At 32.3% G+C, this 144,179-nt stretch overlaps 11 protein-coding genes and 1 pseudogene across 30 annotated transcripts in view; 6 read left to right on the top strand and 6 right to left on the bottom strand.

Moving 5' to 3' along the window:
* Positions 1-47: 47 nt before the first annotated feature.
* Positions 48-2,156, bottom strand: LOC114411455. 2 transcript variants are annotated; one of them, XM_028375133.1, is made up of 5 exons: positions 2,007-2,156; positions 1,523-1,801; positions 621-794; positions 434-537; positions 48-200 (listed from the first exon to the last, which is right to left on the bottom strand). In XM_028375133.1, the coding sequence occupies exons 1-3, from the start codon at positions 2,019-2,021 to the stop codon at positions 699-701; spliced, it is 390 nt and encodes a 129-aa protein (XP_028230934.1). In that variant the 5' UTR covers positions 2,022-2,156; the 3' UTR covers positions 48-200; positions 434-537; positions 621-698. The 2 variants fall into 2 exon arrangements, with proteins under 2 accessions (XP_028230934.1, XP_028230933.1); XM_028375132.1 differs by lacking the exon at positions 48-200 and having other exon boundaries at positions 207-537.
* A 25,070-nt stretch (positions 2,157-27,226) lies between these two features.
* LOC114412223 (glutamate dehydrogenase 2-like) lies at positions 27,227-31,406 on the top strand. The gene is made up of 9 exons (XM_028376038.1): positions 27,227-27,442; positions 27,626-27,739; positions 29,391-29,612; positions 29,717-29,791; positions 29,894-30,010; positions 30,099-30,352; positions 30,661-30,736; positions 30,825-30,911; positions 31,011-31,406. The coding sequence occupies exons 1-9, from the start codon at positions 27,335-27,337 to the stop codon at positions 31,194-31,196; spliced, it is 1,239 nt and encodes a 412-aa protein (XP_028231839.1). The 5' UTR covers positions 27,227-27,334; the 3' UTR covers positions 31,197-31,406.
* A 618-nt stretch (positions 31,407-32,024) lies between these two features.
* Positions 32,025-34,009, bottom strand: LOC114412224 (light-harvesting complex-like protein 3 isotype 2, chloroplastic). Its single transcript, XM_028376039.1, has 3 exons — positions 33,440-34,009; positions 32,608-32,745; positions 32,025-32,501 (listed from the first exon to the last, which is right to left on the bottom strand). The coding sequence occupies exons 1-3, from the start codon at positions 33,843-33,845 to the stop codon at positions 32,251-32,253; spliced, it is 795 nt and encodes a 264-aa protein (XP_028231840.1). The 5' UTR covers positions 33,846-34,009; the 3' UTR covers positions 32,025-32,250.
* Positions 34,010-44,914: 10,905 nt separating this feature from the next.
* Positions 44,915-52,829, top strand: LOC114412222 (ATP-dependent Clp protease proteolytic subunit-related protein 4, chloroplastic-like). 4 transcript variants are annotated; one of them, XR_003666628.1, is made up of 9 exons: positions 44,915-45,208; positions 47,194-47,397; positions 49,012-49,067; positions 49,891-50,017; positions 50,408-50,485; positions 50,778-50,891; positions 50,963-51,071; positions 52,285-52,451; positions 52,531-52,829. XR_003666628.1 is itself a non-coding variant. In XM_028376037.1 (8 exons), the coding sequence occupies exons 1-7, from the start codon at positions 44,945-44,947 to the stop codon at positions 51,032-51,034; spliced, it is 915 nt and encodes a 304-aa protein (XP_028231838.1). In that variant the 5' UTR covers positions 44,915-44,944; the 3' UTR covers positions 51,035-51,071; positions 52,531-52,829. The 4 variants fall into 4 exon arrangements, 2 of the variants coding, with proteins under 2 accessions (XP_028231838.1, XP_028231837.1); XR_003666627.1 differs by having other exon boundaries at positions 52,528-52,829; XM_028376037.1 differs by lacking the exon at positions 52,285-52,451.
* Positions 52,830-56,511: 3,682 nt separating this feature from the next.
* On the top strand, positions 56,512-58,794 carry LOC114412221 (expansin-like B1). The gene is made up of 4 exons (XM_028376035.1): positions 56,512-56,767; positions 57,236-57,342; positions 57,479-57,793; positions 58,406-58,794. The coding sequence occupies exons 1-4, from the start codon at positions 56,632-56,634 to the stop codon at positions 58,601-58,603; spliced, it is 756 nt and encodes a 251-aa protein (XP_028231836.1). The 5' UTR covers positions 56,512-56,631; the 3' UTR covers positions 58,604-58,794.
* A 15,594-nt stretch (positions 58,795-74,388) lies between these two features.
* Positions 74,389-77,187, top strand: LOC114412220 (expansin-like B1). Its single transcript, XM_028376034.1, has 4 exons — positions 74,389-74,645; positions 75,341-75,453; positions 75,853-76,164; positions 76,811-77,187. Exons 1-4 carry the CDS (start codon positions 74,513-74,515, stop codon positions 76,994-76,996), a joined length of 744 nt encoding a protein of 247 aa, XP_028231835.1. The 5' UTR covers positions 74,389-74,512; the 3' UTR covers positions 76,997-77,187.
* Positions 77,188-81,842: 4,655 nt separating this feature from the next.
* On the bottom strand, positions 81,843-86,300 carry LOC114412219 (fumarate hydratase 1, mitochondrial-like). Of its 2 annotated transcripts, XM_028376032.1 has the most exons (8): positions 85,541-86,300; positions 84,772-85,243; positions 84,518-84,613; positions 83,821-83,919; positions 83,695-83,724; positions 83,549-83,596; positions 83,163-83,253; positions 81,843-82,309 (listed from the first exon to the last, which is right to left on the bottom strand). In XM_028376032.1, the coding sequence occupies exons 2-7, from the start codon at positions 84,865-84,867 to the stop codon at positions 83,164-83,166; spliced, it is 459 nt and encodes a 152-aa protein (XP_028231833.1). In that variant the 5' UTR covers positions 84,868-85,243; positions 85,541-86,300; the 3' UTR covers positions 81,843-82,309; position 83,163. The 2 variants fall into 2 exon arrangements, with proteins under 2 accessions (XP_028231833.1, XP_028231832.1); XM_028376031.1 differs by lacking the exon at positions 81,843-82,309 and having other exon boundaries at positions 82,984-83,253.
* Positions 86,301-92,258: 5,958 nt separating this feature from the next.
* On the bottom strand, positions 92,259-101,509 carry LOC114413837 (annotated as a pseudogene).
* Positions 101,510-105,119: 3,610 nt separating this feature from the next.
* On the bottom strand, positions 105,120-107,057 carry LOC114412218 (expansin-like B1). Its single transcript, XM_028376030.1, has 4 exons — positions 106,805-107,057; positions 106,556-106,668; positions 105,851-106,162; positions 105,120-105,541 (listed from the first exon to the last, which is right to left on the bottom strand). The coding sequence occupies exons 1-4, from the start codon at positions 106,938-106,940 to the stop codon at positions 105,368-105,370; spliced, it is 735 nt and encodes a 244-aa protein (XP_028231831.1). The 5' UTR covers positions 106,941-107,057; the 3' UTR covers positions 105,120-105,367.
* A 2,447-nt stretch (positions 107,058-109,504) lies between these two features.
* LOC114411512 (expansin-like B1) lies at positions 109,505-112,050 on the top strand. The gene is made up of 4 exons (XM_028375167.1): positions 109,505-109,679; positions 110,093-110,202; positions 110,686-110,997; positions 111,715-112,050. Exons 1-4 carry the CDS (start codon positions 109,568-109,570, stop codon positions 111,904-111,906), a joined length of 726 nt encoding a protein of 241 aa, XP_028230968.1. The 5' UTR covers positions 109,505-109,567; the 3' UTR covers positions 111,907-112,050.
* A 14,946-nt stretch (positions 112,051-126,996) lies between these two features.
* Positions 126,997-132,590, top strand: LOC114412216. Of its 15 annotated transcripts, none has more exons than XR_003666626.1 (10): positions 126,997-127,111; positions 127,230-127,358; positions 127,532-127,573; positions 127,979-128,025; positions 128,109-128,189; positions 128,268-128,378; positions 128,454-128,536; positions 129,039-129,123; positions 130,573-130,621; positions 130,780-132,590. XR_003666626.1 is itself a non-coding variant. In XM_028376029.1 (7 exons), exons 1-5 carry the CDS (start codon positions 127,010-127,012, stop codon positions 128,283-128,285), a joined length of 381 nt encoding a protein of 126 aa, XP_028231830.1. In that variant the 5' UTR covers positions 126,997-127,009; the 3' UTR covers positions 128,286-128,378; positions 128,454-128,536; positions 129,039-129,717. The 15 variants fall into 15 exon arrangements, 1 of the variants encoding a protein (XP_028231830.1); XR_003666625.1 differs by having other exon boundaries at positions 127,230-127,367; XR_003666619.1 differs by having other exon boundaries at positions 127,230-127,422.
* An 8,859-nt stretch (positions 132,591-141,449) lies between these two features.
* LOC114412215 (GATA transcription factor 26-like) overlaps positions 141,450-144,179 on the bottom strand; it is a 5,779-nt gene continuing 3,049 nt past the window's right edge. Inside the window, exons 3-8 of the mRNA XM_028376028.1 lie at positions 144,090-144,179; positions 143,764-143,836; positions 143,475-143,578; positions 142,899-143,085; positions 142,363-142,480; positions 141,450-142,122 (exon numbers count right to left, since the gene is read on the bottom strand). The exon at positions 144,090-144,179 is cut by the window's right edge and continues 340 nt beyond it. Coding sequence (XP_028231829.1) covers positions 141,818-142,122; positions 142,363-142,480; positions 142,899-143,085; positions 143,475-143,578; positions 143,764-143,836; positions 144,090-144,179 — 877 coding nt within the window. The 3' untranslated portion in view covers positions 141,450-141,817. The remainder of the gene's footprint in view (positions 142,123-142,362; positions 142,481-142,898; positions 143,086-143,474; positions 143,579-143,763; positions 143,837-144,089) is intronic.

Below are 144,179 nucleotides of genomic sequence, written 5' to 3'. Positions count from 1 at the left end.
TTTTTTTGTAACAAAACATGTTTCATTTACCATATAAGATATGCCTCCAAATAAAAATTGCTGCTCAATGAAGTGTTAAAACCTTATAACCAGGAGGGGGAGGGGGGATTTTCTGTTACAATTGTGCATGAAGATAAAATATAAATTAAGATAGAAATTTGAGTATCTGAATCCTTGTATATTACACCAAATTTCAGTAACTGCAACCCATAAAAGTAAATTCCATTAATTTGTACTAAGAAAAGATAATAAGAGAAAATACATGTAATAAGACCAACGATTTATTACACAGTAACCTTAAGACGTGCATTAATCAAATAAGCAGTAATGGAGGGACTTGTCAGTGATTAGCATGATATGAAAGATAAGAACTTGAATCTAATTAATTAAACGATATAAATTCTTATTTGATTCGAGATTTGAGACATTATACCTTGAGAGAGGTGAACGACCAGGACAAAATTGAACCTCAAGCATACTTAATTAATTGCGTCTTGCTGAAAAAACATTCGTAAAGAAACTTTTTCCTTTCCATACCTAAGAATAAAACATGTATCGGATCAGACTAGCACATAGTAGATTATAACAGCATATTATCGTAAAATTTGCATTCAAAATACCTGTAGCATTTTCATTCCATTTCCTGAAAAACCTCCATGCTTCTGTTTCTCCCTTTTCTCCTTATTTTTGGCTTTTGATCATGACCTTAAGAACCTTGGAATCAGTAGTTTCAAACTGCCAAAGCAAGTTGACTTTTCCCTATACTCCGGCTTTTTCTTGTTGGAAGGGGTTATCTGCAAAAGGATAACAAGGAAACGGCAGTGCAATATAACTAATTCAGCCACACCCATGGGTCAAAAACCAAGCATTAATAAAATACTAGAAATGTTATTAATATTTTTTTAATCCATATGAATAAAAAATAATGTCTAGGGGTTATAATAATTCGATGTACTATGTTCAATCAACTAAATTAAATTCTTTATTGAAATGTTAGTAATATATGTTGTAAAATAATACTAGAAATACTCTCTTTATGTAGTTCTCTCTTTGTGCGTTTTACATCTAAATTAAAAAAACATAATCATTAAATAAGAAGTCGAATTCATTAAAATGAATAAATTATTTTCAATTAAATTTCAGGTGATCACATAAAAAGTTTCATATAAGAAGGAAGTGTTACCGACATTCTTCTATTCTATAACACATTTTTTAACACAGACCTAATATTAATTAAAATTGGTTTAAAATTATATATTTTTATAAGTATCACTTATTTAATAAATCACTTTAATTTTTGAATAAATTTTAACTCATTAGTAAAATGCATGTTAAAAAGAGTGAAACAAAAACACTAAAAAAAAGTACTTATTGACGGAAATTGTTGCGTACAAAATATATGTATAAAATACTATGTACCTCATCATAAAAAAAAATACTATATATGTACCTCTTCATACATTTTAGAAGATCATATGTATAAAATATATTTATATACAATGTCAACGATGTAGCTACGTACCTGGGTTGGAGGCTGGAAATTGTTGTTTGCAACCCACTTGGAGAATGAGGGTGTTGATGATGCTCCTCTTGCAGATTCACGTAGGAGATGCGAGTACATAAGCAACCCTGCTCTTCTACCATATGATCCCTTGCTACCAGAGCCGTGAACTACCTCTTGTCTAATTGTGTGATGAATGTGATAATGAAGGTGATGATGCTGAATTGATGATGAGCTCTTCTTTCTAGGCTTTTCAACATATACCTTCACTAGCACCACTTTATCATTGCGGTAGGTTACCTATATAGATCATAAAAAGTTATAAAATTGATTTAAATTGGTAGTAATTAAGAGAAGAAAGGAGAAAGGAAAAAATATTGGATTCAATTCTTCACTAACAAAAAAACTAATCATTAACATTACTTATATATATATTATTGGGGAAATAAAGTTACATATATATCACAACACAAAGGCACTAACACAACATGAACAACTGATTTACCTGTTTCGTTGGCATCTTAGGATATTATGAAGTTATGTTCAGTTTTGCTAGCAACACCTACCTTGATGGCATCATGCAGGCCTTGGAGATGTTAATGTAGAAGTTGAGGAAAGAGAGAAAAGAAAGCAAATGGAGCTATATATGTTTAATATGTATCTTTAGGTGGAATGAAACTGTAGTTGACGTAATTATCAATTTATCATCATCACCAATGTTGGGGCCCAATTGTGGTGCGGCGACCACATCATCAGCTTAAACCTAGGATCGATCTTGCTTTGTCCCTTGCTGTGGTTTCCCTTAACAGAATTTAGTTGATAGTTAGATTCACCTACCCATTGATTTTTATTTTTATTTTATATTCATAGGAATCAAACGTAAATATTAAAGATTTTGAATAACTCAGCTTACGCTGTTCATCCAATTAAATTTGACTCCTTTAGTACTCACGTGCCACTATATATTTTCGTATCATGAATATGTATATATAAAAAAGGAATTGCATTTTTATAGAAAAAAAATGGTGTATTTACAAACAACCATCATGAATACTCAATTTCTCATTAGCTATCTTGAACGAAGGCATTTTTACAAGCTACTTGAACGAAAGTGTTTTAAGAATTTTTCTTCAGCAACAAGTGTTTTAAGATTTTTTAAAACTCTTATCCATTTCAAAATATCTTTTTAATTTATCTTTATTTTTAAATTGAATTTCAACATTTTTTTAAGAAATTACCAATGATTAAAAATGACCTTGCATCCCAATAAATAATTCATTAAAATCTAAAATGCAATTCATATATTAAAATATTTATTTATTATGAATTTTACTTATATTATAATTTATATAGTTAAAAGTATTTATTTATTATCAATTTTAGTTATATAAAATAAATATTTATCATGTGATTTACACGTACTAATAATATATTATTATGCTAATTAAACTTCTAAATCATGAATAATATTGCAACAAATATTTCTATATATCCACATAATTAGTTTTTTTGTAAATAAATTTTGAAAAACGAAAAGTTATACACTGATAATGTAAAAAAATTACACAGTTATTCAATCACAAATAATATATATGATAAGTTTGTTAACTTTTAAAATAATTATTTTAAAGTAATTTAAATGTTAATTTATAATTGGATAACATGGTAAAACTATGATAGAATTGGACCAAAAACAAAGGAAAAGATTGTATTATTACGATGGTGCTTCCAACATCCAAAACCGAATACAAAGTGAGTTTCGAGGTCTCACCACCCTCCACTTCCTACTCCCCCATTCTAACTTCCCTTTAATTGACTATTTATAATTTTTTAACTAACTAACAATTAGTTCTAACTATCTAACAGTTAGTTATCCTAACTTACTGACAGCTAACATATATTTTTCCCCATTTATCAATACCCCTCCCCCCCTTCAAGATGGACCTTGTCCTTAAGGGCAAGTTGAGGAAAACAGCCTGCATTTCATAAGCAGTGGTCTTCTTCATCCTCGTTTTCCATAATCATCAATTTGAACTATTTATTCTTACACACATGAGTAGGATTATACTTTTCTTCACAAGTGAAACATTCTCCTTTTTTCATTTACTTTCGCAGCTGACAAATTATGGAGGGTTCTTCTACCTTGCCATCCACTGGATCCTGTTTTAGCAGCATTAGTAGGATCAACTACCTTACTATTTGTTGGTTGCAAATCCCTTACAAATTTCAGACCTGAATAACTGGGTTTTTACTTATTATACCCCTGGCTATTACTCAAGGGCAACTTCCCTAAAACTATGTTCTTATCATCCACTCTTCAAGCCTTAATCATAGCTTCCATCAAGTTCTTTGGTTCATGAATCCTTACCTCAGTGTTAATCTATTCCTTTAACCCATTGAGCAACACTTCCACCAGAAATGGCTCCTCCAACCCCTTCACCATTCCAACGCACTTCTCAAATTGGCCTATGAATCCTTGCATTGTCTCTTCTTGTTCCAGTGCCAGCAACACTTGAAAAGGATTTCCTAGGCTATAACCTTGAAACCTTTGGATGACAACAATCTTGAATCCATCCCAAGAGTGGTTTGGATTCCAAGATTCCTACCATTGGAACCAACCTAGAGCTTTCCCATCCATCGCGACCATTACAGCCTCCATCTTGTCCTCTTCCCTTATGGTGCACATCCGAAGATATCTTTCGATCTTTGTCAACCAGCCCATAGGATCCTCACCATTGAATATGGGCATTTCCAAATTCCTTAACCAATTTTTGTCATGCGCTGCAGTGTTCTCATTTCCTTCGCTCGTGTTAGCTGTGTGAACGTTTGTAGTAGGAGATTTTTTCTCCCATGCCGCTACCAACCTTTGTATCATCCCTTAGATTGAACTCAACCACGATTCCACTACTTTGTGATTCTCTTCTATCGCTTTCTCCATGGCTTCCAAGGTCAAAGCTCCCTTACCAGTTGATAGAACTAGACCACAAACATAGGAAAAGATTGTATTATTATGGTGGTGCTTCCAACATGCAAGACAAAATACAAAGTAAGTTTCAAGGTCTCCTCACCCTCCACTTCCTACTCCTTCATTCTAACTTCACTCTAATTGACTATTTATAGTTTCTTAACTAATTGTTAACAGTTAGTTATACCTAACTAACAATTAGTTATCCTAGCTATCATAACTAACTAACAACTAGCATACACCTTTCCTCCATCTATCAAATTATTTTACACTATTAGTGCATAGGTATTAAACTGATAAATTTTAAGGGGGGAAAGTGTTTTATTTTCTAAAAACGTGATCAAAGTTCTTATATTTTCATATCAATGAACTTGGCTTTCAAAATTTTAAAAACATGGGGATTGTCTCTCTTTGTTATGATTTCATTATATTTTTTTAAAATTTGGTTACTAACTTCATTAATATAATAGGACCTTAACCACATATGATCAAAAGTATGAAGACTAAAAATACATTTAAATAAAACAAATGGGGTCCTTGGCATTGTAACTAAACAGTTCATGTTATGGTAACTATGAATAATCACATACTCGCACATGTTAATATACATGGTTATGTCAACTACAACTAATAAAACGGTTGTTCGTGGCAAATAAATTTTTTGTTTTTATTAAATTATATTCTTACTTTGTTCTTGTGTTGTATTAGGAACTTGGGTATGTTCATGGAGAAAATAATTTAGATATTTGTTCAATGCTTTCACTCCAATAAAAATTAATGGGGTAAAAAAAATTTCTTCCATAGATCAAGTTTGGATGCAACCATGGAAATTCAACTTTGCACCAAAAAATGTTAATCATATAGATGTAGAAAAATGTCAAAGTTGAAAAGGAATGAAGATAATCGAAATTGATTTTGCCTCACATTGTTACGGAGAACCAAAGTGTATTTGTGTTAGGAAGGCTAATAACAAATGGCACTTTGGTGGCCTACAAATGTTTCCAGCATATGAGATATAGTTAGTTAGGCAGAAAAGGATTCATGGCGATGAAGTTGGATATGTCAAAAGCATACGACAGAGTAGAATGGGAATTTTTGTACAGAATACTATTCTCTATGGGATTTCCTATCAAATGGTGTCAACTAATTTATAGGTGTGTTTCCACAACTTCTTTTTCTATTCTAATTAATGGCTAACCAGGGAGGGAGTTTAGAGCTGAGAGGGACTCCATCAAGGAGATCCCCTTTCCCCATAACTTCTTATTTTGTGTGCTGAGGTACTTTTTGCCTTGATCTCTCAAGTTGTCAACATAAAGTATTTGCACGATCTAAAGGTTTGTCCAAGAGTCTCACTAATTTTGCATTTGTTCTTCACAAATGATAGTATTTTGTTTGCGTGAGCTTCTCATCAGGAGGCCTCTCAAATTTTCAATATCATTCGTCTCTATGAGAGAGCATCAGGACAAAGAATCAACCTCTCCAACAAGGTCTGGAAAAAATTAAAGGGTTGGAAGGAGCGGTTTCTGTCAAAAACGGGTAGAGAAACACTTATCAAATCAGTGGTTCAAATGATTCCAACATATGTCATGATTTATTTCAAACTTCCTAAAGCTCTTTGTGAGATATTGAGACGATGTCAGCAAGATTTTATTAGTAGGGGAGATTCCAATAAAAGAAAGATGCACTAGATTGGATGGTGAAACCTTTCTCAGTCAAAGGCAAATGGAGGGATGGTTTTAGAAGGTTAAAGCATTTTAATAAATCCTTTCTTATCGGGAAGCAGTTGTGGCATTTGTTAAACAATGAGAGTTGCCTCACCGCGAGAGTTTTAAAAGCCAAGTCCTCATTCTTCACCTTTGGAGGGAAAAAAGCATTATATACCGAGCTATACATGGACAAGTATCTAGTCTGCAAAAGATATTGTAGTGGAAGGATCATTATGGCAGATAGGGGGAATGGTCTTTTTCTTCGAGCATGGACAGATAGTTGGGTGCCGAACACTCTTGCTGAAAGAGTTGAAGCGAAATCGAACATGACTTGTGATCCTAATTCCTTGGTAGCAGATTTTATTGACTAAGAGTTACATATGTGGGATATTCAGCAATTAAATTATTTTTTCTCAACTCTTGATTGTCAAAAGATTCTCTCCATCCTCCTGAGGACTTTTCCAAGCTGAGAAAAATTGATATGGAAGCACACAAAATAGGTTAAGTTTACTACTAAATCTAGCTATTATGTTTCTTTGCAAAAAGAGGAGCCTCATTTAGCCTTGCCCAATTTTGTTATTGGAAACTTTTGGAAAAAGCTTTGGAAAATAAAAGTTGTTCCTACATGTATTCACTTTGTTTAGAGAGTTTGTAAAGATATTCTCCCGGTTATGACAAATTTGAGAAGGGAAGGTTTGGACATTGATGTTATTTGCCCAAGGTGTGGGCATAATGAGGAAGATACGATTCATGCTTTGATGAGAAGCATCATAATAGAAGACTGAAGATACTACACTGTCTAACTTTGGACAAAACACTATCACACCAACAATTGAATCTTCACTTAGTGTTTTTGAAGCAATCTACTTCTAAATGTTTGGAGCTATGAAGAAGTGTCAAGTTTGATGAAGTTGTACTACTTCATAAAGGTTTATCAACCTGAACTTCATCAACAGAATCTATCAAGTATGAATTTTTTTCTCAGCAAACATCATAATAACTATTCTAATGATCCTTCAGAATGCTCATTAGAAAGGTTCCTCAAAATGGGAACCTCAAAAAGAATACCTCAGAATGGTTCTACAAGCTGTCAACTCATGATAGTTGTCAAGTCTAGCTACTTGCTCTAGAAGCTTGGCAGTTGAGTGAAACCCACCTCAATGGTCTTCTTGTTAGCTTTATGAGGGTTTTCTAGGAGCATCAAAGATCAAGTTGAAGCAATCAAGATAAAACAGCTTGTGCAAATCTTTGAGTGAGAAATCTACAATTTTCGGCTTCGACCATCTCTGTGAGAGTGATCCACTTCTGTATTGTGTTTGTCATTTGTAATAAACATTATATAGAAGTGATAGACTATATTCCTAAGTGGAATCACTCTGTGAGGAGAAAGATTTGTGTTCGTACATCCAAAAACACAGAAACTCTTTAATATTGTAAGCTTAGCAATGGCTGACAAAGTTAAAATTCAGTAAAGTTGTTGGTCTAGTTGATGCTAGGTTTGAAGTCCAGTGGGAGTATTGGCTGGTTTTTGAAATCCAATGGTTGTTGGCCCAGTAGTGGTTGGTTGTATTAGTGAAACTCATCTTGAAGGGTGAGGCTGAATGTAGCCCAAAGTTAGGGTGAACTAGTATAAAAATCATTATGCATTTTTCTTCTTCCTTCTCTTAGTTTTGATTTTGAACAAGATATTTTAATTGCTCTTATTAAGCTTTAAAATAGATAATCTTTTCACAAATACATCTGAACCAAGCTTACTTTACCAAAGTCTTTTCAAATAAATAACTTCTTTCAAACCAGAGCTCAAATTTACAATAGAACTCTTTTTCCTGAACTGTTTGCAATTTCATTATGAACTTCTTGCATTTTCATTCTGAGTTCGGAATAGTTCTTCATTATGAAATAGTTCCTTCTAAACCTACATCAAAAACCTATTTTTTTTAAGAAGAATTAAAATTTTATAAAATCTCAATTCAACCCTCCTTCTTGTGGTGTTTTTGTCACTTTAACTTTTTGATGGTCAGAATTTGTGAACTCCTATAGGCTATTTGGCTTGGAAGGAAACAATGGATATCTAAAAGGAAAAAAGTGACTATTGATTGGATATTACAAAAGGCTTGCTCTTTTCAATCCCCGAATGTTGCTAATCTGGTGAAACCTCTAGTTGATAAGTCTAAGAAGAAGTGGAAGAAGCCTCTTAAAGGAATCATAAAAGGTGAATTTTGATGCCTCGGTGAAACACAATAGGGAAACTAGGTTAGGAGTTATATTTCGTGACAATTATGGTGAAGTGCATTCAGTTGCCTCACTTTTGCTCCCTAAATGTTTTGAACCACATATTACAGAGCTTGTGGCCTTTAGATGGGCTACACAAACGACCATTGACCTATCTATCTTTTGTGTTTAGTTTGAAACAGATTGTCAAAGGATTGTTCGTGCTTGGAAAAAAAATATTTTTTTGATAATAATTATTTTGTTGGTTTGTTAGATGATTGTAAAAAAAAAAAAAAGTAGACTCTTTTTTGACACACTCTTTAGTTTATACTCATAGAGGGTCTGACATGTTAGCTCATTTAGATCACGTTCAAGGTGGTTAAGTTTTTACTTTTGGTTTTCAAATGCAATTATCAAAACAAAATGCATTCGACAAAAATGGAGTTGAATTGGTTTTAACTCAATTTCAAAATAGTTTTACATTCATTATTAAAATCAAGAAAATAGTTTTGTAAATTTGGTTTTTAGTTAAAAAACACATTCTAACCACCATCACCATAACACTACTACCATTCCACAACCACCATTGTCATTGCCACCATCGTCACGCTGCCATTGTCGCATCCACCGTATCCATTCCACCACCACACCCCGTTGTTAGTGCCTCCACCACCACCACATTGTTGTTGTTGCCACCACCATTACATCGCTACTATCTCCACCATTTTGTCGTCTCCATCATTGTTGTCGCCGCCGTTGCCACTATTCCATCCCACTATCACCCATAATTTTAAAAACTAAATTGATAATTGACCTGGTCAAGACATTGAATCACTGGATAAATGGTTGAATCAGTCGGTCACTAATTGGCTCGGTCTTTATTTTAAAAAAATTAAAACTTTATACCCAATCTTAATTGACCCACATGACCCAACACATTCCCTTCCCTTAAGCATGATCTAACCCGAGCCAATGAGTCACCGTTTTAACTACAAACCTAATTAGGTCATACCGGATTGCACCAGGTTCAATGTATGACCGATCCGATATGTAATTTGACCCGGTCAAACCTCTAGGTCACAGTCAAATCAGTCCCACCAACGAGGTCGGTCCAAGTTTTAAAAAACATTCATCACCATTCCACCGCTACTATTGTCACCATCACCATTCCACCACCACTACCACCATCGTTGTCATCAATATTCTACCCCTACCATTGTTGTCACTTCTATCGACACCACTACTATCATCACCATTGTCATTGCCGCCACTCCACCATCATTATTTTATAGTAAAGCGAGATAAGATAAAATGGTTGGGTCATTTTATTTATCTTCAATTTGTAGTATCTTTTTAAGAACTAAAAACAAAGAATAAATTGAAACTCAAAACTAATTTTAATTTTTAAAAATTTCTAAACTAAAAACAAGAAACCATTTTTTCACCTCGAACGAGGCCTTAGCTTTTGATTGTGTAGAAAGATATTGGATAGATGATATCCCCCAACTTATGACTATTGTTTCTTGTGATGTAAGGCCTAGGGTCGTTTCTTAGAGTAGAATGAATATACTTATTTAAAAGAAGAAGATTATTATTGACTTTTCTTTTGTGTTATCAATTTGGTATTTTCACTGATAATTAACGTAGAGATTTTATTCCAAATAATAAGGTGAAACCTTTTATTGAAGTTTCTTTTCCAATGAATTATTGTATTATTTTATCAATCAAGGAGAAACTACTTTCTGTGAACCAATAAATTTGCACATGGTAAGCAGGCATAGAAGATTAGGGGACTAAATTTGTTAAAGAAAAGGCACCTAGGCTTACTTAGTAATTTGTGCTTCCAAGTTGTTAGTCTAAATAGCATCTTTATTGTAATGAAATGAAAATGAGCATTTTTTTTATCATAAAATGTTAAATGTTAGTTTGTTACTTTTTATTAGTAAGATTATTCGAACTCACAATGTCTCTTTCTCTTCCTTCTCCCTTCCTCACCAAGTCAATCATATATCTTTCATGAAAATAAGAAAGGTTAGATTTATTCTAAGGTTGTTCAACGAGAATATAGATAAATAGATATGAGTTTTTCAATCTTACTTCTTTCGTTTCAAAATAGCTACAAATTTTAACCTTTAAGAAAATTCAAAATTGACTTATATTCTCAGTTCAATGAAGATATTCATACATTTATTTCAATTTTACTTTCTAATAAATATTATTGTCTTGAAAAACTTAATAATCCATTTATTAAAATTCTGAAAAAAATAATGATATTTTAATAAAAATTATCCCCTAATAAATATTATTTTTTTAAATACTTATTTTTCTTAATCTATGTGAACAATCTTAATCATCCTTTACTTTGAGACAAAGGAAATAATAAATTGGAATTCCTTTGAATAAAAAGCTCTTGACTTTGTCAAATTATCTTAAGGCCAGAGTGTTACACAATTTTTTTTAACTAACCACGTGATACAAACATCTCATGCAACATGAACTTGCATTTGTACAAGACAAGAAGGAAAAACAAAAGCAGATAGAGAGAGAGGGAATTATCAAGAATATCAAGTGGCAAAATTATACCAAAAAAATAAATTGTTTGAAATTATATTTTTGGGCAAATTAGTTTTAAATTACTACTATTGTGGTACAAAGGCCCACTTTTCAGTTACATTCATGTATCAATAAAAGGAGTGGCTTCATGATTAATATAGTACTGCATGTAATTGATTTGTCATGCTTGCTACAGTTGGAATTTGGTTAGCATCGCCATCGAGCGTATTTTATAAAGGTTTTGGCAACTCATTTTAGTGAATACGGCTTGAGCTCTCTTGTTTATAGGGTTTTGACTATATTTCACAAGTTATGTTTAATTAGCTAATTTATAATTTATTTGATTAATTTGTAAATTTATTTTATTAATAGTAAATGATTTAATAATAATAATAATATCCTTTCATATACACTAAAAAGTCACTCGTGCCGATGCACGGACTAATACGCGTTATTTGAGTAATAATAAGGTCAAATATTACTATATGTCTACATAATGAATATGAAACTATCCTGATGTAATTGTGGTATTATTGTGATTATCATGAGTTACATGTTGTTGTAGTGAATGAGAGGGTTGCACAATGAACAAAAATGAATCTATTGATCACATATATAGATAAGATTACGGAAATTTTAAAAATCCCAAATAGAATGTTTGATAATATATGTTGTTCGTTTAATTATATTAAAAAACATAACAAATAATATCATTTAAGTAAACATTTCAACCAAATATGATATTCTTTATACATATTGTGTTGACATATTATATACGGTATGCTATATATGTTTAACACAAAAAATAAGTTTGAATTACAAATATTATAAGTAATGGTTTGCATATTTGATAAAGGGGATAGGCGTGTGTTGATCCTTCTTGAAAAAGTCAGGATGTTGGAACCTATAAAAACGTTGGCAAAGTTAAAGATGTAGTTCATTATTATTTGTTGAAATTGTAGAAGCAAAACTTCATGGTGAATCAAAGGTAATTCAAAGGTGTTTTGATGATAACAATGATGATAACAAAAGATGATGACAAAGGTGATGACAAAAAGCTCAAAGATCAATCAAAGAACAACTCAAGTGAATCAAAGAACAATCAAAGAACAACTCAAGTGAATCAAAAACAATTCAAGAGTTCAAGATAAGAATCAAGAAGAATTCAAGACTCAAGAAGAAAGTTTAGAGTCAAAAATCAAGATTCAAGGTTCAAGATCTCAAGAATCAAGATCAAGATTCAAGACTCAATATTCAAGAATCAAGAGAAGGCTTAATCAAGATAAGTATGAAAAGTCTTTCTCAAAAATTGAGTAGCACATGATTTTTCTCAAAACATGTTTACCAAAGAGTTTTTACTCTCTGGTAATTGATTACCAGATTGTTGTAATCGATTACCAGTAGCAAAATTGTTTTGAAAAAGTTTTCAAATTGAATTTACAACGTTCCAATCAATTTCAAAAAGTTGTAATTGATTACAATGTTTTGGTAATCGATTACCAGTGCCTTTGAACGTTGAAATTCAAATTCAAATGTGAAGAGTCACATCCTTTCACATAAAAGCCTTGTGTAATCGATTACACTGATTTGTTAATCGATTACCAGTGATTGTTTCTGAATAAATCAAAAGATGTAACTCTTCAAAAAGTTTTTGATTTTTTTAAATTGGTTTTAAGTTTTTCTAAAAGTTATAACTCTTCTAAATGGTCTTCTTGACCAGACATGAAGAGTCTATAAAAGCAAGGCTTTATTTTGCATTTTCAATTTCATTCATTCAATCTTGAATACTTTTCCAATCAATCTCTTACAATCCTTTACAAGCCTTGAATCTCTTTGAACTTCTTCTTCTTCTTTGTACCAAAAGCTTTCTAAAGTTTTCTAGTTTTCTAAACCTTGAAAACTTGTGCTATTCATCTTTTCATTCTCTTCTCTTTTTGCCAAAAAGAATTCGCCAAGGACTAACTGTCTGAATTCTTTTTGTGTCTCACTTCTCCCTTTTCCAAAAGAACAAAGGACTAACCGCCTGAATTTTTTTGTGTCTCCCTTCTCCCTTGTCAAAGAATTCAAAACGACACAGTCTGAGAATTCTTTTGATTCTTCCCTTTCCTTAATACAAAAGTGTTCAAAGGACTAACCGCCTGAGAATTCTTTTGTATCCCCATTCACAAAGTATCAAAGGTTTAACAGCATGAGATCTTTGTCTTAACACATTGGAGGTTACATCCTTTGTGGTACAAGTAGAGGGTACATCTACTTGGGTTTGACTGAGAACAAGAGAGGGTACATCTCTTGTGGATCAGTTCTAGTGGAGGGTATATCCACTAAGTTCAAAGAGAACAAGGGAGGGTACATCCCTTGTGGATCTTTGCTTGTAAAAGGATTTTTACAAGGTTGAAAGAAATCTCAAGGACCGCAGGTTTCTTGGGGACTGGATGTAGGCACGGGTTGTTGCCGAACCAGTATAAAAACTCTTGTGTGTTTGTCTCCTTCTTCCCTACTCTTTTACTTTCCGCTGTGCATTTAATTTCCATTTTTACTTTCTGTTAAGTTTCTCTTTTACTCCTTATTCTCTTAACAATTTAGTAAAAGCCTTAGAAGAGTAATTTTTTAATTAGTAAAGGTTTAGGAATAATTAATTCAACCCCCTTTCTTAATTATTCTGAGGCCACTCGATCCAACAAGTGGTATCAGAGCAGGTTTTTTGTAGAAAGTTTAACAACTTCAAGATTAATGACCTATTTAGATTCTTTGTCTTTCAAAAGTATTTTCAGGAATAGGTTATTCCAAGATCATGATGAAGACCAATTCAACTTGTGTCTCATGATAAAATCTCATGAGAACAACAAAGAAGATTCTGTAAGGAAGAAGTGATACATAGACAGTGGATGTTCCAAGCATATGACAGGAGATGTATCCAAATTTACAACCATTTCCCTCAAGAAAAGTGAACATGTTACATACGGCGACAACAATATCAGTAAAATCTCAAAAGAGGTAACATTTAAGTCATCTCTATGAATTAAGGTATGATTAGTATTTTCAGTTAAGTTATTTTTGTGGATAATAGAAAATAATTGTTGAAATTGTTTGATTGTGTTTACAAGGTTTAATTAACTATATTTAGTTTTTAATTTTGAATATGTATGATTAATTGAATTTTGTTTGAATTGATTAATGCTTGAATTGCTTGTGTTTTGTTTCTAAATTGATTGGGGACTGGACGTAGGCACGGGTTGTGGCTGAACCAGTATAAATCTTGTGTTTGTCTTCTTCTTCCCTACACTCTTTATCTTTCCGCTATGTACTTTTTATTTCCGCTTTACTTGTGTCTAAGTTATTGTTTCTGTTGTTTACTTTCGCATAACTTAGTAGTAAAGCCTAATTGAATCTAGTGACATTAAGAAGGATAAATTTTTAATTAGTCAAGACATATTCATAATTAATTCAACCCCCCTTCTTAATTATTCCGAGGCCACTTGATCGAATAAGATATTCTCCATCACTAAAAAACACATCTTCATTTCTACTTTCTTTCCTTTACATATCACATGATTAGTGTTACGTCCTCTTCCATGTGTTTATTTTCCGATTATCTTTCTCTTTTAAGTTTTAAAATTCTCATTTTGTCCTTGTTTCATCGATGTGTCAACAATATAGGATTATTGGAGTCATATAATTAGACCAATAATTTATTTATTAAAAAATGAATGAAAATGACTTATAAACTTTGATAATTTTACTCTCCTCAAGTATAATTGAATAAATGAATATATTATGCGCAAATTATATTGTTATTTAATCATAAAATTATCATATATGATAAATTTAATAATTTTTATAATAATTATTTTATATGTTATACTAAAAAAATTTATGATTGATTAATAATAGAAAAACTTTGATAAGAAATCAAAATTTTGAATACACTTTCATATAAAATTTCTTATACTACTTAAATTGTTGTATCTATTATATAAAATTTCTTATACTACTAAAAATTGTTTTCTATTATTATATTTCTTCTCTGAAGGTCTAAAAATTGTTTTCTATTATTATGCTCTTTAATATATTTATATATTCTTTTAAGATGAATGAAAATGACTTGTTAACTACTAAAATTGGTGTATCTATTATTATATTTGGCATATGAGTTTGGATAAGGAGGTCATTCCATGGTATTAGAAGGTCCCATCAGAAGGTCTCATCAAACTATACTATTATATATATATATATATATATATATATATATATATATATATATATATATATATATATATATATATATATATATATATATATATATTATTTTAAAGTGAATGAAATGACTTATAAATTTTGATAGTTTTACCCTCTCCAACTAAAATTTAATAAATGAATAATATGTGCACAAATTATATTATTATTTAATCACAAAATTATCATATATGATAAATTTATTAATTTTTATAGTAAGTATATTGAAAAAAAGTTATTAAAATTTATAATAATAATTTTATAAGTTATGCTGGAAAAAATTATGATTGATTAATGATATAAAAACTTTTGCCGAAATTAAACTTTTAAATAAACTTTGATATAAAATTTCTTATATTATGAAAATTGATGTATCTATTATTATATTTTAAAACAAAATTAAGCATAATTTTTATTCAATATATTTTAAAATAAAAAAAGTTGATAGGGTGCAAAGTGTTTGCAGGGGAAAAGAGTGTGTGGACTAGGAGCGCAGGCTATGGCTATGGCAGAAGACAAAAAAGAATGGTGGTAACAAAAGCAACATTCAATGCGATAGTATAAAAGCTAATGCCTCATCATCATTACTCTTTGATATTTCCAAAAAAGCTTTAGTTAGACAAACCCATACAACATTCTCATACCATACCACTTGTATCTTTCTCCATATGTGTTTGGTTTAGAAATACAAATAAAAAATAAAAGGTGAAAAATAATTTTTTTTTATTATCAAAACTCTCATTTTACCCCTTGGTCAACTCATGTGTCAATAACATAAAATGTTTATTTTGATCATTTAACCTACCTATACTTTTTATATGTTTAAAATGATGATTTTTCTAGGCTACTCTTCTACATATTTATATACTTTTTTATATATTTACTATATATATACTAAAAATAACTTTTTAAAAATTTGAATGACTAATAAAAAATATTTTTGAAGGAATTTTTAAAAATAATTAACAAGTTTTAAAAAACATATTTAAGCCTTAAAAAATTAATCAGTACTACTAAAATATGTAGCAAAAGAAAATATCTATATAAAATCATATAAAGGAATATAGAGAATATGAAAAAAAAAAATAGTCTTCAATATATCCCAACATATTGTTTTTAAATTTTACGAAATAGTGTTGAATTAAAGCGAAAAAATTATAATTACTTAAAATAGTTGATTTAAGAGATTTGTTATATGTGGTAGCGTTGGATGCAAAACAATCGTGAGTGTGAAACAATAATTTGTAATTGAGATGTTTCGGGAATATGTTCAATTTAAATTATGATAGTGAAATGAAAGGAAAAAGTGGGATGAAAATGAAAAGCTAAAAGTTTCGGCCACCCTTATCCACTCCTTCATTTCAGCCACCCTTATATGAACATCAAACTTTATCCACAGTGGATAAAAACAAAAGTTGATATCAATTAACTATATCTCTCAATTGGTTCTTCAAGGATGAACTTGTCACCAAAATGTACAACATGCTTACAATACAGCACTCCTACATATGTTATCCTTGCATAGGTTATCTTTGATTAAAATTATAAAGTCTATCTAATCTCAGAATCCTTCTGGAGAGGTATTAGAGTAGCAAGCAGTGACTTTGGATTAGGACACTCTTGTGGTTCAGAGGAAAACATTGTGAAGGTAGACGCACTAATTCAGTCCAATCAACATTTGTAAGCTCTCCATCTAAGCAAGAGTTTGATAACATCTGAAGGTTCTTGTCTCTAATCAAAGTCAATTCAAATGTTATGGTTACCTACATTCAGTAACTGAACTAAAACACTTAGATTGTTTTATACATAGGTGACTTAACATTAAAAAATAAAGTTGGAACGGTGGGAAGAGGAAGGAAGATTCTGGAGTTGGATGGGGAAGTGGGAAAGGCAAGTGTGGGGAAGGGAGAAGGTTCTGATGGGAAAAAGAAGAGGGGTTGGAAAGTGGGAAAGACAACATGGGAAAGGAGGAAGGTTCTGGTGGGGAAAAGAAGAGGGGTGGGGAAGTGGGAAAGGCAACATGGGGAAGGGTGAAGGTTCTAATGGGAAAGTGGGAAAGACAACACGAGAAGGGTGAAGGTTCGTGGGGAAAAGAAGAGGGTGGGAAAGTGAGAAAGACAACATGGGGAAGAGTGAAGGTTGTAGAGTAAAAAAGTGAAGTGGAGTAATTGAAAAAAAAATAAAATAGCGGCAATAAAAAGTGGAGAATTATAGTAAAATGAAAAATTAAATTAATTATTTTACTGCAATAATTATTGTGATTTATTGCGATTTAGGCAGAGCTACAGAGGAAGAAAGGTCTAGTATCATTTCTAAATTGCTTGCTCTAATATGTATGATTTCATGGGTTACTTGATGTAACTGCCCTGCAATGGGGAGTGGGAAAGTCCCTATTCAAGTCACGTCTAATAAAAATAAGAGTACAAAGTCTGGCAAAGTATAATATTTAAATGTAACTGAAAAGATATATTTGATACATAATAATATGGATTTTGAATAATTGAATAAACATAATGAAAAAAATATAAATCTAATAAAAATAAAATACAAAGTCTGGTAAAAAATAATATTTAATATTTAAATGTAACTGAAACGATATATATATTTGATACATAATAATAATATGGATTTTGATTAATTGAATAAGCATAATGAAAAGAAATATAAATCTAATAAAAATAAAAGTACAAAGTCTGGAAAAATATAATATTTAATATTTAAATGTAACTGAAAAGATATATTTGATACATAACAATAAGGATTTTGAATAATTGAATAAACATAATGAAAATAAATATGAATGGAAAAGGTGATTGCTTCAAGAAACACCGAAATAGTGTGAAATAATGAGAGGAAGAGGTTCAAAATCTAAGAAATAAATGGAGTTGAGCTAAGCTGATAACATAATGAATGACTTTAAACTTAAAGCTTTAAAATGGTCATTAACAAATTGAACCTCACTCTAACAAAGTTCACAAATAACAATATAATTCATGCTTGCATGTCGTTTGACTACTCATATAACATAAGGTAGAGAAAATATGGTCAAAAAAAGGAAAGAAGAAAAAAATGGTTCATCTCATCTTGATAGCTGAGGGTGCAACTGCAATTTGTGAGTTATAGTTCGACCAAGGTGACCTTCAACAACTTTTTTCAACCGTGGAATTTTCTTTACTGCAGCAGCAGCCTTGCAAACAACAAGCGACGCTGCCAAAATAGCATTGGCTCTAAGCTGAAACTTTCAACTGTAGAAATGGAAGATTCAATAAGTCAAATTCAATGTATGATGGATGAGAATAGACACTTACCCATGACTTGTGACTACTTGTAGAAAACATCTTGATTCATTAAATGAAAAACATCAATAAATCCATTATATCCCGAAAAACGAAAATGAAGAAAATAAAAAAAAAATTAAAGAAAGGGAAGATTCAATAAGTCAAATTCAATGTGATAGTTAATGAATTATCAGCTACTATCTATGATAAATGACTTATAATTTGGTATAATCTTGGCAAACTCATATGTATGATTGAAAATTCATAAATTAGTATAAAGTGTCTCTATTCCATACAACTACATTGTTCACTTTCAAATTTAAAATCAGATGTATATGATTAAAGATTCATAAATTAGTATAAAGTGGCTCTATTCCATACAACTACATTGTTCACTTTCAAATTTAAAATCACATGTTATTAAATTTATTTGACATATGTAACTATTGGAATAAAGTTTTGAGCATTCATAATGTCACTTTATGCTTAGCATTTTGGTCCTAACAAAATAACACAATAACTACTCCTACACAAACTCAATAATAAAAAACACTTAATGCCAAATTGCAAATAAAGCCAACACCACCACTACTCAAATTTTTCCTTCATAACAGACTCAGTTGAGCACTAACAACATTGAGAAAGAGTAATTGTAAGTAGAAGTGTATTTTTACTTAGTTCATAGAGTTATAAATCATGTAAGAAATTTAGAGTACACTCATAATTTTATAATTTTATTTTTCTTAAATTAAACAAAAGACACATTATCAATATTTGTTGACCTTTTTTCTGTATTATACAATATGTGAAGATTTTTAATCATAAAAAATATATGGATGAGAATAGACACTTACCCGTGACTTCTTGCTGCTCGTAGAAAACATCTTGATTCCTTAAATGAAAAACATCAAGAAATCCATTATACCCCAAAAAACAAAAATGAAGAAAATTAAAATATATATATATATATGAAATAGTTGTAACAAATATGCAATGTGTGAGAGATATCCTATATCGACACATCTGTGAGGAAGAAACTTGAGAATAGTGTAAATTTATTTTACAGAGAAATAAAAAAAAACCCACCAAAAACAACTTACCCACACCTCTCAACCGTTTTGATTCCTAAAATACACAACCCAAAAATCAAAATCGTAGTGACAAAGGGGGGGAACGAAGTAGGAGAAACGATAGAAGATGGAATCTCTTCTTTCTCATGCAAAGAAAATGAAGCTTTCTCTTGCAAAGAAAACAAAGCACTACTCAGGGTTGGCGTAAAGTAAAGAAACAAAGAAAAGGTACATGTACTCATGGAGTTTAGGATAAAAATCGCAGCTTAGATGTGTTTATGAACCACTACTCATCGAGTTAAACTGTAAAGTAAAGAAACAAAGAAAATGAACATGTACTCATGGAGTTTGAGATAAATAAATCACAATTTTTGTGTGTTTATGAACCGCTACTCATGGAGTTCAACTGTAAAGTAAAGAAACAAAGAAAATGAACTTGTACTCACACCGCAACAAAAACGCATAAAATGATTAAGATCCTACAGGAATCATACACAATACAAGTCAAAAAAGCCGAGAACACGACGATGGAAATGAAAACTTACAAACACGGGAGGTGCACACAGGAGGGAAATGAAATTAGAAAATGGGGAGGACGGGGAGAGAATGGAAACCAAAATGGGTTGGTGGTCAAAGACGGGAATAGCAAATGGCACTCTAACCCCACAACCCATCGATTACAGCAGCTCATTGGAAATGCAAATATCTCGAGAACAGAAGAAACACATAGATATGTGCAGCGAATTAATTATAATAATTTATAATATTTACAATAATGAGAAAAATAAATATAGGCTGACATTGATGTTTTTGGGCAGGAAATGGCGACACGTAGGAAAAAAATGTCCACGTGAGCAATGTCAGGGTCTTATTTGTATAATAGTAGTTGATATTTGATGTTGTAACAATAATTTATGGCAAACAAAAAAATTACTGGCTGAGTTGCTGACAATGTCGCTTTCTTTAAGACGTTTCGTGGCACTGCCAAAAACTGTGGAAGCAGACTATCAACCATGAAGTCCTCAAGATAAAACAACCCAGATCACTGTATAAGATTCCCACTGCACTGAGGGAACCTTTTCTAGAACTACACCCTCTTGTATGACTTGAAAAGTCACTCTAAAGCCACCCGTAAATATGACTTGAAAAGTCACTCTAATAGCCAACCGAAAAATATGACTTGAAAAGTCACTCTTATAGCCAACCGAAAACATGACTTAAAAAGTCGCTCTTATAGCCAACCGAAATTATGACTTAAAAGTCACTCTTATAGCCAACCAAAAATATGACTTAAAAAGTCACTCTTATAGACAACCAAAATTATGACTTAAAAAGTCACTCTTATAGCCAACCAAAAATATGACTTAAATAGTCACTCTTATAGCCAACCGAAATATTAGAGCGACAGAAAGAAAGAGGGAGAAGTTTTCCGGAAATGCATCGGCTGAAATATGGGAGGGAGAAAGAAAAGTTGAGGAAATGCTTCTCAACTGGGACAAGAAAAAAATGAAGAAATGGGATATCTATATATAGGGAGTAAAACACTATTCAAGTGTTTATCCTGAGCGATGTGGGACTTGAAGCCTTTTTTTTCTTCTTTTTTTTTTCAAACTTTCACCCATTTTTATCCTTTGTTCTAACAATCCCCCACTTGAAATTTGAAAAGAAATTTTTTGAGGATTTCATAAAATTGTGCATAAACAAAGGTGTCATACAACTTGAACCTTTGCATAGTGAGTAAGATTCAAATTTTACAAGAGTGACTCGAAGTCTTGAACTCTATCTCCGACATCAAACCACACAATCTTTTGATAGGTGTATTCTATAAAGCCCGTGCATTAAAGGTCATGCACGTCTATCCCGATATAGTGAACACTCTAGAAATTTTTGTCCAAAATTCCATATGAAGCGGCCCCCACTTCAACATTCATATAGGTGAGTCTATCAAGAGTACTCCTGTAGCCTAGGTACTCCACTCAACATAGAGTATAGATCTCATTAAGAATTACGAATTTTTTTTCCATAACTCATCCTCTTGTTACTTCAGGAATCATACTACTTTCACTTATAACAGCATGTTCATCTCATATCACTTCATAACTTGTTATTACCCATTGAACCTAGTTCTTGGGATCTCCAATCATTTAGGTCGGGTTACCATCATAAATGATCATCGCAGTAAGGGCAATAGTCTCATTCTTTTAGAAGTGTTATGGACTTTCTCTCTAGCTAATCCTTTCGTCAAAGGATATGCTAAATTATCATCAGTGCGTACGTGATCCACTAATAGCTTCTGTTGAGAGTAATTCTCTAACAGTGTTGTGCTTACGACGTATATATCGTTTCTTACCATTGTAATAATGGTTCTCAATTTTTGCAATAGTCGTGGTACTATCGCAATGGATCAACACAGTTGGTATCTGTCTTTTCCATAACGAAATCTCTGCAAGTAAGCTTCTCAGCCAACTTGCTTCCTCACTAGCAGTTGCTAGTGCGATCATCTCAGATTCCATAGTGGACTGAGCTAAGACAGCCTGTTTCTTTGACTTCCAAGAAACAGCCCCATCAGCTATGCTAAATATATAGTCGTTGGTTGCTTTGGAATCATCTGAAAGAGTGTTCCAATCTGCATCGTTGTATCCTTCAAGTACAGCAAAAAAACCTTTTATAATGTAATCCCAGGTTTATGGTTCTTTTAAGGTACCTCATTACCCTTTCAATAGCATGCTAGTGCTCCATACTAGGTCTACTGGTAAATCTGCATAATAATCCCACAACATAGGCTATGTCGGGTCTAGTACAATCAGTGGCATACCTAAGGCTACCAATGATACTTGCATACTCAGTTTGTCGTATACCTTCACCAGTGTTCTTAAACAGTTTTACACTTGGATCATATGGTGTACTAGCAGGTTTACAGTCAAAGTAGTCATATTTCTTTAAGATCTTCTCAATGTAGTGAGATTGATCCAGAGAAATTCCCTCTTTTGACCAAGTAATCTTAATACCAAGGATTACACTTGCTTCTCCGAGGTCTTTCATATCAAAGTTGTTACACAACAATGATTTCACATCTAATTGGTTTGTAGCTAGGAGGCAAGTCTACTAAATGTCAGGTCTTGTTAGATTCTAAAGAATCCATCTCATTATTAATGGCTTCTTGTCACAAGTCAGCATCCAAAGAAGACAAATCTTCTTCAAGGTCTGATGGATCCTCCTCTGATGTATAGGTCATATAATCGGGCTCATACTCTTTACCAATTCTTGCTCTCTTACCTCTTCGAGGCTCTATATCTGGTTCTGGTTGTGCAAGATTTTCACTACTAATAGCAGGAAGATGACTAGATGAAGTACCCCCACTATTCCTTAATTTAAAAGAAAATCAGAAACCAGATTCTTTCTCATCTCTGGAGTATGCATCACATCTTTGAGAATCAAATTCTTTCCAGAGGTAAACTTTAGTTCAACATCTCCAGTTCCAGCAACAGTAGTGGTGTGGGAATCACCCAGCAACACTTTCTTTTTAGAGCGACAAAAAAAGAGAGGGAGAAGTTTGCCGGGAATGCATCGGCTGAAATATGGGAGGGAGAAAGAAAAGTTGAGGAAATGCTTCTCAACTGGGACAATAAAAAATGAAGAAAGGGGCTATCTATATATAGGGAGTAAAACACTATTCAAGTGTTTATCCTGAGCGATGTGGGACTTGAAGCCTTTTTTTTTTCTTCTTCTTTTTTGTCCTATATATTTGATTTTGGTTGTGCAAGATTTTCAATACTAATAGCAAGAAGATAACTGGATGCAGTACCCCCACTATTCCTTAATTTAAAAGAAAATCAGAAGCCAGATTCTTTCTCATCTCTGGAGTATGCATCACATCTTTGAGAATCAAGTTCTTTCCAGAGGTAAACTTCAGTTCAACATCTCCAATTCCAGCAACAGTAGTGGTGTGGGAATCAGCCAGCAACATTTTCTTATTCTTTTTCCAACATTCGTGTATGTTTTAAACATAGCACGATCATAGCAGACATGGCAGGAAGCGCCAGTGTCTACCCACCATCCATCTGATCCTCCAATCATATTGATCTCAGTTATCACAGTTATGTATGACTCTTGAGCAATTTTATGTATCTCATGGGATTAAGACTTTACTGATTTATCATCAGTCATTTGATACTTGAGGTGGCGGCTAACAACATATTTTTTAGTCCCAGCTTCCTCAGTATCATACTTCTTTTCCAAAGCTAGCCAAACTAATTTGGCAGACTTATATGGACTATAGTAATCATAGAGATCATTAGCTAACCCATTCAGAATGAAATTCTTGCATAGGTAATCATTTTCATTCCAAAGAGCTAATTCCATAGTCATTTTATCCTTCACTTCCATCTCAGCATCCTCAGGTACCATTGGAATATCAGTGTTCAAAACATAGGCAACTTTTCTCATAGTTAAAGAAAGCATCATCTTTTGTTGCCAACGTTTGAAATGATACCCTTCAAACCTAAAAGGTTTGTTGAGGTCATTGCTATTCGAGCCAGTAATATCTACGGTAGCCATAGCAGAACCGAAACCGTCTTAAAATTGTTGTAACAATAATTTATGGAAAATCGAAAAAATTACTGGTTGAGTCGCGGACAATGTCGCTTTCTTTAAGACGTTTCGTGGCACTGCCAAAAATTGTGCAACCAAACTATCAACCACGAAGTCCCCAGGATAAAACAGTCCAGATCACTGTATAAAATTCCCACTGCACTGAGGGAACCTTTTCTAGAATTACACCCTCTTGTATGACTTGAAAAGTCACTCTAAAGCCACCCGTAAATATGACTTGAAAAGTCACTCTAATAGCCAACCAAAATATATGACTTGAAAAGTCACTCTTATAACCAACTGAACATATGACTTAAAAAGTCGTTCTTATAGCCAACCAAAATTATGACTTAAAAGTCACTCTTATAGTCAACCAAAAATATGACTTAAAAAGTCACTCTTATAGCTAACCGAAATTATGACTTAAAAAGTCACTCTTATAGCCAACCAAAAATATGACTTAAAAAGTCACTCTTATAGCCAACCGAAATATTAGAGCGACAAAAAGAAAGAAGGAAAAGTTTGCCGAAAATGCATCAACTGAAATATGGGAGGGAGAAAGAAAAGTCGAGGAAATGCTTCTCAACTGGGACAAGAAAAAATGAAGAAAGGAGCTATCTATATATAAGGAGTAAAACACTATTCAAGTGTTTATCCTGAGTAATGTGAGACTTGAAACCTTTTTTTTTTCAAACTTTCACCCATTTTTCTCCTTTGTTCTAACAGTTGATATTCAACATTTTTTTCCTTATTTTTATTTTTCTAATAAGGAAAAATCTGAATCAACTCTCATTCCAGCTGGGTTTACCGGGTTAGGCGAGTGCAATTCTCAACTGCAATTTTCCAGAGCTTTGTTGGGGAAGGTAAATAACTTATTTGTGCTAATATGTGACTTAATACAAGTTGTTAATTGAAGATTCATATTTAATTCGTTTTTTTTTTCATGCACACATAAGTAAGGCATGAATTGCTTTGACAAACGTAATTTTAAGGCAAGAGAATATTTACTTAAGCATGCTCTAAGTAGTTGATTACTCGAGATTGAATAAAATTGTTTATGATTCAAGTGCGTACAGTAATTTTGTAGGTGAACATGCCATTGACACTACCAGATAGTACTAGGAGTAACCATCGAATTTGAAATTAAGCAATCACATTCATGATTTGTTTAAACAATTTACACTGTTATTAGAAAAAAAATCATAAAATGTACCAATATATTTTGAATTGAATAAAAATTTACAAAAGATAAATTAGAAAATATAAAATGTTTTTAGTATTAATTGTATATTTTATTGTAGAAGATATATAAATATTAAATTCTCATAAAAGAAGGGTTTGCATCTAATATCCGACTGTGATGTGAACAAAAATGCTTTTGAAGAAAGATACCGATGAGAAAGAAAAAAAATACCTTCTGACCAGAAGGGTTTGCATTTAATATCCGATTTGCGAAATATTAAACTAAATTATTTAAATCAAAACACATATCTTTGTTAAGATGGTATATCAAAATTTAATATATAATCATATTCAATTTAATTAAGAGGGCATAGTATTACAATAATATTAAAATTTATTTTATCTAAAAAATGTATTTGATCTGATATAATGTGTTAAGATTTAAGAAAACAAATTTGCTCTCCATGATTTTTTTTACATGAGTATATTCCTTTGAAGTAATCTTATTGAGACATTGTGTAATATTAATTGTGAACACTTCTATCAACAATAATTCTTAAATTAAAGTTACATTTCTATCTATAAGAATTCAAACCTTGATTAGTAAATATCTAAATATTTAAAAGAACAAAACAAAATATAAAAAAAATGCTTAATTAATACTTTTATTCAAGAGTAAGAACTCATATTTTTTTAATAATTAATAATATTGTGATTATTAAAGATGGTTAGACGTATTCTTTATGAAATTAATCCTAATAATTAATTCTAATAACCATAAAAGGTATCCTTCATTTTAAAATAAGTATTATATTTTGAGGGAAAAAAATTGTCTCAAAATAAATGTTATATTTAATTTTTTTAATGCAATATTAATTAATTTTTTTCACTAATATCTTTAATAAATGTCACTTTAGATTTAATATGTAATATTAATATTAAATTTAATTTGATAAAATTATCACTTTCTTTAATTTATTTATTATATTTTTTTAGTATATATAAAATAATATAGAATAACACTTGTTTTTGCGCCGTGAGAGTATTACTTAAAAAAGATATGCGACATTGTACTTTATTATTCATGATAAGATATAATAGAAACAGAAAGAGAAAAAAAAATTAATTTTTATGAATTATTAATATAAATTATACACAACTAATTAATAAACAATATTTAAAGTATAACTTTTAAATATTATAAAAGTTAACAAAATTATATAGCTTTTTTTATACAAAGTATATTAACAAATCTCTAATTTATAATGATTTATTTCAAATACATATCAATGTAAATAATTTTACCGTTTCATCTTATTATAGATTACTACATATAGTGCGATTATTAATTTTATTTAAATTCAATGGCCCTGCATTATTGATATAACATTTTTTACATTATCGATCAATAAAAAAATTATTATTAATATGATTTTTATTAAAATTAATATAAAATTTACCAAAAAAAATTATATAAAAAACTTAATATAAATTAACAAACTTATTATATATAATATAGTAATTTATGATTAAAAGATTATATAAGATTATTTTATACCTACAATTCAAAGTTTATTTGCTCTTTTTTCTGAATTTTTTATTTTCTCTTCTTATAATCATAAAGTATATTTATGTTCATTTTTAATTACTAGGTATAAAAGCTTTTTACATGCCTGATGCATATGAGTAAACAAAAAACAGTCAATTCATAGATAAGAGATATCATTTCCCCCCAAAAAGATAAGAAAAATATAAATGAGAACAAAGGTTAAAGGCGATGTAACTATCCCTGATTAATGAAGTAATTAAAAAATAATTATGAAATAATTAAAAAATAAAATATACTACGAGGGTTACAATTGCTTCAGTGTAGTACGCACAGCAATGAATGCCTACTTTCTCTCTTCCTCCTATATACATCATCAAATGGTGCGTTTTCATTTGCGTTCTATTATTTTTGTTTCATTGACGCATTACTATTACTCTCTCTGAGTCATTCACTCACTCCTCTCTCTTCTCTGTTTCATTGCTTCTTGTTGTCAACTATGAACGCTCTTGCAGCCACCAACCGCAACTTTCAACGTGCAGCTCGCATTCTTGGTTTGGATTCCAAGCTTGAGAAGAGCCTCCTCATACCCTTCAGAGAAGTCAAAGTAATCATCTTTCAAATCAACCCTTTTATGGGTCTCAATCCGTTTTCTTGTTTTCTCTCAATTTTTTCATTTGCATGGCTTTCTCTCTCACCGTCGTGGGAAAAAGTGATGATCTTTTTGTTCTATTTTTTGTGGGGTGTGTTGAAAAGGGTTTATCGTTTGTTTGTTGCGTCTGATTCGCAGGTTGAATGCACGATTCCAAAGGATGATGGAACTCTGGTTTCCTATGTGGGATTCAGGATCCAACATGATAATGCTCGTGGTCCTATGAAGGGAGGGATTCGTTATCATCCCGAGGTTCTCGTGTTTTGATCTTTTATTTGTTTTTGTTTTCTCATCAATAGATATGGATTTGGAATTTGAGTTTATGTTCAATTGGATTCCCTGTGTTTGAAAATTTCTGTGCTTGGACTCATGATACTGTGATTGTATGATTTAGCTTTCATTTGTGCAATTTGATACACCATGTTTTTGGTCAAATTAAAAATGTTTGATAAAACCCTGATGCGTAAAATAGAGGATGGATTGCAGTTCTACAATCGTTGGTGGAGAATTATTGGAAAAAAAATTTCAGATTGTATTATGGGAATGTGACAGTGGTTTGCAGGTGTACGTGATCAATGTCAGGAGCCTAATTGGAAAACTATAGGGAAGTTCTATTTGGCGAAAAGTATTTTATTTTAGTCCATACTGGTCAATCTGTTAAGAAAATGTGATTATTTAGTTATAAAACTTTTGCTAAACTGGTTATTATGATTATAATTATTATTTTATAAAAGAGGTTATACAAATTTGTGAACTATTCTCATTTTCTAAGAGTAAGAAGAGACTAATGATTTTGATATTATGTGATGTGGGTTTCAAGACATGGATCATGTCATGTGATCTGGTTACGATGCCTTGGCTTTAGTAGCCGTTGCAACGCCCACATCTGCCTGTAACGACCGTAACCGTATTTAAATTCTATGATGTTTACTCATTTTGTCGTGCCGTGCTTTAATTTGATGTGCAGATATGAATTTTTGTACATGTATGCTTTTTCTGTTGTCATAACTTTGTAATGAAATTCTAAAAATGCGTTTCAAATGTTACCTTACCTCCCTATTTAGAACTGCTGAACCCATACATGCCGCAATTCCAAAATGTGTTTCAAATGTTACCTCCCTATTTTGGACTGCTGAACCCAATCATGAGATACATACCGCAATTCCAAAATGTGTTTCAAATGTTGCCTCCTTATTTTGGACTGCTGAACCTAATCATGAGATACATGCCTAATTCAATCATGAGATACATGCCACAATTCCAAAATGCATTTCAAATGTTACTTCCTATTTAGGTCCGCTGAATCCAATAATGAGATACATGCCACATTTTCTTGCAACATGACTGCAACCGCAATTGCAATTGCAATTCAAAACCTTGGCCATGTTTATTACTTATTTTGTAATGCAGTGGTTTTGTTCTGTGTGCTAAAATTATTTTCTCGAATCTGCATTCCTTATCAGTTGTCATAAGGTCATGATGAAATTCTATAGGTGCCTTTGAATTTTTACCTTCTTATTTCAGTCCTGTGAATTCAATCATGAGATGATACATGCTGCATTTTCATTTTCATTTTGTTACTCCCCTGAGAAATGTAAATGTATTTTGATATTATAGCTATAGTTGAGATGGTTTTCCCCTCATCAGAGTCAGAGCAGCTTTTTAGGAATACTAAATAAACCCAGTCACTAACCATACAAGCTATGTATGTTAACTGTATCACAGTGCTTCAACTTTAATGTTATTCTACAAATTGCTTACCAAAAAGAGATGTTAATCTACACAATTATTCTAATAACCATTTTTGCATTTTGATACTTTTAAGTTACAGTAATGAATGTTATCAATATAAATTCCTTAATACTATTTTTGAATATCAAACTTCCAAATTCTGTGATGCCAGGTTGACCCTGATGAAGTGAATGCTCTAGCTCAGCTGATGACCTGGAAGACTGCTGTAGCAGACATTCCCTATGGAGGAGCAAAGGGTGGGATTGGCTGCAACCCAAGGGATCTGAGTATCAGTGAGTTAGAACGTCTAACTCGGGTTTTCACCCAAAAGATTCATGATCTCATTGGCATTCAGAGGGATGTTCCTGCCCCTGATATGGGAACTAATGCTCAGGTACTGATTTCACAACATAGTACTTTCCTGTCCATTTATTTTATAAATAATAGCATTCAATAGTTTCATATATCCTTTCTCATTGGTCCACTGTTGTTTCACAGACCATGGCATGGATTCTCGATGAGTATTCAAAGTTTCATGGGCATTCACCTGCAGTTGTGACAGGGAAGCCTATTGTAAGTATCAAATACACACATACGCTTAAGAGACTGCAAAATCTTCTGTTGATGTGTATATCAATGATTAGGAAATTGTCTTTGAATGTTTTTTTCCTGCAGGATCTTGGAGGTTCGTTGGGGAGGGAGGCTGCCACAGGTCTCGGAGTGGTTTTTGCAACTGAGGCTTTATTTGCTGAATATGGGAAGTCAATTTCTGATCACACATTTATCATCCAGGTATTCCTTTTCCACCATGGCAGGATATAGTATATATGCATATTAATCCCACTTTCAACATGTATTTGATTTTAATCACACTATTCAGGGCTTTGGAAATGTGGGCACGTGGGCTGCTAAGTCTATTTTTGAGAGGGGGGGAAAGGTGATTGCTGTGAGTGACATCAGTGGTGCTATCAAAAACCCAAATGGAATCGACATCCCCGCCCTTCTGAAACACAAGGATGGCAATGGTGGAGTCTTGAAGGACTTCCCAGGTGCAGAAGCAATGGATCCAAATGAATTGCTTCTTCATGAATGTGATGTTCTTATCCCTTGTGCCTTGGGTGGAGTTCTCAACAAGTATGTCTGCTTATGTCACCTTAAAATCAAATCATCAGTGTTAAAGAGTGTGTTTTCGCCGATTCCCACCTTCCAATGCACATTTAATGCTAATCCTTCTCTCACAAGTGGATTGGCATTCAACATAACCTGATTGGGTTTCAAACACATTCAAAGTGATTTTTAGTTTTTTCTTTATCTTGCTCACTAAACTTAAAAAACAGCATCCTCCTTATTTAGTTTTATCTTTTCTATTGTTCTTTTAAGTTTAACTTAACACTTTGAATCTGAAGAACTACAACCTAATTTTGGGGTATTATTCTTTTAAGGGAAAATGCTGTTGATGTGAAGGCAAAATTTGTTATAGAAGCAGCAAATCACCCCACTGACCCTGATGCAGATGAGGTAAGTTTACTGACATGTGGCTATGCCATCTGTTGTGAGATATATATCCTGAACTTACATTACATAATGAAAGTGATTTTTTTTGCAGATCTTGTCTAAGAAAGGAGTCATTATATTACCTGATATTTATGCCAATGCTGGTGGAGTGACTGTGAGCTACTTTGAATGGGTTCAGGTAAATGAAATCAACATAAACACTCAAAGCCAATCTTGAAAATCTTCCTGCTGTCTCTTTCTTAATGTTAAATCTCATTTGGCTCTATGCTGCCTTCAGAATATTCAAGGTTTCATGTGGGAGGAAGAAAAAGTAAACCATGAGCTGAAGAAGTACATGACCAGATCTTTCCGGGATATCAAGGCAATGTGTAAAATTCATAACTGTGACTTGCGAATGGGGGCCTTCACTCTAGGAGTGAACCGTGTTGCCCGTGCTACCCTTCTGAGGGGTTGGGAAGCTTAGAAATAGGTTTACTACTTAGAAAGTAGGCCTTTAAAAGGCTTTGCTTTTCTTTCTTCATTATTATTGTAGTGTTATTTGAACAATAGCAGTAATAGTCACTAGACTTGCCAATATTCTGCGAATTAGAGTTACAACCAGATTTGTTTAAAATAATTAGAGTTACAACCAGATTTGTTTAAAATATTTGGTGCATCGCGATTCTTCTTGAAACATGGTAATTATATTTTTTGTTTGTTGGTATTTTTATTTTGAAATCTTAGTCATGAAATTAACATCCTGACTAAGTCTCCATTAGTCCAAGGATGGTATGGGGGTAGAAGTACCAAACCTAGGGCATCATTAAAAGCATCTACTACTTTCAGAGTCTACTGAAACTATTGATAGGATTTAATGTCATATGAAAAGTATGGAGAAAAGTTTGGAATGCTCTCCTTCGATATCTCCATTGAAAGTGACATAGTTAAGGAAGATAAGCTATGAGGATCACTCATACAAAGTGACATAGTTAAGGAAGATAAGCTATGAGGATCACTCATACTTTAAAAGACATGTACATTGATTCCTATGTCAAGTTTCAATTCCTTGAAAATTTAGTTTCCATTAGATGTTTGGTATTTTGTAATTCTAGAGTTGCACACTATTGTATAGTTTTTAGGAATGATGTTCTTGAGGAGTTCAAAGTAGGTTTTTTGGTGAATAAGTTCAAATTAATTATCAGTTGCTGGTTGCCATGTGAATTTATTTTAAAAAATGAATGGGGAAAAAATCTTTTTAAAAAAGAAAAACAAGTCTTTGAAACAGAAATTTAGATTCGGTAGTCATTATAGGTAGAGAATGTGTTATATTTGTCAAATTGACTTAGCAATCTCAGACTCGAGAGAAAATTCCAGCATTGCAAACACAAACTTTCTGGGTCATTTGGAACTAGGACAAGTGAAGGAAATGAAATACAATGTCTAATCCATATCCATGTCTTGTTTTGCACTAACAAAATTAATAGAGCACTGTGTTAAGAGACAAATGGGGGAGGGAGAACTACAAAACAGCAATTCCACTACTCATTTTTGGAAGTGCTTGAATTCTCATCCTGCCAAGTTGCTTGCCATTGCTTGTCATATAATGTAGTCTCATCAAATAGCTTCTTAAGGTTTTCAAGGTCCTCGTTCTTTCGGATCAGAAGTACTCCCAACACTGCTACGAACAGCAGAGTTTTGCAAAAGAAGTTGCTCATTTGATCAACTAGACCTACTCCTGTCAAACTATCAACAAAATACGCCATAAAGAACCCTATCATCGCAGCACGGCCTGAATGATAATCAAAACACGAAAAAAAGTCAGCAGTGAAGGTTTTCTAATTTTTATTTGTCCCTTTGTTCTCTAATTTCACTCTGGAATGCAAATCAAAACTGACCATTGAGTAGTTCAGCTTCAGGGAGATGGAACCTTTTCATCCATGCCCACCAAGGTACGATGGAGGTGTCAAAAACTACAGGATTTTCATTGCTGGATGATTCCGGGTTATCCTCGAGCCATTTTCTCCTTCTAGCCTCTGAAAACAATTACATCCTTGGATGAAGTAAAGTCTGAAGTATTTTGAGAAGGAAAAAAATAATGGAACCAACAAAATATGAATCTAATCCTACACCAACTAAATCGAAACATAAAATGAACTCAGGCAGTGTCAAAAAGGAATGACATTGTTAATAGATGCACTTATTCCATATAATTGGCAAGGTTTTGATTGCGGTTGTAGTTTCAAACCACAAAAAAATCACAACCTGCATCAATACACTTTGCAGCATTGAACAACCATTGATTATGCAAAGAGATCAAACTCCAAGCCACGATAAGCCACACCAAAGTTTATGCAGCAATGTTAACAGAAACAAAATGGCAAGGAGAAGAACTTTAAAGAACAAAGAAAACAAACGAATCTGACATAGATATGGAGTTGGATCATGGCTGAGAAGCTATGGGGCTCTTGAACCATGTCTTATACCTCCTTTTTAATCCCAAAGAAAAAATAAATAAAAACTGAAGAACCCCAGAAGAAGAAATAACCATAGATAAGGCTATAAGGCCACAGACACCTACCAAAATTTCCCTTTTATTCAATTTCAAAGAATTTTAAAAAAAATCTCAACTTCAATTTTAAGCAAAAATTAACTTCAATTTTCGATAAAAAAAAATAAAAAAAAGTTAAAAAGGTATTGTAGCACAGTGAGCAAAAGGGATAACGTTACCAGCATCAATAACAGCATCCCAATCGGTGGTTCCATTTTTCTGAAACTGCTTCAAATCCCATGTTCCTGCAACCCACCTCGGATCCACGAAACTACTTTGAACCTTAACCACCTCACTCTCAACCGCAACAGCAGACCCATTGGTCCCCACAGAACTATTGTCCACCGGAGGCAGAGAAGGCTCCGGCACCGGCACGGCCTGCTCCGGCGGAGGCTCCACGGCGGTCCCGACGCCGTTCTCAGAAGCAGCAGCCTTCAAGGGAGAGAGAGAAAGACTCCTCGACCTGAGAGAGAAGAAAAAGTTGTTCTTGTAGACAAGACGGGGTTTCGAGGAAGAAGGAGTGGCTGAGAAATGGGTCGGAGGAGAAAACGAAGCCATGGTGGTTGACATGCTTTGCATTTGCATTAGTTTGATTGGTGTGTGAAAAGTGTGGTTGGGGGAATATCAGAACATGGTGGTTGTGGTTGAGTGAGTAACTTGGAGTGGGTGAGTTTTTCTGAGTTTCTATTTCTGGGGCTATCCTAACTCACTTGCCTCAGCCTCATAAATTATGGGCACAGGTGTGAAGTGAAAAGGGAAAAAAGGTACACTGTGCTGGCTTCGCAACTCGTTTGTCGTTTGTCCCTTCTCATCATTTCCTCATCCAATCACATGGTACTATGCAAAATCCATGGATTACACCATCTTCCAACCTACAAAAATGGCCCATCAATAGGGAGGGATGGACATAAAATGGCCCATCTATTGGCTGCTTTCTTGAGTCCAAGTAGTGTGTGTCAACTTAGGAGTTTGGATGGCTTGTGTCTCATTTTTTATTATCCTATTTTTAGGAAAGTGAATGTTTATGGATTTGAGTATATTTGGGTTTTATATAAAAAGGAAATATTGTGGAAGTTTAAGAAGAATAATTATCTTGTTCACATACAAAGAATTATTAGACTTGCTCAAATTTGGTTGATCATCAATGAAGTGGTTGGACATACAATTTAAGATAATCAACCCAATTAATTGCTCAATCTAATGCCAATGAACCCAATAGGAGTATTGGTTGATTAGGATATTGACTAACTAATGAAATAATCGAGTTTGTATATGGTAATTTGAAAAAAAAAATGAATAAACCGTTATTAGGTCTTATGCTTATCATATTTAGCTATTATAGTAAAGTTTTAGAAATATGAGGATTTGAATAAATGGACAGAATAACTACTTAATTGATTTATATATAATTTAAGAGGCAAGATTAAAAATATATATAGAAACTACACCATTTTAACAATTTTTGTGAGGGAAGATTAAATGAAAATCAGTTTATTTGAATATAGGAACATGGTTAGCATGGTCAATTAAGAAGTCTATTAATGCATTAGTCATTCAATGTATTTTGGTATATAACTTAGTTTAATGGTTGATGCGACAATCACCATTGTATGGTTGTTAGATACAATCTCATATGTAAACATATAGTATAAGCTTAGCAATACTAACCTCACAAAGAAGTGCAGGTTTTTTAACACTTTAATTAAACTACAAGACTCTTACACTCATTTATCTTTACATTTTAGCTTCTTTTACATTTACATTTATATTTTAACTTTGTTTATAACTTTTCTACCATTTTTCCTTCACAACATTTTTAAAGCTTTCTATTTAGTTTTTTTTTTTGCCTTTATTTTACTTTCAAATTCAACTTTTAGATAAATTTAATCAATTTTCACACTAAACAGTTTCTAAAATAACTCGAGATTCTATAGTTGAGTAAAATAACTTGATCAACAAGGAGTGATAATGTTTACAATTACTTGATTTTATTCGGCTATCTAGTTGATTCATTTAGCTAACACCATAACAAAAAAGAAAAAGAAAAAGAAAAACAAACCATAACGCAAGCATATTTTCGATCTACACAATTGGACTAGAAAGTCAATTTATTGAGATATTGGCCTCACATTACTTGAGCCTTGAGTATTGGTCACATACTAAACTAAGGTTTGCCAAAAGCATGAGCAATATGGAGCCTTCACAATCCATAACAAAAAAATGGAAAAAATATTAAATCTAAACTTTCAAACTTTATGGAATAACAATTACAAATTGAAACTCAACACTATATGGTGGTAAAAGATCATCACTTATTACAACCTTGAAATCAATAACATTATCAACACTAATGATTGATAAAGTGACAAACAAGACCAATTATGATTATGATTATCTCATTCATTTGACAAAAAAATTGATATAAGTATTAGTTATCTTATGTATTAATTTTCATTCCAGATAAGAGTATAAGGTATAATATCTTATTTATGTCGTCAACAACAATAACAACATATTGTTGTTGTTAAACACTTTGAAACTTTTCTAATTTAAAATGTAAGAAGTTCAACAAGTATATATAATTGGAAACAAAGTTTATATTACAGTGAAATATTTATTTTTTTACTTCATATAAATTTACTCATATAATTATAAGCTTAAGTTAACATTGGAAACAAAAAGATAATGCTTTTAATTATTTTTCTCTCATTTTAAATAACATCTAGATATTGATTAAGCAATGTGTATTCAATGGTGTGTCCGCATCCACATAAGTGCATATTCATGTAATTATCACAATGTGATATTTAAGTTAACTTGAAAAAAAAATTCTTTTTAATAATATCTAAATATTGACTAAAAATGTGTATTCAATATTTTGCAACCCTAATACTAATTAGTCATTATTATAAAATAATGTTTACATAAATTTAAAATCTAATTTTTAACAAAGATTAACCACTAAGTTACGTTGGTTTCAACCAATGAAAGTGACAAATATAACAATCATACAAGTAATAGACTAAGATGGTGGCTAGTGTGCACAAGCCAAACAACTTTGGTATGGTGCAAAAGTTTTTATGTTTGTTAGATCAATTTATTTAAAGATCAATGTCTATCATTTTTTATAGTTTTTGTTTTTCTTTGTTTATTTTTTTTTCTTATTTTTCAAATTGTACCATTCTATTTGGAAGATAAATCAATTCAAGGTTACTATTTACCTTTACCATCTTTCTTCTACATTCTTCTTCTCTGATGCACCACCTCAGAAGACATCCCTGAAATCTCTATCTAAACCGCAACTTTGCAAGTTGTTGTCATCCGTTGTCAAACTGAACCATTGTAAGTCATTGTTGCTTTTTATTTTGTTAGATCTATGTTTTAGTCATATCTCATTTTTATTTGTTACAACTTGCGATATGGGTTTTTCATCAGCAAGGAAAAATGCTTGATGCCAACAATCATTCTTCTTCCTCTTGAAACCTTTTGCATCTGCTTCTTTGAAACTAACCATTTCCAAATCTGGTTTTTATTTGGTGCAATTTGGATCATTTTGTCGATGATGGTACTTCATTGGCAACCACTCTTCTTCCTCTCGACAGCCACAACGTGTGAAAGTATGAGATTGGTGGTTGCGTTTTCCAGATCTCAAAAAGGGAGGGGTGTGAATTTATTCAGATCTAATAAAAGGATTTGACTTTTACTATTTTGAAAAAAAGGATGATACTTTGCATATTTTTTCAGATCTGAGAAAGGTGTTATCATTGTTAACTTAGGTGTTGTCGTTGTCATTCGTGGTGCTTCAATGTTGTTACCATCATTGGCACCACGGTGGTGGCGGTGTTGTTGTTGTGGATGGGTGTAGGATGTGGGGACAAATAGGAAAGGTAGAAAAAAAGAAAAAAATAAAAAAAAATCTTAGCTTTTTATTAAAAATAATATATTTAACAAATATTAAAAAAAACTTTGGCACGATGCCTTAGTTGTTTTGCTTTGGCAGCGTAGCTATCGTCATAAAGTAAATAAGTAAAATAACATTTATATAAAAATGATGATATTAATTATCAATCATTACAAGATATCACTAATTGAATTGATCATTTAATGAATGTTTGATGTAAACCAAGTTAAGGGAAATATATAGTTGACAATAATGCAAACAAATCATGCAATATTACGAGATGAATATAATAAACACAACACAATGATGTGAACACAAGAGTGATGAATCACAACTTAATACTACAAATTCAAATAAATGAATACAAACAATTAGGAATTAAAATCTCTTAATTTTCCTCCAATGCAACCTAATTAACTAAATTAACCTAATATCATTCAGTTCATATAATTGATATCTACATTTATATAACTAAATTATCCCTAGTCCATTGATAGATAATTCTTTTTATCATTAACCAAAATCTTAACTCCTTAAATGAATTTAATTCAAAATAAAATTTAAGTTCAAGAACCCATAGATACATATTTAATTTAGAAATTAATTTTTTAATTAAAAATTAAAGTGAAAATTCAATGAAAATGTGATCAATTTGAAGAGATTAAAAACAAATTCAAAATTCATGAAAATGAGATATCGCAAAAAAATAGCTACTTTACGTTTGAATCCATTACTTAATAGATTTATAAATTCATTCTAAATTAAATAAAAAAGAAACAAATGGAGCAAGAAAATAATATAATCACTTATTGTGCAAGAATTACTAAAAATAACTCAGTGTACTTTTATATTGGTCAAGAAAAACTATTATTATTAAGCAATGATTATCTTTAATTAAAATCTTGATGTTAATACATTTCTCTTGTTAAGTGAAAGAATACAAAATTAATTAAAGAATCTACATTTAATGTAAATTTATCAATTTTTATTATTAGTGTACTTCTATTTATTATCCTTTAATTATATATTAATGTTTAAAAATGAGTTATGTACACTTATTACATACATTATTATTTCATTTGTAAATACCTTTCTTTGTGCATGTTGAGAAATCAAAATTCCATCATGAGCATTCTACCTCTAAAGATTGTTCACTTTTTAATTGTTATTTAACTACAAACAACACTTTCCTTGCCTTTTTCTACGAAACCTTTATAACATGTTTCACTTTCTTAGCATCACTTTTTGTTTTGTTGCACATCAATATTATGTAAAAAAATATTTTACTCTCTAGTTAGACAAGTCAAGTAGGAGTATGAGAAAAACTTATTTATTCTTGGTATACTCCCTCTCTATAATAGTATGAATATCTGATAATGTGTTTAATCTAAAGTTTTTATCTTTTAGAGTTAACATTTGAGTATTTCCTTGAACATTTTTTATATATGATAGTTGTTTTAAGCTAGTACATTAAGGGGCCTAAAATCCTCAAAGCATTGAATCATAAATATAAAATATCAAGTAATGACTCATAAAAATATGAAAAATAGGAAAAATACATTAATTAGTTGCAAACAAAATTGGCATCATTTGTAAGGTCATTATGTATGAATCACCCTCTAATTCTATAATCTCTTAGCTCACTATTATACTTACTTGAACATCAAAATTCTGTTAAGTTACAATATCTTGCAAAAGCTTGAATAGACAATGAAAGAGTCTTTGAGTTGATTCAAAATATTAGTTTTTATTTAGGAGATTATTTTATCACTTAACCTATTAGGGGATAAACTTGCAACTATGTCAATGAAACCAACAAAAAACACACACAACAACAAGAAAAAAAATAGAACCAAGAAATAATTGAAAAATAGATTAAAAAAGGTAAAGGAAAAAAATGAACACCAAATATACATGATTTAGTCTTAAAGACCTACGTCCACGGGAAAGAGAGCAAAGCAATTCACTCTGAGATGGAAGAACGAGATTAAGCCTGTATAATAGAATCCTCCTGGCCCTTGTATGACCAGTGTTGAGAAACAAAAAACAAGGAACCCAAGCCTTTCACTCTATTTTCACACATAACCCTGATCTCTCTTCTTCTTAATACCAAAGAATTTCATGGAGTAAAATCTCTCTCCTCTATATCTCCTCATAGAATAACACCTATGCTAATATATAGAAAACAAATACAAGCCTACAAAAGATAACTCCCTAACAACACCCTATCATAAGTTAGTTATGGCCAATAACTAACTATAACAAAAATTGGAAGCAACCTCTTGTAAGAGCTTGCAACTGACCTTGAGACACTTCAACACAATTTTTTACCAAATATTGTTCCTTTTGATTTTAAATTTGTGCGAGTAAAAATCGCACTTTGATGGGTTGCTACCTAAAAAAATTATTTACAATTCAGGGTCCTTTATATTGTATTTACTGAGTTGGAAATGATATTTACACCTTTGAAAGAAAGAGTCATGAATTTTTATTGTACACTACAAAAAAATATACACATAATACATTTTTTTAACATGTGAATCTATGTTGAATAAATAATTTTTATACAAAATCAGCTTTAGAATTTAAAAAACTGATACTTGACATAAAAAAGAGTCCTCAAGACTCTAGACTCATCACGTGGAGGAGAAGATGAGATGACCATGATATCATACATTGGCAAAAAAAATTAAAAAAAACAATGTGTTATTGATTAACATAAATGAAAAAAATGTATAAAATAGTGTATAAACAAAAAAAAACTAAACTATATGATAGAGATGAATGAGAAACAATAGTTTGATCAAAACAAACATATATAGCAGTATAACGAGTGTAGAAAAAAATTAAAACTACATTAATTAATCATTAAATTTAGGTAGTTGGAAATTGTTGAGGATAATAAGTTTAATAAAAAAATGTGTTGAATATTTAACCTGAGAGCTCAGAAAGAAATTGATGAATGAAACACGTAGGTGGTAATCCATATAGGCAATAAATTACCATTATTTTATAAATGACAAAATATATAGTACAAAAATATGCACATGTCTATCATATATTTCAAAAATTGATGAATGAAAGGTGTCAGTTTTTTAATTGGATCATGATGTTGTTTCCATTGTTAGATTTTTTTTTTAACATAAATGATGAGGTTATAGGTACTATTGTTCCTGGAAGGGGCCTCAGACAAGGAGACCTACTCTTTCCTTATTTGTTTATTATTTGTGCTGAAGACTTATTTGCTTTGGTTGATGATGTTGAGAGGAAGTGTGAACTGCATGAGATGAAAATCTGCAGGAGTCCTCCTATAATATCCCACTTATTATTAGTAGTTGACAATTTCTTTTTCTTTAGAGCTAATGAAAGAGAGGCTATGGTGGTCAGGAGAATCCTCTAGGAGTATGAAACAATATCAAGTCAGTTGATTAATTTTCACAAGTCTGAAATTACTTATATATAGCAAAAACATGGAGCCTAGCTTGAAGAATATTATTACTCCTATGCTTAGTGTGAAGGAGGAAGGAGGAAGGGATAAATATTTAGGGTTCCCATCTGTTGTAGGAAAGAACAAAAAAGTTGTATTTAATTTTATTAAAGACAAAATGGGATAGAAGATTAATTCTTGGAGTGGTATGGTGATATATATGGCTGAAAGAAAAGTTCTTATTAAGTATGTGGTGCAAGATATCCCCACGTACTGCATGAATATTTTCCAAATACCTCAATTGTTGGGGGATAAGCTTCAAAAGATGATGAATTCATATTGGTGGGGTTTAGGAAAAAGAGGTAGGAAGGGGGTAAATTGGATGGTGTGGGACAGGTTATGTGTTATGAAGGAGAAATTAGGGTTAGGTTTTAGAAATTTATTTGCTTTCAACTTTGCCATGTTAGGAAAGCAATAATGGAGGATCTTTTCTATGCTAAATGTTTTACTGTCAAGAGTCATCAAAGCTAAATATTTCTTAAGGGGAGAGTTTATGGAAGCTTTAGTAAGGCACAACCCATCATTTACATGGTGAAGTATGTTCTCTTCTAAAATGGTCATAAAGGAAGGATATAAATGAAAGTTGGGAAATGGTACTAATATTGGTATTTGGAACGAACCCTAGTTGAGAATGAAGTAAAATCTCACTATTGAAACTCTTATAATCAATGGGATGAAAAATCTCAAAGTAACAAATATTATGGATACTTCACATGGAAGTTGAAACATGGATGTGATTAATCAAATATTCAATCTAAGGGATGTGAATACCATTCTTCAAGTGCCTATTATGCAAGGTACAAAAACAAAATAGTCATTTGGAGGATGGAAAATAATGGAGAATATTGCGTTCAAAGTGCCTACAAGCTTATCATGGAAATTTCATTGATTAGTGTTTCAAAGAAGAGAAAAATTTGATCAGGACTAGGCTAGAGTGAAGGAAGTGTAGCACAATTCAACACAACCGAGCAATAACACAACAAGTAACAAATGGAAACCGCCACCACAAGGAGCTTGGAAGTGCAACGTTGATGCTAGCTGATGCAATCCTACCCCGCAAGGGCATTGGATAGAAAACTCCAAGTAGATTGGGCCAGAGATGCAAGAGAAGGCCCTAGGGTTCTTATGAGCCTTAGGGTAGATTTCGGGCCCATGGGCTAAGTACGAGCCCGCTTATCTTTGTAAATATTAGATTAAGGTTTCATTATTTTTGGGCCTTGTATTTAGGGCTCCATAATGTAGGTAGGGTACCCTAGAAATATAGGATTTTTCAGCCCTTGTATTTTAGGGCACCTAGACTAGTTTTTGTATTAGGGGTAGTTTTGTAATTTCACATGCACTAAGTGGATATTTGATGTGTGTGGTTGGAAATAAATTTAATTGAATTGGTAGAAGCCCAATCCAATTAAATTTTAGAGGGGGAGGTGAGCATTTGCTTACTACACCCCATTGCCACATCATATAGTCACACTTTGTGCATGTCCTTCATGCTTTTCATGCCTCATGACACCTAAGCACACTTAGTGGAGAATCTTGGAATTGATCTTGGATTAGTGGGCTGAACCATAACTAAAATTCACTAATCATAATTAGTGAAATTTTGGCTCCAAAGTTTGGCTCCACAAATTCAATTTCAAATTCAAGTGAAATTTGAATTTCCCTCCAATTTTGTGTGACACTTAGGCTATAAATAGAGGTCATGTGTATGCATTTTTTTGAACTTTGATGATTTGAATATTAAACTTCAGATTTCAAAGCTCATTTAGAGCACAAAATTTCGTGCTCTTCTCTCCCTCTCCCTTCATTCATCTCCTTCTTCCTCCAAGCTCTTATCCATGGCCTCCTATGGTGGTGAGCTTCTTCTAGACTCATCTTCTCCTTGAAGTGGCGTCTCCTCTCTCTTTCCCTTTCTCCATTCCGCTGCCATTCATCTTCCAAGAAGCAAAGGAATCCATTGATGAAGAAGATCCTAGGCCTACAAGCTCCAATGGAGCTTGCATCACTAGCTTTTGGCAGTCAATGAATGTCATTGGAATGAGAACATGCATTCAAGATGATAAGGGGAGAGCAGATGTTGTGAGGACATATTTTATGAAGCCATGTTTGCAAGTTCTAGAAGGAAAAATATGAGCTTTAATTTAAATATTAATTGAGAGTAATAATAATTTAAAAATAAATACGGTTTTCAATTAATAGTTAACAATGGTTTAAAAAACCTATATACTCAAATTCATAAACAATATTACACTTGCCTAAATTGGGTTGATCATAATGAAATGGTTGGTTATAAAATTTAAGTTAACCTACACAATTAAAAAATTACATATCATTAAAAAAAATATGATACATCTTTTTCCCCTTTTTTCAATCTCATTTTTCTCGCTTTCTCTCTCCTACACCCTCACCTCTTTCTTCTTCTAACTCTTTGTTCAAAAAACTAACAAAGGGAATCACTAATTTTCACCCTTCATGCAAAAGCAACAATATGTTTGCATTTTTGCGCCTCTAATTTTCCAACACAATTTCTGAAATTTTGATCCCCTCAAGTTCTTGTAGCAATGTTTTTTAAATATGAGAATTTGACTAAATGAAAAGAATAACTATTTAATCAATTCATATATTCATATATCATTAGTGTACTTTTATTTAGTATCCTTCAATTAAATATTACTACCTCTGATTTTTTTTTATAAGAAACAAGTTATAGTGTAAAATACACTATCACTTGTTTCTTATAAAAAAAGATCAAAAGTAATAATGTTTAAGAATGAGTTGCATAAGTTGTTTTGTTTTTCACTTGTAAATACCTTTCTTTATGCATGTTGGGAAACCAAAAGCCCAAACAAAAGATCTTTATTATTGTCTAAGCATATATAATGTAACTTTTAATTTTCTTTTCTACTAAAGTTTCATCATGAAGATTCTGTCTCTAAAGGTGATTCATTTTTTACTTGTTATTAAACTATAAACAACACTTTGCATACCTTTTTTCTACAAAACCTTTCTAAAATGTTTCACTTCCTTAGCACCACTCTATGTTTGGCTAATTGACCAAAGGGGTTCTTTTGAATATTTTACCAAAACGGGACAATCAACGCCTAAAAATCTCTAATTTAACTAGAGTTTTCACTGTCATGTTAGCCTTACCTTTTGTTAACATTTTTTTAAAACTATTTGAGGCCACATGACATCCACATAAGACACTAAAGTGACACTAAAAACACTAGTGCTACTTCAGTGACCTATGTGGATATCACGCAGAGTTAGAAAGTACCATATATGCAAAAATACATTTTTAATAACAGTTTACATTTTAAAAATATAGTTATGCGAAGATGGACAAAATTTGTATTGAATTGTATATGGAATAAAACTATAATAGTAATAATGTATTCATCCTTTTTTTTAAATGACAAGTTACAATGAGGCAAACATTGTGTTTTTTCATTAAAAATTGAGTTGTTATAATCGAAATGTATGTTCTATCTAAATGTATGTCCAGGCTACCTCATAATTGACAATTTGAAAATGCTTGTACACCTATCCCTGCATAGAACATTAACATAATTATTTATTGTAAAACTAGAAATCTAAAATTACATCACAAGATAATGTATAAAATTTATACTTGTAAAATGGTTGTATTTGCTAAACTAACAATAACTATGCATGAAAAGGAAATGTATACATATCTATGAAATTTCATTTAATACATAAGTTATTTCTATCTGTCAAACTATTAAAAAAAAAAAATGTACAACGGTAGTATAATTTCCTTACATGGTGTACAACGAAATCATACTTCCTTGTACATTTTTTTACTGAAAAAATTTGCGTAAGAAAAGTATGATTCTGTTGTATATCGTGCAATAGAATCATACTTCCGTTGAGCATGCTATATTTAGCCTCCTTGCACAATAAAATCGTGATTCTATTGTGCATTTTTTCCATAGACCACAATGCACAATTGTGTAAGGGGGTATGCGAAAAAAAAATATATAATAAAATCACGATTCTATTAAATATTACACAATGAAATCTTGATTCTGTTGAATATTATTTTTACACCCTTCTAATGCAGCAGAATCATAATTCCATCGTATATTGTGGGTGAGGGTAAATTTGGAATTTTGAATAGTGGTAGGGGCAATAGCAATCTGGTTGGGACCAATAACAACCGTCAAAATATGGCTGGGCCGTAATCCAATAAGCCCAGCCCAATGCCATCCAGTTAAAACCCGTGCCTTCCTCCTATCTCCGTTTATTCTCCACTCACGCAGTGGCTCACTACTCACCATGGAGGTTGCCACAACAGCTTCTAGCATCGCACTCAACAAGCCCATGCTGGCATTGCCCTCTTCGTCTCGAACCGCAACCCCTATCAGAGCCATGAACTCCTCCACCTCCTCCGTCAGGACCTCTCTCTCCTCCAACTTCGTCGCTCCTTACACTGGAATCAACAGCGCCTATAGCCTCTTCTCCGGCCACAAGCTCCGACTCTCCTCCCTCAATCCGGGGTCGTTTCGCGGCTCCAACTCCAAACGAGGCGTCGTTACCATGGTACGGCTTTTTATACTTTTCTCTACCACGTTTCGCATTCGCGTTTCAGATGCTGGTTTCGATTTGGATAAGAGATTCGCGACTTGACCTGAATGCTGTAATAGTTCAGAATCTGATTTGGCGTGAACACTTACAGTTTTTCTGTGCGTACTGTGATAATTTTGAGTGTTAATTTATTAGTTTCGATGTTTAATTTGTCACTAAGCACGAGTATGAGGTCGTATGGTTTATAGGTTTCGTTTTGCTAGAATAAAAAAAGGTTGCAGTATGTAGAATTTATACAATTTGAACGTGACATTGTATAGAGATGTTGAATTTGACTTTGACGTTGATTGAAGAAGAGGTGAGTAAGTTTTGGTGATGGCTATGGTCGTTTTAGAACAGAGTTTGCAGGTAACAGATCAGGGATTTGAAATGTATCTATCATTGTATCTATTACACCCAACAAAACGAAGTTGTTAGCAGAGAAGACACTATCAAAAATAGCCTTCTCTCGGAAGCAGAACTAGAAAATATTTATTTAGGTAGCCAACCATATTAGGGAAGAAATAGGATGGATGGAAATTGGGAGGGTGAATGGAAATAGAGTGGCAATTAAATGTGTTTAGTTTAAGAGAAATTGGGAAGAAATAGATAAGAGACAAATAGGTGAGAAATGGAGTGAAAATAGCTAGTGGATCTCACACTTTATTTCACACCTAAGTCTTTCATCTCCACCCTATTTCTTCTTCTCCAAACAAACTGACAAAAGGTAGCCAACCATTTTTTTAACCACATGTTCTATTTCATTTTTGAAACCAAACATCAAATAGGAGTCATGTTATGTTCTGCCTTGTTCTAGCATATTTACAAAATGCCACCTTAATCCCTAAAGCAACAGAGAGGCTCATAAAAAGTGCTGCACACCTTACCACCGAAAAATGTTAACATTATAAAAAATAAAACAGTAAAATATTTGACCTTTTTCCATTGAATTTCTATATAAATAAACTATTCATTCTGCAAGCACAATGTTAATAGTACAAGTCAAAGATTATAATGTTCAATTTACAAAAATGAAATATCCTAAACTACTTGTTGGCTTGATGGTAAGAATCCCAAAGATTGACAACTAGTAATTATTTTAACATCCTGCTTACATTACCCCCATTTATCATAGTGGATAGCAAGTTAGATGGATGGGCTAATAGAGATTTTTTTCTACTAATGCTAATAAGATGATAGAGGCATGCATTGCCTGAACTAGAAAAGGCACTCCTAAGGTGCCAAGAGGCACTGATCTATCTGGCAACTTGCCTTGCATGCTGTTTTTAGGCTTCTTTGCCACTTTGTCTTTATACCTGTCTTCTTGATAGGGGATAGGATTTTTATTGATGGATTCTCTTTGGTAGTCAGTGGACAGTTTGTTCAGAGTCTTTTTGGTAGGTATGTGGAGAGGGCAGGGAGTTTTTTTTATTTTTTTTATTTGTCTTTGTTTGATGCTATGGCTATGATAGAGCTCATGTCATTGTTCTTTTTTGTTTTCTTCTAATTTTCTGTTAGTTTTTCTTTTGTTGAAAAGAGACTGATGTAGTGATGTACGTAAATCTATGTTGTATTATGAGTTGTATGTGGTCATTGCTATGCGGTGTCTTGAACTAACATTCTGTAACTTGCATGGTTCCTTAAGGTGTAAAGTTCTTTGTGCATGCATATTAAGTGAATAAGTGGTATAACTTGTAATGTACAATATTTGAGGAGTGAAAGCAACACACTTTTTCAAACACGCTTTAGTATTGGTTAAAATTTATTGATGACTACAAAATTAGGAGAGAGATTCATTAAATGTGAAGTGAGACCCACCAAAATTTGTAATTTTTAAATAATAGAGTGTTAAAAACAGTGTTACTAGAATTTCTCACAATATTTTATGACACATTGAAGCACTATATATGCTATCAATACTATTTATGCAGGTTTGTTGTTCTTTTTTTGTCTTTGGATAGGTTATTCCTTTTCAAAGAGGAAGTGCATGGGAGCAACCTCCACCGGACTTAGCTTCTTACTTGTACAAAAATCGAATTGTTTATTTGGGCATGTCTCTTGTTCCATCTGTCACTGAGTTGATACTAGCTGAATTTCTTTACCTTCAATATGAAGATGATGATAAGCCTATTTACCTATACATAAACTCCACTGGGACAACTAAGGTAAGTAATGTTTCTTTATGTATTCAGCCTAGGATATTCGTCTTCTCCATGAGAAATACATTCTCATAGCTTGATGTGCGTTGATTTATTTAATTTTAAAGCATTTGCCTTATTACTGAAGTGCATATAGCAGGAATCACTTGATGTAGAATGACATGTTGTAAGAGGGAATAGAATAGGGGACTAGGGAGTGTGTGCATTAGAGGAGTGATAGTGAAGTAGATGTGACAGATCAAATTATGCAACTTCATTAGAAATATAATTGGTTTTGTAGTGTAAATGCATTTATTTTTCAGTAATTAATAAGTATATTATTCGCTAGTGCAGTGCACCTCAATAAAAATTATGCTTTTTGGGGTTTCCTTTTTCAAGTTGTCCTAATGAGCTAACAAATTGCAAGACTTGCTTAATTGTTAAGTATGATTATTAATCTGAAATGCATATCAATGTAAATTTTGACAAGCACAATATTGGTGGCAGTTGCTTTTAATTGTGATGCACAGTAAACATATATACTATCAATTATGGTGAATAGAGGTGTTGATGAGTGCACTAGTCCATGCTCTCACTAGATTGTAGTGCACAGAAAGTGCAGCTCTTGAGCTAAGTCCAAACTAGCCTAAGGTACTACCAGGTTGCAAGCATTCGGCAGGTGGTGGGGGGTTCTAGGTTGGGTTAAGTCTAGGCCCGATCCTTTGAGGATGAAGCATATCTAAAGCCTATAAATCTACCAAGCCTCACTTTTTATATACACCATGGCTATGGAGCTTTTATGATAGCCAAAAGTGTTGGAGCCATGATTTAAGTAAAGGGGACCAATATTTAATAGCTAATAATATGCTGAAATTTTCATCTTGATACATGCATGTACTTGAAAATAGAGAAAGAGAGGAAAGATTGAATTGTTTCTGTTGACTGAAATGTAGAAAATTGATACAGATATATAGATCCTAATGAGGCTATCCTAATTAAGGAAATAAGGAAACAAATCACAAATTAAAACTGTACACAATCAATCCCCTAATTACAGTAATTACAATCACAATACTACTTAATTACAGATCATAACTAATCTTATCATATAGGGCCATGCCAAGTTGCAAACACTTGCCAATCTAGGTTTTTTAGAAACTAAAGAATAATAAGGATGAGTTTTGAAATTACAAGTCTACAAGAAATTATTACTAATCATAACATTTTTTGGGTTTAGTTTAATGTTTTTATGGAGATGCAATGATGCTAATGCTAAACCTCTGCCTAAGACATATATATTAATATTAGCATAGATAATTTAATAATTATTTTAAATAGCCTAGCTGAATGAAATTAATAAAATCAATAAAAGTTACTATATTTCTTTTTTGTATCAAAATGTAGAAGTTGTATTATGAGCAGATAGCTACCCAGTTTTATGAGAATATCATATACAGCAATAACAACAGCAAGAATCCAGCCTTATCCTACTAGGAGGTGGCTACATGAATCAATCTGAACTGTTGGGCTATAGTGTGACTACTATTGAACTGCAAATAATTTTCATAAGATTCTTTATTGGTGCTACAATCTCCATGAAAATATTCATTTGTTTAATAGAATTTTGTTTCCTTCTTTCAGGGAGGTGAGAAGTTGGGTTATGAGACTGAGGCCTTTGCAATTTATGACGTGATGAGGTTATTATCACTATGCTTTCTGTGATCATGTCATTTATTTTCTTTATCTCACTTATGTTGGGCTCCTCGACTATATACTACATAGCTATTAAATGGAAAAAAACTTTAACTATTGTCTTTATTTTCTCTGCTGCACCTTGCATTGCATGTTTTAGGTTGTAAGGTGGAGAAGTCCTTTTGTTGGCAGTGCTTACATAGGCACTGTGTTCAGATTTTAATAATTAGGAACCCAAGAGTCCCTCTGTGGGGTGACAATTTGTGTGGTTGTCATACCTATAATATGTATCCTTACCCAGGTATTTTTCAATTAAAAGTGATTATCTAGCTGGTGTTGACTTTTGTTAGGTACTGTACCTTTGATGATCTCTAAATTGTATCAAGGTTTTCAACTGACTGTCAGATTTCTAAATTAACTCTTTCTAAAGCTGTTGTTTTCATTGAGTGTTTCATGATTGATGGAGCTAATATATTCAGCTTATGTATATAACTGACCCCGTTTAGAAGTTGTTGTGTGTTTCCCTTTTTCTGTTATATACTCTGTCTATGATGTCACTTAATGCTGATCTGTATTTGTCAACAATTTTCCTAAGTTTGGCTATACTGGATTAATATTTCTGCCGTTGGATGCTAACAACATGATGCTAATATCTAATAGATTTTAAATGGACATGATGCCAAATGTTTATATGTATGATGGAACAACTAGGTTTACTTTTCCTGTACTATCCTACCCCCAAATAGGATTCTATAGCTTTTTCCCAACTTGAAGAATTCCCCATAGAAAGTTTGTGTTTGTAAATCTAGTCAAGTTGTTCTGATACAGGTATGTCAAGCCTCCTATTTTTACTCTTTGTGTTGGTAATGCTTGGGGAGAAGCAGCATTGCTTTTGGCTGCTGGTGCAAAGGGTAACCGTTCTGCTTTGCCATCATCAACAATAATGATAAGACAGGTTTGTTCTCAATCATTTCTTACTCTTACAAACTAAGGCTGTTTGGTTTGAGAAAACATTTCTTGTTTTCCTTTTCTGTTTTTACTTTGCTTCCCGTTCTCAAAAGTTCATATACAAAACTGTGAAAACAATAAAAACTTGTTTTCACTGTTTTCTATACTGACGTTTGAAAACAGTAAATAAACTGAAAATAAGATGGTAAGTGGCATTTTTCTTAGTAAAAGTGAAAATAAAAAACATTTTTTTAAAACCAAACACCCCTAACTATCCCAAAAAGCTTAAGTTATGAGCTAGCACATGAATGGTCGTTTCAGTTACTCTTAGTTTATTGTATGTCTTTTGGGGATCTTTTATCCAAGCTTCTTAACAGTATGCCTTCTCAATTTGCAGCCAATTGCAAGGTTTCAAGGTCAAGCAACAGATGTTAACCTTGCAAGAAGAGAAGTCAATAATGTGAAGACAGAATTGGTAAGTAAAGCTATGTGGACCAGTGCATCATTTTGTGTTTTTAGTCGTTTTAAAATATTGAAATGTCAGTTTGTTGTGCAGTAGCCAAACATTTGTTGGTTCCCGTCAACCGCAAAGCATGATATTATGAATTATGAATTATGTTGTATTTGGGCTTCACAAATAGACTTGTGCATGCTTTTTGGTTTACTATGAACTCCTAAGAATGTAGGTTTTACTAATTATCTTTAACAAAGGCTGATTGAAAGATTATTGTAACAGCTCACATGCACAATGTTTAAATTTTTTAAAGGTTAAATTGTATGCAAAGCATATGGAAAAAACACCTGAGCAGATTGAAGCTGATATTCAGCGTCCAAAGTATTTTAGCCCTAGCGAAGCTGTTGAGTATGGCATCATAGATAAGGTACTTTACATCATACATTTTCTTTTTGTCATTTGTTTGCCTTGAAAATTTAAGTAACTGTCTTGTTGCAGGTTATATACAATGATAGGGGCAGTGAAGATCGTGGAGTTGTTTCTGACCTTAAAAAGGCACGGCTTATTTGACAGTTGGAATTTAAATTGCCATTTTCTTGGAGTTCAGGTACATCTTGAGTCATTATTGTATTAAACGGTTGTTGCAACTTCAAAATTGATTTAATGTTATCTTAGAAGAGTATACGTCCCCCTTTTGGGTTGTTTGTGATGCTCAGAAATTAAATGCACATGAACATTGGTCAATTAAGCAATCACCTGTGGTTATAATTTTTTCCATTTACACTTGGCTTTTAGCTTTTGGTATTTGTCACTGTAAAGTGGGTAATTTTCAAGCCAAAAATTTGTATCCATTTTTTCATGATATTATGCATGGGTTAGATATATTATGGCGAATTCGTGTGATCTAATGATTGCACCAACCATGAGTTAGTGTTTCATGTTTGTGTGCCAAGGCCCTTTGTTTGAACCTTTTTGGGAATATGATACTATCAATAAGCTTGTTACTCTTAGTGATCTAAATAGTAAGCTTCTATTGACAGTGATATCCAATTATCCACAACTTCTGTTGTTTCTATTATGTTCTATTCCCCTACTAACTGCAAGCATAACCCGGTTCTCACTATTAAGGGAGTGAATGCATGTTTTCATGTCTATACGGCCTATGCAATTATTATCCCCACCTCCTACCCCCAAACTATGCAGAAATATATCAGAACGGATCAATATCTCTACAGTTAAGAAAATACCTGCTAAGGATCTAAAGCCATAAATAAGCTTTATTTTATAACAAAAATTAAAATAAAATATGAAACTTGAGATATAATATAATCTGTTGGATTTGAACTGCATGATGGTGCAGTTACTTTTGAACTTTAGAGAATCATAATCCCAGGAGAAGGTACAATTATGATCATGCTAAGGTTGCTGCTTGGGCTGTTTGGTATACTTGTGTATAACTTTCATTTGCATTACAAATAGCGATTAGAGTTAAGACTATGATTGAATTGGTGAATAGGCCCCCTTTGTATGATGTATTGGCCTCATTTAGTTTCATCTTGTTAGTTGGGTGCTTGCTTTACAACACGTGTTGAAGACAGATGTAAGGTATACACATGAATATGCTACTTGCACATTTGTGGTCCGTTAGTCTTGGCTGTGTATTTTTTTGCATTATCTAATTTAAGTGGCATGTCCCGTTGATGGAGTGTGTTATCAATATTGATGGCCATTATAGTGATTGTACTTTTTGCTTTTTAAAACAATACTCCCCATTTGTTTCCTTTTTCGGCATTGATTTTTCTTTTCCTTCTTTTTTTGAGGTGGGAGGGGTGAAAGTAAAGAGAGTAGTACTCTACTATTTAGCAAGAATGGTAAAATGTGTCCTGAGCTAAACATGTTAAGTGTTCCAATCAAAGGCTGTTTGTGCATGGTCTGATATATTTCGTCTGATGAAATGTTCCTGTCAACGGGAATTTGTGTGGATTTGGTATAGTTCTTGTGGATTCCTTATTCTCTTGCAATAAGTTGCTTTATATTCTTAATAAATTCTTTGTTTATAATAGAAGTAGATCAGTTAAAATGGAAGATCAGCAGCCAAATTGTACAACCATGCCAAGCATAGCGGACATTGGAGTCTCATTGTTAATACCGTAGACTATATTTCCCTCCCCCTACAGTAGGCTAAAGGATCTACCATTTACTTGTTTTCTAATACTTTGTACACATGATTGGTTTCTGGTTCATTCTAATTCAAAATGTTTTTTTGTCTGTATTAGTAGAAGGAAACTCAAATACCATCAATGACAATGTTTAGCAAATTTGAAAAACAGTATCACGAATTTTAAACAGTGAGCAATTTTTGATATATGTGGGAAGATGTGGGCGTAGCTTTTAAAGATGTATTTTTATTTCAGTCGGTATATTAATTTTAATTTAATTTAAGAAATAATTTACTCAAATTAGCTAATAGAATAATGTATTAGAATGCACACATTGATATTGGTCGAGTCTAGGCTAATCATTCGTTTAATTTAGTACTCGTACGAACTAAAAACACATTTATTGAATAATTGTTAGTATCTTTGGTCAAAATATGACATTTTTTATCAAAAGAATTTACAAATTGAAAACAAGGGAATTAGAAAATTTAATGGCGATATAAACACTTAATGCTTCTTGCATCCCTCTTTCACGTCACCTCGCTAACTTGATGGTAAGATCAAGGAATAAATATGTAAAAGTTTAGACGTTTTTTTTTTTATTTAAATTATTTACTATAGAACAAAGATCTACTCTAATTTTGGTTCAACTAGATAAGATTACTATGGTAACATTTACAGAAAATCATTATAAGCAACAATTTTCTATCTCTAAATATTTAATACAAGACTTGAATTTTAGATCACTAATTAAATTAAAACATCATGATGCTAGTTAATCCACATGCTTAATGAAAGATGTGGTTTGTTTTGATTGACTGGTCAAAATTATATAAATACAAATGTTTTTTTTAATTAAAAATGCTTTTATTAATCATGCATAGCATGGGACCAATGATCTAGAAGTATATAAATATTACTACTTATTTATTTAACTCCTATGAATATCACGTATTTCTTATTTTATTCTTCATTTTTGAAATTTCGTGGGTACTTTTTTTGAATCGTGGGGGTACTTAACAAAAATGAGTGTAACAAAAAAAGTTCAATAATTCAAAGCACTATATTGTAAGACAATTGCGTGTTCAGCATCCTCTTTCTTGACAGCTTCGTGTAATGAGGAAGGAGCCACCACATGGATGGCTGGACTTAAGAAGCACCTACTCCAATAGATTTCAATTTTTTGGTGATTGGATGCCTCCTTCACAATGGATGACTTACACTTGCCCTCGTATGCAATAGTCCCGCATGGCATAAATAGAAACAAATATTACACATTTAATGTTTGTTTGTTTGGTGGTACAAAAGAAGTGAGGGATGAAAAGAATTAAGAGAAAGAGTATGGTGTTATTTGTTTATTGTTTTCAAAAATATTTTCTATTTTTTAAAATATGTTTTTGAGCACATTTGAAAATATTGTTTGTCTCCTTAGCTTTAGAAGTTTATCTCATAAGCACTTGAAAAAAAAATTAGAAAAGGAGAATATGAAAACGTCATCTCCTTGATATTTATGTTTTTTTAAATAATTTATACAATTTAATAAATTTTGGATGACAAAATGATTGCTAAATAAAGCAGAATTGTTTTAAAAAAGAATTTTAGAAACAAAAGAAAAGTGACAAAGGAGTCAAATAGGCCTATGTTCTTTGTTTGGTTGGAGGAAAAGAAAGAAGACAAACGAATGAAGTTTAGAAAGAAATCTATTTTCTTCGAGATGTGGAAATCTGGGAAGAGGGGGGACAGGGTTATTTTTAAAGTTAAAATTCGTAATATTTATGTTAATAATTTAGTTTTGGTAGACTAAATTTTATATAAACAAAAATAAACCTAACATTAATATTTTATTTTATTAATATTCACACACATATATATATATATATATTAATTAGGTTTAATAATTATATATTAACAGTAAAAACACTTTTACACTTTGGTAAAATCATACTTATTTGTTAACAATGTAATTATTATAAAAATTAATAAATTTATCTTATATAATGTGTTATAATTGAATAATAATGTAAAATTTTTATCATCAAACATTTTATACTTGCACTTTATAATTTTTTTTCTAATATGTTTTTTTAATTACAATGCAAATTACTATGCTAGAAGATCAATCAAATCCGTTGTAATTTAACTTCACAAGGGAGAGAGGGCCAACTCAGATTTACACTACTACTCGAGGGGATGCCTTTTGCAAGTTATCGTTCTACTTGGCAACCATAAAATCGCTAATAACTTGGCGGCAGGCACAAATGAAGGAACCTATTATTATTATTATTAGTAGCAGTATCACTATTATCACTTTTTATACAATTTAAAATTATTTCCTTTGACCTGAGTAATTAAATTACAATTTGTCGATTTCATAGCGTGCCAAATAATGAATCTGTGGGTGCGTTACCACCAACGTGGCTGCTAGAGATTTAAGTGCGTGTGGAATCTTGAACAATAATCACTCTAGTTGTTTATACGTTTCTTCATCTATTTATTTATATGATCAATATTAAAACTAATTTTATTGTTTGATGTCTGTTAAAGTCTCTTAAGTATATTGTCATCATTAAATCTCACAATTTTTACTTTTGTACTAGTTAAACGAGGAAAAATGAACTCCGTCGTGAAATTCAGAATCAGTGAACTGTTCTAAAAACGAACCATTGACAATTAATACCATTAAACCACATGTTTAACAGGATAAACATTAAAACTATATAGTGTGTTAGTTCAAAGGTTATCAATATATCATATCACCAGTGATCTTCTTAATATATATCTATATTGGCTTATAAAAAAAAAATTGAAATATCAATCTGATCTCATATATCATTCAGACACAACTTAATGTTGTAGAGATGCGAACATAGCTGATAAATAAAAAAAATAAAGACGAAGATGGTTTTTCCTCTATGGATGTATGTGTTACAGGGAAAGAGAGAAATAAAAAAAAGACTTTTAAAAAATGATAAATAATAATAATAATGTAATTAAAATAAAAATTAAAGATATACAATAATTATGAGTTTTTACTTCCCTCTTTTTTATCATTTTTATTACATGTTATCATACTTTTCTTTTCTTTTAATTTTATTACTGAAAAAGATTCAACACAGATGATAAATAATTGTCTTCTTTAAACATGTTGACTAATTTGATTTCTCGATTGTATATATGAAAAAAAAATTGTTACAGGAGATAAAACCTACTTCAATCATTTTTAATCCTCAAGGAATTAATCTCATGGATTCTATGAGAATACCACCTTTAAGCAAAACAAAAATTACTTTTCTTTTCATTTCTCCGTCTCTTATTATTATTTCTCCATGGTGAGTATACACTCCCTTGGATATATATGAGAAAAATATTTTTTCAAATTAAATAAAAATAGTATTAATAAGTAGTATGTGTTTTGAAAACTAGTTCAGACTGGTTAGTCGAATCGAAAAATTGATGAACCGCCAAAACCAGTTTAGTGTCTGGTGGAAATAAACTAGAGTTGGTCTTGAAAAAAAATAGTCAAACGGTTAAAAATCAATAAAAAAAAACCTTTTCACTATATGTCAATGAACAATTTCTAATACGATATTGTTTTAATTTAATTTTTTTGACTGGAGCTGCAAGTGCAAGGACCTCCCTAGGATACTGTTCCGATAGAACCAAGTTAGGCATTTTAGCATTCTAATATTAATAATATGTAACAATAAATCAGTTCATAGGAAGGACCCTGGTGATTATTCAATATTGCTAGCTAGGATCTAAAATGTACACATCATTATCCCAATCCATAGTCCTCAAGAGGAGGAAAAAGTGGACTACCACCTGTACTATCTAGACCTTAGGCTATTACTATAAATATGACCCCATATTTTTGCTTCCTATCTCACAAAGCATTCTACTATCATTATTAGTCATTCCTGTTTCATATACTTCATTACATTGGTCACTAGTAATCACTTGCTGCATTTTCTTTCCTACTCTTCACCCTTGAGAATTTGTCATTCCGACATGGAACTTAGTTTTAAGCACCATTTTGGCCTTGCTTGTGTCTTACTACTTTTAGCTGCTCTGTGTAGCTCACAGGACTCTTTCACTGACTCGAGAGCAACATATTATGGTAGCCCTGATTGCTATGGGAATCCAAGTATGAGCCTTTTTCTAACTAACTATGGCATGTGCTAGTACATATAAATTGTTTGTGCCAAGCTGTCTGAATTTAGGATATACACCCTTGTTTGAATGTTTTAATAATGATCTTGATATTTTTTAACCAAAAGTAAATTTTAAATAATTTACTCTGTTGAATTGATGCATGCTACTTCCTGGGGATGCTTTTTACAAGTAAAAAATGTGCACTATATGGTAGTGTGACATTATGCTATCTTTTGGAACTATGCCCCATTATCTCAACATTAAATAATTGACAATATATTTAACATTTATAGTAGTATCTTTTTTTTTTTTACTATCTTTCACTTACTTTTTACTTTTTTACACACGATTTCAAGAATACTTCTAAGGTAGTTGTAAAAAAAAACATTATTATTTACACCATGACACAACAAATAAAATATGATCGTTCGTTCAATTCATATTAATTACTATGTTTCAGGGGGAGCTTGTGGCTTTGGCGAATATGGAAGAACTGTGAATGATGGAAGTGTGGCAGGAGTGTCTAGGCTATGGAGGAATGGAAGTGGCTGTGGTGCATGCTATCAAGTACTTTTCTTTCTCTTCTTAATAATCAATATTTCTACTAGTCCTTAGTAAAAGAAAAAGCTTCATCATCCTTGAAACAAAATACTTGTTTATTTGAAAAAAATTTGGCAAGTAATAAACGACGATGATGATTCAGGCAAGGTGCAAAATACCACAATATTGTGATGAGAATGGAGCATATGTGGTGGTAACAGACTATGGTGAGGGAGATAGAACAGATTTCATCATGAGCCCACGTGCCTTCTCGAGATTGGGAGGCAATGCAGATGCATCTGCAGAGTTGTTCAAATATGGTGTAGTGGATATTGAATACAGAAGGGTCCCCTGCAGTTACACTGGCTATAATGTTGTGTTTAAGGTCCATGAACACAGCAGAAACCCTGACTACTTTGCTGTCGTGGTTCTCTATGTAGATGGAACATACGATGTCACTGCTGTTGAGTTGTTTCAGGTATACTTGTATTTGGTTGGTTGCCCTTATATGCATGCAATTCTTAGCATAAAAATTTCTGAATTATTGGATTGAGTCATTGAAATATATATATATATATATATACACTTGGTCATGCAAATTGGCTTAAGTATGTGTTTTGGGGTGAGCGTTTGTGAAATTAATTTTGAATAAAACTGATGTTGGTTAAAATTGATTATGATGTGAAGTGATTTATTTATGTGATGTTTTAAATTTTGAAAAAAAGCTAGTAGTAAAACTTATCCTGTGTGAAAGCTTTTTAAAGTTATTTCCGAGTGCATAATTAGATATATAAATACTTACTTAAATTGAAAGAGGTCAACCCCTTATGAGTACCTCGAAGAATTAGTCTTCGGCTATTGGCGGAAGAATATCTGGGTTCAACAAAAAAAGTTAATTCAACTCGGTCAATTCTGGACCAAAATCAGTTTCTCAACGCGCGATCAAATATATAAAACATTTAACTAGTATTTTAACGTGATTTTTGATAATCAAATGTGAAGCTAAACATGCACTTAGAGATTGGTTCATTTTTACTTTTCTCCCAATGTATTACAAAATTTGATTCTTGAAATGTTCTGAACTATGCAGGAAGATTGCCAAGAATGGAAGCCAATGCGCAGGGCCTTTGGGGCAATGTTTGACTATAGCAGCCCACCAAGGGGTGAAATCTACTTGAGGTTCCAAGTGAGTGGCAGGGCAGGGCTTTATTGGGTGCAGTCCAAGAATGCTATTTCTAGTGATTGGAAGGCCGGAGCAACATATGACACCAATGTTCAGCTTAATTAGAAAGAAAAAAAAAAGCATTTTGAGATTACTGGAACGTATTAGAAATAGATAGGCACTAGTATTCGATTTGTTTCTGTTTAGTGTCACTCTTAAGAATGTGTGTACTAGGACTAAAATAATGGGGATTCATGTACTTTCCATCTTAGATTACATGAATTTGAATAAAATAAATGTGGTACCCTTTTCCTACATTGGTATAATAGTTGATGTAAATCCATTTGCACAAGGGTTGAGGATGGATCTTCAAAGGTTTTTTTTTTTTTTTTTTTACTTGTATGAAAATTCAAAAAAATGGACTAGATAAGGAAAGAGAAAGTGACGAGTTTATGGAGGACTGAATGGAAGGGATTTAGTTTAAAGTATGAATGTGTTTGGATGGAGAATGATGGTTTAGAATGAAGAAGGAGAATGAAGAAGGTGGTTGGAAGAATCAGTCCTCCGGAATTGGTGTCACACATAAAGTGGTGCTCCTTGATAAACCAATTTCTTGAATCACTCAAGTAACTAAAGAGATTCACTCTCACACTTTAGAAAGTGATTAAAACTCAATTCAAGGTCTGTTCTTTATTAGAAAATGTGCAGCCCATAAATAGGAATGACATCAAGTCGGTTGCAAAAGTGAGAAGATGAAATGATCACCAATAACAACAATTGATGGTGTCATTATACCTAATTAAAACTATAATTAAGACACAATAACATGTGAAAAAATACGCAACTCCTGGTCAGCCAAGAGGCAGCCACAAGCCTAGAGTTTTCACCTTATTAAACCTTAATTTCTTCAAATTAAAACAAGCTCATAAGTGGTGCAAATCCAAAGAGAATTGACAGCCACTTTAACATAAGTTTGGACCTTTATTTTAACTAACAAAATGCTAATAAAACCACTCAACAAAAATGACGCCCTCTACTCTTCTTGGAACATGGTGCAATTGAGAATCCGAAACTTCTCCACTTGTAACTTGGGCCTAAATTCAAATAGCATGGTTAACACTTGTTGAAGAGCTTCCTTTGCCTTCTTTGTTCTAGTCCTTGTCATAGATCCTCCAAGTCCTTCTAAAGGTTCCTTGCCCTTAGTCCTTACCATGTCCTCATCACTCTCTCCTTCTTCAAAAGGATTTGTCCTCAAATTGGCTTCTCCATTTGCATAAAAAAGAGTTAAGTCAGACACATTAAATGTAGTACTCATGTTCTACACATCGGGCAATTCAATCTTGTATGCATTGTCATTTATCCTTTCTAGTACTTGAAATGGACCATCTCCTCTTGGTTGCAGCTTGGATTTCCTTTGCTCCGGAAACCTCTCCTTTCTCATGTGAAACCAAACCCAATATCCGGGTTGGAAAACAACCTTTTTGCATCCCTTGTTTGCTTGTCTAGCATAGCTCTCATTCCTCTTTTCAATTTGGGCCTTGACTCTTTCTTGGAGTTTTTTCACATAGTCCGCTTTGGCTTGTCCTTCCTTATGCTTAAAAACTGAAATATTAGGCATTGACAACAAATCAAGAGGAGTTAGTGGATTGAAACCATAAACAACCTCAAAAGGAGAACAACTAGTGGTGTTATGCACAACCCTATTATTAGCAAATTCAATGTGAGGTAAGCAAACTTCCTAATTTTTAAGATTCTTTTTCAAAACTATCCTTAGCAAGGTATCCAAAGTCCTATTCATGACCTCCATTTGTCTGAGGGTGACAAGTAGTAGAAAATAGTAACTTAGTACCCAACTTTCCCCATAAGGTCCTCCAAAAATGGCTTAGGAACTTGGAGTCCCTATCACTAACAATGCTTCTTGGTAATCCATGGAGTTTCACCACTTCTATGAAGAACAAATCCGACACATGATTAGCATTATCAAATTTCCTACAAGGAATAAAATGAGCCATTTTAGAAAACCTATCAACAATAATAAATATGGAATCCTTACCATTACTTGTTCTAGGCAGCCCTAAAACAAAGTCCATTGATAAATCAATCCATGGAGAATCTGAAATTGGTAAAGGGGTATACAAACCATGAGGCATTACCTTTGACTTGGCCTTTTTGCAAACAATACATCGCTCACAAAATTTCTGCACATCTTTCTTCATGTTAGGCCAATAAAAATTCTCTTTCAATTTATCTAAGGTCTTTTGGACCCCAAAATGCCCCCATCAACCCACCTTCATGGGCTTCACTTATAAGCAAGTTTCTAGTAGAACACTTGGACACACATAATTTATTTTCTTTGAAAAGGTAGCCCTCGTATCTATAAAAACCATCTTTAGAAAACTTTTCACAATTTTTGAAGATTTCACCAAAGGTGTCATCTCCTTCATACATTTCTTTCAAACAATCAAATCCAATCATTTTTGTTTCAAGCATAGAAAGCAAAAAGTGCCTCCTTGACAAGGCATCCGCAACAATATTTCATTTTCCCTTTTTATGTTTAATAACACAAGGGAATTGCTCAAGAAATTCTACCCATTTGGCATGCCTTTTGTTTAGTCTGCCTTGTCCCTTTAAGTATTTTAGGGACTCATGGTCACTATGGATCGCAAACTCTTTGGGATAAAGATAGTGTTGCCATGTTTTCAACGCTCTCACTAAGGCATACGACTCTTTATCATAAGTAGAATGGTTAAAGGTAGGAGCACTTAATTTTTTTTACCAAAACAAGCAATTGGATGGCCTTCTTGTAACAATACAACCCCAATCCCAACATTTGAAGAATCACATTCAATTTCAAAAGATTTTGAAAAATTTGGCAAAGTAAGTATGAGGGCATTGGTTAACTTTTGCTTAAGAGCATTGAAAACTTCTTCTTGTTTCTCCCTCCATTTGAAAACAACATTTTTTTAATTACCTCATTCAAAGGTGCTGCCATGGTACTAAAATCCTTCACAAATCGCCTATAAAAACTTGCTAGGCCATGAAAACTTCTCACCTCGGTCACACTTTTAGGTGTAGGCCACTCTTGGATAGCCTTGTCCTTTTTTTCATCAACTTGAACCCCTTTGGAACTCACTACAAAACCAAGAAACACAACATGATCTTTGCAAAAAATGCATTTTTCAAGGTTAGCATACAATTGTTCCTTCCTAAGCACACACAACACCGATAAGTGTGCAACATGCAAATCAAGGGTTGTGCTATAAACAAGGATATCATTAAAGTACACCACCACAAATTTACCAATGAATTCTCTCAAAACATGGTTCATTAATCTCATAAAAGTGCTTGGTGCATTAGTCAAACTGAAAGACATAACTAACCATTCATATAATCCATATTTAGTTTTGAAAGCGATTTTTCATTCATCTCCTTCTTTAATCCTTATATGATTGTAACCTCTTTTCAAATCAATTTTGGAAAAGCAACAAGCACCATGCAATTCATCAAGCAAATCATTAAGTCTAGGTATTGGATACCTATATTTAATGGTAATATTGTTTAAAGTTCTACAATCGAAGAACATCCTCCAAGAACCATCTTTTTTTGGAACCAAAATTATCGGGACAACACATGGACTCATGCTATCTCTTACATATCCCTTACCAATGAGTTCTTCCACTTGTCTTTGGATCTCCTTGGTCTCTTGAGGGTTGCTCCTATAAGATGGCCTATTAGGAAAATAAGCTCCCGACATGAGATCAATTTGATGCCCAATTCCCTTCAATGGTGGCAACCTACTTGGAACACTTGATGTAAACACATCCTCAAATTCCTGCAAAAGAGTTTTCACACTAGAAGGCAATTCAAAGTTGTCAAAAGTGTTAGTGATCAAAACATAATTTTTGCAAATCAACAAGTATAGAGGCTGTTTTGAATGAAACAACCCTTTGACCTCTCCTTTTGTAGTTAGAAAATTCTCCCTCACTTCAAGTGTTTCACTCATCTTTTTCTTCTCTTGTGTTTCTCTCTTTTTGTTCTCACTTTTTAAACTCAAGTATTTGGCTCTTCTTTTCTTTTTCTCTCTTGTCTTGAAGAATTTTCTCTCTCATTTTCCTTTGATCCTTACACACTTTTTGTGGACTCAATGGTTTGAGCACTATCTTTTTGCCTTGATGCGTGAAAGAGATCTTGTTGGTGAAACCATCATGATTAGCCCTCTTATCAAATTGCCATGGTCTTCCCAAGAGTAAGTGGATGGCCTCCATAGGAGCAACATCACAAAATACCTTATCATTGTACTTTCCAATGGAAATATCCAATTCCACTTGCTTCCTTACTTGCACCTCTCCATCCTCACTAAGCCATTGAAGCTTATATGGCCTAGGATGTGGTTTTGTGACTAAATTCAATTTAGACACAAGTCTTGCACTTGCCACATTGGTACAACTCCCTCCATCAATGACCACCATGCAAACTTTGCCATTGATCAAACATATAGTGTGGAAAATGTTTTCTCTTTGACTTTCCTCCATATACTTCAATTGATGGCCAAGTAATCGCCTAATCATCAACAATTCTCCCTCCGGTGTTTTCTCCACTTCCTCCTCATCATCCTCACTCTCTTCTCCCTTTTCAACTTCAGACTCACTAATGTACTTTCCATCTTTAAGAATCATGGCTTTCTTGTTAGGGCACTTATATGCATAATGTCCCAAGCCTTGACACCGAAAACACTTCACATCCCAACTCTTTTTTTAGGACTGTTCTTGGAATTTTTGAGGAGTTTTTGATGGTATAGGTGCTGCATTAGAGGTGACAGCTCCTTTACTCTTGTCCTTCCAACTGGAAGAACCATAATTAGTGGAACTCCTTTTGGCCACACCTTTCCTCTTCAATTATTGCTCTACATGGATTGCTTTGAGAAGTAAATCCTCCATTTCAACAAATTCCTACAGCTCAACAACATCACAAATATCATTATTTAAACTATTAAGAAATCTAGCCATAGTTACCTCTTCATCCTTTTCTATCTTGGCTTGAATCATGAGCACCTCCATTTCTTTATAATATTCCTCAATGCCTTTGCTACCTTGGGACAACTTTTGAAGTTTGAATTTTAAGTCCCTGGTATAGCTTGCCGGTACATACCGCTTCCTCATGATCCTTTTCATCTCAACCCAAGTTTCCACCAAAGGCTCCTCATTTCTAGCTCTTTCCCAATTTGTTCCACCACACAAGAGCATAATCTGAGAATTCCGCGACTACTAGCTTTAATTTTTGGGCCTCCTCATAGGTGTTACATGAGAAGATATGCTTTATCTTGAGCTCCCACTCCAAATATGCCTCTGGATCACTTTTGCCTTTAAAGGGAGGAATGTTGAGCTTGACTCCTTCAATTCGGTTTGGCCTTGGACCACCACCATTTCCTCCTCTCCTTTCTTCCTCATGATTCTCTAATTGCTCAATTCTTTCATACAACTCCTCATTGTTCTCTCTCAATAGTCTTTGCATTTTAGCATTGAGAGCATTCAACAAGAATCTTTTGTGAATGTATGTATACATGATTTTGATGATGCCAAAGAAGAATCAAACAAGGCCGCTTCAAAAGGATAAACACTGCTTCAAGATTAATACAAGAATGTTTCAACAAACAAAGCCTTGATTCAAGATTTCTTCAAGATCAAGCCTTGCCTCAAAACAAAGGGCTTCAAAGTCATGCAAGGCTCTGGTAATTGATTACCAGGAAGTGTAATCGATTACCAGAAGGGAAGTTTGAGAAATAGTTGTTGAAAAGGGTTTTGAATTTGAATTTTGAACATGTAATCGATTACCAGCAACAAAACTCCTGAAATTCAAATTCAAAAGTCATGACCCTTCAAAATATAACTGTGTAATCGATTACTAGTGAGGATTTGTGAAAAATATTCCCTATAATCACAACTTTTCATTTGATTTTTGAAAGGCTATCAAAGGCTTATAAATTAGTGACTTGGGAACGAAATTGGAAGAGAGTTTTGCTTGTCCAAAATGTCTTATCCTCTCAAAAGAAAATGAGAGAGATATTCCAAGAGAACTTCATTGCCAAATGCTATCTCAAAAGAAACTCTTGGGCAGACACTTACAAATCCATTAAGAGTTCATCCATGGACTTCAATTGCAATATCCTTCTCTTCAAGAGAGAATTCCTCTTCTTTCTTCTTATACAAAGAGATTGATTAAGGGATCGAAGGTCTCTTAAGTTGTAAGGAATTCTGAACACAAGGGATGAGTTGTCCCTGTGTGATTCAGACTTTGTAAAAGGGTTTTACAAAGAGAAAGGAAAATCTCAAGTGGGTTGCTTGAGGACTGAACATAGGCAACGAACTTTGCCGAACCAGTATAAAACTGTGTTTGCATTCTCTCTTCCCTTATCTCATTTATTTTGTTACAATCAATTTTTTCTTGCATGTTTAAAGAACACTATTGAATTGATTGTTGCTTCTTTTGTATTTTGAGCCTATCATTTAAAAGGGGGTTAAAAGTTTGTTAGTGGGAAATTAATTCAACCCTTCTTAAGATAACTGAGGCCACACATGTCCAACATCTTTGTGCCCCATCCAATTGATGTTCACCACCACCTGACATATTCAAAATAAAAATAATAATAGTTATAAAGAAAATAGAACCTCATCACACTCAAGTGTATCTCTCAAATATGTTTTTTTTTTCAATTTTGTGCACTTTTGCCTTTTTCCACTCTAGAATTCTCCTTGAGTTCTAAAGCAATTCAAGAGAAAGTTTACACAAAGTTCAACCACCAATTTGTGACAAGGAAAAGACTTAGGGTTAAGCTAACAAAGGCTTAGAACAAGGACACAAAAATTCTAGCAACTACACAATGGGATTTTTTGAAGGAATTATACTTCAGAATTTGGTAATTCAAACCTTTTAACAACCAATTATATTACCTTCAAGAATTTTTTAAAGCTATTATAGCATGAACCATTCAGCCCAAATATTTTTTTTTAAAATAAGTTTCTGCCTTTTTTTTAACACGAAATTAAAGGCCTAATTTTTGCAATGGTTTAGCCTCAATAAAAGAAATAGCATGAACATGCTAATATAAAATGGTAAAGAAAAAATTAGAAGGATGTTATCAAAAAATTTCAACCCAAGCAGTCTTGAAAAACCCTTGAACCGGAGCTCTGATTACCAAAATGATGTAAACTCATTTGCACAAGGGTTGAGGATGGATCTTCAAAGGTTTTTTTTTTGTACTTGTATGAAAATTCAAAAAAAATGGACTGGATAAGGAAAGAGAAAGTGACGAGTTTATGGAGGATTGAATGAAAGGAATTTGGTTCAAAGTATGAATGTGTTTGGATGGAGAATGATAATTTAGAATGATGAAGAAGGAGAATGAAGAACGTGGTTGGAAGAATCAATCCTCCGAAATTGGTGTCACACACAAGGTAGTGTTCCTTGATAAACCAATTTCTTGAATCACTCAAGTAACTAAAGAGATTCACTCTCACACTTTAGAAGGTGATTAAAACTCAATTCAAGGTCCGTTCTTTATTAGAAAATGTGCAGTTCATAAATAGGAATGACATCAAGTCGGTTACAAAAGTGAAAAGATGAAAGCATCACCAATAACAACAATTGATGGTGTCATTATACCTAATTAAAACTAGAATTAAGACACAAAAACATGTGAAAAAATGCGCAACTCCTGGTCAGTCAAAAGGCAGACACAAGCCTAAAGTTTCTACCTTATTAAACCTTAATTTCTTCAAATTAAAACAAGCTCATAGGTGGTGCAAATTCAAAGAGAATTGATAACTACTTTAACACAAGTTTGAATCTTTATTTCAACTAACAAAATGCTAATAAAATCACTCAACAAACGTGACGCCCTCTACTCTTCTTGGAAAATGGTACAATTGACAATCCGAAACTTCTCTACTTGTAACCTGAGCCTAAATTCAAATAGCATGGTTAACACTTATTGAAAAACTTCCTTGATCTTCTTTATTCTAGCCCTTATCATAGGTACTCCAAATCCTTCTAAAGATTCCTTGTCCTTAGTCCTTACCATGTCCCGGTCGGTAATTGCCTTTATATTGTTAAACTTAATCTGATATTGACGTACATGACAATTTGCAAAATACCGTACCCCAATTGCCTTCATCCAGCCAAGTAAAGCCATCATTAATTAGTGTGTGTTTGTTTAACTTTTACCATGTGGGCACACGTTCCAAAGCTATGTTTTGTGAGAAACTACAAATTCCAACTTTTAACTGAACGTCCGCTTGGAGGGTTTTGAACGTTAAAACAAGCATGCTCATAGTTTAATTCCTTACAACTTCGGCATGGAACCTTACAGCAATGTTACAGAGAAGAAAATAAAAATCATAATTCTGGCTTAATTAATACTTGTTTTTGTCCGGAATCGTTATTTTAATAGTTAATTATGTTTTCAGTACTTTTCAAGTTTTTACTTTTTGTCCTTAAACAAAAAAATTAATCAGTCTTAGTCTTTTATGTTTATCTACGTTTTCTTTCTTCATCCCCGCCATTAAAAACCTCCTTATGTGACCGCAATTGCAGCATTAATACTTCGGTTTTTGATACCACCGCAAGTGTATGTGTTACATTTTTTTTTTTCACAATTTGAATGACCAAAATGTAACTATAATTGTGATTTAAAACATGGTCCAAATCAGACAATGGTCTTTCGACTAACACTTTAGCTATAGGAAACACTGGGTATTACGCCCCAATCTGTACCCTAAAAAGCTTGACGGTTTAGAAATGCAGGGTAATACAAACAGCAAAAACAAGTCAAAGTGAAGTTGAGCATAATGGCTTGCAAGTTGCAACAAAGGATATCACGTGATGCCATGTAGGTTAAAGAAAAGGGTTGATGACACATAAGTGTAGCAGGAATGCCTTGTAGGTTTGTAGTTAACTGCAGAAAAATTATTAATGAAATAAGGATTGTAAGGCAATTTGGTTACATAGTTGGCAACTTAGATCTCTCTAGCAGTACACAAATATGCTACATAATGGAGAGTCTCCATCTTAACTCTGGTCTTCAATTTTCACCATATCTCTTTTGATTGCGACTTGAGACCATACAAAGAGAAATCAAATAAATGAGAGAAATATATTATGCCTAATCCTTGTTACCTATAGTGACTAAAATGGAAAAGGAGAAACTTTGCTCTTCTTTGTTTTTGACAAAAGTAATTTGGAGCAAATATTTTTCATTGGTAAATGTTAATTGTTAATTTTATTAGCATAGGAGATTAAATCCACAATCTTTCTCCCTTAACTATTCGATCCATCTTATATCTCCCGGAAACAATACATAGTGGCAGGCTTCCGTTCCAGCATGACCGCATGGAATGGAGTTTGCAAAAAGGATGAAGGCAAACACACGAGTAATAGTGTAAGACAAAAGGTAGTAATCACACTCCACACAATTCAAATGATGGACCATAGACCTTTCTTTCCACAAGTAAAAGTGTAAAACAAAAGGTAGTAACCACACTCCACACCAAGATACGTGCTATATGTAATATAAATGTACATCATCGTGAAAAGCGCTAACCATATTTTCATGTTATTTCTTTATTTTTCCCGTCAATTTATTTGACTTATCTACTGCATATTGCAGCCAAGTGATCACCTTGACCACATCACAGTTGTTAGACAAGAAAAGGAGCAACATGAAGTACATTAATTATCGCTTCCGTTCCATGTTTCACCGAACATAAGAAGCTCTCAAAAGTGATGATGATGCGCATATCCGAGTAGCAACTATTACCCCATAGGCACCTAGCCGCGATCAAAATGATGGCAAGAAGGATAGTCAAAATATTGGATATGTGTAAAAGGTTAGGGGTTATTTAGTGGGTAATTATAAAGGGACGCACCCCATTTATAATTTATTCCTATTTACTTTGTGAATAACTTATACTTGTTTTGTCTGCCACTACCAAAAATGAATAAATTGTACTTGCTTATTTGGATACGCCTCTGCTGATTTATTTTGGATAGGGCATGTACCACCACAAAAAAGAGAGTCAAATACTAACGAATAGTCAATTGATTTGTGCCCATAGGTATATATATATATATATATATATATATATATATATATATATATATATATATATATAACTTAAATGAAACTATTCATATAAACATTGTAAATATGATGTATTATTATGTAAAGAGTAAGATTGACGATGTTATATATATATATTTTTTATAATATCAGCATAATTTTTTGTTTTAATATAATGCTTCACATTATTATGGTTTGATTCAGATGCAAACCCCAACCGGTGTTGGAGGGGATTCAAATGGTCAAGATTCAAATTGATAAAATCTTATCACTATTTGATCTTGGTCGTTCCCTCAAGATTAGGCTCGTGTTTATGATCCATGGCTTGTTTTAACATGTTCCGAAAAATAGCCTTTTAATAGCAGAATCGATGACTTAAAAGAAAGGCCTTTTAATAGCACTTTCCTATGGAATTGTTTTCAGGGGATGTATTGGTTTGGGGTTTTAATAGTTTATTTTGACATAAAAAAATCTCGAGAATTTTAAAAGATTGCGTAGGATTAATCAGATTTTCTTAAAAGATTTTTAAGATTAACATTTTATAATTTAGATTTTAATGAATTTATATTATAAGAATTTAAATAATTTTATAGATTAATAAGATTTGAAAGCATTTCAGGATATTTTTTTAATTCAAAATTATATTTTTTTATGGTAATAATAATAAATCTTAAATCCTAAAACTCTAAAATTACAATTCCGTTATAAGGAGTGCTTACATTGTATCCAACGAAAACACTAGCAAAGTTACTGTGCATCAATTTAACACCAATTTTCATAACCACAATTGTTTCTTGATCTCCTTCCGCTGGTTAGAGTTAACTCCTACCTCCTAAGCTTCAAATCAATCCATAAGCAACCACGAGAATTCTAGCATTCACCACTACACAAAAGCAATTCACGGCATTAATAATTAGCACTGCATGGATTCATATGAAGAAATCACCCACCTCTGCGTTACCTGTCACTGAGTTTCCTTCCATGTGTATACCGCTTTTGACGAAGGAAGAAGACATTGAAGAATTTTGATGAGATTGTTCGATAAATGTGATATTTAGCATCTTATTAAAAGATTATATAAAATTCATTATAAAAAATACTAAAATTAAGTGGTAAATAATCTTATTTAAATATCAATTAATTTTATTGGATTTTTTAAAAAATTCTAATTATTTTAATTGAATATCATAACACTTATTCTTATTATTTAAAAATTTTGATTGTTTACCGCAATTTTTTTTATAAAAAAAATCTTTTAAAATTTTAAATTAAATACACCCCTTAAAATAAATATCAATGACTTAAGAAGTAGGGGACTTTTAACCATGGTTCCCTAAGAAACCCCAATTTTTGAGTCACTCGTCACACAAAGATAGCAATTTCATAAGGAATTGCTCATTTTAAGCCACTAATGTAAATTGCTTTTATAGAGTCATAATAGAAAATATAATCCATCTCCCCTGTGTTATTTATCATTCATGGAATTTAATTAAGAATCCATATTCTAGCATATTTATTACTGCACAAAATTGAATTAAGAAAGTGTAGTAGCATATTTATTTCTTCTAAAAAAAGCATATTTATTTGGGAACAAGATTGAGAGAAAGAAAAAGTAGGTTACAACAATAAACAAGTAAAAGGAAGAGCCCTCGCCTTCAAATGAGTATGAATATGGTCCCTATTACCAGAGGTGTATCAAATTGCATTAGTAGCAAAGACTGCAAAGTGTGAGTAGGGTATTATTTCTCAAGAGATCGACTTGTACAATATTTAACTAAAATCACGCTTTTGATTATCTAAACTATTAGAAACAATAATTGAGTTGAATAACAAAAATATAAATGATATGAGTTTGAATTAAACAATGACAAAACTAAACAAGTGATGAATTTTATTTTATTTTTAGTATTTTTAGCAAACACTCATAATGCAAAAAAAAAAAAGGTTTAACAGGATAACAAAAAATGTAAGAGTTGAACTTCATGAAACCTTCTTAACATGCATTTCAAGACTGTTAATCACATTTATAATTTAAAAGACATATCAATCCATAGTTTTACTCAAATCCTAATTCTTTAGGTGGAGTCCTTATTAAGCCCTAGTTCCTTGGTTAACTAAAAATGTGCTTAAGATGACTAATAATAAACCAAATCCTATTCCTAACAACAAGGTTTATTAGCTACCTTACTTCAGTTAAAGATTTAAAGAGCATTTTTCAACCACAAATCAAATCAAAATAACGCATGGATAATCAACCATACATAAACATGAAGCATAGAATTAGAGCATTGTAATTAAGCATAAACATTGATTAAAAAGTTATAGAGGCTACATGATCAACCCCAAAAGAATAATTTTGTAAAGGTAACTCAAATAAAATATATAGTTAACCAAAACTATAAAAAAAGTCAAAGTGTCATATCAATGCAAATTAAGCAAGCTGATAGTATATATGCGCCAGTATAAACATATAAAATAATTAAAATTAGTAAAATATTAATAAATTGTCACAAAATTCAATAGTTATTTTTTTTAACAGGTCGATCCTGCTTCAACCTACCAAAGTCCAAAGCAAATGGTGTCAGATTAAATAATCTGCCTCAGTGTAAAAAGAAAAGATTAAATAATCCGTCTTTACGTTAGTTGAATGGAAATCAGACATTCAAACCAAGCTTCCAAAATCAACACATTGACAGAGCGCTAGCATAAATCAGGGACTCAGCGTTTATTTAACATTCAAGATTAAGCGCAAGGTATTTTTTTTTTAAAATTAGTAAAAAAACTAAAATAATTTATTAAATTATTATAATTAACTAAAATTTATCTTTCAAATATTTTAAAATGTAAATAGACTTTTTACAGGTAGAGGCAAAATTATTATTATTAAATAAAATAGTTGTTAAAATCTAAAACGAAGGTTTTGGAAACCCTTACCAAAATCTTGCCTGGGTAGCCTTCTTAATTATAATCATCATCATTATTATTATTATTATTATTATTATTATTATTATTATTATTATTATTGCCTTACTTGTTAACATTTTGTCATTATCTTCACCGGCTGTTTCTACTTTTTATAAAAATTAGATGATTTCTTTTGATCAGTAATTAGATGATTCTATTTGACCTGATCAAGACCCAAGCGAATACAATTTGTTGATCAGTTCGTTCAAATGAATGAATCTGTGGGTTCATTACAACGAAATTAAATTTGCTCGTTAGATATTTTCGTGCGTGTGGAACCTTGCATAATAATCAACCGTAGTTGTATAAAAAAGAAAAAACAACCGTAGTTGCGTGTATGTTCTCATTTATCTATTTATATTATATGACTAGTATTTAAACTAATTTTATTAGTTTTCGGTACAAAATTAATTTATTATTTGATGTTTTGTTATTTAAATTTTATATTATTTTTTTAAATATATGTGTCACTTCAAGATAATCACTAATGTAGCATATTTAAATTCTTACACATCATCATTACGTAGTACCATGAACAGTTTTAAAAGATTTTAAAATTTATGAAGACAAAAAAATTAAATTTATTTATAACTACAAGAATTTAAAAAATCAATAATTATATATAATAACCATTTTAAAATCATACAAATTTAAATTCTGTTATTTAAATAATAAAACAATGAGGCTTTGATATGATACATATAATTATACAAACATACACAGTAAGCAATATACTTTCTAATTTGATCATATTATCTCTTATTATTATGTTTTTGGTAATCAACAAATACATCATCTCTTATATTTTTTTTCTTAGGTTAAAGATTCATTTGGTCAAAGACAAATTTCACTTTTAATACGTGGTTGTTATTAACTCAAGAAAATTTTATACATAATTAAAATTAAACATATATTCTTTCACTTATACTGTGTGAATTCTTTTGAATTATCTCTTATATTAATTAAAGCGCTTATGTGTGTCTCATTAGTTTAAAAATGAGATTCACCGAATAAAAGAACGAAACTGACATATTTAATAGATAAATTTCACATAAATTTGGCCGAATAAGAGAGAAAGTATAAAAAAAGAGTATTGCTTAGTTTGTCCCTTTATCTTCATTTTGACCCAACAAACGAACCTTTGACGATATTAATTGCATTGGACCACTGGTTTAACAAAATACACGCAAAATACTACTGCGCGTAGTGGGTTAGTTCAAAGGTTATGAAAGTAATACTAATTGTTTACTTTTTATATTTTCTTTTCAACTTTTTACGGATTCATTAATTAAGAGTGCACTCAGGTGATTTAGTAGAATTTTACAAAAAAATACATTAGCCTTAAATTAGTTTTTTTTTATTTGGGTGAAAATGTAAATTTATTTTTCTAATTTTAGTTCAATAAGTTGATATTTTTTCTCATTTTGATTACTGTAAAATTTTTTTTATCTTTAGTTTTTATAATTTTTTTATATAATTTTAGTCTCTTTAAAATTTTAATTTTTTCATTTATAGTCTCATAAGATCATATTTTTAGAGATTAAAATTGATAAAATACAAACTTTGAAAAATAAAAAATAAGTAAAATATCTTATAAAGATGAAAATTAAAAAAATTCAAATTTATCGGACTAAAATTAAACAAAATTTTTTACAGGACCAAAATTAAAATAATAAATTTAAAAGGAAAAAATATATATTTACCCATATTATTATAAGGGGCATTTTTAAATATTAAAGAGTATTGTTTTCCATTCTTCAAGGTTATCCACAAGACCCATCTTAGTCCGATCAACTTTAGACAATCGAAAAATCAACCTCACATCATTCAACCAGAACCACGTCGTGCTGTAGATATCTCATGGCTGGTCAATTATATTTTTTTCTCAATACGTACCGGGTAGGATATTGTGTATTTGTGTATAATATAAAATTTACCTAACTCAGAATGAAATAGTCCTGGTCTGGAGGAGGCAATACCTGCACTCTCACATAGAGTAATTAAGAATTAAGAAGGAGCAAGTTATATATAGAAAACAAATGATGAAGTCAAAATCATTTTCAACCATCCAAATTTACTTAAAACATGCCCAAATATTTATATATACATCAAATACAAATTAGTGTCACGATCCTGTTTTATTTAGAAACAATTTCATTATTTAAAGGTTAAATAAATGATACACCACATAATTATTTTTTCTGCAGGTTAAATAAACGATACGTAGAATTTGCTATTAAGAATATTTTCGGAATCAGTAAAAAAAGAATATTTTCGGAATCAGTAAATATATCATTATTTTTTTGGTGACGAGAAAATATTAAATTTAATAACAACACCCAGCAAAAAGAATAAAATAAAATTAAGGGAAAGTGGGGTAATAATAATTATTATTTATTACCCTTTCAAATTATTACAATATTTGTTTCTGTATGCTCACGCGCTTTGATTAGAAACTTCGATTCTATCCAGATTCTGAACCTAGTGGAGCAACAAGTTCATGGAACATGCATGGATTGATCTTCCCATTAAAATGTAACAGTTTAAAGAGGCTAGGCATATCATAAACTTTGATAGGTCTCATTTTTATCTATGAATATCTCTCAATTAACAAGTGGAAAAAGTAAATAAATCTAATTAATAATAAAATTATATAAAATATGTAGTGCCAATTTATTTTTTTCATATGTAATAAAGATCTTTATCTCCTTGACCGGTGATATCATCATCATTCTAATCCTCCAGCATATACTATGGACGCCAAGGTGGAAAAAATTAAAGTGGCATGGGCTATATATCACGCTGTTATATGTATCTAGACCTCGGGTTGTACTATAAATACATGACCCTCTCTTTGTTTCCTATCTCATAAAGCCTTCTTTCATCTCATTTTTATATATACTTTTATTCGTTTCTTTCTTGTCTTTGCACCTGAGAATTTAATTTGTCATTTAGACATGGAGCTTAGTTTTAAGCACCAACTTGGCCTTGTTTGTGTCATACTGCTCTTTCCTGCACTGTGTTATTGCCAGGAATATACTAAATCCAGGGCAACCTTTTATAGTACCTCTGATGGCTATGGGACTCCAAGTATGTGACCTGACTCTCCTCGTGTATCTATCTGTCTATCTAATTCTAGATAGTAAATATCCATCATATGTGCCGGTAAAATAAGTTATTTTATACAAAACACAATAGTTTTTTTTTTTATAAATATACATATACTTTTTCATCGTTTCATTTTTACTTATTTTCTTTTGATCCTTCTTATATCACTATATATACATGGCTTATTAATTATATCTATCTTTTTTCCTTTTCTTTTTTTCTTTTACCCTAATCTATTCCAAAATAGGAAGAAATTATTTAGTGAACATAAACAACTATTATAGTCCTTACTATTCTTTACATCACATCGAGTTGAGTGTTATTATTTTTCTTCCATAAATTGAAAACTTAAATATCGTGGGGATCCTGTATTACATAATAATTTCTCCAAAATGGGGGAATGTTAATTATTCTACATCACAATATTCGTTTGCAAGCTACGAATTACGAAGTAGGACCATGTTTTGGGAGGGGGAAGGATGAACATTTGCATGCTTCACTAGTGACCTTAAGATTTTGAAACTAAATATATTGTTTTGATTCTAGCTTGCAAAAATATTTAAAGAAGTTACTGTTAAATATGCATCCTTCTCTTTTAAGATGCCTTCTACAATATTTTCGATGCAAAGTGTGCACTATGATAGTTGATCACATAACAATTTGGTATTACATTTTAGCCGGAGCTTGTGGCTTTGGTGAATATGGAAGGAAAATGAATTGGTATGGTGGAAGAGTGGCTGGGGTGTCTGGGCTGTGGAGGAATGGAGCTGGCTGTGGCACATGTTATCAGGTACCTACTTTTCTTTTCTTATTTTCTTTTCAATAACCAATCATTGTTTCTAATAAAACTAGTAAAACAAGTGCTAGCTAGTTCGAATAAAATTGTTTCTAATAAAAAATATTTATGATCTAAAAAAAAAAAAACAAAACTTCTCTCAACTAAACAAAATATTTAAATATATGAAAGAAAGAAAGAAAAAAGTTGCCTAGTATTTGCACTAATTATGTATTACTAATTTGTCAAATATGAATGATGATGATGTATCACTTAAAGAAAATATTTGATAAACACCAAAATGTGTTATCTAGAAAGAGTTAAAAAAGAGAAAAATTATAATTATGAAGAAAGATAAAAAAAAATGAAATTTTTTACTGAAATGCTAAAATAAAAGGTGATTTGTGTACTCAGGTGAGATGCCTAGTACCAGAATTATGTGATACCAATGGAGCATACCTGGTGGCAACAGACCAAGGTTATGGAGACAGAACAGACTTCGTCATGAGCCCACGCGCCTTCTTGAAATTGGGACGCAATGAATATTCATCTGAAGAGCTTAAGAAATACGGTACAGTGGATATTGAATACAAAAGGGTTCCATGTACATACACCGGCAATGTCTTGTTCCACATCAAGGAAACTAGCACCAACCCTGGTTACTTTGCTTTGGTCATTCTCAATGTTAATGGCATACACGATGTCACTGCTGTTGAATTGTATCAGGTATATTTATATCACCTTTGAAATCGCTAATTAAATTAACTATTTATATAGGTTTTAAAATTTCCTAAAACAATGATAAAAGTACTATAGCTTTTTCTATAAAATAAGACAAAGTAAACGCACAAATAAATGATATATTTAGATAGCACTTTTTCTGAAGCGCTATCTTCGAATAGATATCGCATGCTTAAACAGCGCTTCAAAAGCGTTATGTAATGCAAAAATAAGCATTATTTATAAGCTGTTTTTGGCATAGTGTCCTCTCTTTTATTCGAGTGCTGCTGTTCAATTAGTTGCGTCTGTCCTCATAGTTTGAATTCAAAAACAATCGCTTTGGATAAGATTGCGTACAATGATAATTCCCCCACCTTTGTACAAGGAATGCTACGTTAGTTTTTATTTTTACCCATTAGCATCTTATCTAAAAATATAAATGAATTTATAATTCTAATTTTTAATAAGAATAATTTATTAAAGATATTATTTTATCATAGAAACATGTATAATTAATATTTTTAGACAATATATGATCTTTAAAAAAAATATGACTATATATATATATATATATATATATATATATATATATATATATATATATATATATATATATATATATTTGATTCTTTGAATGTTGTTAATGGTGCAGATGGGACAATGGAAGTCACTTAACAGGAACTCTGGAGCAGTGTTTGACTTTCCTAACCCACCGAGTGGCGAAATCCGGTTGAGGTTTAGGGTGAGTGGCATGTCTGATTGGGTGGATCCCATGATTGTCATACCTAGTAACTGGCAACCTGGAAATACTTATGCCACCAAGGTTCAGCTTAAATAGAAAGAACTTCAGGAACATATATATTTCAAATAATAGGCCCTAGTATTCAGTTTGTTTCTGATATATGGTGTCACTCAATGTTCTATTGTGGAAAGGGACTAGAATAAAGGGAGATGGATATTCATGTACTTCCCATTTTAAGATTACATGTACTATGAATGAAATAAAATTGTCTTGTTTGTTGTTGTTAACATCAGGTATGTGCTTGGGATAATTATAACATGTTTTTATTAAGATCAAAGCAACAAATTAGTTAGTAGTACTTCTTCGTAATTATGGCTTTAGAACGTGTTCTAATGGGGGACACAAACACACTATTAGAAACTTTATAAGTTAATAAAAAAAATGCTTGGTTAAAGATGTTACAAGAAAACGACTAATTAGCTAACTCGACACGGATGCTAAATAGCGTCGATTTAACCCACACTACACATTTTCAAAAAAAGAAAGAAAAAGAATTATTCATGTCGTTGGCTCGGCCGATGATAACTCATTTTAAAAATAGAGTTGACAAGGCTGACGCTTATTTTTGTGGGGGAAAAAGTAACATTCTAGCTTCTATTTTGGTTTTCAATTTTCAAAGAGTGAAATATATTTTATTATTAGAGTAGGCTAGGACGAAACTTATTTTGTCTGAGCGAGAAACAAATGCCACTCCCACCTTCTCCCTTGTTTTTGTGCTTATCCTTGTATTATTGCACATATAATTGTGATGTGATCTTGAACATTGTGTTAGATTAGCAAATAATTAAGAGACGTACTCTTCTCTTATGAACAACGTAGATGGACCTGCAAGGACATGAAGACGTGCTCTCATTTCCTTTCCTTTTGTGTTTAGTCTTTTTTATAGTGTCGACCAACTTAGGTATTCAGTTCCTTTTGTTTAATGATTGTAATTGATGTTGTATTTATTTGTAACATGCCAAAGGGTCATATGAGGCATCATTTTACATTTATCTGACTTTAAGTGAATGAATGCCTTATATGGTTTATTTTAGTAATAAGTTTAGCTTTTGGGTCTGGAAAAAAAAATTACAAGTTTGTTTTCTTTCGCAAACAAATTAAATGTAAAGCTTTGAATAAAAATTAAATAATGTTTTTTTTGTTATATCTAGTTATGTAACGAAGAATAATTGTTATAATTAGCATCTTGAACCCTGTTCTTAGATTTAAACAATAGGTTTAAAATTATAATCTTCCTTAATTGGTAATAATATTGAAGATGAAAATTCATTGCCACAAGAAAAATTACCTATAATGACAAACAAAAATTGTCACTATTATTAGATATAGAATATGTAGGTATAAACTCATTTGACATATATTCACACACAATTTTCGTATAGATTTTGAATGAAATTTAACATGAATTGTGTCATTGTAGCCTATACTTAAATTTTAGCTAGTGTGGGAATAAATATACTAACATGTCAACTTGTGTGTCACTAGAGTCCATACTTAAATTTTGGATAATAGTTTTAATCCATTTAATATTATATAAAAATTTAAAAGATAAATAATTAAAAGATATTAAAAAAAGTTAAGAATTAAGAACTTAAAATGAGCTTTATTATTATCATTGAAACTCAATAAATGGAAGGAATTAGGAAACTACTAAATCTGGGTTCTGCTGGAAGTGAATCATTCCCAAAAAATTCCATGTATTTTATTTTTAAAAAATCCATGCATATAAAAAATAAAATTGGAGCAAATAACAAATGCTATCCTTTTCCCAAAATTAAATATTGTATCATATAACAGACATATAAACTAAAGGTGATTGATTCATATATTTAATGTGGTACTGAGTAAAAAGCCATCTAGCCATAGAAATAAATTATATATATCCAAAAATTACAAATACGCGCACACACACATAAACAAAATACAAAATTAAAAAAAATGCTAAAGTACCAACAAAGTCATACTACATCCGAAAAACACCAATATGGTCTTATTGGTAGCTACTGCGTCTTCATATGCTTGCTTATAATCCCAGAATGGTGAATCTCCACATGCATAAAGAAGAGGAAAACCAAGATATATCATGAGACCTGGATTAGTACTGTCAAGTAGAGATAAAAACAGTATTCACCAATAGTAGTGTTTATGATACAAAAAGTTTCCAGAGAAAACCAAACATAAACAACACTGCTACTTAGAGAGTAATCCAAAGTTGATATGCAATAATTAGCAACACATTGAATACTTAATTCAAAATGGCCAAAAATGTAATTAACACCACCGATCTGAAAAAACAGAATTAGTAAACCACAAGGAATGAACGACTGAAGCATTACCACACCAAATTCAGAGGAGATTGATTGATCAAAGGGTTTATAAGGTTTATTGAAACATTACTTCTAGAAGTGGTTGCAATTTCTTGTTTACTCTCTAGAGCCTCTGGACAAAATAGAAATGCGTCACAAACATTACCTTAGCAACTAACAAATTAATAATTAGATTAATTCAGCAAATCAAATTCTTCTCCATTGCATCCGAAAAGCTCCACCTACAAGATTGGTGAAAATTCACAATTAAAAAACCTTACAAATTTAATTAATCATTTTTACAGCCTAAATAATAATCATAAAAATAAAATAATCAGAAATTCAGTTCAAATGCTACGTGCTAAATGTGAAAAATACAAGAATCATTTCTTAAAGGGGTTATATCTTTACTAGTATAATTTAAAAGATTATGTTTAATAGAGCTGCTAAATATTTACTTCGCCTCTCTACTACCAGTGGCACTACAAAAAAAAGGGGTTATATCTTTATAAGTTGCTAGTACAATTTAAAAGTATTATCTTGAGGAATTAGTAATAAGGTTTCCAATGATGCAGACCTTGTAAATTTCTTCAAGAACCTGCTTGCTTTTATTGTCACCCTGTATTGATAACAGAAACTTGTACAAGTTAAATATAGCTAGGAAAAAAGTTGAACCTTGATCTATTTATTTCAGTAAAACGAGGCTTAGCAACTCTTTAACACCGGAGGAACTTTAGATGGCAAAGCCATTCTCTTTGCCTCTTTACTAGTATTAACTACATGAAATACATTTCTTTGTAAATGTATTTTTGAAGGTCAATTTCCAGTTCACAAAATACATAAAGATACTAGCAAGGAAAACTACATATAGAGTCCTACTCTCAAGATTCAAGTTAGAGTATAAGATCAAGCTACTAATGAAAGATAGTTCCAATGATACCAAGTGAGGTTATTAATTAATCATTAAAATTTGAAACAAGTTGTATCTTGACTAACCCCTGCAAAAGACATAAGGCTTATGTTGCATTACATAGGATTAAAATTCACTTAGTGGTTAAGTTACAGAAACTATTCTTGAGGAGAAAATGAAAACTATTTAAAAACAAAGACATCAATATTTGTTACCTCATCCTTAGCATGAAATTTTGTCTGAATGAACATTGTGCATATCACAAGTCCATCAAATGTAACCTTTGACAGCAAGAGAAATTGTCAAATTTAAAATTATCAGAAGATGCCTTTAGACAATAATTAGAATTCACAAAGCAAGCGCCTATAAGTGATCTGTGAGTGATATAAAGGATAACGAAATCATATACATAGGCGTTCTATCACTACTAGAAATATCACTTTTTAAGTCGGTTATATCGTACCTTTTACAACGGTTATGAACCGTCGTAAAATGAGGCGTCGTAAAAGGTGAAAAAGTTATAAAGACAGTTATTGGAATTGTCGTAATATGTCATCTCAATCTACAGCGGTTATGAGTTCAACCGTATTAGAAACCGTCTTTGTATTTGTCCATATTCAACGGCTTTGTACGACGGTTATTGTATAATTGGCGTAATAAATCCGATATACTAAGACGGTTATATTATAACCGTCATAGTATATGCTATTTTTTTTGACATTTTTTTTTGTTATTTTTTTCTATTGTATCTTTATCATGATGGTTGTGCCTACCATGAATCCAACAAGTGTAGCATGTGAAAGAAAATCCACAAGAAACCTCAACCTGCAGAATTTTAGTAGATGAGGAAACTACCTGGAAATACCAAATGCAGCTTGAAAGATTCCAACAAATAAGGTAACGGTAAAGACGATATTCCTGAGGATCAACCGCAAGATCCACCACTTTGGGGACCAAAGAGGATAACAACAATGAAACTATAGCTACAAGCCCATAAAAAATGAAGCAAAATCTACTAAACTACTTGCATGAATTAGAAACACATGAAAATTCAATGAAATGGTTTAAACTAATGTGAATTCTGCCAAAGATAGCTTACGTAGGTTATTTGAAACTTCATTAGGTGTGATTATGACATAATTATTATATTATCTCTTGAACTACGTGTTTCTTTTAATTTGTTACCCCAAGTTAGGTGCACAAATTCTATATTAGTGCATTCTTTTAACATATTTCAATGTATGTAGTTGTAGCAAATCATTTTTATTATTATTGAACTACGTGTGCATAGGGATTTCAAGGAATGGAAGCACGTCCACTCCACATAATTAATATTTGAAATAAATGATGAGTATGAATTTTTTATATATAATTAGATGTTTAGTGCAGGAAGTACAACAGAGAATCAAGAGAGTAATTGATGTGTGGGTAATTGAAAAAGTAAAAAAGCCTAATTTTAAACAATCCATAATGACAAATAAGTCTTCCCCAATGATAAAAAAAACTAAAAACAAATAAGTTAAAAATAAATAAATAGAATTTTTTCAAATAGTTTCAATATATAATATGTGCATAAAAATCAAATAATTTTCAAATAATTATTTAAAAAGAAATACTTTTACGTCATCCCTAAATGCTTCTATATATGCCAAAATCAATATATATTAATAATGGTAGTGTTTGATTAAAAATAAATAACTAATGGTACGTAGTGTCTAAAAAGCTTACTTTTTTACGGCTAAAAAGTTTACTTTGTTAAAAAAAATATTAATTAATTATGTTTAAATATCTAAAGATACCTTTAGTCATGCATGAAAATAAATTTAAAAAAAAATAATTAAATTCAATTTTAAAAAATTGTAATAAATATCTAATAGATTTTAAAAAATAAAGCATGTTTAAGTCATGAGGTTAATGATATTCACTTATAATTTTATAAAAATGTTTTAAAGTTTAATTATGTTTAAATAAAATTAATTTTAATATTTATACACTTCCTAGCATGCAAAATAGTCATCATGAAGGTATATAAAAGAATTCAATCCAATACCTTACACCACCCTCATTATGCCAGGCTTATTTGTATCGCAGATATTGCATTTAGTCCGCTTTGTCCAATTGATATTCCCACACCTAAGTGAAAAAAAAAACATGAGAGCCAATTCATACTTTAAATTTTTTATTTTAAAAATCCTGCATAAACCACAAAAGTGTACACGTGATGTGCAAATTCAACGTCAAGTATAACTACCTCAGGCCAAGTGTTAATTATAACATGACTCACAAGAAATGAAAAAACTTGGTCAACAATAAAACATTTAGTGATGATGGAATAGAAAATAATTATGAAGAAACACACAGGAGAGAAAAGAACACAAAGGCAATATAACATAATCATACATTGGACAATAAGATTTAATTCAAATCAGAATTTAATTCAAATCTTACATCGAAATATGAGATTCCAATTTGACCAAGGTAAAAATTGAATCCATACTTATGTTCCTTATAAGATTTCTGATCTTTCGTAGAGTAGGAAAGACATTTTGACAATAAGATAACATTAATTTTAATGGTTGCCATGCATGATGCAAACTCCATACCTAAAATTTATTTAACTATATTTTCTATAAAAAAAAGATATATTTAATAGTAAAATTATTAGACACCCGTTTTAAATCTCCTTCACTAGTTTACTTCTTTATCACAGACACGAATTCATCGCCTAAGCAAGACAGAACACTATCTAAAAACTAATAACTCTATTATGACAAATTTACAATCCAGAAATCCTTGGAAATATAATGCAAGGACAATGAATAAAAAATTTCCATTTATTTGGGTCAGTAAATTTCTGCAATACATTGTCTCGTTACAAATTTGGAAGAACTCTTCCCTCGTGAATATCAACTTAGGAAGCCAAATTATTGTTCATTGGGTTGCCATTTCTCAAACCAATCAACGGGTGTAGCTAAAAAAATACTACCTCAAATGTAGCCGATGATGAAACAAGGAATTATTAGAACAAGCTTGTCGAAATCTTCAGAGCTGAGCACTCCGAGTTTCAATGCACCTTCCTAAACAATCATTTCAATTTCGATATTTAGCCAAGATTTTTTGGACATCCACGAAAAACATAAATTATTAAGAAGGGATCAATTCATTCATATAAAAATCACAACTATTAATGGAAGAAAGAGAATACAAGAGTTGAAATGCTTATGCACGGATATACTTACATAAAGAATAAGCTTCTTAAACTTAATTTGTTAAGAATTAATGCATGTCAAACATGATTTTTTATTTAATATTCAGAAAGAGGTCAAAATAAGCAAGACAAACGGAAAAACAAGTATAACATGGCATCATCACCTTAAGAGTACACCCCTCTTTGTGGGCTGTCTTGGCAACTGTTGCAGCCTTGTCATAACCAATTTTCCGGAACAGACAAATTAAATTCAGTTTTAAAAAAAATGTGAAAATTAGCAACTTACAAAAGTAGACAAGAGGACACTTACTGGGTTTAAGGATGTGACGAGCATCAGTGACTGCAAGGTGAATTAAAAGTGAAACAGTGATTAGCGTAGGGATTTAAACCTATTTGTCATCATTTGAGATTTGTTTCAAATAAGTGAACAACTCACCTCATGCAGTAATTTTGAAATTCTTTCCCTATTAGCTTGAATGCCTCTCACACAATTCTTTTCAAAGGAAGCAGTTGAATCTCCAAGCAATCTCAACGACTATCAGAATAAAGATAAAGATTGAGCATTTCCGTACATCTTTCAGGTAATGCAGTAGGAAATATGATTTCATATTGCAAATTTTGGAATAACATAAAAGCCAACGTGGTGTCCTTATATTGCACACACCTCAGCCTTTTATCTTTATTTTTTCTGGGGCATCACCATATACCACGTCATCACAACAGACACATAAGCAGCGTAGAAAAAATAAATGAATCATAAAACATAATGGTATCTAAAGTATCTTCCATCCCCATCCCTATTTTACTTACATAGCAAAGAGCATCTAACTTTCGAGCCAAGTCCACCTAACTTGTATCATAATTTTTTGATGCCAAACTGACAAAGGAACAATAAAGAAATTAACTTCAGCTCCCATATACCAAGCTTAGTGATGCTTGAACAATCTTGGTTTCTCTGCACCATGTGTGCTTTGAACCAGTTCTAAGAGCCAAAGTAATCTATAGCCAAGATTTTAGTTGTTCTAATTTCATATAAGAAAATTGAACCAGACTAAACGGCTAGTCAGTAGTTCCCCTTTATGTACTTGATAATTAAGAAATAACATAACACCACAAAAGTATATAAAACATACATGCAGGAGACAACCAACAATCATTGGCTTGAACACATTAAGCTCAAAATGACCATTTGATCCACCCACTGTAACTACAACATGGTTTCCAATGACCTGAAATACATGAATCATGACACCAATTCAGAAATTTCCAGTCACCATAAAATTCAAATTGTGATTTTATTACAAGTCATAGAAACGGTTTGCCAATCAGTATTCCAAAAGTCATAACATTAAAGTATTTTAATAAAATGAAGTGAATTGATATCTACCTGGGCACACACCATTGTCAAAGCCTCACATTGGATAATGACATTTAAATAAACTGGAGAGGTTATGGTCCTTATGGAGAAGGACTTTGATAGCATATACCATTTGTGGTACAGAAAATAACAGAAGTGAGTAGTGACATTTAAATAAACTGGTTGGAATATTAATTTTTTAATTAATAAAAGTTTGAAGGCTCCCACCAAAGTGGCACAGTGGCAGAGTTACAGCTTACAAAGAGGACCAAAATGCATGCACAACACAGCACAACTCTGATAAATTGACCGAACTTTGACTTGAAATTGCACAAGCCATGAATTCACTAATTATGTACCCTTCTGATATTGCCACCTTCAATGACAGCTCCTTTGCAGACACATAAATCCCAAAACTGGCAGGTCGCTTATGCATACTGGCAATAATTATTTGTCTCTTCCAAAAATCACTAGTGTTAATTTCTTTGTCATCTAACTTCAACTGATTAGCACAGAAGACCAAATGTAAGTTTAGAAAGAAGAAGAAAATCCAAATAAAGATAAGAAATGCAAAGATAATATTAAATAAAAAATGCTACAAACTACAAAAATTATATGATATATGAAAATCACATTGAGGTACAGTAAAATCTAAAATATCACACTCAACACTGAACAACACACATATACATGGACAAACACAAATGAAAACATACTTCACAAAGTGACAAACAAATAGACAAAGATAGAGACAGATAATTAGAGCAGGGAGGGTGTGAAAGTAAACAATATAAATTACCCTTTTTGGGTAGGAGAAGAAACTGAATACGTGTGCTCTATACCATCGAGCACAGCACAAAGGAGTTGCAGAGGGCTTGGATCTGGATCTGGAGGCCTTGGTTGTAGCAGGAGATGGATCTATTGACCTGGCCGAGCATGGAGAAGGTTTCGTCAAGCTGCATGTTGCCTGAAAAGGCGGCGAGGGCGTCATCGGCGCCGCATTCGACGTTAGGGACTTCAATAGCGCGTTCGAGGACGGGGACGACTTCTTCAAAGTGTCCGAGGCTGCAGTAGATGGCGGCGAGGATGTGGAGGCTCATGGCGAGGTCGAGGCTGGGCTCTCCCTTGCCGACGCAACGCTCGAAGGACTTGGAGGCCCGGATGGCGAAGTCGAGGGCCTTGGAGGGCCCATCGCCCGAGGCAATGGTGTCGCGAGCCAATTTAAGGAGGAATGGGCCGAGATTCGGGTTGTTGAGAGAGGCATCAAAGAGAAGCGGAGGGGTTTCTGGAGTTTTCTTTTTAGAGGAGCGAGAAGGAGATGGGGTGGGTGGTTTTTTGGGATTGGCTGGGTGTGTCCGGGATGGAGATTCGGAGGGGTTGGGTGTCCGATACGAGACGTGGCGGTGGAGGGAGTGGGATTAGAAATTAGGGTGTGGAGGATGAGCTGCCGTGAATGGGGAGGATGAGCAATGCATTAAGGTTTGTACGTAATTAGTAAAGGATACAAAGGCGGTTTTTGTTGAAACCTGTCGTTGTTTAAGCTTTTCATAATTACCGAAATGCCATTGTGTTACATTCTAAGACGATTATTTATAACCGTCTTAGAATGTACGACGTAAAAGAAAATTTTTATTTCTTTATTTACAAAATTGTCACCGTGTCATATTCTAAATCGGTTATACAGAACTACCGTAGATGACACGTCGTAAAAGCAATGTTTTCTAGTAGTGTATTGATATATAGTGTGTATTTTGAACTCTAAACTTATACATTTTTTTATGTTGAATTGATTGGTAGGGAAATGTGTTGGAAGTAATCTATATAATTGTAAGAGATTAATGGAACCTTTATAACTTATCATGAATTCTACTTGTAAAACATTAAGAATTGAAAACTATTTATAGAAACAAGTGCATAATTTATTTAATTGAGTTTATATTATATATATCTAGCAGGTCCTAAAAATATGGAGAAACTTAAGCAAGGTCAATTCTCATGACAAACAAGCTTTACAAGGCTCCCATTTTATTAATAGTTGCATCAAGTTTGCATCACCAGATGTGCTCTCAACTCTAAAAAGCTTTGTGCCAATGTGGAGAAAGACCCCAAATGTACAAGCTCATTTTATTTTTCAATTATCTAAGTTAAAATAGGTTAGATTAGGAGGTAAGGAGACTTATGTGACCAAACAACATATTTTTCTAGCTGCAAAATTGATGGGAAAATATAAAGGGGGGAAAGAATTATAAACATGTTGTCAATTCAAACTTACTGAAAGATAATTCAAAGACAAGAGTTCAACATACCCATAAAATGTCAACTGGATGGTGTTATTTCTCAAGAAACTCTTGATCAATTCACCTAAGACCATAAAAAGAGACAAGAAAATCTACATTAGAATTAGCTTCACACATAAACCACAAGATGATTTTACACCAAGTACCAAACGGTAGTAAAATATGACCCGACAAAAGAACATGAAAAATCCTATTATAGTTATTCAACAGAGGACAAACATCTTGCCATAATCTCTCATGAACATACATAGGAAACAGGGAACAAGCACATTTAATTATGCAGCCAATATGTTCTAAATTTTCCTTGAAGCTGCCACTTTCAGCATGAAGTTTTATCACTTCGCTAGGAAAATTATTGTAGAAATTAAGATAGTTTAAGCAGCTTACAACTAATTACACTTAATGTAAGTTGTAATATGGAAATAATTCAAAATCAAATGAGGGAAAATTACAGGATATGAAAGTCGAAATCCTGATATTGGCAATTAGTAGTGGAATCCTGATGTTGTTTTGCAAGCCTAAAATCAATTATATAAACCTGACAAGAACAACGCAATTGCACATATGGAACATTAATAAATAGCAACAAACAGTCCAAGAGCAAGTTTGACAAACTACAAAGGGAAAGAGCAATAACAAGATAGTTACCTGTTTGTTCTTCTAACCAAGTCCCATGAGAAAGTTACCAGGTTTAATATCCTTATTTAATATCCTCTAGAATGCACATATTTTATTCTAGTGACCTATTCAAAAGAGGAAAAAAATAGTTAACATTTAATATCAAATATATAGTTAGGGTTAAACCATGGTTTTAAATTGAGGTCGCAGTCACGGTTGAGTTACGGTAAGTCAGAAAACCTTTATATTGCGAGAAAATACGGTTGATGCAGCTGCAATTGCAGTTACGAAATGCTATTTAAAACCATGGGTCAAACATATAATAAGAATCATAACTGGTTAAATTCAATCCAACACTACTTCTAAATTCTAATCTAACAGAGCTGGAATTAGATAATCTACAGTGAAAAATTTAAGTTTAAACTTTTATGTATAATCACAATCACAATGAATGTATAATTGAATTTCAATTTTATACAATAGAAGCATCTAAATGACTACTGCCAGCTTAATTCAGTAGGTATATAAGGGGCCAATTGTAGGAAACAAAATCCACTTTGTGATTCCAAAAAAATCTAATAGAAAATGCTCCAAAGGTCAAGCCAATCATATGCTATCACAATCATCACAAAGGATCAAGCAAACACAAAAGCTAATTACTGTACTACAATTCAATACTTTGAAGAATGAACACTAATCCAATTCAATCTACTCTAAAGAATAAGCAAATTGCTGGTACACCTAACACAAGATGGACAATTTCAATATTATCCTTTTTTAAAGTTGATACAGATTGTGAATCCGTAAGCCTAATACAGATTAATGTCTCAGGCAAAAATCGAACCCGTGAGTTTCGCGTTATTAGCACGACATTCTAATCAACTAAGCTAATAGGCCAATTAGATTATAAAATAATTAATGTTGTTATATATAACACTAAAATTTCTAATGTATATTAAATGCACATGTAAATTTACATAATAAATTTTGTGACAATTAATTTTAATCTAATAATTAATTTGTTTACATATATAAATTTTTATCAAAAAAATACATTAGTAGATTTATGTTAATAATGTATTTTTTACATATATAAATTTTAAATAAAAATCATAGGTTTTATAAAAATTTATATATGTAAACAAATTAATTATTAGATCAAAATTAATTGTTACAAAATTTATTATCCAAATTTACATGTACATTAAATATACATTAAAAATTTTATTGTTATATATAATGACATTAATTATTTTATAACATAATTGACCTATTAACTTAGTTGGTTAGAGCGTCGTGTTAATAACGTGAAAGTTAATCATACGGATTGTCAATCTATATTGGGTTTACGGATTGCCAATCCGTATTGGACTTAAGAATTCCAATCCATATCAGCTTTACAGAAGGATAATATTAGAATTGCCCATCTTGTGCTGAGTGTACCAGCAATTTGCTGGATGCGCAAAGCAATGCCCAAACATGAAAAAGTCACTGATAAAGTGCAAGAATGAATAAGGATGTTGATGATGCACTAGCTAGTAGCTCTCACATAGTAGATGCACACTCTATGGACATATAGCTGGAAAATCAACAACAACTCCAAGATAATTGTTTCACTCATATGCAACAATCAATGGATTCTCAGCAAGACTCTCCGCCGTCTGCTCATGGGACTCAAGGACCAGTTGCCTACAATAGGTTTATCTACATCTACTACTTCACCTATTTACGTTACTTCTTCAACAAGTACCCCCATACACTCTACACTGTCAAATCAACCCCCACCGCATACACCAACAGGGTTTGTAAGCCAAACCTATGCATGAATACCAACACTCATTTCACACCTATTCCTACCTATTTTCATAAACATTACCCCAAACCTTCTTCCCCTCTTCGTTACCCAAAAATCCATTTACCCTCTTTTGATGGGTCTGATCCACTTGGTTGGTTGTTTCAAGATGACCAGTATTTCCTGTACTATCAGATCCCTCTTGAACAAAGTTTAATTACCCTTGGCAGCTTTTTATATGGAGGGTGAGGTATTCAGTTGGTACAAGAAGATGTCTTAAAATTATCAACTCAATGATTGGATATCCTTTACTCGTGCCCTAGAACTAAGGTTTGGCCCTTTTACTCATGCGAATCACCAAGCTAAGTTGTTTAAATTACGTCAAATAGGTCTTGTGCATGATTATCAAGCTGTTTTTGAAAAACTCTATAATTGTGTGAATGGGCTATCTGTTGAAATGCTTTTAAACTATTTTATATTTGGTTTACTGTTTGAGATTCGAAGAGAATTGGATATCCTTCACCCCTACTTTATCACACAAGCTATAGGTATGGTTAAACTCATGGAAGACAAAATTAGAGATGTTAGGCCTAAACAATTTTGGTCTTCTAATATAAACCCCGACTCTTTCACCAAACTTGTTGCTACCCCAGCCCTAGTTACTATTGTCTCTCCCTCTTCCACCACCATCCTACTTAAACATTTTTCTATTGCATACATGCATGAACGCAGGGCACAAGGTTTGTGTTATTATTGCAATGAGAAATTCATCATTGTTCACAAATGCACCTCAGGTCATTTTCTCCTTTGTGTAGATAATGATTGTGACACTATTGCTCCATTGGAAGAAGCCATAGTCCCATTCCCTTTTAATGAGGAAGAACCAATGCATTTTCACTTTTATCACCACAGGCCATTAATGGACAACATTCACCCAAGTCTTTCAAATTTTTTGGTCAAATTAGTGATCTTATCGGTTATGGTAGGTAAAGGCGACTAAATTTCTTCCTTCCCACCTCAAACTAGCCACATGGCCCACAAAATAATCATTATATGAACTATATTGTCTCAACATAATGGTGGTAGTTGATTTTTTTTATTTAAAGAAATCCACAGAAGACTATATATTCACTACTAAAAAAACACTTTTTTACGACGCACTTTCTATGTCGATTCCAGCAAAACCGTCTTAGTATATAAGGCGGTGGTAGTTTTGTAAATATAAGGTTTTCAACGAAGGCGATTTTACAAAAACTGTCTTAGAATGGTAGTTTTCTAAGGCGGTTTTGCGAAAATCTTCGTAATTGGATGAAAGACTTTTCGCTTGTCATCTATAAACCTAGCTGACCTTAAACTACTTTCATAAGAACAACCAAAGGTGACCTTTGGAGTTCAGGTCACGCTGGCTGTGGAAGCTTCGGGACTCCACCTGACGGTACCATCGGCGTGCCGAACTCCAATGTGCGAAGTTGTGGCGACAACGCATCTGTGACTCACTGTTTTAGGGTTTGGTCAATTGGTTCGTCCTTGTTTCCAGCTTTTCTCGTTCTCTCTCTCTATCTGCTTTTTCTTCTTCTTCACTCAATCAGGTACGCAAACAAATCTGCTATTCATTCATTCATCCTCATTGCTCTCACTCTCTCTTCGCCGTTTCTTGTTGGCCTTCGTTGTTCGTTCTCTCGCCGAATTTCAAAACCCTAGAAACGTTTCTTGAACCCCAAATCAAATAAAATCAAATTGAATCCAATCGACGTGCTAGGTAACTCACTCTTCCTTAGATCTTTGATATCCAATTTCAATTCATGTTCTATTTATCGCTCCAATCTAATTTTCATTGAACCTCTTCAGCTACGAGCTAAGGGAATCATCATCATTTGCATGCCCTTTCGTTTTCCATTTTGACTTTATTTCTTTGGCATCTGGATTTGTATTCAAAGGACGGGCGTGCCAATGAATTGATGTTTTTATTCTCCTTCTCGACTCTATGGAAACAAAATTTTGATTTTGATTGAAGATTCACAGTTTAGCATATTTCAGCAAATTTAGAACGTTGAAAGTTGAATTGGAATTTTTTTTCTCCTCCCTTCCTTTGCAATTCACTGCAGTTCAATATAATATTTTCTACTTCAATCTTTTTCTTCCTTAATTAGCTTCGATTTTACGATAGTGATGAAATTCAACATATTTGGGTACTTAGTAATAATATTTCGCTAATTCAACTTGTGCGTTTCCATCCTTGTTTCTGGTTTCCTTCTTTTTATTTATTTATTGGAGTTTGTGACTCCAGGTACTTTGATCAAACGCAACAAATTATCGGAATTCTCCATAAATCTCTTTATTTTACGCTTGTTTTGGTCAATTCTTTCTATGTTTTATTTGAATGGATTTATTTTATTTTATTTTTTCTTGGGGTCTACCCTATATGTAAAGAAACTTTATGGGTTAGCCCTTCTTCCTTTTTTGGTTGGTTTTAATTGATTTTTTTTTCTTGAAACAGAAGTAGCTAAAAGAAAGAAGAAACAATTTTTGCTCCAATGTTTGTATTTATATATAAATATAACATGTTACTGTGCAACTAAGTTCTAAACTTGTTCGTTGTTCAGGCTGTCTTGCTCAGAAAGCATCAGAAAAGAATTGAAATTGAGAGTCAATTCTCAATATTTAATATCAATTGAATTGTATTGAAGATTGTAATAACTCAAATTATATAATGCAGTGATAATATAATATTGAACAATTGATTATTAAAGAATAGGACTGTTTGAAAAAGCATGACAATAGAATTGAACCTGATATTAAACAACTGAAATTTAACTTTTAATATTTCTAAACACTTCTTTGTATACTACATTGGTAGTGGAATTCATGCTTTTCTGCTGATCATCATGAATCAGAATTTTTAATCCTTTTGCTGAGTTGACCCTTGACAATGCAACATATAATTGGCCATGAGTGAATACCGGTTTCGGCAAATAAAGTCCAACCATGGATAGTAATTGTCCCTGTGACTTGTTAATTGTCATTGCATAAGATAGCATAATCGGAAATTGTCTTCTTAATAGTTTAAACGGCCAGGGTGATTGTGAAGGGGACATTGACATTCTTGGAATATAAACAGCAAGGCCAATGTTTTTACCTGAGATAATTCCAGCTGCAATTACATGTTTTGCCATCTTTGTTACCACTAATCTAGTACCGTTACATAGACCTTGATTTTGGTTGAGGTTCCTTAACAACATTATAGGACTTCCAATTTTAAGTATGATAGAATGAGTTGGCAAACCGGATGTGTTCAATGAATTAAGGAATTCAGTAGTAATTGATTGGAAATACGAATCCTCACTGGTTTCTGATTTATCAACGGAATCAGAGCTTAGATATTCCATGTGGTCACCTATGATTTGCAAAATTACAATTTCATTGGTTATATTTTTGATTGAGCAAGAGTCAATTAAATAAGTAATGATATAATTACCTGGAATGAAGGATAGCACGTAATGATTGATTTGTTCTACCGTTTCATTTGTTGAAGCTAGTGTTGCCTTGGATTTAAAGAATTCAGGATTATTGTGGTGTTGATCTAAGTCTGGGAATGTTGATTTGACTATAGCACTGATTGGATCATCATATTGAGTAATGAGTAGATGAGCAGGAACTTGAATTGTAGCATAACCATCGTTTTCATCATTTATAATTCCATCTCCAATGTCTAGAATCCATTTAGCAAATGTGGCAGTTTCTTGTTCATCAACTGATTCTAGATTGTTGTGTAAGCGCATGTTTTTTGTCAAGGTCAATATTTCACATGAATCCCATAGATAGGATGAATTGATTGCTGCATTTACAATGTCTGAGCGGGTTCCTCTTGGAATGACTGGTAGTATTTGGCGAAAATCTCCACCAAATACTATAACTTTGCCTCCAATAAATATTTGATTTGAGTTTGATTTATTTGTGATAATATCTCTTAAACTTTGATCAAGCGCTTCAAAATAGAATTTGTGGGCCATTGGTGCTTCATCCCAAATTATTAGACTTGTCTGGTTCAATAATTCTGCTAATTCGGTGCCTTGATGGATATTACATGTTGAGTCTTCAAAAATTGGTACAGGAATTTTAAATCTGGAATGTGCAGTTCTGCCTCCTGGTAATAATAGAGAGGCTATTCCGCTAGAAGCAACAATAATCACAATTTGATTCTCTGCTCTCAATGAACTTGCTAATGTTCTCCATATGAATGTTTTTCCTGTGCCTCCAAATCCGTATAGGAAAAACATTCCACCTTCATTGTTGTTGACAGCTTGGATAATTCAGTGATAAATTGTTTTTTGTTCATCTGCATTGATAGGTAAGCTAATGTTATATTGAAATGAAGATTAATTTAGTTATTGATGGAAAGAATTAAGTGAGGGTAGATTTCCTGTTATTAATAGAATATTAAGAGCATCAATATAATTTATAATTCGCAATAACCATTTTTTGTAAGATGTTAACTGTCATTAATAGAATTTATAATATATGAATAGGTAGATTGCCTGTCATGGATGCAAAAAGATGCTCAAATTCTGATCTCATTGCATCATGGTTGTAGTCGAGTTCTGATAATACCAAGTTGTTTTGTAGGTAGGATGTGAGGTTGATATCCTCAGGATATGGCATTGTAGGATAGTCTTTTAGTGATCTTTGGTTTATGTGCAATAGTTGTTCAATTTCAATCAATGTCAAATTTCTAAGCGTATCATCATTGATCTGTACTTCTAAGAAAAAAAGCAAGTTGTTAGTCAATAAAAAATAAAAATCAAGTTGTTAGTGAATGATTCTGACCATTGTTGTGGAACATAAAAACTGTCACAGCCTACCTGAGTTGATTGTTGATTTAGTATATTGATATGCAATGTCATCAGCTAGTCAATGCCAACATTGATTCCAAACTTCTTCAGGTTTGCTCATGGCACCCGTTAATAGAATTAATACAAACAATTTCCCTAGATAATTAGTTGTGCCCCAGTCCTTGGCCTCTTTGATTGCCTCAACATATTCTCTGTCATCTTGTAGAAAGCCCATTGCAAAACATGCTTCTCTATATGTTGGATATTGGATATTCGCAACAGTCCTGATATCCTCAAATGAAGTAGGTCCTTTGCAGCTGCCAAGCATCATTCTTAAATAAAACAATTCTCCTGTGGTTGGTGGTACCCATATGAGTCTTCCAATGGTATATCCTTTTTTCTGGGTTGCCATGATCCGTTTCTTTTATTATATACAAACTTTGACACAAATTGTGAATAAGTTAGATTCCTAGCCTCATCAAAATGTTTATTAGTGTTCATCCAAGCTAGGAATTTTGAATCTGAAATAGTTGATTTTGATAGTACATCATCTATATCATCATGATATTCATAAAGAATGTTGTGTTGATCTGGAAGATGAAAATACAATCTCTCAACAGCAGGCTTTCTGCCGTGGATTGGAAAAGTAAATATTCTCCAAGCAGCTTCACAGGGAGAAATGTATCTGTGATATAGGTTGTTTAGTAAAAATAATAGTGAGAAAATAAATTATGCAAGTTAAGATGAAATTACCTGCAATCTAGATATTCTTTAAGTTCATCATTTTGAATATTTACATTTTGAGCTGCGTTATTGCTATCAGAAAACATAACAGCAGTCACCCTGTCATAGCCTTTGTTTATGTATTTAAATAAATATTTGATTGAAGTACTTTGATTACACCATTCAATATTTATATGTGCCTGATATTTTTTCAGTAATTTTGGATTGTAAGGTACTACATATATGTTATCAATGATAACACCATTCTTTGAAATTGAATGACCATTGTTTCTTCTACGATAGACTGGATAACCGTTTGAATCCAAAAGAGTCTGAGGCTGAAATTGTTTAGGATAAAAATGACTGCATTTGCCTTCTTTCATACATGGAGAGTTGGGTTGTAAAATTCCGCATGGGCCACGTATCATATGCTTCTCCACCAATCTGTAGAGTTCTGGGTCATCTTGATGGGAAGGTATTTCAGCTGATATTATCTGATCAATGTCAGTTGAAGATGGATATTTATTGTCTGGATGTAGAAATAGTAATAAATGCACGTGAGGGAGTCCTCGTTTTTGAAACTCTATAGTATGCATATTTGTGATCCACAAAAGATAAAGTTACGATGGTAAGTATAATTCTGTATTTCATATCTGTAAAAGTGTTGGTTAAATTGTAATATTTTAGCCATTAATATTTGTGTTATACAACAAAGAAAAATGGCCAAATGACCAAGTTATATTTGTATTTAAGTATAAAAATGATGGTCAACTTACATGCAACCACTTTTCCCAGTAATTGACCCTTTGTTAAGTCTAACAGCATGTGTTCATATTTTAATATGAAAATTCGTGATACAATATCTGGCCTGTCTGTTGGTTTGAGATTCAAAGGTAAAAGTAATCTACGAATTTCAAGCCAATTTGGATTACAGGTTAGAGTAAAAGATTTGGAAAACCAACATGACTGCATATTGTCATACCATCAAAGTAAAGTTGATCCATATAATGTGGGCTCCCAACAAACGTTGAGGGTAAGATGACTCTTTTTCCCTTGGTTAAGCCTTTAGCTGTTCCAGTATCCAATGAAGTTTGTAAGCTAGAATACTTATCAACTCTAAGCTTCTTTTGGTTGTTTCTGATATAGCTAAGTCTTTCAGATTCCACCATGGTATAACCTCCAACAATGAATTGTTGAAATAATTTTCGAGAATGCAATAAAATCTGTTCTTCATTTCACCTGGATTGAAGTCTATAAGCAAACCACTCTCTCATTGTCAGACGGTTTCGCTTTCTTTTTTTGCTGGATGAAGTACAACGGTGAAGTATGTCAGTTCTATATCTGTCTTCTCCATAAGGAAAGAGTAGAGGATACTGTAGTGGTAGATAACTAGGGTGAAGTTCATGGATTCTTTGTAATTCTCCATTTTGAGTTTCAACAATAATATCTCTTTTTGAGCCTGGATGAAAATCCCCAATAATAAGTGCATCAATTTCTGGAACATTAGGCATATTATATACACGACCATCTTTTCCCTGAGCAGCTATGAGTTGCAATTTGATATTATTGGCTTGATCACCTGCCAATCTATCTCTGGTCATTCTAAAACTTTTAGCATGAGAATTGTGTTGATCGAGCATGTGACTTAAAGCTGAAATAATATGATTATGAATTCCGGAATATTGACTGAAAAAACAATATTTAAAAATATTCATAATTGCACAAACTATTGTAAGTGAATGAATAATTTTCTCACTGACAGAAATAAAAGAACTTCTACCTCATGACATTAATTCTATTTTGCACTTCATTTTCTGTGTCAAAGATATATAGCTGTGCAAATTTGGGGTTTTTCCCAGGCATTGGTAATAGACTGCCTATTCTATGGCATGGTTGGCCCTGTATTCTGATTGCAAGAGGTCCTCTTGAATTATTAATTGTTTTATCTAGCTTAATTCTAGCAGAAGTAAAGGCAAACATCATGTTGTATGCTCGTAAGTTATGTTGATAATTTTTACTATCAATTGTATCATCATGAAATAGAAGTTGTTGGAGATATTGGGGTGGATTTTGTAATAATGGCAATTCAACTTTGTCATCTCCACAACATAAACTGAACCTTGGATTCTGACAATTCTTATTTTTTGATATTCTTTCACCATACCACATTTGTGCATTACAATATCTACATTGGATGAGTTGATCACCAAGATCAAAATATCCTGAAATTGTTCAAGATCATAGTACAATATCATGATAAGAATTTTGAATATTAATTTAAGAGCATGTACAGTAGCATCTGAAACTGGAAATTAGAATTATAATCATTACCTTCAGTGTTGATTACAGGCTGATTAGTTGGAGATTGACAATCCTCGAAGGGAGTCAATCCTCGAAGGGAGTCATAAAATTAGAGTCTGAACCTGCATAAATTAGAAATACATATAATAGCAATATTAGAAACATAGCAAAAAAAAGCACGAAACATTTTTTTTTTCAGTACCTTGTGTGGATTCAGAATTTTCACTTTCTGATGAATCAGAAACAATCACTAAAAAATAGAGAGGAAACAAAAGAAAATGTTATTAAGGCAGCTAAGTAAATTGATTTCTTGCAGAACATGCTGTATCAGATGTCTCACTATTATATTCTGAAGTGCAATTAACCGTTGGTTGTGAAGATGACTGAGCATGACCATGTCGCTTCTGCTGCATAATACATTTTCTGTTGATCATCGCTTTTGTAGAATCACATCTCTTTGCATGTTGAAAATGACTAAAGGCAGAATTGAGTTAGTTGTAAACTAAACAATAGATTTACATTCAAACAAAGATCCAAATGCTTGTTTTAAATGTGCAGAAACTGCAATAAAATTAGAAGATGGAAAAAATCGGACATGAAGGATTTCATTGCTTCTTGATTATAGGCTGACTATTAGTGGTGACATAAATTTGAAATACATATAATAGCAATGTTTGAACCATAGCAAAAAAGAGCATGAAACATTTTTTTTCAGTACCTTGTGTAGATTCAAAATCTTCACTTTCTGATGAATCAGACGCAATCACTAAAAAATAGAGGAAAAACAAAAGAAAATGTGATTAAGACAACTAAGTAAATTGATTTCTTGCAGAACATGCTATATGAGATGTCTCACTATTATATTCTGAAGTGCAGTTAACTCTTGGTTGTGAAGATGACTGAGCATGACCATGTCGCTTTTGCTGCATAATACGTTTTCTGTTGATCCTGGCTTTTGCATAATCAGATCTCTTTGCATGTTGATAGTTTTGCATGTTGATAATGACCAAAGGCAGAATTGAGTGAATTATAAACTAAACAATAGATTTATGTTCAAACGAAGAACCAAATGCTTATTTTAAATCTGCAGAAACTACAATAAAATTAGAAGATGGAATAAATCGGAGATGAGGCATTTCATTGGTTATGGATTATAGGCTGACTATTAGTGGTGGAATTTCCTGGATTAGATATGTTTGCATGTTGCTAATTCTGTATATTGAAAAACGGTAATGATAGAATTGACTGAATTGTAAGGTAAAGAGATGAGACCAAAGGTAGATGACATAGCAAAACTATGATGCAACATTAACAACTAGTAAAATTGGTAATATAGAAATCATGACACTTGGTTTCGGGAAAAAATGGGTTTTGGGACTGTTGCTAAGCTTGCAATGAAAGATATTGTCTTTTTAGGACTCTGGTGTCAATCTAGACACATAAACCAAGGCCATAATGGAAAATAGGTAAGGTAGAAATGATCATAGTCATTGGTGGAAATATTGACTTCTGTAACTGCTACTAAGCTTGCAATGGAAGACATTGTATATATATTGATGAATTTTGCATTCACTAACACAAATTTGTTTAATTTGTACGCTCAAATCTATTAGCTCATGTGTTCAACTTGAAATATGAAATTTCTATTTTACATCTTTTATTTGGCATTATGTAACCTTGTCCGGCACATCACAAATTTTTCTTTGATTTCTCTTGGTCATAGATTAGACCTGTTTTATATAGTTCTACTTTGCTGTAGTTAAAATCAAGATTACAGTTTCTTAAGCCATCAACGAAGTGAAAAATTGCAATTGAAATATCGAACACATGATTTTAGCAAAGCAGTGATAGCTAAAAAAATGGAGTGATAACATTCATGGCAAACACATTCCAAATGAGGAAATATGATGTCAGGATAAAAACTTTGATTAATTTAAAGAGCACCTCGATTGAGAAGGAAAATTGAAACTAAAAATTTAACACAATCCTCTGCATTCTATTTTTTTCTTAATCTGGTTTTTTTGTTGTTATTTTCTCGCAATTCAGATGGGAATGGAATTCATTAAGCAGTTAACCAAGAAACAGATTAAGAACGCGAGAATATCGAGTAACAACATGATCGCCAATGTAGCTAAAAATTTTCCTCCTTGGTTGTTTTTTAATATTTGATGTTATTTGAGCATCAATTTATCTCCTTCACTGTTTTTTTTATTTAGGCTAACTCCTCCATTAATTTGTTAGAACCATATAGACCATCAAAGGTATGATAAACAGCAGTTCAATTGTATCGAGGACAACCAAACAATGAATACTGGGAAAATCAATTGTTTTTAGTGTCATATTTAATATAAGAAAACTTGCAATACTATAGCACGAACACATAATATGGACACATCTCAATTTAGAACGTCTAAAAGCATGAATCCAAAAAAAGGGTTTTCAAATGTTCAAAGCATAAGCATACTGGGAAAAAACGCCAGGGGAATTGGCAAATGCAGTGATAACAAAAACTACATAATTGTCTGTCCAATATGACAATATTTTAATAGCACCGTGAAAACACAACAATAAGAATCTAGAATCAGCTAAATTGGCTCTTATGAGAATGTCTTGTTAATTTGTTAGACGATAGTTGGGCTGGGGAAATTTGCGAGCTTCCTAACTCATCATCAACTTCATCAGATGACATCCGCTTTTTGGGCGTTAAAGGCAATTCGGCAACCGGATCATGGTCAGCTGTGACAGACGGAGATTGTTGCATAAAGCATAAATTGGTAAATAAAAAACAATATAAGATATCGATGTTCATGACAGCAACATTAACTTACACATTCAGCATGCGTAGCATTATTGCAATCAACATTGGAAGGATCTATTTTTGGAACATGCATGCACCATATATAAGTTGATGATAGTCAAACTCATGAATCATATCATTATGACAACAACGGCTAAAATAGATATCAGAAAAGAACACCTCACTATCAGACATCATCTCAAGAACAACATTGATCAAATCTAGGTCATTTGAGTATCTAAGAACAACTGCATTTTTGAATTTTGATTGAATCCTGACCTTAAAAGCAAGCACATGACCCAAAAATTTGTCAAGTGCTTGAGGGGAAGCATTCAAATCAAGATCACCATCCTGCCAGAAACAACACAAATCCACCAGCTACCAGTTACAATTCAAAGAACAAAATATAATACATAAGATGAGAAGCAACATATGATAAGGCATGAACATACTTCAATCTTGACCCTATTCACATCATCAGCTGTCTCACCAATCAATTCAACACATTCACGATCCCAGAGCAAAAACTTGCTACTCTCATTGTTTTGGGTAACCATGATTTCAACTCTATACCTACCAATTTAGATGCTAGTCAAATACAAAATGCTGAATAAAACATGCTAATGGACTAAAACTCCAATTACCTCAGAACAGGTTGATCATTATCCTTGCCACATCCGCATGTGAATGGTCCTGTTTGGATGTCAGTTCTCCTATGACATTGAACACAAGCTGGATAACATCATGAATGGTTATCCATGACTATTTTGCTAATAGTCCCCACTGTAACACAAACAACGTCCTTTTAAAAAACCATAACAATCAAATTGTCAACAATAAAATGCCATTGTTAGACACATTAGCTATAATATATGAATGCAAACAAATCTAGGCAAATTCGACTTCCAATTGCAATGAATATAAAATAAACACATATAACAGGTCCACCTCAGAAATGCCATTGATTTCAAAAATAGTTTTGATTTCAGCTTTTGAAAGAAACGAATCCTTTGATGATAGCTGGCTTCCCCCTGAAACTTGTGAACTTGCTTGATCGCCAGGTATTAAAACTGGACTCACCTCAACACCTAAATCTAAAAGCCTAAGGCAATCGAATCAATAGAATAAAGCAACAGAAAACAGTCAAGACGATTGACACATGAATTTAACAGCCACAAAGCAAAGATGATAAGCAAAATACCTCTCTTTAAATTCCTGAATTTCCAATATAGGATCATTAATCAATAGTTTTGATGCCTTGAAAGAATTGCTCACTGAAGCTGGATAACTTCCTGTAAATGCCAAGAACAGCAACGACAAAACTCATCGGTTGAGTATCCAAATCAGTAAATAGAATATCATACTTACCCTGCGCATCTTTTATTCTGGCATGTGTCAATATAATAACCATCGGCCCATCATCCCCATGTTCATTCAAATAGGATAGGAACTGAATACAGTAATTCTCCCAAAGTGTGCAAGACAAAATTTCACCACTACACCAAAAAATCAACATTACATCTATCACCTCATAAGGATAAAATAGACATAAGCACCATGCAAAATGACAAATAAAATCATCGACAATATAAACTCTAAATAACCAAATATACATAGGAGATAGCAAAAATTGTGATTAACCATAACCTCAAATCCTTAATTCTAAAAACAACCCTGGTATTTTTTGATGAAACATGCCGAAAGACCACCTGATCAACGACCCCAATAATATCTTAAACCACCAGAAATGAAAACAGGTCATTGAAAAAAACCCAAAGAAGTTATGATCAAAATGAAAACACAAATTGTGACTGTACTCACCAACCAACAGACCAGACACAAAATTGCCAGCAACAACATTTGCAAATTCACAGGCAGTTCATGCAAATCAGTTTCTCTAACAACCGTCACTCCAATAAAAAACAAACTTGTACTTATGTTCGCACACTCTAAATTGACCATCATTCTTGACAACTTTGAAATTATGCATAACATAAGTGCAATTCTCTTTCAAATCAACCTTCCAAGACTTGAGGTGGTCCGATTTACAAATATCATGAATTTGATCACCCTGAAATATGAAAACTATATAATCAATAAATGATATGAACAACAATTCAACAATCAAATAGAGAGCACAAAATATACCTCAGAATCAACAAAAACCTTTTCCGCTTGCTCAGACTTGTTGGGAGTCCCAACGAACCACAGATCAGTGATTCTAACAACAAGCTTAAGCGTCTCTTTTGATCCATCAATAGACCTAATCTTGTCAGGAATCCTCGCCATAAAATTACATAGACCTGCCAATTCTAAATGAAAAATGTAATAAATCCAAAATGATGCAAATGCTATGTAAAGAATGATGGTCAATTTAGAATAGAAAATTATGCTAACAAAAAATAGAATAACAACACAGACTTAAATGACACATGCAATAATATTTCAATCAATGAAAAAATATCATAAAAACTATGATACTATTCGTTGAACTACTAAGGCAATACATGCAACAACCTGAACCAAAAAAGAAAAGCCAAATCAGCAAATAGCAGAGAAGCAGAAACAAAAATTATATCTCCGAACAAATAATATTGCAACCATCAACAAACAAATAGAAGGGCCGAAAACAAACACAACAAAGTTTAACTTTTGAAAAACAGAATGCCAACCCATCCTTAAACCACACATGCAATAAGATTTCCATCAATGCCAACATACCACAAAAAGTATTAGACTATCAATTAATCTAGTCAGCCAATACATGCAACAACCTCAACTCAAAAACAAAATAGGCAAGTCAGCAAACAGCAGAAAAGCAAAGCCGAAATACTACATCTCTAAAACAATAATATGGTTAATCAAAAACCATGCAAATGCAATCCAACCATCGAAATCAGTGAAAAGAGACTAAAAACAAAATACCCAACTCAGCAAACATAAAAAACAGAACCAAACAATTATAGTTCTAAAGGAATAATATGATCAATCCAAAACCATGCAAATGCAATCCAATGAACAACAGACAAATGGAAGCCAAAAAAAAGAAAACCAAGAGTTTGTAAATAATAAAAAACAGAACAGAACACGTGCTAAAGGAACATAAACATGCAGAAACCAAAATCACCAAACAACAAAAACCTGACAAAATCACACATGCACAACAGACAAACAATAATATGGTTAATCAAAAAACACACATGCACAGCAGACGAACAATGATATGATTAATCAAAAACCATGTAAATACAATCCAACCATCGAAGCCAGTGAAAAGAGACAAAAAACAAAATAGTCAACTCAGCAAAAAGCAAAAAAACAGAACCAAACAATTATTATAGCTCTAAAGGAATAATATGATCACTCAAAAACCATGTAAATGCAATCCAAAAAACAACTACAAATGCAAGCCAACGAAAAGAAAAGCAAGAATTTGTGAACAATAAAGAATAGAACAGAACACGTGCTAGAAGAACATAAACATGCACAGACCAAAACCATCAAACAACAAAAAACTGACTCGAACCTTCAACCACAGAAGAACGGAAATCACGAACTGGAAACCACAGCCTCACGCCAAAATGCTAAACAACAGAACAGGTATATTGAAGACGGAAGCCAACTAAAAACAAATGAAAAAAGTGAAACAAATGCAGATCCAGCATAAATTAGCAGCTTGGAACTTGCTAGTGAAAAGGACTCAAAAACGCTAGAAAAGAAGCCACGTACACCACCAACCACCAAAACTGGAAACGACAATCTAATCACTCAACAACACACCAAGCTACGTGGCTTAACACCATAACCATATAACCATAAAATAACACTTGGCAGCAAGGTGGCAGAAAACCAACCCAACCTAGAAGGGCATAAATGACCAAAAAATAAAAAATTGGACAGGTGTCAAGCTCTCAGCTATGGGTATTTTGACCAAAAAACCAAAAAATTGGACAGCTGTCAAACTCTCAACCATGGGTATTTTAGTATTTTCCACATACTTCAATTTTAGTATATAGATATTTATTGATATATACACCAAACTTCATTAATTGTTTGTTTGCCGTCACAATGATACCCGAAGCATATGTAATAATTATACTTTTTTAAGTTTTTTTTTTAATTGGCAGTGGTTTCAACAATTTTTGGAATTCAAGGCTAATCCATTTTATATTGTTGGAGGAGAGTCTTATGCTGGAGTTTAATTTTTATTTTTTTAAAAAAAAAACACATTTTAAAACGGTTCTCTAAAAAATCGTCTTAGAATGTTTATATTATAAGATGATTTTTTAAAAATCGTCTTAGAATCCTTTATATATTTTTAATTTTTTTTAACAAAAAATATATTCTAGCTAAGACGATTTTTTAAAGAACCGTCTTAGAAAATATATCATTCTAAGATGATTTTTAGCTAAAAACTGTCTTTAAAAAATATCATTTTTTAAGACGATTGTTTATTGAACTATTGTAGAAAGTGAAAACTTTCTACGACATCTCCTACAATAACGATTAATAACCGATGTATAATGCATATTTTAATCAATGTAGAAAGTCTCTTTTATAGTAGTGATCGAAGCTTTTTATGTATCCCATAAAAAACTATCATGGATCGAAACTTTTTCTTCCATCTCTAAACTATAACTTACACACCTTCTAAGTTCTAAAGATACTGACACGGAAGCTGCATATGGCATATGCTCCATGATAGATATCAATCTCATTAAATCATGAATCAGTAAACTCATAGAGAAATTAAACATTTTTTATTTTATAGCGAGAATGTGCACTTCTTCTTTTTTCCCCTTTTTCTTCAATACCCAATCGAACAAATATAAAAGAAATATTTCATTTCATTATTTTATCATTCGAAATAGTTTGCTGATAAAAAAAATTATCATTCCAACTAAGTTTAAATTTTACTTTAATTGAAAATTGCCTCGGTTTCTATCTTCTCTATTTGTTTCATTTTTATTTTTTTTCCTTCCCATTTCAATTCCTATTCAAACATAGATGTCTCTTAGAAATGTGGTCATTTGCCGATTGCCATATGCCGGCGTCACTATCAATTTGATTAACAACTTCAAACACTTTTATTTTATTCATATTACATGTAATTTTAGAGGGGGAATTAGATGAATATTCCCCATTATTCCAACCCTTTAGAAAATAGAAACATGACCAATAACATTGACACTAATTACAAACAGAGTAATACTAGAGCTTATTTGTAATCTCTTGTTGGGATCCCATGCAGATTGCATTTTTCTTTCTATTAAAACTGAACCTTGGTGTCATAAGTAGCTCCAGGCTTCCAATTAGCAGGGATTTTCGCCAGCTTCCAAGAACCCGCTTTAAACCTCAAGAGGATTTCACCACTTGGTGGGTTAGCAAAGTCAAACACTGCCCCATAGGACCTGCGTAGTGGTTCCCATCGTTGTTGACTCTTCTGCACAACATTTCAATAACCAAATTCAATGCAACTAAACAAGGAGACAAATAAATGAATAATTGAACGAAAACGCTCTCAAGTAAAATAAAACAAACTTATCTATAAGTAAATTAAGCCAACATATACATAACAAAGTTGCAAGTTTCTATCTAATAATTTAGAAATTGTTACGTTGAAAATTGATGCATGAGCCCAGCAAGATACTACTCTTGTCCCATTTATAAGAAATAAGTTATACGTATATCATTGATTATTTCTTACAAAAAGAACCGGAGATAGTAACCAGGGTGTCTTATTTTTACATACCTGCCACATTTCAACATCAGTGAGGTCGTATTTTCCGTTTACAAAGAGAATGACAACAGCGAAGTAACCAGGGTTGCTGCTAGTTTCCTGGACATGAAACAAGACATTGCCGGTGTATTTACAGGGAACCCTTTTGAATTCAATATCCACTGTGCCTTTTTTCTTAATCTCTTCAGATGCTATTTTATTCACTCCCAATTTTGAGAAGGCACGTGGGCTCATGATGAAGTCTGTTCCGTCTCCCTGACCATAGTCTGTTACCACTAGGGTTACTCCATTCACATCGCACAATTTTGGTATTTTGCACCTTACCTGAATCACCATCATCATCATTTTTTTTTATAAATTAATTAATTATTAATACATAATTAGTGCAAATTACTTGCAATGTGCATAAATATTTTGTTTCGATTGGCAAATTTTGTGATCTACACCACAAATATCTTTTAATGGGAAACAATCTTGATCGATACAATAATAAATGTGATACATGTAATTAATTAATTAGTAATGATATAAGAATTATTATTTATTTTAAATATTTCATAAAAAATCTTTTTTTTTTCTATCATATCATAATCCTATTATATCTATTTTTTTCTCTTTCTCTTTCTCTAGGTGTTAAATAGGTTTTTGGATCATCAAACATTTTCCTAAATAGTACAAAAATTGTTGAAAAGAATTAAAGGAAAGAAAAGTAGGTACCTGATAACATGTACCACAGCCAGCTCCATTCCTCCACAGCCCAGACACCCCAGTGACTCTTCCACCATACCCATCCATCAAGCGTCCAAATTCGCCATAGCCACAAGCTCCCGCTGAAATATATATAAATAATAGCAATTTGTTATGTGATACTGCACATTTTACTTCTAATAAAAAGCATTCTAAATGAAAAAGCCTGCATCTTTAAAGTAAACTTATTTAGTTTCAATTTTCAAAACAAGCACATACTTGGAGTCCCGTAGCCATCAGGGGTACCATAATAGGTTGCTCTTGATTTGGTGAAATATTCCTGGCAGTTACACAGTGCAGGGAACAGCAATATCACACAAACAAGCCCAAGTTGTGGCCTAAAACTGAGTTCCATGGCAAATTATATGCCGCAAAACGCAAAGTTAGGAAGTAATTACGATCGGGATAGTGAACAATGAGATAAAGAGAAGGCTTTATGAGATTGGATTGGAAGCATAGATTTGGAGTAGTATTTATAATGCAGCCTTTGGTCTTACTACACACGCATACCGCCGGTGGTATATACTATATAGTCCTATTTCCTTTGTTTTGGTATGGGTTTCTTTTCTAAAGTTGAATATTTCGTTCGGGTTCTGTGAACTGTGAACTGATTTTGAATAGTAAAGTCTACCGGTTTAAAACATTTTTGGATAAACACGCAAGATCAGCAGAACCCTTTTATGCGTTTGGTGCATAATTTAGAATTAATCCAACTTGATCCAAAAAAAAAAAAAAAAACACTTTACGCAGGTCCTATATATGTAAACTTCTAATCTAACTTGATTATTAATTTAATCTGCCTTTATATATATGTAATTAAGTTGTATGACAATAATTCCAAGTATCACGACACACAAAGTCGCACGGTGGGTGGGAGTGGGAAACAACATCGAATTTATACAGTCTTTTAAAAAATTAAATTACAAATAAAAAATAAAAAGAAAAAATATCAAATTTGTAGAATAATGCTTAGACTTTAATTGCAAAATGAAAAAAAAAATTATTATATGATGTGGCAATTGGCAAAGAAAGACCGTCACATGTCATTAAAAGAATGAATGAGGACACCGCGGTGAGTTATTTACAATCTACATCAAAGTAATACCCACTATTAACTGGGTTAAAAGAAAACGAAAATATGAGGATGGAAAGTAATTTTTTCATATTAATAATTAATTCTTCAAATATATTTATAGTCAATAATATTAAAATGAAATATTCTTATCATGAATACTGATTATACAAAATAAAATATAGTTAATACTAATAGTGTAATTCTTCAAATATGTACATACGATTAAAAATAAATTTAACTTGGTAATTATATTTACATGAGAAGGGATATGAAAGATACTTCAAGAGTAATTTTAAAATAATTATCCATCATTCTTATTTTTTTTTAATCTAATTGTTCTAAGTAACTTACATTTAGTCATTATATTAAACAAATGAAAGATAAAGATTGAAAGTATCTTCCTCAGAGTTATTCTTTGAGTAACTTTTTTTAATTTTGAAAGGCAAAGCCAAGAAGAGTTGCATGTGAGTGTGGCAGCCAAGCAAAACTTGATCTCTCTTCTATTTATATAACTTAAATCAAATAGTTATAAAAAAAATATCTTCAATTAAATATATTTTTAACAAAAAGTATAAATTTTATGATAATTTTATAAATATATAAGATATAAAACTGTAAACATGAGCGATATCGTGAATTTATATATAAAATATATTTATATATAAGTTTATTTTGAATTGAATCTATATTTAAAATCAAATAAGAAATCTGATTCAATCCCATAAATTTTCAGATTTTTTAGATTTTAATTTTTTGGATTAATCTTTTTGGTTTTATTGAACTGGATCAATTTATAAATATCCCAAAATATGTGTTTACATTATAATATATTTATATATAAGGTCTTATCTATTATTTTGTTCCATGCACGTATAAAAAATTAAGCTTCATTAAAAAACCATGAGCACCCGTAGAATTAGTATTCTCGTCTGATATTAGTTCGGTAGTCGAATTGATTATGTTATATATGGTTAATACATAATTAGTAGTGACCCTATTATCATGATTTTATCCAATTGGAAAGTCTACCTCGTCATTCTAACAAAACTAAATGCTTAGATATGCCAACACATAGCTCAACATTTAGTGTATAATTCCCTCTTTAATTTCTTATCGTACAAGGTACCGGCAGATGATTGCGGTCAAAATTTACATGACTAGAGAACATCATGGTATAGATAGAGGGAGTATATATGTGCACTATCGCATAAGTACATAGAAGTTAGAAAATAGATTTAAAAAAATCAATCAAAGTTGCATATATTCAAACTTAAAATATATATGCCCAAATTTCCAAATTATATATTAAACGCAAAATGGTGTTCAAATCATGTGTGCTTATCCAAAATTGTTTTCATCCGAAGCTAGATTCTACTGCTCAAAATCAGTGAACGGTTCACGGAACGCGAAATATATAACTCGTAATAAAAACATCTAGTAAAAAATATTGGAAATATGACTATACCGCCACTGTTATGTCATGTGGAGAGTTTCTACGATGTCCCTAATAATATAAGGGAGTTTTGATATTATTAATTTTTTTAATTAATCAAATTATATTTTTTATTAATTTTTATTATTATTATTTTTTTCATATTAATCCTCTATTTTTTTTTAAATTGTAAATTTTCTTAATTAAAAAAATATGATTAAAGATAACTTTGGAATCCTAATATCTTTTAATTATTTTTAATATTTTTATAAAAAAATCTTTTAAGATTTAGGGTTTAAAATTTTCTTATTATTATTTCTTAAGCATAGATCATATGCGTACCTAGCAAAGACTGCGGCTGAAATATAAATATATGACTCTGTATCTCTACTTTTCCTATCTCTCATAAAGCCTTTTTCTCATTTTCTTATACTTTTGCCTTGTAGCATTGGCCACTTAATTATAATTTAGGCATATGGAACTCAGTTTTAAGCACCAACTTGGGCTAGTTTGTGTCATATTGTTCTTCCCTGCACTGTGTAACTGTCAGGAATATATTGGCCCTGTTGATGATTACTGGAATCCAAGTATGTGAGCCCCCTCTTTAGCCATCTATCTATCAATCTATATTCCTGTAGTTGTTTGTACCAGGCTTAATTACATTTGTCTGCAGGCTAGGAATTAGGATGTGTGGCCATGTTTTGGGAAGGGGGAGCAAATTCACATCCATTCACTAATGGCTATTATATTTTGAGACTATTTTCCCTTAACTTCTTTCATAAACATTTGAGAAATTTAGTCCCTCACTTGGAATCTCATATCCACTAGTGATATTACAATCAAATTAATTATACTTCTATGTAACACTCATTTTATAAGTTGATTTTGTGATATTGAATTAGTCTCAAACCCAAATATTTTAAGATGTGGCGTGCTTCATAGAAACAAAGTGCTCACCGTGACAGTTAATCACACATAACAAATATTTATTATATTTTAGTTGGAGCTTGTGGGTTCGGCGAATATGGAAAGACGGTGAATAATGGCATTGTCGCAGCAGTGTCTGAGCCGCTATGGAGGGATGGAGCTGGCTGTGGTACATGCTATCAGGTACACACTTTTCTTTCCTTAATTTCTCCTACCTCTCTTTTTTTTATGTGTTTTAAGATAATGATGTAAAAATTAAGAAATGCCATAATTTTTTTTATTTTAATAAAATAATGGTGGAGGTTTACTACACAGTGAATGAATGCACATGTAAATTAATTAAGAAATTAAAAAAATATATTTATTATATAAATTATAAGAGATAAAAAAAATTATGAATAATATAATTTTTTACCTCCTAATAAAAATATTTTTTTAAATTCTTTAGTCAATATCTTAGGATTTTAATTAACATTTACCATAATAAAAATTCTGCAAAAATCTGACAGTTAATTAGAAAAAACGGAGGAAGTATTCAATAGTATCAATATTTCTAATAATTTATTTTGATATAGGTCCATGTTTCTAATGATGGCTTGGTGAGAATTATGTATTTTAATTTATCAAATATATATAATATAATTAATGATAATGATGATGAATTAGGTATGCTGCAAACTGCAATGCTGCGATGAGAAGGGAGTATACGTGGTAGTAAGTGATGCACAGGGAGACAGAAGAAACTCCAGCTTGACCTTGAGCCCTGGAGCCTTGTCAATATTAGTACACAACAAACCTGGATGTGCAAATCGGATCAAACATGACATGGGCGATATTGTAATCAAAAGGGTGCCCTGTAGATACCCTGGCAACATCAAGCTCCGTGTCCAGGAGAGCAGCAAAAACCCAGGCTACTTTGCAGTTGTCATTCTCGACGTAAATGGAATACGCGACATCACTGCAGTTGAGATGTGGCTGGTATATAAACATAGTTTAACTCTTCATTATCTTTAATATTTCATTCATATTTTTTTCTCTTATCGGTCACATCAATAGCATATTATCATCTAACGTTGCACCTATCTTTTTCTTACGGATAAATAATCAAATTTATTTATGAAGGTGTCACATGTTAATAAATTAATTTTTTAAAAATAAAATTTTTTAATTTAATCTTTTTTAATATGTAAAAATATTAGATAAATTATTTCTGGATGTCAAAATCTTTAAAAAAACATAATTTATTATGAAAATATCTTTAAACATTATAACTTAATCACTAAATGATCTTATAAATTTAATTACTAAATTAATTTATCACACTTTTATATTTAAAAATTAAATTTATATTTTTTTATCTTTTATCAACTGATTTCTTAGCGCATCACTAAAACCAATTACTCTCCTTTTTTTTTTCTCACTACGTGCTAGAATAGAATTTGGAGTCTGAGCGTGTCTAAGTATACTTTTCCTAAGCATTATGTATATTTGATTGACCTCATAGTCATACCTGCAATTTTTAACGTAACAATTTCTAAATTTCTGAATTATTAGATTGAAATAGCAATTTCGGTATGTATATATATTGGCTATATTTACAGATTCGTTTATTAAATTTTACTTGATAGTTCAAGTTCAATATTACTTGTCTCCTTGTTTAGTTGCATTGAATTTGGTTATTGGAATGTTGTGCAGAAGAGTCAACAAAGATGGGAACCACTGCGCAGGTCCTATGGGGCAGTGTTTGACTTTGCTAACCCACCCAGTGGTGAAATCCTCTTGAGGTTTAAAGCGGGCTTTTGGAAGCAGGCGAAAATCCCTGCTAATTGGAAGCCTGGAGCAACTTATGACACCAAAGTTCAGATCCCAGGAACATATTACAAATAATAATTACAGATGTGTATGTATTCTAATAATAATTATTTATGAAAAATACGCATGCACTTTCAGACCCGATGAAACTATTACAAATAATAAGTACTTGTATTAATTCTGTTAATTTGTTTGTTATCAGTACTCGATGTTGTTGTAATGCACTTCTGTCAAATTAATGGACTAGAATAATGGGGTTCATGTACTTACATAGTTTCCATCTAAGACTGCATGGAATATGAATATGAATAAAATACATATGCCTTGATGTTGTTAAATTTAAATTGATATATTTGCATATGGAAATCCGCAAATTACGTACTGTACTTATAAGCCTCATTTCATATTGAATGTCATGATTTATATTCAGTCAAGTGTAATTAACAGAAACAATTTATATAGAGACGGACCCTTTCTATCTCTAAAAGAAAGTTTTTCCGTCTTTGAATTAGTTTCATCGTTTTTGTGCATCTTTTATTTTTCTGAGATGGAATATTATTTTCGGTGTATGTTTAGATACGAAATTATTTGGTCTCTGTTTTTTAAAAAGATAGTCTCTAAAACCTGATATAAAATACATCTCTAATCGAGACTAGTTTATTCTGTCTATAAACAATATTGCTTCGTCTCTGAGTGTAAGAAAAAAAAAGCTTTAGCTTGCATATTATTTTGTTTGCTTCAATAATGGGATCATATAAATTCATCTTTTTATATCACACTCTTTGTTTCTAGGGCCAAGATTTGTGCTTCATCTTTTTAGTATAAAACAAAGATGGACATTGAACCAAAAAAATAATGACAAATATTTCCGTCTCTAGATGTGGTAATTGAAATACATATTTTTTTGTTACATCTCTAGTTACTAAGCTCTGTCTCTATTATTGCCTATCACATAAAATGATCTGTCTCTATATTCTATCTTTATAGCTATCATTGATTGTTAGTGTTTGTATACTATTATAATAAGTTGTGTATTAGTTACATTAAGTTTAAATTTGTTATATTATTATAATTTTAATGTATTTTTATATTTTTTTAAAATTTTATAAAAATATATATGTTAATAGTTATGTATACAAATATATATATATATATATATATATATATGCTAATATGTTTTTCTTAAAAATTCCTTCAATCAAAAGATCCAAATATCTTTTGGGTTCACATTTTTCTTATCACTATTTGTGTTTGTCGTTCGTGGATTTGAAGGTATAGAATGCAGTGCCTAGACCTTATGTAAAAAGGGCACGAGCTCAAGCAGTTGCGTTGTGAATTTCCAGTAACAAAGTAACATTTTATAATTGCAAGTTGTTTGGATTCCAAGACCTAGTGTGCAACGAAAGGAATAAACATTTTTTCAAAGATAGTTCATTATATTTTTGGAAGTAGGAAGTGACTATCTGTAGCATATCAATTTTCTTGAACTGTAATGTTTGTATATTTTAATTAATTTTGCGATACATTAAATGTAATATTAATAAGTATTGGGGATTTTTTTATGATGCTCATGAGCACTGAACTAAGAACTCTTGGCGACACCGTGATCACAATTATAGTGGCACAAGTAAAAAAAAGTGAGACAGAGGATACTGTTCATTTGTACATCATGACTTTAGTGAAATTGGGATTGACACTAGCACTATTAGAATAAAGACTTTCAGCATCAGTTCTAAAAACATTTGATGACAATTTCAAAATCGTCGTAAAAAGTATTCATTTTTCACGCCAATTTTTCAATAGTCTTAGATTTGACGGATTCTAAGACGATTCAAAAATCATCTTAGAATCTATCAAATTTAAGACGGTTTTCGTTGAACACCATCTTAAATTTGATGGCTTCTATCAAATCTTGATATTCTAAGATAATTTTCAATGAAAATCGATGTTTTTTTTTTTAAATATTTATTTTATTTTTCCTCTAACCAAACCTGTAATTTCTGTGTAACAAACCCAAACAAAATTATAGGATAATAAAGTTTACAATCATACAAACATATTTATAGAAAGGAATTTAATAGTATAATTCATGTATTTATAATAGAATTGAATCGGAAGTTATACCTAGATCATATAGAAAATATATATCCAATTATCACTACTAATAACTAGTAAAGCATACAATTCTTTCATATTGTAGCAAGAAAGAACAAGCAAAAGAGGTAGACATTCTCCCTGCTTTTCTCTCACTCATCACTCTCCCCTAGAAACATCCAAGTTAAAACTCAGCTAATGGCTTTGGAAGAAAATCCTAACAAGGATATGCCTTCTCAGTTGATACTAAAAGATCTGGGTGCATATCATATAGCTAAACATTATATAAAATTCACCACAATAGAAATAAGGACAATGAAAATATTGACTAGGAAAAAAGAGAATACAATAAACAATGAAAATATCAAGAACCTAATCAAGAAAAGGAACAACAATAACATGACATTATAAATCTACTAACAGAATGGTCATGGACTATAAGCAGTAGGAGAAATTTTAGTACAAGAATGGCAAGCATACCACTATGATATGAGACGGTTATAGAGGACCTAATTCAGTAAGGGCATTTGTGAAGCCGAAATCCCCTAAGCATGCACCTATAAAATATATGCTTAGAAAAATGCTTAGAAACTCTTCACCTTTAAGAATACCAAGCAGAACAAGTACCAAGCACATTAGAAAATGCAAATACCAGGCACGTTAGAAAATGCTTAGAAACTCTTCACCTTTAAGAATACTAGAAGACTATAAATCATCAATCCTGTCCTTGCCATTCCAGCCTAAATGGGAAGGGCAATTGTGGTCATCAAATGGGAAGCTAGCCACCTAAATGAAGAAATTGCATATTTTAGATGCAAGAATGAAAGAAGTTGTTCAAACAAAGTCCATGAAAATAATAATACACTTAAAAGTCCACTAACTAATTTCTATTACATTTTTTTTCTATGTAAATCTTGAATTAGCACATGAGTGAATAATCCATCAATGCTTAACGATGAAAAGTTGAACAAAAAAAAAATGAAAAGGTATGCATGGATTCAAAGTGTGGTATTATTAGGGTTAGGAACCTCTCTAAAATGGTAGACATCGTTGTTGGGGTCGAAGTCCCAACCCTGTGTGAACACGAAGCTCTTTCTCTCAATGACGGCGATGTTTTCATTACCGACGATGATAGTGGCGCCAGCGGGGACAAGGGGGTTGTACTCGATGTCAAAGTCGTTCTTGTTGTCAAGCTCTTCCATTTTGTACTCATTCATCTTATAGTGGTTATGGCCGTCATCATCGTCGACGCAGGTTAAGTGTCAAGGAGACCTCAAAGGAGCGTGCAGGAGAAGGGAACGAGGTGGGTGGAAATCGAGAGAATAGAGGAGGAAGAAGAAAAAAAAGAGTGAGACAGCTAGCTAGGGCCGACACAAATAAAAATTGCCCAAATTTCAAAGACGATTTCGCGAAAATCATTTTTAAAATTTGGATAGTATTTACAAAACTGTCACCGCATTCAAAATGACGACAATTTTGAAACAGCCTTCATTGAACATGTGTCGTAGAAGGCTCCATTTTTAATATTGTGGATAGAACATGGATGTTACATCTCAAAGTAATATTTACTTACAACATCATGAGTAACATTATTGTTAATAAAGAAGGGTGGATAACAACAATCACCCAGAATATGACACGTAACTTTTTAATTTAACTCTTCATGACCAGTGATTATTTTACATCCTTACATCTATAACTATATACTAAACTCTTCATGACCAGTGATTATTTTACATCCTTACATCTATAACTATATACTAAACGTGTAGCTCCGAAAAGTAATGCATATATGTGAAAAATTATGTTGCATTACACATAATAATTGTCATATATCTTTCTATTTTATAAACTTTAAAACTAGATTTGGTGTCATATTGATCAATACAATATATGACTATCTATGGAACCGCATCTTTCGGAGAGTACCAAAACACGGGACCTGGTGCAGATCCTAAAGGGTGTGCTCCTATGACGAAGCAACTAAGTGAATAGGAAGTCAACCCTTTCATAACACTAGACATGAGTGAAGGTTCCAAATGACTACTTCCTCCTCCAACTCCCAAAGTCTAATTAATTACCATATGTTTCTATGTGACCTAAGGAGAGGATTGCACCACCCATTTTAGTGGATGGTGATTTGGGAAAATGGTATTCCAATTAAACACTAGATCACTCAAGTTGTTGAGTTTTTATTTCTTGTCATTTATTTGTTGCAAACTTGCGTTTTAAAAAAATTAAGAGAGATCCTTGCAAACTTCATGCATAACTTCAAAGTCTTAGCAAGATAGACTGCAATCCATGTACATCGACTCTGAAGTCAATCAGCTCTAAATTTTGATAAGAATACCTTGTAAATAAAATGTTAATGGGAAGTGTATTTTAATTTATTTCATTTTCAATAAAAATGATGGGTCATACTGTGTTTATAGCTCAAATTATTTAAATACATAAAAAATAATTTTGATTATAAATATACAACAACAACGCCTTATCCCACTAGGTGGGGTCGGCTAATTTTGATTATAAATATAACAAGTTTTAAATCTAATTAATAAAGACCCATGTGCAATGGATTAGTTTGGCTTGAGGTGAAAGAAAATTTGAGTAAGAAAACATGAAATTCTCCGATTAGTTTGTAAACCAATTTTTGAAATCTTTTTAAGTGACAATTTTATAAAAAATGAAATAAAATTCTCAAGTCAAAATTCCCGTATATGAGTAAGAAAAAGTATATATAAATAACAGGAAATGAAACATTAGCAATTTATATTTGCATATTGGTTATTAATTGTTGCATGAGTTTCTAGTAGTCTCTTGTAATTACATAAAACGTACAAGTATTTAATAATTTCATTAATTTTTGTCTTTAAAGACAAAATCATTGTTTGTGATATATTAAAAAAAACACATTGTATTACAATCAATAAAATATTAGTGAATTGAAATGTAAAAGTAATATCAAAAGTGATATATTAAAAGTAAATTATAAATGCCTAAGTAAATTCTAAAAAAATTAAAAGAGTACAATATTAAAAGTAAATTATTGAATGGAAAGTAAGAATACTATTAAAAAGTAAAAACAATAAAATCATTGATCTTAATATATTAAAAATAATTACACACCTAAAATTTACCTAATTATATTCATTTAAAATATTCTTTATTACCTTAATTATCTTAATCAATATTTTCTATATATTTTGTTAGTCTTTTTGGCACTAATTGATGGTATGGACTAAAAAATGTTAAAAATTTAAAAAGAACAAAAAATCGCAAGGATTAAAATCTGTCTATTATAATCTTCCTTGTGAAAATAATAACAGTAATTTTGTTTACACAAATATTTTATTTTCTCTTTTTAGAGTATTTTAGTATTGTTTGTTTTTCTTTTTAATTTTTTTCTTTTATAATTTGTTAATACCATTGTAAAAGTTATAAATGAATATATTACATTTTTTATCATCATGGCATTAATACAAAATATCTACAATTTTGTTAATGATTAATCTCTGTCGAAAAATCTGATTGATCAGTAGAGTCTTTTCTTTCAATCGTGTTTTTTTTATTCACTAGACTCAATTTAAGATCTTACTTAAAAAGACGGGATCCAAGACCACTCAAACCAACAATTTATTGATAAATGATTTTGATGCATTCAAATGAAATTATAAGTTTTCTCTTTATATTGATTTGTTGGTTATATTAATTTGATAGATTAAAGACTAATTATGTTTTTCTTTACCCAATGAAGAAAACTTATGTTCATCATATAAAAGATTGACAATTGTGTGCTTATCCAGAACTAAATGTTGTAGATATGTCAACATAGCTCAATATTTTGTGCATAATCCTCTCATTCTAAGCGCACATGGTAGATTGCTTACAAAATTTACCAGACTCAAGAATGACATAAGGGTGGAGGGAGATTTACAGATTGTGCAATATCGCGTAGAGTAAAAAGTAAGTTAGAAAATAGATGACGAAAAGAAAATTCAAACATAAAAGATGCCCAAATTTCTAAAGTATGCATCAAATGCAAAATGGTGTCCTGAAATTGTGTGCTTGTCCAGAAGTGTTTTCATCCATAGATTTTTGTATTCAAAACCAGTGAACGGTTCACAGAACCCCAAATTTTTAACTCATAAAACGACTACAGAAATAACAAGGGAAATAGTACTATACCATCATTGCATCGATCACAGGTATGTGAATCAAAAGCTGAAGCTGTGCTATAAATATGACTGCATTATATCTTTGCTTCCTATCTCATAAAGCCTTCTCTCAATTTTCATATACTTGAGCTTGTCGCATTGGTCACTCTTTATTGCCTGCTATATTTTTCTCCTCTTTGTGCCTGTGAATTTGTCACTTAGGCATGGAACTATGTTTTAAGCACCAACTTGGCCTTGTTTGCGTCATACAACTTTTCCTTGCACTGTGTAGCTGCAAGGAATATTAATATGTTACGAACCCAAGTAAGGAAGCTTCCTCTTCCTCTTCTAGCTATATATAGATCATTGCTAGTTACATGCCCATATCATGTGCCTGTACAAATAAGTTGTTTGTACGTACCAAGCATGCATTTGTTTGCAGACTAGGAATTAGGTTGTGTGTCTTGCTAATTTTGGGAAGGGGACGGAAGCACATTATATGGCATTATATTTTGAAACTAGATACTGTGGCATTAGATGGTTGGTCATTGGAGGCAATCTTATCCTTATATGTGCAAAGAGAATATTTCTAAATTTGAACTCACGAACAACCTGCCTCATCAAGGCACAACTTTACTGTTGTGTCATTATATGGTTGGTCATTGGAGACAATCTTATCTGTAAAGAGACTGTTTCTGAATTTGAATCTATGACCAACCGATCATCAAAGGCACAAACACAACTTTCCCATTGTCAGAGATAGTCCTTATCATTACGTAAACATAATTAATTAATATGATGGTACTATTATATTTCAGGGGGAGCTCGTGGGTTTGGAGAATATGGAAGGAAGATGAATAATGGCTGTGTTGCAACTGTATCTAGGCTATGGAGGAATGGAGCTGGCTGTGGTACATGCTATCAGGTATTTTAATTTCTTTCCTTTCTTTTCTGTAATCAACATTTCTAGGGGGCGAAGAAGACGTGTGTTCGAATTCTTTCTATTAATAACTAGCATTCACCTTTCGAAAACAAATATTTATAATAATCCATAGTAACACAAGGCTTCATCATCGTTGAAACAAAGTATTTATAATTTTATATGATAGAAGAAGAAAAAACTTGAATTGCCCAGTATATGTACATTGTTAATGTATCAAATATAAATGATGAGATAGGTATGGTGCAAAATGTCACAATACTGCAATGATGAAGGAGTATACGTGGCGGCCACAGACTATGGCGAGGGGGACAGAACAGACTGACTTCATAATAAGCAAACGTGGATTCTCAGGATTGGCACGCTACGAAGCTGCTTCTATGAGCATCTCTAATGAAAAGTTGTTGAGGGAGATTCTTAAGTTATTTTGTGTGGTATTATTGTAAAAATATACAATCTTATTTTAATAATAAGAAATTCTATAAACTTCAAAAAACAACTCGTGCTTTTATTTTTATTTAATTATAATTTAATTATAATATTATTATGAGTCAGATAAATATTATTTTTTATTTCTAACAAATAATTACTTATCGAAAATATAAATTTTATTTTTAAGAAATTCTTCTTACGTAAATTAACTCCAATAAAAAAACGTAAGAAATAATTTATTCATTTAAGAAATTCTAAAAAGAAAACTCTTATCGAAGATGCTAAGGAGTTTTCAAACGTAGGGCGGTTGGTGGATATTGCATTCACAAGGGTTCCCTGTAATTACCCTGGCCGTTGCATCAAACTTCGTGTCCAGCAAAGCAGCAAAAACCCTGGCTACTTTGCTGCCCTCGTTTTCAACGTAAATGGAATATGCGACATAACTTCACTTCAGCTTTGGCAGGTATGCCCATGTTGTGCTCGTAAATACAATTTTCAACTTAACAATTTCTAAATGATTGGATAGCACTATTGCAATATTTGGTATGTATATTGGCTTTAATTGTGGATTAGTTAGTTTAATTTTAAGGTAAATATTTGCTTATCTTTTAGGAAATATAAATATCTCTTTTTGTTTGAAGTGTTGTTATATCAGACATGTTTTTTTAAATTAAGACACTTGGATATTTTTAACATTTTTTTATTAAGTGTTTGATTTAAAAATTATATTGTATTAAGTCGTCATCTTACATAAATAATACAGTTGAACAAACATAAAAAATTCGTTTAAAAGATGAATATACTATTAATTTAAATATTTTAATTTGTTACATGTTTACTTGTATTATTTCATTAGAATTGTTAATTGTTTTTTATGCAATTTTATTGTGTTTTATATTTTAGACATTAGTCGTGTCAAATTATCGGTGTCAAAGTCCATATTTCATAGTTTTACTGCTCAAAGTATAGCGTGATGACAATTTAGTTCAAAAAACAAACATTCAGAATTAGTTTAAAAAATTGTAAAAATGTGTGATAATTACATTCACTTGTTAAATTCTGGTGGATCATTTATGTAATGTTAAAAGATTAATTTGACATTAAATTATAAAATTCAAAGATTAATTTGACATTCTTTTATGTATTTTTACTTTTGAAAGTGTTCCATTTACCCTTAAACTTGAGTGTTTTTCTGTTTAATTACTTGTCTCCCTCCCAGTGGTTGAATTAAGTATATTTTATTTATTTTTTTAGATTAAAACATGAATGGAATTAAATTGAATTTGGTTGTTGAATGTGTAGAAAGAGCATGAACAATGGGAGCCCTGCACAGGGCTTATGGGGCAATGTTTGACTTTGCTAACCCACCAACTGGTATCCGCTTTGGATTTTAAGTGACTAGTGGTGATGGCTTTCCACGTTGGATGCTACCGAGGAAAGCTACCATCCCTCCTAATTGGAAGCCTGGAGATATTTATGACCTTTGTTATTAGAAAGAAAAATGCACTTTTGATACAAATTCTTAACAGTAATTAGTTTTTCTGTTATACTTTCTGTTTTGTTGAACTGTATTTTTTGTTTTGTTGAGTTGTATTTTCTGTTATTCCCTTATTTGACATTGTATATATACTTCATTTTCTGTAATAATAACATCACGCCTTTGTTGATCATTCTTATAAGCTTTTTATGCTCTCTTTATCACGATTACATATCTTTGTGATGGTATCAAAGCACGTCGTCTGAAGGGCTTGCTATGCACTCTATTATCTTCTTCTTTCTATCATCATGGGGATGGAGATCAAGCACATGGCATTCATAGCCATCTTTACCTTCATCCGAGTGAGAATCCTGCTACTCCTCTTGTGTCTCCTTTTACTTGATGCGAATAATTATGATTCTTGGAGTCGTTCAATGTTAACTGCTCTTAGTGCTAAGAACAAGGTAGAATTTGTTGATGGAAGTGCACCACAACCTTCTTCTTCTGATCCTTTGTTCAATGTTTGGCGACCGTGCAACAATATGGTGGTTTCTTGGCTTGTACATTCAGTCTTCATTTCTATTCGTCATAGCATTTTATGGATGGATCGTGCTGATGAAATTTGGAAGGATTTAAAGTCTCGACACTCGCAACAAGGTGATCTTCTTCGTGTCTCTGATTTTCAATTTGAAGCTTCTTCAGTGCAACAAGGAAAACTTATTGTCATTGAATATTTCACCAAACTAAGGGTTGTTTAGGATGAACTTGAGAATTTTTGTCCAGATCCGATTTGTATCTTCTCTATCAAGTGCTCATGCAAGGTTTCTTCTATTATAGCTCAACAAAAATTAGAAGACTGAGGTATGCAATTTTTATGTGGTTTAAATTATCAGTATAGCAATGTTCGGTCACATGTTTTACTTATGGATCCTTTGCCTCCTATTTCTAAGATTTTTTCATATGTAGCTCAGCAGGAACATCAATTACTTGGAAATGTTACTTATGATACAAAGGAAACATTGATTAATGTTGTGAACAATAGTTATTGTACTCATTATGGACGTGCAGGTCACACTGAAGTTGTTTGCTATAGAAAACATGGATTCTCTTCCAACACTGACAATAAAAGTGGAAAATCTATCACTAATCGTGGTGGAAAAATTTGTACACATTGTGGTAGGACTGGCCATACCGTTGAAGTTTGTTACAGAAAGCATGGATTTCCATCTAGACACAAATTCTACAATAACAAAAACAATGTTGTAAACAACATCGTGATAGGTCATGGTAGAGTCATGGAGAATGATCCTCAACAGTTTCAAGCCTTGTCTTTAATACAACAACCAAACAATGGCACTTCAACATCTTCTACTTCTTGTGTCAATCAAATTGGTTTAATGTCCTCTTCTATTACTGTAGGTACATATGGTAATTCTTTAATTTGTTCTGCCACAAACTCTTTGGTTCCTTGGATATTAGATTCAGGAGCCACAGATCATGTTTCTTCTTCATTACATAATTTTTCTTCTTATATTTCAATTAGTCCTATAGTTGTCAAACTTCCAAATGGTCAACAAGTTGCAACCACTCATTTTGGTGTAGTAAAATTCTCTGAGTCTCTTTTTCTTGTTGATGTTCTTTACATTCCTAATTTCAACTTCAATCTTATTTTTGTTTCCAAATTAGCTTCCTCCCTTAAATGTGAACTAATTTTTTCTCATTCTTCATGTGTCATTCAGGACTCGAAAACCACGAGGAAGATTGGTACAATTGATGTTCATGATGGTCTTTACACTCTTGTTCTTCAACCAGTTGTTAACCACTTTATACAGTCTGTTATAGTCCATCCTCAATGTAATAAGTTGCCAATTGATTTATGGCACTTTCGTTTGGGTCATCCTTCTCATCAATGTATGCGCATCATGAAGCAATGTTATCCATGCCTGTCCAGTGATAGTACTTTTATATGTAACACATGTCATTTTGCTAAACAACGAAAACTTCCTTTTCCTTTAAGTCATTCCCATGCTTTTAAACCTTTTGAACTTTTACATATGGATATTTGGGGACCATGCTCTACTACTTCTATGAATGGACATAGATATTTTTTAACCATTGTAGATGATAACACATGATATAGTTGGGTTTTTCTTATGGTTTCTAAGGTTGAAACTCGCTCTCACATAACTAATTTCATTGCTGAAATTGAGAATCAGTTTTCTACATTAGTTAAAACTATCCGGACTGATAATGGAATTGAATTCTCAATGTCTCAATATTTTTCTTCAAAAGGAATCATTCATCAAACCACTTGCATTGAAACTCCACAACAAAATTGCATCGTTGAAAGAAAGCATCAGCATCTTCTCAATGTTACTCGTGCATTGTTGTTTCAATCATCTTTTCCTTTATGTTTTTGGTCTTTTGCTCTTTTACATGCTACTCTTCTTATAAATTGCATTGCCACACCATTTTTGCATAATAAATCTCCATATGAAATGCTTTATTCTCAACCTTATGATATCAATCTTCTTCGTGTGTTTGGTTGTTTATGTTATATTAGTACTATCACTGCACACTGCACTAAACTTGCTTCTAGGGCTCATTCATCTATTTTTCTTGGTTTTAAAAGCCATACTAAGGGTTACTTAGTTTTTAATTTGCACACTTGTGAACTAGTTGTATCTCGTAATGTGGTATTATATGAGGATCAATTTCTTTACTTATCAAATTCTCACCAAACATTGTCCTCAGACCCATCATTACCTTCTTCTACTTCTTTTTCACCTACGCATCCTACTTCTTTTGACCCTATTGTTACCAACTCTCCTTCTCTAATTGTTCCAGCTATCCCCTCTGTCACTTCTACACCTACCTCCAACCTACCTATTCATAGTCGTCCTATTCGCACTCGTCATCCTCCCACTTATCTTAAAGATTTTCATACTGCTTTTACATTAACTAGTACCACTTCCTTGGAAGGTATTTGATATTGTAGAGAAATGAAACAATAATGACACACATTTTCTATTGCTTTGGAAGTGTATTTATACATAAGGATCACATGAATGAGATAAAACTATTTAGATTCGTAACGACCTGGTATAATAACAACCAGATATGTTATCTACAATTCAAAGCAAACATAATTGAAACTGATAGCAGACTGAGATATGTATGGCATTCCTTGAGCAAGAACTCTTGATGATGGATGACCAAAGCGAGAATGCCAAAGAGGGGAGGAAGTGCATGTGGTTGACAAGGCAATAGGAGATGGTGGGGAGGCTAGACGATAAGTGTAGAGATCACCATTACTTGGACCGTGCATCAATGTCGCCCCCGTTCCTTGGTCCTTGACACAGAAAAAGGAAGGATGAAATTCAATGTAAGCTTTGTTAGATTTGCAAAATTTTGAAACTGAAATGAGATTGTGTTTAGCATGTGGGACAGAAAGAACATCACGAAGATTAAACATAGTAGTGGGTGTGGGAAGTGTAGTGGAACCAACATGTGAGATTTTCAAACCTGTACCATCACCAATTTGAACTTCTTCCAGTCCATTATACTCGGAGTAAAGATGCATATTGTTGAGATTGGTTGTCACATGATTACTGGCACCTGTGTCAAACACCCAACTAGGTGTCGCTGCATTAGGAGTGGAGGCATAATTCACAACTGGTGTGTTGTTGCGTTGCAGAAGTTGGGGGCAATATTTGGCAATATGACCGAGGAAGGAGCAGTACTGGCATCGTGGTGGAGGTCTATTACCACGGGAATTAAAGCCACGAGTCTTGCGTGGATGATAACTCTATCCGTGAGAAGAGAAGGATGCATGTTTTGGGATGGTTTAGAGGAGACATGACCACGGCCATCGGATGGCAATGGTAAAAGACCAGCTTGTTTTGAATTGCGCTGATGTTGGGCAAAATTAGTAGTGGGTACCTGAACGTTAATCTGAGCCTCTTCACGACGAATGTAGTCATCATGAGCAAGTAAATGACTATGAAGTTCCTCAAAGGTGAAAGGATGTTCACGTGTACGAATGGAAGCAGCGATGTCACGGTATTCAGCGCCAAGTCCATTGAGAACATAAAGAGTAACATCATCATCAGACAGAGATTTATCAATCACAGCAAGTTCATCAGCAAGGCTTTTAACTGAGAACAAGTAATCGGTTATTGATTTGTCTCCCTTTGTGCAACACTGCAGTTGGTTCTTGATGGACATAACGTGGGAACGAGACGTGTTTGCATATTGTGCTTCAATTGCGACCCATAGAGATCGAGCCGTATCATACGAGGCAAAAGAGAGATTGTTTGCCTCTGTCATGGCTGAGAGAAGGAGATTAATGATCAATTGATCAATAGTGAACCAATTGGTGTATTGAGGATTGGGAGTAGAAGATCCATCTTGGATAATAGTGGGTGATTGAGACGATATAGTTCCGTCAATGTGGCCCATGACTTGGATACCAGAGAGGAGGGTGGTGACTTGACATTTCCAAGCCCGGTAATTAGCACGAGACAATTTGAAAGTGATGGAAGCATTAAGGAGGAGGGATGATTTGGAAGAGGTGGGGTTAGTGGTGGCCATGGCGGCTGATTCGAGGGAGGATCGAGGTGCTGTTAAGCTAAGAAAAGTATGATACCATGTAGAGAATTGAAATAATATTGACACACATTTTCTATTGCTTTGGAAGTGTATTTATACATAAGGATCACATGAATGAGATAAAACTGTTTAGATTCGTAACAACCTGGTATAATAACAACCAGATATGTTATCTACAATTCAAAGCAAACATAATTGAAATTGATAACAAACTGAGATATGTATGGCATTCCTTGATTCTAGGGTTGGTTAACTTGCTGATCTAACAGATATCCTCTTCATAATTTTCTTTCTTATGATCGTCTTTCTTTTTCTTTTAAAAATTTCATATTCTCTATTTCTTCTTCTATTGAACCTAAGTCTTATGTTGAGGCGTCCAAGTTTGATTGTTGGCTTAAAGCTATGCAAGATGAGATTACTGCACTTGAAACGAATCATACTTGGTTTCTTACGGATCTTCCTTCTGATAAAACTGCAATCGGTTGTCACTGGGTTTGCAAGATTAAATACAATGCTGATGGTTCTATTGAGCTTTACAAAGCTCGATTAGTTGCGAAGGATTATACTCAACTGGAGGGTGTCGATTTTCTTGATACATTCTCTCTCGTTGCTAAGTTAACTATTGTTCGGCTGCTTCTTGCTCTTGCTGCCATTCATAAATGGCACCTTAAGCAACTTGATGTCAACAATGCCTTCTTGCATGGTGAGCTTCTTGAAGAAGTTTATATACAGCCACCTCTTGGTCTACATGTTTCCAAACCTGGCCAGGTTTGTCGTTTATAGCATTCTCTTTATGGCCTTAAGCAAGCTAGCCGTCAATGGTATGCTAAGCTTTCTTCTTTCCTTACATCTCTTGGGTATAAGCAATCAGCTTTTGATCACTCTTTTCCTCAAGTTTTCAACGAATAATGTCACTGCTCTTTTCGTATACGTTGATGACATTGTTCTTGCTGGTAATGATCTTCATGAGATTTCTCGTATTACAACTCTTCTGGATAATACTTTTAAGATAAAGAATTTGGGTGATCTGAAATTTTTTATTGGTCTTGAGGTGGCTCGTTCTACATCAAGCATTCACTTGTGTCAACGTAAATATGTTCTTGATCTTCTTTCTGACACTGGCATGCTTGCATCACGTCCCGTTTCTACTCTAATGGTCCCTTGATTTATCAACAACTACTTGGCCAGCTCATATATCTGACTACCACATGTCCTGATATTGCACTACTACAAAAATGTTTGTTCAACATCGTTGAATCTAAGTCAGTTATAAAAGAAACGACGTAATAAAGCCTGCGGTGGCATTTTTGAAATTACTAACAAACTTTTATAAAGCATTAACGACGGTTTTATAAAATCGCCTTTGTTTGTAAGCCAATTACTACGGTTTCTTAAGAAATCGCCTTTGTCTCATTTATAATTATTTTATTAATTTATGTTTTTCAGTCTTTGGAACTCGATCATACGTGCATGCCTTTTCATCTCCGCACGTCTCACTCTCGCCTTCACCCTACCTTTTCATCTCCGCAAATCTCCGTTGTGACCTTCCACAAACCCCCTTCACACTCTCAGGTAAGGTGCCCTTCGGTCATACCTTCACTTCTTCTTTATTCGCCTTTTTTCCCTTTTAACAAAGGTAAGGTTTAACCAGTTTGTTTCTTTCTTTCTTCATCTTCCTTTTTTTTTTTAGCTTTACTCTCGACCTCTCGGAAGCCTAGCGGTGGGGGCGACACCTCCATCGTCGCAGCAGCAGGGACTCTGGTTCTTCCTCCGCTTCCACAATATGCCACGTGTTCATACCCTCGCGCATCTCCCCCAGGTCGAATCTGTGAGCCGCTACGCATCCGATCTCAACCGCATGATTCTTCAGAATTGACTTTGTTGTAGTCTCCTTTTATTATAGTTTGTCATTTCGGTTCGCTTTTATTTGACTTGACTGGGATTTTAGCTTTGTTGCTTAAATTGATTTCGTTTTCTTGTATATGTTTTTAGGTCTTGATTGCGGCAAGTAATGCTACGAAGGAGAAGGCACAGGTTCGTTGTTTGATTAAATTCTATTTGCAACTGCTTCTGATTGCATCTACTGAAGCACTTTGATGCCAGTCAATTGTTGTAACTTATAAATTATACATGTTCGTTAGTTGTCTATACAGTTCTAAATAATTAACAGGATTGTTGTAACTTATATATGTTTGATTGTGCCTTTTACTGTTAGTTGTTGCAACTTATTTTTAGCTAAAGGCATTGCAATTGCTTTGTTATATGTTTTTTTCATCTGAAATATCAAATTCAAGGTTACTGCAAGACTTGAAGTGGGGAAGTAAATCTTTAATTTATGCTTCAAACTAGGGATTGTCTTTGAGTGATGAGAAAACAGATTCCTTTTCACATAATTATGTAAATGCTTTGTTTATTTTTTTGAAACATGGCATGATTCAGATTTTGGGCTATTAAGTTTGGGGAAGTTTGGGGCATTCCCTGAGGCTGTAAGTTTTAGTTACTGAGCCACTATACTTTGGTGATTTCATATGCCAAATCATTTTCAGTCTTTCACTAATTCATTCAACAGGTAATAAGAACCTACACAAAGCAGCTACTACTTGTACTCGAGTACTTGCACAAAAATGGAATCATGCACAGAGACATTAAGGTGGATTTTTATTTCGTTGGTATGCATGTTATCTTGTTCTTTTCTGGCGGCTGATGTTCAAGTTTTAATTAATTTCAGGGGCCAATATTCTTGTAGATAATAAAGGATGCATAAAACTTGCAGACTTTGGGGCATCCAAACAAGTTGTTGAGCTGATAATCTCAGTCTTATATGTAGCTCTACTATTGTGTATGTCGCTTTACCTTTGTAAGGGCTCTTCTGTTTGCATATTTGTTTAAGCAGTGCCTTTTCCTTTTAATCTAGGCAACCATTTATGGTGCCAAGTCCATGAAGGGTACTCCATATTGGATGGCTCCAGAAGTTATTCTCTAGACTGGGCATAGCTTGTAAGGACATTGACCCTCTACTGTAGACATATTTTATAATATGCTGCTCTGTTTCTAATATTCATTGACATGATTAAAAACTAGAAGTTTCCTCTAGACAAATATCACTTGGTATCATACTTTTGATTGTCTGATTATGATTCCAGGTGTTGACCATTCTAAGAAAAAGCTTTGTATATCTAGAGTTGTGTTAGAACTGCCTGCCTAAATTATACAATGGTGGTTTCTATTAGAAAATATAAATCTTTGCTTGGTATATCGAAGAAGTTAGTGGCTGGAATTTTCAGCAAGACACATACGTTAACTATGCTTATAAAGTTTCAGGTCCTAAGCAATTTGAAGCAGAGTGATTGTTGCTTGCATCTTAGATGCATTCTCTAGTAGAGATTGTTATGTTTTAGATGAATGACATGTATGAATTCAAGGTCAAGGGTTCTACCTTTGAAATTATATTGGGAGATTCATATAATAAAGATGTTTTCATATATTTATGCTTTTTCAGCTCTGTTGACATATGAAGTGTGGGTTGTACTGTGATTGAGATGGCCACTGCGAAGCCTCCCTGGAGTCAGCAATACCAACAAGAGGTATCTTTTATTCTAACTCCTTAAATTCTGCTAAAATGTTTGTAGAAGTATGTTACTTTTAATTTTCTCCTACTTTGCTTGTATCACAAATTACACTTCTTGTGGATATTGCACATGCATCCAAAAACTGTTAAGTATTTATCATGCTAGTTCCTAATATTATTGAAATGATCTAAAAATTAGAATGCAACTTGATAATATTGTCAATGTCACATCAACGGACATTGTCCAATTTTCAATATATTGATCCCAATGGAAGAGACCAGGGAAACAATGTTAGGAGGAAATCACAGAGTTTCTTAAAATAACACCGGAAGGAAAATCTCCTTAAAGTTAGATTTAGTTACTTTGGAAGCGTCACACTGTTAGGTTTAGAATTTTTGCACAATTAATAGCGATTTTTATTATAATTATAAGAAAATGTTAACTTCGGTATCAAATTTAAGTATTTGAATCTTGTCTTGGAAACAATTATTTGAAACTCGCAAGTGACAAAAAAAGAAACCATTCCTTATGTAAAATATATGAAAGTGTAATAAATAGTTTTAATACAATTACAATACTAAATAAATTATTCTTGTTGTTTTATTAAAAATGTTCAATAACAAGTTAAAAAAATATATTTGATGTTTTAAAATCATAAATATAATTTTTTTTAATAAATTAATAAAAAAACCTATGTAAAATCAGCATGAAAATTGTTAATGAATTATTATTAGGCACACAAAGGTAGATGCAAATCTGCATATAACATAACACTACACCTTGCTTTTAATTAAATTAAATACATATCTGCATTAAGAATGGACTTAGATAAAAAAAATTGATCATGGAAATTTAAGTACTAATATACCATAAATTTGATAGTAAAAGTTATTAAAAATAAATTTCAATTTATTTTTAAAAACTATGCAAATTCTAAAGTTTACTTGAACATTAATTTTTACCGAACATTATAAAGCGAAGATGATGGAAGAAAATAAAAGAAGTTACTAACTAATTATTGCCAAAAAGTTGTTGACACAATCATAGCAAAAACATAGTTGGAAATAGGAAAGTAAATCACGATAATGCTGCCACCACCGTTTTGAATTTTGGTTTTATAAATCTTCCTTTGGGTTCAATGATGCACTTTTTTTTTTAATTATTTTTATCTAAGATAAACGAAGATAAACATGAGAAGCTTTATAAATCTTCCTTTTGTTATTAACTCTAAAGCCATATATATATATATATATATATATAGTATAGGCTAACCAAATATTAAAAAAAAAAAGTCAAACTATAACATGAGAAGCTTTAGAGAAGACACAAAATAATTTCTAGCACTGCTTCTTCACCCGGATACCTCTTAAAAGGTACTCTTTTTTTTTTCTCTCACTCCAATTCAAAGGAGTTCATTGTTTTAAGTCTTAACTTCTTTTTCACCTCAATTTCTCTCATTTGTAGTAGATGAAATAGACCCACAGCAATCGTGACCGGAAGGTGCAGAGACAAGGTACATTTTCTTCAAAGAAAAATAAGTACAAAAAGTGACATGGAAGTGATTAAATGATTTTTTATTTTTCTTCTCTTGAGAGATTTAATTGGAGTTCTTTTTGATTTATTTTTTTCAAGTATATAATTTTGTAAAATTGGCAGAACTATACTATGCAGGAAGCCATGGCATGGACATCACTGGTCCAACAAAAAGTCCAAAGCAAGTGAGAGAGAGTTTCTAAAACTAATCAGTGTCTTGAAGATTCTATCTTTTTGTTTCTTTCTGGTTAGCTTTGCCATTTGTGCTTATTTGTTTCAATGTACATAAAGTTGAGTTTGGGAAAATATGCAGGAATACATTGCAAAATCCCTTATGGCCAAGGATCAATTTTTGGATTCTTCAGCCAAGATAATGTACATGTTGGGGATATCATCATCAAAGATCAAGTGTCTATTTTGCCCTCTATTATTTTTCAGTCAGAATTGTGATTGAATTTTATATGCTTCTTTGGTTTCACTGTTAGCTTGTTGCTTCCCATCCTCAAGGAATTTGCAGAGATTACAAGGGAAGGATCTTTGGCACTTGCAGCACTTCCATTTGATGGCATACTTGGACTTGGATTCCATGATACTTCAATTGGAAAAGTCACACCAGTGTGGTACACACAAGAACTTCATTAATTCATTTCTATGTTTATTGATGTTTCTTCTTTCCATTTTAAATTTGAATAGAAGTGCAAGAATAATGGTGTGATTGTATTTTTTTTATAATAAGTACTTCCCTTTTTTATTTCTAGACTTTTTGAATGTCTAAGATACAGTTGTTAGTTTTGGGACTACAGGTATAATATTTTTATTGTCGTTGATGAAGAAATACGAAAAAAAATAATGATTCAACATCGGTTATTAGGATGATCAATGTTGAATTATGAATATACTACATCAGTTAGCTGGAAAACTGATGTAGAATGACTGACATTCTACATCGGATAATTAGACAACCGATGTTAAATTATGAAATTCTACATCGGTCCATGTCAAGGGACCGTAGTAGAATAGAAACCGATCTACATCGGTCCAACCAAGCGACCGTTGTAGAATTAACGTCATTCTATATCGGTCTTTGTGATCGTCGTAGAACATCAACCCCCTTTTTACGTCGTCTTCTACAACATCGGTCCATAATCTATGTAGAATGGTTAATTTAACCGATGTAAAATGCGTTTGCTGTAGTAGTGTTGCCTTTGTGGTTCAACACGTCAATTTGTTTCAAGTCCTACTACAGCTCATCATTAAGCAGCTTTTTGCGTTCTTCGATATTTGAAAGGCACTCCAGGTTTAGGTGTTTTCTGGTCAGCTGATAGCTCTTTATAAATCAAAGCTTTTAGTGATTCCGATTAGGCTAGCTGTGTTGATTCTCGCCGATCCATCACTAGTTTTTCCGTCTATCTTGGTTCCTCTTTGATTTCTTGGCGTTCCAAGAAACATACTACAGTTTCTAGGAGCTCTTCTGAAGCAGAATATAGGGCTTTAGCATCTACGACTTGTGAACTCCAATGGATTACTTATCTTTTGGAGGACCTGGGCGTTCCTTTTGTTCGTCTTGCTCTTTTATATTGCAATAATCAGTCGGCTTTGCAAATTGCATCTAACCAAGTTTTCCACGAACGAACAAAGCATATTGAAATCGATTGCCATATCGTTCGTGACAAGGTGTATGCTGGTTTTCTCAAGCTTTTACTTGTTGCTTCTTCTCTCCAACTTGCAGATATCTATACAAAAGTCATGACTCCTACTATTTTTCATGGATTTCGTTCCAAGCTAGGAATGCTCAATATCAATTCCCAGCTTGAGGGGGGCTCTTAACAGTAATTAGTTTTTCTGTTATACTTTCTGTTTTGTTGAGCTGTATTTTCTATTATTCCCTTAGTTGACATTGTATATATACTTCATTTTCTGCAATAATAACTTCACGCCTCTGTTGATCATTCTTATGAGCTTTTTACGCTCTCTTTATCCCGATTGCATATCTTTGTGACAAATAATAATTAAGTACTTGTACTAATTATTCCATTAATTTGTTTGCTATCGATGTCAATCTGTTATTGGTTATTGTTAAAGGAACGAGAATAATGGGAAGTTCGTATACTCTAATTTCCGTCTAAAATTACATGGGATATGAATACAATACAATTCCCTTATGTTTGCTAAAAATTAGATTCATGTCTTACATGGCAATCTGCAAATTACTATACTACTAAGCCTCAATTGAATGCTGATTCAGCAAAGTCAATCCATTGATTCGTTCAATTCTAAAATTTTGACGAGTATTGATAAGAAGAAACAAAGAAAAAACAAAGAATGTGTAACATTTTTTTTTGGTAACCATTGCTATGTAACATCAATACCCAATTATGGCCTAAGTATTCATTATCTTTCTTTGGGTAAAATTAATTATTGGAAAAATATTTTTTTATTCATAATTATTGGAAAAAAAAAATTGTGTGACACTATTTTAGATACATAAAACTCATTGAAAAAGTGTGAGATGAGAAAGAAAGAAAATAGATAACACCAATGAAAAGAACTAGAGATTAAAATAGTGAAGTGTTAAAGCGGATGATAGACATAGTCAAGGAAAACATTGACAAAAGAGGAAAAATTCCATATGCTATTGTAATCACCAATGATTTATAACATTTCTAACATATTTTTGTTGAAACATTCTCTTCAGGATCAACTTTAACATTAGTACCCACTTCTGTTGCATCGGTATCATTTTCGATGGCTTGCAATCTACATACATGTTATGTTGTGGATAAGCATATCGTCAAGAAAGTGTAACAAATTGAACAATTCTTCATTTAGGAAATTGCTTCTAGTTTTAGCCATCTTCAAACGAGCACATGAACCATCACAGACAACCTGGCCAATCCCCTTACTCGACTTCTTATATCTAAAGTAATTAGTGTATCTACTTCAATGATATTATTGTTTCATGTCATTATAGAAGAAGATTCTGGTAAAATATGCGCTTCTTAGGAATAAAAAAAATTAATCAACTTTAATTTGGTATTTTATCTTAAATTATTTAACTCCTTGACATTCAACTAAAAAAGAAGATTTTTTTTTCATTTTTCCCAAAAAAAAAATCTTCTTTTTTAAAAATGGAATTTATTCCAATAGTCCTATATTTAGTAATTCTCGAGCTCTAAGTTAGGTAACCCGCTTTGACACATTGGAGGAGTATTTTGGATTGATTGGACTTGGGATCATCAATCCTTATGGCAAAACGACCACATCCTTCTGGGAAATCACGAATACGTAAAGTTTGCGCTTTCTTTGAATAGGCTGAGGAGCAACAAAAGTGCAATATCCGTATTCCATCAGTAGCTGATCAAATCTTTCCTCTGAATGGTGTAAGAGATGGGTCTCACAATCAGCAAGGGTTTAGAGGGACCTTTGGAAAACACAGAGAAGACAATGCGATAGCTTAATTTTCAAGGCATTCACCTTTTGGCGATGCAAAAATTGTGCACAATAGATTAGGATCATTTGAATTGAGTTGTTACCGTTACAATTATGTTATTAAGGATATTCATATCTTCTTTTTTTTATCATGGGAGATTTTATTCTTAATGAAAAATCTTTTCCTTTTTCAAGATTTTATTTTTCATAAGAGTATTTTATTAGGATTTTATGCTTAATTAAGATTATTTTGGATGCACTGTTTAAAAAAGATTTACCCACGAGTTTTTTAGGAATTATGATAAGATAAATGGGATTTTGGTTCAATATTTGGATGATAATTTGTTTGGTTGATTGGGTAGGGACAAAAGTCCATTTGTTTGATTTTCCTTGATTTGCTTTAGTATCTCCCCTTATTTTGTTTGGTACAATTACTAAAATATATTGGCTCGTGTCATGCATGGATAAATATTAAATATTATTCAAAAAGTATATAAATTTTTTCTTAAAAATTATATTAGTAATTAATTATAATTATTATCATTTTTTTATTTTAACTAAGTTTTGAAATATTTATTATAATCAAGTTCCAATTTAAAATCACTTGAGTAGACTAAAATGACAAGTTAAAAATAGCAAATTGTATCAACAACTTTTATAGTTTGTTCTAATTACACTTAAACTCCCTTCATTTGAAGATATTTCTTCGGCACCCCTAATATAACAGTGTTAAGTCAATCTTAACGTTTAAAGTCCAATTACAGAAAAGTTCATCAACAACTTTCAAGAAATCTAAAATTAACCTTCACTTAAGTATGAAAGAGTGTATATCTTCCCACAGAACAAAGGCTTACGATAGGGATGGAAGTTATCTTTTTGGTTTCATTATTGATAACTACGAAATTTGGATTTCATTGATAGTCAATTTTGACTAAGAATAATTAGAATTTCTTTACTTTAATATTTCTTTTAATGAAATAATGAGGAATTTAATATCATGTTAAGTTTTAACCAACAGGATTCAAAAGAAAAAAATTACAAATGCTTTGAAGGAAAATTGATGCAAAAACTTGAAGAAAAAATTAAAAATGAGGACAACTCGCATAGCGCACAAGTAGGCTCAACGCACATCCTCGCTTAGCGGCCAAGCTTAAGCTTAGCGCGAAGAAGGCCCACGAAGAAGTCCAAAGGCACGCTTAGCGCAAAATCCCATAAGGGCACGCTTAATGCAAGGTCACGTAAATTTTAAGCTACCTTAGGCCTATAAAAAGTGTAGGAAACAAAGGAGAAAGACACACTGAGACTCAGAGCTTTCTAATGAGTACATCCAAAGCCTAAACATCTCTAATAGGGGAAACTCTCTTTCTATAACCATTCTCCCATTCTCTTCCTCTATCTATCCATCTTCTTCTTCCATCCACATTAGCCCCTAAAGTGTAAAGCCTCCCATGGCAATGAGAGGCTAAATCCCTCTATTGGGAGCCTAGCGGCCAACACCCTTGTAATGTAATTTCTTTTACTATCTATTAAATGCAATTTTTGTTTCTATTGTCTCTTTTCTACTCTTCATTGTATATTATGGTTTGATCATCCATGTATTTGTTTAGGGATTAGGCATTGAGAAATGGTAATTTCTACAAAATTGGGAAAGAGCATCTAAATAAATCATTGCTAAGGATAGAGTGATCTTGTTTTGCCTATACATACATCTCCAAACTTCATATAATTTATTGATTTATCTCTGCAAAGGGATTTGGGAGAGAGAATCGATAAATTAGGCTCTTCGTCGTGAGGGATCAGGGTTGAGTATCTTAGTAGATGTGGGAGGAAATTTGAAGAACATTAAATAAAGAAATACATTAACATTGCATCAAGGGTAGTTAGGCATGTTAGGCTCCAACATATTTAAATTCTGAAGTTATCATTTGCATTTAATCCTGTTTATTTTTCTTGTCCTTTATTTTCTAAGTCTTTTTTTATTCTTTCCATTATAACTCCTTATCTCTTGCTTACAAATTGGGTATACATCAACTCAAGTACAAACAAAGTACCGTGGATTCGACACTCGAACTTCTGAGTAAATTTTACTACTTGCGACAAAATTGGTGCACTTGCCAACGAGTTAACAATTTTCATGGTACCTATAACTCCCCCAAACTGAAGGCACAATAAGGTTTATATGTTGCAATTAAGGGCATTTTTGGGTTTCCTTGTCATAGTGTGTCTAATTCCCCCAAATTGAAGGTCCCACAAAGGGGTTCCGAGGTTGCATTTATGGGCGTCATATGGGTTTACCATTGTCGTTAATCTTGTTTAATTCTTTCAATTTATGAAATTTGATATCACCATCTCTTGCAATATCTTGTAATCTCAATAGTTATTATCATACAGTACACTAGTTGCAACAAATATAGTGAGTTTATTTGAAGTAGGTTCTTAAACGCATGGTTGGCAAGTGAAGTTTTTTATGATTTCGTAGGGTTAAGCATCAAAAAAGAAAAGTAACGTCTTTACTTACTTACAGAGAATAATTCATGCTTCACGTTTCGATTTTTCACGATGTTTCTCTTTATTTGATAAAATAAAAAGAATGTGTAACACTGTAATTTCTATAATGCTTAATTAAGTGTTTTAATTAGATTGCAAGAGCAATTAAATTTAATTTAAATGTCGATAATTAATTAATTAGTTATGAGATGTTGGGTTGTTATATATATGTCTATATTATGTATAGTTCATGTTGTATGTATGTTATGATGAGTTTTAAAGTGTTTGGACCTAAGTGGATTGGCCTTGGGTCAAGAGAGAGGGGTGAGTGAGTTTAGTGAGATGTGAGGTATAAAGAGAAAGAAGTGAAAGAGTCATAAACTCCTCACAAATCCTTTGTAAATCTGAACCGAAATACAAACTCTATCGTTTCACTTTCTTCTTCCTCTTCAAGACAACTCACCATTAGAGAGTGTGAGACCTTGAATTTCCTTGACTCAAGGGACCTTATAGCAGGGCTCTTTTCGAGTTTCGAGGCTAGTTTAGTGGTAAGGAGTTTTTCTCCTTCCCCTTTTGTCTTCTATTTTAGTTTTCCCTCCATGAGCACTTTTAGGAGTTTATAAAAGTGTTCATTTTCATGGTTTTGATGTGATTTCTATTGATTTTGGGGTTTGGACAGTATGGATGGTGTGGAACTACTGTGTAAGTGGGAGAAAACTTTCATCTTTGACCCAAAGTTTCGTTCTTTTCTTCTTCCTCTTCACAAAGTCATCTTTTAAGTTTGAATAGGTAGGCAAAGCTTTATCCTTCTTCTATGCTTAGGTTGTTGTGGATTGGTTTCAAGGTTGCTTGAAAATGAATCATGTTGTTTAAAGTGGAAGTTTGAGCTTTTTAGTTTTGAAATTGAGATTTTTAATCATTTGATGAATATTGATGAAAATTTCTTATTTGTAAAAATTTTTGATGTTGTTTATGCAATGGAATTGATAGAAATTGTTTTGGGTTTGTTTTAGGATGATTTGGAAGCCATGAAAGGCAATTCTACAAAATTTTGAAATTATGCAAAATTCACATCCAATGACAAGTCTCGCGTCCAATGATCAGTCTTGCATCTAGTAACCAATTTTGCATCCAATGACCAATTTTGAATCCAAAAAATCATTTCTTGATGTGGATGTGATTTATGTTCGTTTTCCTTGTGTAAATTTTTTGTTTTGAGATCTTAATGAATTGATGATGATATGAGATGTGGTTGAGATGATGTTGTTTTATGATTTGAGTTGACTTTATGTTGAAATCATGAGACTCAAATTGATATGATTTTTTGGTGAGTTGTTCGCAAGAATTCAAGATGTTAGAATGTCTTGTTATGCATATTGAGCTATATGTGGGTTCATGAGTATAATGAATGTATTAATGGTGAATCTATGATATTATAAGTTCTTAGAGTGTTGAGATTGATGAATGACTTTGTGATGACGTATAATATTGATTTGAATGATCATAACATGCATGCATCGATGAATGACATTGCATGTGAGTAGGGACGTATGTAGGGGGTGCTAAGAAGGCTCTCAACCTAGTATTAGAAGTTGTCGTGATAGCTAATGCTAAATGGGCCTATAGAATGGATGAGTGGGCGAATCCCTAGATAGGTTAAGGTCTTTGTAAGCCTTACTGAGATAAATCACTACCCCACACTCATCCATTTTCGATAAAATCGCATTTCCTTCGTAGGGTTAAGTCGAGTCTACTTGAATGGTCAAATCTTAAAGTGCGACTATGTTAAGGAATATGTTTGGATTAATCGCTCGAGAGGTGAAATCTTCTAGGAGTAAAGAGTCAGCATGACATAACATGATAGATAGACATGTTCATTGATAATTGTTACTTGAGAATGATAAGTTACTTGATGAGTCATGGAAATACTATGATGTTTGATGATTGATAGATTGATGATGATGATGGTGTATGATGATTGAACATTTATGTAATGGTTGATGAATGGATGATTATTATGAGATGTCCTGTTATGAGAATTCTAAGACATATGTTTTATGTATGATTTCTACATGTTATGTTATATATGTGATGGTAGTGGATCATGCTTTAATTGTTAAGTTTTATCCCTTTTTAGTATGTTTGTTTTGGGTAAACTTGCCCTTACGTTGTTGTATATGTGGTTTGTGCCTATGATGATCTCATATCTAATGTATGTGGGGAACAAATGGCTAGGAGGTGGCCCTGTGTCTTTCGAAGACTTCATGGATAAACGCTCTTAGATGTGAAGATGTGATTTTTGTTTCTTGTTTCTTTTTTTAGTGTTATGTATAGTGTTGATCGGATCAAGGTCTAGGAAGTTTATCTTCATAGGATTGTCATGTCTCTATGTGTTTTGAGGAGATTTAAATTGCTTTGATGTTGTATAAGTTCATGTTATGTTGGAGTATCATAGGACAGGTGACATTTTCAGTTGTGCATATATATCACATGGTATTTTATCTTGATATCTTAGATTTTAACTTTGGTCTTTGAAACACAAAAAGTTTACAAGTATTTTAGTAATTAATTTAATCGAATAGTTTTAAAGGAATTAAATTAAGTTTTCTGTTTGAGGTAGTTCCATATCACGATAGTGAGTCGTTACAAAACGTATTATGAAGGTTAAAAGGGAAAAAAAATCTCTCAAATGTTTCTCTTTCTGTTAATGAGTGTGGGTTGCAAAAGAAAAGAAAGTGTTAAGTAGGTTAAGAAATTGTATATTAAATAGCATGTTGGAATTGTCATTTTACAACTATTATTGTTAAAAATTTAAACTTTATTAAAAAAAAGGGAACTTGAAAAGAAAAATACAAGTATAAGAATTGAAAAAAAAATTTAAGTGATAATTGATTTAATAAATATATTAATTATTTTATTCTATAACTTTATAGTTATTATAATGATTCAATAACTAATTTATTTATTTATTAAAGAATGGAGAGGAGAAATGCAAAAATGATTCAATATTTTATTCATTAATATTCAATCTTCTAAAAGATATATATGTTTGATTAACTGTTAAAATATGTTATATTACTAAAATATTATTTTTATATTAATGTGAACCAAACTCATTTTAATTATTCCCAAGAATATCAAAAAGATTTTCAACAAATTTTATCAGTTAATCAAACATTTTTTTAAAATACTAGAAATGTCATTCTCATCTAATATTTTCAGGAATAATATTATTGAAAATTTAATAAGATTCTATAAAATAAACGTCCATTATAGAAGGACAAGAAGGGGGAATGTAATAAATGGAATGAAATATTTTTTTGATTACTTTAAATAAGGTGAAATGAAATTGAATATGATAAAATGCATATCACTCTTTACCTTCCAATATACCTCTCTTTCTTCTCCAATTTGGGGATATAAAAACTGTTTTATTCTCCTTTTTCTGCCCCATAATAATAAATCATTGTACCTTACTTTGTTACATTGCTTTTGGCATGAAAATATAACCACCTTTTAAGAGAGTTGAATTGATCACTTGGGTAATTTAATGTCTGAAAAAAGTGATAAATAATTCAATCTTTACCACCAATATGAGCCAAGACAATGTCCAAATTTGAAAGGTCCTTGGGATTTTAAATTTTGATTTATTTTGTTATAAAAATGAAAATAGAACAATAGAACATGATCAAATGCATATCACTCTTTGCCTTCCAATATACCTCTTTCTTCCTCTCCAATTTGAGGATATAAAACTGGTTTTTGTCCTTTTTCTGCCCCCATCATAAAAATTCATTCTACCTTATTTCGTTATATTGCGTTTGGCCATGGAAATATAACCTCTTGTGTAATTTAATGTCTGAAAAAGTGATAAATAATTCAATCTTTACCACCAATATGAGCCAACACAGTCCAAATTTTAAGCTAAGTTTACTTAAAAATGCATATTAGGTAGAATATCTTCTAATATTTTTATGATGGGGGCATATTAGAAGAATATCTTCTAACATAAAAACGTATAGACATGTTAAACCAGTGTATCAAAAATAAGTTTGGACAGAACCCTCTGATATACCTCCATCAAATATTTTCAACCTAGACTCGAGACCCATAATTTCTTTTTACTGAATATTATATTTTACTTGAGATAAGATATAGAATGATTGTATATAAGGAGATGATGATGACACTAAAGGAGGAAAAGATGACAGAAAATTGATCATGACTATGATAATTTGAATACATGTAAAGTTCATTGCCGGAACTATTAGTGAGAAAAGTATATTGAAAATACTAAAGGAAGACCATGACTACTGAAAATATCGTTATAATATAACACTTTTCAATTTCCATCCCTAAATATAACACTTTTTTTATAAGACTCTTTTTAAGTTGTATTTTGCCTGAATTACTTTACAATGTTATGGATTGAAAAGATAAATGTATTCTCTCTGTTATAAAAATTGAAAAAAGAAAATTAACACACATTAATTAATCAGGTAAAAACTAATTAAGTAGAAAGAGAAAGATGATGAGTTCCAATAATTTAAGGGTAATTTTGGAAAGTAATATAAATAGCAAATAAATTTAATGTTATTAACTAAATTAACCAACTTTCTTAAAGAATATGAATTAATTAAAAGAGTCTTATATTTAGAGAGAAATAGTCTTTAAAAATTTGGTCTTTAATTAAGACTAATGGCATTGTATGATTCATGTAATTAATCTCATCTAATAAGATAAGATTTTTATTGTTAGCATATTTCATGGTGACATGTAACTAAATAGTTGACCTAAGAATGAATGTAGTCAAAGTACATCTAAAATGTCAATAGATGGGTGTCATGCTTTTAAAGTACTTAAAACATAATTGTCCAGTTCTTTCTCATCCATCCCATAAAGCTTGTGTCATCTTATTATTTAGATAAAAGTTTGGAGAGTTATGATTTAAACCTATTGGGAAATAAAAGGGTGTGAATCATTCACAAAACATAAACTACAACTGCATACAAAACTCCGGAGATGATCACTCCGAATTTCATGCTATATGTTACAATCTATTACCAATCTATACAAAAAAAAAAAAAAGCCCATTCAACTTCCATCCTTTGTAAATCCAAGCTCAAGGTTGCAAGGAAACAAAAACACAACCATGATATCTCTTGTACAGGAATTTTGGTGTTTCAGATGCAAAACATGTGAACCCTATTATGACTAAATATTGTGTCCATACCCATCCAAGTAACCTAGTAAAGATTAGTTAAGGATGAGTAACAAGAGAGTGTACTGAGCTACTAGTGGTGCTGACCTGAGCACCATAGCTTAAAGATGGGTGCAGAAGCTCTGCCTGTGGAAAAGAACTGTTAGAAGGCACCTCTAACAGCAGATCTTCAGAACTCTCACCAACAAAGTTGAAAGAATCCAACATGTGCAAGCTACCAACACCATGGGGTAAAGCAAATAGGCTTTTTGGACTGAAGCTAGAGCCTTCTTCTACAACTTCTTTGACCTCACAGCTAGGCTTTATGAACACCCTTTTGGGGCTTCTCATTGTTGTCTTCAATTCTGAAATTTACACGATTACTTGATTAATGACAAGAATGGTTCTTCAATTAAATCATAAACAGAAGTGAAAACCAACAGCTCAGATCTAATTATAGTTTCTAACTAGTAACAGAAGAACAGTAACAAAATTTGTCTTAACATGCCTCAAAGTAAAAGCTCAACATATGTTTAGAGCATTTTGAAGGTAAGTATGTGAATATTCTTTATTTTTTCTTTGTTGACATAAGATTTTAAGCTAACCTGGAAAATTTTGATTTTGGCTGTCATGCTCACGCATTCTCTTGGCAGTTGTAACATAACTAGATTCCATAGCAGTAGATCCCAAACCAATAGATTTTCCAGATTTGTTTTCACATTTCTGCACCCATGGAAGGAAGCAAAGTAAATGCAAGTGTTCGAGACCAAATAAATCCAATCAAAACTGAAAAAATGTGAACCAGAAAACTTGAGAAATTAACCGCATTGAATCAGCTTTTGGATCCAAATTTGAAAACTAAACCAAAATTTTATAGATTATACTTTTTAAAATGATTCTTTACATCAGAAATTTTTATATTATTCATACCTAGAGTACCATAAAATCATGCTTAATTTTGGCTCTTGAATTTGGACATAAATTTGATGGACCTTTAACAGCATGCGGAATGCCATCACTGGCTCGTGGTTGTTTGGAAAACTAAAGAAAGGAGGAGGAGAAACATGACATTTTTTAAACTATATTTAGAATTTAGATATATCTTTTGACATATTTGTTTAAATGATAAACCAGTACAAACCTTCAGGAAATTATAGTGTTCTACCCATTTTGACTTTGACAGATTAGATAACGCAAGCCTTTTTAATGTCTTCCATTCTTCAGGTTTTGCCCCCAACAAAGAGATGTCAAAGACTCCTTCCCCAAGAAGTTGCTGAAAATAGATTAAGTTCTCCTTGAATTGGAAGCTATTGAACATGTTTCTAAGGCTGCAAATACAACAAAACAATCAGTCACTAATGTAGGATTCAGTCCAGATATCTTCTATGCCCTCAACATTTGGATATCGGATTCGCTACAGAAACATTTTTTTTGGGTGGGTGTGTGTTTGAGAGGGGGGGGGAGCAGCACATTGAAATAAAAGATGGATAATTTGTTACTTCAGAAAATTCTAATTGAATCAGGACTCAAATTAAATGCCTTAATTTTCTTGGAATACAAAATTTATAGCTATTGTGGATTTGGAATTGCAATTCCCTCCCGCCTTCCGAAAGAAGGGACTTGAAACTTAAAGCATCATGGCTTGCAAAACATCAAAAGAGTATTCTATCATAAATAATGATAAAATTCAGTTCAAACAAGAGTAACAGATTCTAACCTATCAGGAAATTTAGCAGTATCAACCACCGGGAGATACTTCAGTAATTGCTGCTGCTCTTCATTTGTCAAGTTTCTCATAAACTCCTCATAGTTGACTACATCCTAACCAAACATAATAGCAACCAATATATAGTTATAATAGTCACAATACATAACCCAAAAACATGATTATATTATTTATGGAAAACGAATATTGCCTATTCTCAAAAGAAATTTAAAATCATATTTAAAACTCAGATGCTATCTTGAAAGTCCTGAGAGTAGTTACATGAATGAAGAATACTCACATTTAAATCTATTGAGCACAGTGGTGAATCATGATTTCCAGGAACTTGTAGTTTTTCAAGCTGAGACTTGTCCCTGAAATTAAAAAGAGTAAATTTTCTGTTACCAAAACAGTTTCCACACACTTGTCTCTATTTTAACACAAAGCCACAGGTATAATGACAATCCATAAACATGTTGAGATCCTCATACCCCTAAATTTATGCTAGTAGAAGAATTTGTCAGTTTTCAGCCATAATAGACAGAATGAAACTTTTTTATTATATTGATGCTCCAGCATAACTGACTAGAATAATGAAAGACTGTAAACAGGTGTGGGAAAGCATGCCTTTCAAGTTTCTCTTGTTTCATGATTTGGCCTGCTGAGTTTTTGATCTTTTCAACTCCATGAGATGAGAAGTTCATGCCACTGCGATCA

This window comes from Glycine soja, chromosome 5, assembly GCF_004193775.1.
Source record: "Glycine soja cultivar W05 chromosome 5, ASM419377v2, whole genome shotgun sequence".
NCBI classification, from domain to species: Eukaryota; Viridiplantae; Streptophyta; class Magnoliopsida; order Fabales; family Fabaceae; genus Glycine; species Glycine soja.
Note: the sequence above shows the minus strand (reverse complement) of the source record. Positions and strands in the feature narration are given on the sequence as shown.

Coding starts and splice junctions, on each gene's coding strand:
- LOC114411455 (XM_028375133.1), bottom strand. Junction 795..1,522: donor ATTTCCAGCCTCCAACCCAG/GTACGTAGCTAC, acceptor ATCCTTTTGCAG/ATAACCCCTTCCAACAAGAA.
- LOC114412223 (XM_028376038.1), top strand. CDS start 27,335: ATGAACGCTCTTGCAGCCACCAACCGCAACTTTCAACGTGCAGCTCGC. Junction 29,792..29,893: donor TTGTGACAGGGAAGCCTATT/GTAAGTATCAAA, acceptor TTTTTCCTGCAG/GATCTTGGAGGTTCGTTGGG. Junction 30,737..30,824: donor CTGACCCTGATGCAGATGAG/GTAAGTTTACTG, acceptor TTTTTTTTGCAG/ATCTTGTCTAAGAAAGGAGT.
- LOC114412224 (XM_028376039.1), bottom strand. CDS start 33,845: ATGCAAATGCAAAGCATGTCAACCACCATGGCTTCGTTTTCTCCTCCG. Junction 32,746..33,439: donor GGATGCTGTTATTGATGCTG/GTAACGTTATCC, acceptor AATTGTTTTCAG/AGGCTAGAAGGAGAAAATGG. Junction 32,502..32,607: donor TGAAGCTGAACTACTCAATG/GTCAGTTTTGAT, acceptor ATTATCATTCAG/GCCGTGCTGCGATGATAGGG.
- LOC114412222 (XM_028376037.1), top strand. CDS start 44,945: ATGGAGGTTGCCACAACAGCTTCTAGCATCGCACTCAACAAGCCCATG. Junction 49,068..49,890: donor GCAATTTATGACGTGATGAG/GTTATTATCACT, acceptor GTTCTGATACAG/GTATGTCAAGCCTCCTATTT. Junction 50,018..50,407: donor CAACAATAATGATAAGACAG/GTTTGTTCTCAA, acceptor CTCAATTTGCAG/CCAATTGCAAGGTTTCAAGG.
- LOC114412221 (XM_028376035.1), top strand. CDS start 56,632: ATGGAACTTAGTTTTAAGCACCATTTTGGCCTTGCTTGTGTCTTACTA. Junction 56,768..57,235: donor TGATTGCTATGGGAATCCAA/GTATGAGCCTTT, acceptor ACTATGTTTCAG/GGGGAGCTTGTGGCTTTGGC. Junction 57,343..57,478: donor GCTGTGGTGCATGCTATCAA/GTACTTTTCTTT, acceptor ATGATGATTCAG/GCAAGGTGCAAAATACCACA.
- LOC114412220 (XM_028376034.1), top strand. CDS start 74,513: ATGGAGCTTAGTTTTAAGCACCAACTTGGCCTTGTTTGTGTCATACTG. Junction 74,646..75,340: donor TGATGGCTATGGGACTCCAA/GTATGTGACCTG, acceptor ATTACATTTTAG/CCGGAGCTTGTGGCTTTGGT. Junction 76,165..76,810: donor CTGCTGTTGAATTGTATCAG/GTATATTTATAT, acceptor TTAATGGTGCAG/ATGGGACAATGGAAGTCACT.
- LOC114412219 (XM_028376032.1), bottom strand. CDS start 84,867: ATGCTATCAAAGTCCTTCTCCATAAGGACCATAACCTCTCCAGTTTAT. Junction 83,920..84,517: donor TTGTTGGTTGTCTCCTGCAT/GTATGTTTTATA, acceptor TTATTCTGATAG/TCGTTGAGATTGCTTGGAGA. Junction 83,254..83,548: donor AAGAGGGGTGTACTCTTAAG/GTGATGATGCCA, acceptor ATGATTGTTTAG/GAAGGTGCATTGAAACTCGG.
- LOC114412218 (XM_028376030.1), bottom strand. CDS start 106,940: ATGGAACTCAGTTTTAGGCCACAACTTGGGCTTGTTTGTGTGATATTG. Junction 106,669..106,804: donor TGATGGCTACGGGACTCCAA/GTATGTGCTTGT, acceptor TATATATTTCAG/CGGGAGCTTGTGGCTATGGC. Junction 106,163..106,555: donor GCTGTGGTACATGTTATCAG/GTACCTACTTTT, acceptor ATGGTGATTCAG/GTAAGGTGCAAAATACCAAA.
- LOC114411512 (XM_028375167.1), top strand. CDS start 109,568: ATGGAACTCAGTTTTAAGCACCAACTTGGGCTAGTTTGTGTCATATTG. Junction 109,680..110,092: donor TGATGATTACTGGAATCCAA/GTATGTGAGCCC, acceptor ATTATATTTTAG/TTGGAGCTTGTGGGTTCGGC. Junction 110,998..111,714: donor CTGCAGTTGAGATGTGGCTG/GTATATAAACAT, acceptor AATGTTGTGCAG/AAGAGTCAACAAAGATGGGA.
- LOC114412216 (XM_028376029.1), top strand. CDS start 127,010: ATGCCTTTTCATCTCCGCACGTCTCACTCTCGCCTTCACCCTACCTTT. Junction 127,112..127,229: donor AACCCCCTTCACACTCTCAG/GTAAGGTGCCCT, acceptor TTTTTTTTTTAG/CTTTACTCTCGACCTCTCGG. Junction 127,574..128,108: donor CTACGAAGGAGAAGGCACAG/GTTCGTTGTTTG, acceptor TTCATTCAACAG/GTAATAAGAACCTACACAAA.